The sequence below is a fragment of the Phyllobates terribilis genome, unplaced genomic scaffold (assembly GCF_046119375.1).
Source record: "Phyllobates terribilis strain yellow unplaced genomic scaffold, ASM4611937v1 Scaffold_1__5_contigs__length_1240528914, whole genome shotgun sequence".
Classification (NCBI taxonomy): Eukaryota; Metazoa; Chordata; class Amphibia; order Anura; family Dendrobatidae; genus Phyllobates; species Phyllobates terribilis.
In genome coordinates this window covers 260,781,677-260,917,766 of record NW_027362761.1, presented here as the reverse complement: position 1 = coordinate 260,917,766, position 136,090 = coordinate 260,781,677, and the positions used below count along the sequence as shown (strand labels likewise).

General features: G+C 44.9%; 3 protein-coding genes across 3 annotated transcripts; 2 read left to right on the top strand and 1 right to left on the bottom strand.

The window, feature by feature from the left end:
* The first annotated feature begins 42,244 nt into the window (after window positions 1-42,244).
* SEC14L2 (SEC14 like lipid binding 2) lies at window positions 42,245-85,035 on the top strand. Its single transcript, XM_073671422.1, has 12 exons — window positions 42,245-42,407; window positions 53,759-53,840; window positions 57,005-57,048; window positions 57,650-57,712; window positions 60,713-60,901; window positions 63,342-63,437; window positions 63,634-63,694; window positions 67,812-67,895; window positions 72,057-72,163; window positions 75,492-75,631; window positions 83,059-83,228; window positions 84,834-85,035. The coding sequence occupies exons 1-12, from the start codon at window positions 42,354-42,356 to the stop codon at window positions 84,974-84,976; spliced, it is 1,233 nt and encodes a 410-aa protein (XP_073527523.1). The 5' UTR covers window positions 42,245-42,353; the 3' UTR covers window positions 84,977-85,035.
* A 4,656-nt stretch (window positions 85,036-89,691) lies between these two features.
* Window positions 89,692-98,681, top strand: MTFP1 (mitochondrial fission process 1). The gene is made up of 4 exons (XM_073671409.1): window positions 89,692-90,089; window positions 95,527-95,654; window positions 97,416-97,648; window positions 98,359-98,681. Exons 1-4 carry the CDS (start codon window positions 90,029-90,031, stop codon window positions 98,441-98,443), a joined length of 507 nt encoding a protein of 168 aa, XP_073527510.1. The 5' UTR covers window positions 89,692-90,028; the 3' UTR covers window positions 98,444-98,681.
* Window positions 98,652-115,240, bottom strand: LOC141259143 (zona pellucida sperm-binding protein 3-like). The gene is made up of 11 exons (XM_073674714.1): window positions 115,177-115,240; window positions 113,848-114,044; window positions 106,824-106,943; window positions 106,134-106,243; window positions 105,964-106,052; window positions 102,313-102,493; window positions 100,986-101,097; window positions 100,825-100,910; window positions 100,618-100,706; window positions 100,411-100,530; window positions 98,652-98,832 (listed from the first exon to the last, which is right to left on the bottom strand). Exons 1-11 carry the CDS (start codon window positions 115,238-115,240, stop codon window positions 98,684-98,686), a joined length of 1,317 nt encoding a protein of 438 aa, XP_073530815.1. The 3' UTR covers window positions 98,652-98,683.
* Window positions 115,241-136,090: the final 20,850 nt, after the last annotated feature.

Here is a 136,090-nt window from a genome sequence, read left to right as displayed (position 1 = left end):
AGATCTGACAGGACTGACTGACTGATCTGACAGGACTGACTGACTGATCTGACAGGACTGACTGATAGACCTGACAGGACTGACTGACTGATCTGACAGGGCTGACTGACTGATCTGACAGGACTGACTGATAGATCTGACAGGACTGACTGACTGACAGATCTGACAGGACTGATCTGACAGGACTGACTGATCTGACAGACTCACTAACCCTAACTCTTACTTTCTTTTTTATTTTATTTTTTTTACTTTCACAGTGGCAAGGCTGACACAGCTCTTGTCACACTGTTTCTCCTCTGCTCTCTCACTGAGATCGGAGGAGAAACAGTGTATTTATCAGGCAGATCGCCCGGGAAAGTTTGTTGCTAAAACAAACTTCCCTGGTGATCTCTCTGATTGGCTGGTGTGACGCTGACATCATCGAGACCTGAGCCAATCAGGTCTCAATGATGTCAGAGGTCACAGCACCGGGATCCCCGCCGCTCCTGAGGTATGTGGGGGGTCCCGATCGCCGACCACCAGCTGTTGCTATCTTTTAAATGCCGCGATCGCTATGGATCGCGGCATCTAGAAGATAGGAACAGGTTAACATCATGGGGACCTGATCCATTCAGGTCCCCATGATGCCACATGTCAGAGCTATCGCTCTGAACCGGTACCGCAGCGCTAGCAGGACCCTGGGGGTCCTGAGCGCTGCGGGACCACCCACCGTTTTTAAACGTCGGCGCTGCACAGAGCCCGGGCAGCGCCGACGTTTATGTACAGTGGGCGGTCCTGAACCGGTTAAAGGCATAGTAATCTTAGTGTATGTAAACTTTTGACTTTGCAGTAAGTAATAAAAATGCCTTAAAACATTCTCTCTCTCATTATTTTGGCATTTGGCAAATATTAAAAATTATGGTAATCCTAATTGACCTAAAACGGGAAAGGTTTATTCTGATTTCATGTCAGATATTGGGAAAAACATGCATATGTGTCTTTTTATATAGTGTATGTAAACTTCTGGTTTCAGCTGTATATGTAGACCTTTCAGTTGTATAGTTGCATTTATCTAGTTATACTTCTCTCATCTATTGGATTGCTGTTCATACGTTTTTCCATATGATGTATATATGCCATACACTTTTTCTTTCACCTTATTTATGACATTTTAATTATATTATAAAGGTGTTCCTTCTCGGGCACCATTTGGAATATACCCACACAGGGGATACTCTAGGTTTCTGTGGGCCCTAGGCAAAAGAGTCTCAGTGGGCGCCTTTAACACATACCACAATTCATGATGCACAGATAAGAAATATAGGTATGGTACAATGCCAAAGATTTCATTTACCATATTTTTCTGACTATAAGATGCACTTTTTTCCTCAAAAAATTTTGGAGGAAAATGGGGGGTGCGTCTTATAGTCCGAATGTTGGGGGGGTATATATATACTGTGTGGGGGGGAGCGGTAGCGGCAGAGGAGCGGGGCACAGGAGGCAGCAGCCGCTTGCTGCAGCCTACACTGTCCCCGCTGCTAAAGAAAATGAATATTCAGTGCTCCCCACACCCATGGGTGTGGGGAGCACTGAATATTCATGCTCCTTAATAGGGGCACACGGTGTATCCACAGCGCGGCTCCTTCTTCTGCCGGGCGATTGCGTGTGCCTGCTGTTAAAGGGCATGAATATTCACCCCCTCTCCACGCCCATGGCTACGCTGTGTGCCGACTATTAAGGAGCATGAAGTCGCTGCTCCCCGCGCACACAGTCCCGGCGTGGGGAGCAGTGACTTCCGTCAGCTGATCTCTCCTTGTGAGCCGTACATGGCAGTGACGCCATGCGCGGCTCACATGGCGACATCAGTGTGGGCAAACAGGACGCAGCGCTGGAGCAGAGGGAAGAAAGGTGAGTAGGAGTGTTTATTTTTTTATGTGCAGCGTGATAGGGATTAGGGGGACCATGCATACCACGATAAGGATGAGGGGGGAATACATACCAGGATAAGGATGAGGGGGCCATACATACCAGTACACAGATTAGGGGGCCATGCATACCAGGATAGGGATGAGGGGTGCCATGCATACCAGGATAAGGATGAGGGGGATCATACATACCAGTATATGGATGAGGGGGCCATGCATACCAGGATAAGGATGAGGGAGCCATGTATACCAGGATAAGGATGAGGGGTGCCATGCATACCAGGATAGCGACGAGGGATGCCATGCATAACAGGATAGGAATGAGGGGTGCCATGCATACCAGGATAAGGATGAGGGGTGCCATGCATACCAGGATAGCGACGAGGGATGCCATGTATAACAGGATAGGGATGAGGGGTGCCATGCATACCAGGATAGGGATGAGGGGTGCCATTCATACCAGGATAAGGATGGAGGGGTGCCATGCATATCAGGATGGAGGGGTGCCATGCATACCAGGATGGGTATGGGGGCCACGTATAGTAGGAGGGGGGGGCATATATACCAGGATGGGGGATATCAGAATTGGGGGACATTACCCCTATACCAGTGTCAGCAGCAGACCCCCTCCCCTTTAACAGTGCATTGTGACCACATTTTTTGCTTAATTTTTTTTTCTATTTTCCTCCTCTAAAACCTAGGTGCGTCTTATGGACCGGTGCGTCTTATAGTCCGAAAAAAAATGGTACTTATCTATTTTAAATTCTATAATAGCTCAGGAACTGGCGAATCCTCGAACTGTGCTCTGGGGAGATTCAAAAGTCTGCAGTCACATGGAGTGACTGCAGACTTTTTATTTTCGCCGGACAGTATAGTCCTCCATACAGTATTATGGGCACCACATAGTCCTCCAAACAGTATTATGGGCACCTCCTAGTCCTCCATACAGTATAATGGACCCCATATATTGCTCCATACAGTATTATGGGTTCCATACATTTCTCAATACAGTATTATGGGCTCCATATATTACTCCATACAGTATTATGGGCCCCATATAATGCTCCATACAGAATAATTGGCCCCATATAATGCTCCATACAGTATAATGGACCCCAAATAATGCTCCATACAGTATAATGGGCCCCATATAATGCTCCATACAGTATAATGGGCCCCATATAATGCTCCATACAGAATGGGCCCCATATATTGCTCCATACAGTATAATTGGCCCCATATCATTCTCCATACAGTATAATGGGCCCCATATAATGCTCCATACAAAATGGGCCCCACATATTGCTCCATACAGTATAATTGACCCCATATAATGCTCCATACAGTATAATTGGCCCCATATAATGCTCCATACAGTATATAATGGCCCCATATAATGTTCCATACAGTATATAATGGCCCCATATAATGCTCCATACAGTATAATGACCCCATATAATGCTCCATACAGCATAATGGCTTTATATATTGATCTATGCGATATATGATGGCCCCATATAATGCTCCATACAGTATATAATGGCCCCATATAATGCTCCATACAGCATAATGGCTTTATATATTGATCTATGCGGTATATGATGTCCCCATATAATGCTCCATACAGTATAATGACCCCATATAATGCTCCATACAGCATAATGGCTTTATATATTGATCCATGCGGTATGTAATGGCCCCATATATTGCTCCATGTAGTATATAATGGCCCCATACACTATAATCGGCCCCATATAATGCTCCATACATAAAGTAATCAAATACCTCTCCTTGTTCCCTGCTGGTTGCTGCTCCGGTCTCCTCAGCGTCTTCTGGCTCTCTGCACTGCTCATTACAGGGCCACCCTGTAGTGACGCCATCACGCCCTCTGACCTGAGACGTCACAGAGAGTCAGAAGACGCAAAAGAGACTGGAGTTGCAGGGAACGAGGAGAAGTGAATATTTGAGGCAGGGGAACCCGGTGCTAGTGCTGGTTCCAGGCTTCCCCGACTCACAGGCTCCAGAGCGTGCTGGTGTCTCCAATGGAAAGTGGTCTTCCCCCGTTCATCCAGGGCCCCGGCACTTACCCTGGTGTGCTGTGTGGTGACACCGGCCTTGTACCCATGTATACGTGATCTTATTTAGGGCCATATACACATAGTTTTTATTTATTTTATTTTTTTTCTGTATATTTTTGTGGGTTCCATATCATTGTTTCTAATATGTATATGTCAGTTTTGGGGTCATCTTGGTTTTAATTGTTCTTATATTAGTGCTGGTATTTTAGTCTCAATAATATTTGTATATTTTTATACAGGTGTGCTTATCATTGTGTAATGTTCTTTTCTTTTGGTTCTGCATAGTTTACAGATCACACCAGAACACTGACTGTCTTCTTCACTCCTAATACTCTTTCCTGTTCCCAGCACATTAGTGAAGAGGATTGTGAGTGTCTGGAGCGATGTGCAAACTATACAGATCATCACACCAGACACTGACAGTCTTCCTGCTCAGAATCTTACTGTGCATGCAACTCCCGAGGAATGACAAGCATCTCAGGCAGGAGAAAGCGGTCACTGATAGGAGACAGGTGGCGGGCGGGGATAGGGAAGAGAGGCAGCAGAGCCGTTAGTGCAGCGCCCGCCCAATGCTCCTCCAGCTCATTTGTATAACAATTCAGCAATAAATTTTCTCTAAAACGTAAACCCAGATTTCTAAAATAAAAACATGGATGTAATCAGCATTACAGTGCCTTCACATAGATGGCAATAGTATGGGGTATAAAAACCTGATGACAAACTCCCTACTCAGTCAGATGATGATAATATGGTTCTCTTTTACTGCACATCTGACAGTTTCTGGTCAGCTAAAACTCACTATTGAGCCAAATCCTTTTGGCCACTCCCCGCTCATTGCTGCGCGATTCTACTAGATTCTGGCACGGAAAGCCATGACTGGGCAGATTTCCCTGCACTTGTTTGATTTTCTCTGTAAAGCTGGATTTGGGCAATTGAGTAATCAGAATCTTGATATGTAATAGCATTACTAAAACTGAGACGGCACTATCTGTGTGTTCCCACAGCGTATTATCAGGGAATATATTAGTTACAAGGCAATAATCAATGAGTCTTGGAAAAGTTTATCATGTATGCCAAGAATGACTATCACAAAGTAATGTAATATTCAGAAAAGTGCAAAATAGCTAATGGTGAAAAGTAACATTTCATTGAGTTTTCTACCAGTTATTAGGGAAATAACTGGTTAAGGCTAGTTTCACATATAGCTATTCTAGATGTTTTCTACAGTGTTGCCATAAGCTACCATGGGGGCGAAAAACGTGTTTTTTTTCTGCCTCTGTCTGCATACCGCCTTCATACCGCCTGCATACCATTTCTTTATAGGGAACCTGTCATGTCATTTATATAACGTAAACTGTCCCCAGCTCACAATTGGTGGTGCATTATGCATCACGAACGTGCTTTTTCCATGAAAGTCGGTGCTATAATTATCATTTGCCAAAACCACTTTATATAATTATATATTACTTGCTCTTTCAGTCATAGGGGTGTTCATTACTGTATTCAGTCATGGTGGTCGCTCAATTTGAATTCTGTCCCTGTGTTTGCGCCGACGTCATCTGAATAGTGGAGTTCAAGTTCCATTCTTGCTCTCTGTGTAGATTTATCCACGCTTGCGCACTGTGTAGATTTATCCACGCTTGCGCTCTGTGTAGATTTATCCACGCTTGCGCACTGTGTAGATTTATCCACGCTTGCGCTCTGTGTAGATTTATCCACGCTTGCGCACTGTGTAGTCTTATCCACGCTTGCGCTCTGTGTAGATTTATCCACGCTTGCGCTCTGTGTAGATTTATCCACGCTTGCGCTCTGTGTAGATTTATCCACGCTTGCGCACTGTGTAGTCTTATCCACGCTTGCGCTCTGTGTAGATTTATCCACGCTTGCGCACTGTGTAGTCTTATCCACGCTTGCGCTCTGTGTAGATTTATCCACGCTTGCGCACTGTGTAGTCTTATCCACGCTTGCGCTCTGTGTAGATTTATCCACGCTTGCGCTCTGTGTAGATTTATCCACGCTTGCGCACTGTAGTCTTATCCACGCTTGCGCACTGAGTAGTCTTATCCACGCTTGCGCACTGTGTAGTCTCATCCACGCTTGCGCACTGTGTAGTCTTATCCACGCTTACTCTCTGTGTAGTCTTATCCACGCTAGCGCTCTGTGTAGCCTTATCCCCGCACGTGCACGCACAGTCAGTGAAGCTGTGAACTAAACAGCTTCACGGCGCACGTCACAGCGCAGACGCGGGGACCCGTTGGACATTGCGCAAATGCGGCTTAAAAACACACACTGTGCAAGCGTGGATAAGACTACACAGTACGCAAGCGCGGAATTTTAACTCCACTATTCAGATGACGTCGCCGCAAACACAGGGACAGAATTCAAATTGAGCGAGCACCATGACTGAATACAGTAATGAACACCCCTATGACTGAATGAGCAAGTAATATATAATTATATAAAGTGGTTTTTGGCAAATGATTTTCATGGAAAAAGCATGTTACTGAAGCATATTGCATCACTAATTGTGACCTGGGGACAGTTTACATTATACAAATGACATGACAGGTTCCCTTTAACTGTAAGGGTGCTTTCACATTGCGTTTTGCCACCCGTTCAGTGGCCCCGTCGGAACTTACGTCCGAGCCTCCCGCAAAACGGGATTCAGGCATATGTGATGACAGGGCCATAGACGATAATGGTGCCGACAGGTCGAAGGTGCCCTCTACCGTGCATCATTTTCGGCCATATACGCCTACTGGAGGTGGACACTCAGATGCAGTCTGCTACATCTGAGTGTCTGTCTCCAGTAGGCGTACACTCCCGAAAATGATGCACGTTACAGCACACTCTCGCTCTGTCGGTACCCTGTGAAAGCGCCCTAATAGGAAAAGCGCCCTAATAGGATAGTGCGGCAGCCTGTGCTTTACTATACAAAGAAGTTTTTATATATACAGTACAGACCAAAAGTTTGGACACACCTTCTCATTTAAAGATTTTTCTGTATTTTCATGACTATGAAAATTGTACATTCACACTGAAGGCATCAAAACTATGAATTAACACATGTGGAATTATATACTTAACAAAAAAGTGTGAAACAACTGAAAATATGTCTTATATTCTAGGTTCTTCAAAGTAGCCACCTTTTGCTTTGATGACTGCTTTGCACACTCTTGGCATTCTCTTGATGAGCTTCCAGAGGTAGTCACCGGAAATGGTCTTCCAACAATCTTGAAGGAATTCCCAGAGATGCTTAGCACTTGTTGGCCCTTTTGCCTTCACTCTGCGGTCCAGCTCACCCCAAACCATCTCGATTGGGTTCAGGTCTGGTGACTGTGGAGGTCATCTGGCGTAGCACCCCATCACTCTCCTGCTTGGTCAAATAGCCCTTATGTAACATCCCTGGTGGCATGCTTGCATAGTGCACCATCTCCCACTATGCAAGATCACAATCTTACCTTTCAGTCCAGCTTGCAAATCTTGCTCCTGTTCATATTGTGTGCATGCCTCTGCTCTGACTGCTTAGGGCGGCGGCCCGGTTACTTCCTGATTCTTGTAGCTGCTGTGGGCACACCCCTAATGCGTCCCCAGCCTATTGCTGTGGGTCACTGGATATTTAAACCTCCTTCTCCCAGAAGAAGGGGCCTGAGCAACTCTTACCTTAAGAGGGCTCCTTGCCTCTGATGTGCCAGGTCCCGTCCCGTTCTGTTTCTTGCCTGTCCGCCAACCTGGGGGCTGTATACCCAGGCCTGTCTGAACTATCTCCTAGCCTGTTTGTCTGCTTCTCTGGGGGCCGTATACCCAGACTCGCTCCTGTATCTTGTTGCAGTGTCAGTTCCTGTCTGAGCACTCTCCTAGCCCGTTTGTCTCTGTGTCCGTACCTTCCCTTTTCCTGCAGTCTCTGAACCTGCACCTAACTCCTACTCGATGTCTCTGTACTTCTGTTGTGAGATTAGAGTCCACTCTCTACTTCATTGCAAGTACCTTGTGTTTATCTGGTTCTGCTTGTCCCTTCCAGTCTGTTCAGTGTGAACAGAGCCCTGTCCTCTCTGCTCTGCCTTGTTCACCGCTCCGGCGGTTTCGCTCTGCTCTGCCTTGCTCACCGCTCTGGCGGTTCCTCTCTGCTCTGCTTGGCTACCGCATCCTGCTCTGCCTTGCTCACCGCTCCGGCGATTCCTCTCTGCTCAGCCTTGCTCACCGCTCCGGCGGTTCCTTCCTGCTCTGCCTTGCTCACCGCTCCGGCGGTTCCTTCCTGCTCTGCCTTGCTCACCGCTCCGGCGGTTCCTTCCTGCTCTGCCTTGCTCACCGCTCCAGCGGTTCCTCTCTGCTCAGCCTTGCTCACCGCTCCGGCGGTTCCTCTCTGCTCAGCCTAGCTCACCGCTCCGGCGGTTCCTTCCTGCTCTGTCTTGCTCACCGCTCCGGCGGTTCCTTCCTGCTCTGCCTTGCTCACCGCTCCGGAGGTTCCTCTCTGCTCTGCCTTGCTCACCGCTCCGGCGGTTCCTCTCTGCTCTGCCTTGCTCACCGCTCCGGCGGTTCCTCTCTGCTCTGCCTTGCTCACCGCTCCGGCAGTTCCTCTCTACTCTGGCTTGCTCACCGCTCCGGCGGTTCCTCTCTGCTCTGCCTTGCTCACCGCTCCGGCGGTTCCTCTCTGCTCGGCCTTGCTCACCGCTCCGGCGGGTCCTCTCTGCTCTGCCTTGCCCACCGCTCCGGCGGTTCCTCTCTGCTCTGCTTGTCTACCGCATCTGCGGTTCTGTTCCTGAATCCCAGTCTGTACTGGACCCTATCCAGCCTGCGCTCCAACCTGCTAGTGCCTCCCTGTCTGCACTCAAGCCTTACTTGCCAGTATCCTCCTGCCTGCTCTCCAGCCGTGCCTGCCAATACCCACCTGTCTGTATGCCAGCCTAACCTGCTTGTTCCTGCCTTCCCCTGTGTGGGTCAACAGCTGTGACCGGGGTCTGACCTGGAGTAGCACCTGGTCCCTCTGCTTGGTTCCTCCTTGGTTCACGGAGTCGTTAGCCGCCTTGCTCACCGCTTCGGCGGTTCCTTCCTGCTCTGCCTTGCTCACCGCTCCGGCGGTTCCTTCCTACTCTGCCTTGCTCACCGTTCCGGCGGTTCCTTCCTGCTCTGCCTTGCTCACCGCTCCGGCGGTTCCTCTCTGCTCAGCCTTGCTCACCGCTCCGGCGGTTCCTTCCTGCTCTGTCTTGCTCACCTCTCCGGCGGTTCCTTCCTGCTCTGCCTGGCTCACCGCTCCGGCAGTTCCTCTCTGCTCAGCCTTGCTCACTGCTCCAGCGGTTCCTCTCTGCTCAGCCTTGCTCACCGCTCCGGCGGTTCCTTCCTGCTCTGCCTTGCTCACCGCTCCGGCGGTTCCACTCTGCTCTGCCTTGCTCACCGCTCCGGTGGTTCCTCTCTGCTCTGCCTTGCTCACCACTCCGGCGGTTCCTCTCTGCTCTGCCTTGCTCACCGCTCCGGCGGTTCCTCTCTGCTCTGCCTTGCTCACCGCTCCGGCGGTTCCTCTCTGCTCTGCCTTGCTCACCGCTCCGGCAGTTCCTCTCTGCTCCGCCTTGCTCACCGCTCCGGCGGTTCCTCTCTGCTCTGCCTTGCCCACCGGTCCGGCGGTTCCTCTCTGCTCTGCTTGTCTACCGCATCTGCGGTTCTGTTCCTGAATCCCAGTCTGTACTGGACCCTATCCAGCCTGCGCTCCAACCTGCTAGTGCCTCCCTGTCTACACTCAAGCCGTACTTGCCAGTATCCTCCTGCCTGCTCTCCAGCCGTGCCTGCCAATACCCACCTGTCTGTATGCCAGCCTAACTTGTTTGTTCCTGCATTCCCCGGTGTGGGTCAACAGCTGTGACCTTGGTCTGACCTGGAGTAGCACCCGGTCCCTCTGCTCGGTTCCTCCTTGGTTCACGGAGTCGTTAGCCGCCTTGCTCACCGCTCCGGCGGTTCCTTCCTGCTCTGCCTTGCTCACCGCTCCGGCGGTTCCTTCCTGCTCTGCCTTGCTCACCGCTCCGGCGGTTCCTTCCTCCTCTGCCTTGCTCACCACTCCGGCGGTTCCTTCCTGCTCTGCCTTGCTCACCGCTCTGGCGGTTCCTTCCTACTCTGCCTTGCTCACCGCTCCGGCGGTTCCTTCCTGCTCTGTCTTATTCACCGCTCCGGTGGTTCCTCTCTGCTTTGCCTTGCTCACCGCTCCGGCGGTTCCTCTCTGCTCAGCCTTGCTCACCACTCCGGCGGTTCCTCTCTGCTCAGCCTTGCTCACCGCTCCGGCGGTTCCTTCCTGCTCTGCCTTGCTCACCGCTCCAGCGGTTCCACTCTGCTCTGCCTTGCTCACCGCTCCGGCGGTTCCTCTCTGCTCTGCCTTGCTCACCGCTCCGGTGGTTCCTCTCTGCTCTGCCTTGCTCACCGCTCCGGCGGTTCCTCTCTGCTCCGCCTTGCTCACCGCTCCGGCGGTTCCTCTCTGCTCTGCCTTGCTCACCGCTCCGGTGGTTCCTCTCTGCTCTGCCTTGCTCACCGCTCCGGCGGTTCCTCTCTGCTCCGCCTTGCTCACCGCTCCGGCGGTTCCTCTTTGCTCTGCCTTGCCCACCGCTCCGGCGGTTCCTCTCTGCTCTGCTTGTCTACCACATCTGCGGTTCTGTTCCTGAATCCCAGTCTGTACTGGACCCTATCCAGCCTGTGCTCCAACCTGCTAGTGCCTCCCTGTCTGCACTCCAGCCGTGCTTGCCAGTATCCTCCTGCCTGCTCTCTAGCCGTGCCTGCCAATACCCACCTGTCTGTATGCCAGCCTAACCTGCTTGTTCCTGCCTTTCCCAGTGTGGGTCAACAGCTGTGACCGGGGTCTGACCTGGAGTAGCACCTGGTCCCTCTGCTCGGTTCCTCCTTGGTTCACGGAGTCGTTAGCCGCCTTGCTCACCGCTTCGGTGGTTCCTTCCTGCTCTGCCTTGCTCACCGCTCCGGCGGTTCCTTCCTGCTCTGCCTTGCTCACCGCTCCGGTGGTTCCTTCCTCCTCTGCCTTGCTCACCACTCCGGCGGTTCCTTCCTGCTCTGCCTTGCTCACCGCTCCGGCGGTTCCTTCCTACTCTGCCTTGCTCACCGCTCCGGCGGTTCCTTCCTGCTCTGTCTTATTCACCGCTCCGGTGGTTCCTCTCTGCTTTGCCTTGCTCACCACTCCGGCGGTTCCTCTCTGCTCAGCCTTGCTCACCACTCCGGCGGTTCCTCTCTGCTCAGCCTTGCTCACCGCTCCGGCGGTTCCTTCCTGCTCTGCCTTGCTCACCGCTTCAGCGGTTCCACTCTGCTCTGCCTTGCTCACCGCTCCGGCGGTTCCTCTCTGCTCTGCCTTGCTCACCGCTCCGGTGGTTCCTCTCTGCTCTGCCTTGCTCACCGCTCCGGCGGTTCCTCTCTGCTCCGCCTTGCTCGCCGCTCCGGCGGTTCCTCTCTGCTCTGCCTTGCTCACCGTTCCGGTGGTTCCTCTCTGCTCTGCCTTGCTCACCGCTCCGGCGGTTCCTCTCTGCTCCGCCTTGCTCACCGCTCCGGCGGTTCCTCTTTGCTCTGCCTTGCCCACCGCTCCGGCGGTTCCTCTCTGCTCTGCTTGTCTACCACATCTGCGGTTCTGTTCCTGAATCCCAGTCTGTACTGGACCCTATCCAGCCTGTGCTCCAACCTGCTAGTGCCTCCCTGTCTGCACTCCAGCCGTGCTTGCCAGTATCCTCCTGCCTGCTCTCCAGCCGTGCCTGCCAATACCCACCTGTCTGTATGCCAGCCTAACCTGCTTGTTCCTGCATTCCCCGGTGTGGGTCAACAGCTGTGACCGGGATCTGACCTGGAGTAGCACCTGGTCCCTCTGCTCGGTTCCTCCTTGGTTCACGGAGTCGTTAGCCGCCGTGCGACCTTGGTCGGATCGGGTAGATACTTAGTTACGCCCCTCCAGGCTCTCCTCGGTTCATGGTACAGTGGGATCACTAATCACGCTCACGCCAGTCAGTCCGGGTGCGAGCGTAACACCTTACACAGCCTGGAGGTGTGTTTGAGGTCATTGTCCTGTTGAAAAATAAATGATGGTTCAACTAAACGCAAACCGGATGGAATAGCATGCTGCTGCAAGATGCTGTGGTAGCCATGCTGGTTCAGTATGCCTTCAATTTTGAATAAATCCCCAACAGTGTCACCAGCAAAGCACCCCCACACCATCACACCTCCTCCTCCATGCTTCACGGTGGGAACCAGGCATGTAGAGTCTATCCGTTCACCTCTTCTGCGTCGCACAAAGACACGGTGGTTGGAACCAAAGATCTCAAATTTGCAAAGCACAGATTTCCACTGGTCTAATGTCCATTCCTTGTGTTCTTTAGCCCAAACAAGTCTCTTCTGCTTGTTGCCTGTCCTTAGCAGTGGTTTCCTAGCAGCTATTTTACCATGAAGGCCTGCTGCACAAAGTCTCCTCTTAACAGTTGTTGAAGAGATGTGTCTGCTGCTAGAACTCTGTGTGGCATTGACCTGGTCTCTAATCTGAGCTGCTGTTAACCTGCGATTTCTGAGGATGGTGACTCGGATAAACTTATCCTCAGAAGCAGAGGTGACTCTTGGTCTTCTTTTCCTGGGGCAGTCCTCATGTGAGCCAGTTTCTTTATAGCGCTTGATGGTTTTTGCAACTGCACTTGGGGACACATTCAAAGTTTGCCCAATTGTTCGGACTGACTGACCTTCATTTCTTAAAGTAATGATGGCCACTTTACTCAGCTGCTTTTTTCTTGCCATAATACAAATTCTAACAGTCTATTCAGTAGGACTATCAGCTGTGTATCCATCTGACTTCTGCACAACACAACTGATGGTCCCAACCCCATTTATAAGGCAAGAAATCCCACTTATTAAACCTGACAGGGCACACCTGTGAAGTGAAAACCATTTCCGGTGACTACCTCTTGAAGCTCATCAAGAGAATGCCAAGAGTGTGCAAAGCAGCCATCAAAGCAAAAGGTGGCTACTTTGAAGAACCTAGAATATAATACATATTTTCAGTTGTTTCACACTTTTTTGTTAAGTATATAATTCCACATGTGTTAATTCATAGTTTTGATGCCTTCAGTGTGAATGTACAATTTTCATAGTCATGATAATACAGAAAAATCTTTAAATGAGAAGGTGTGTCCAAACGTTTGGTCTGTACTGTATATAATATATCTAGTGGGTCCTTTTAGTGGATGGATACATCCTCTTGACTGTACTGTCAGGCGTATACTACCTGAGCGTATGCTTCCGACACTGGGCACAAATGTAATGTGTACGTAGCCTTAGCTAGTTGGTTTAGTCAATGTGTAGGCCTATGTGTCCCTGATAATATAGGGAGGACTCCCTAATAGGTTCTCTGTCTTGGGGGGATGGAGGGTCTGCGCTATATAATTATATTTATTTTTTTTCAAATATAAAGGAGCGTCATGACATACCGTATATGTTTAGTTCCAATAAAATGTATGTTATCCTCTACATTACATGACAAGTGGAGGCAAGATGATGGCAATTAACAATTTCAATTACCATTGGGAAGCCATAGATTATAATATAAGGCGTAGATTAAGAAAAACAGTCTTTGTTATCCATGGCAACCAATCATAATATAAGTTTTTCAAGGGCATTATGAGAAATTAAAGCTCTGCTATGGTCGGTAATCTAGGCAGCTGCCTAGGTTAGTGCAGCCCTCAGCATAGACTTGTTCGGTCACAGCAAAAAACTCTTAGTGATTTACAAATTGGTTACACTGGAAAGTCCTGTTCTATTATATTTTTTTTCTCTTGAAAATGGAGGTACGCTTTAATGCAATTTGCTGTTTTGTCTCAGTGAGTTCAATAATACAATATTGGGGTATTTTTATTACATAAGATTGCATGTTATATACAGTGGCATGTAAACGTTTTGGCACTCCTGATTAAAATTACTGTTATTGTAAACAGATAAGCAAGTTGAAGGTAAAATGATCGTTAGCGATGACACATTTCCTTTTGTATTTTAGGATAAAAAGAAATATATATATTTTTTCATCTTTTACATTTTAAAAATTACAAAAAGGAAAATGGGCTGATGCAAAAGTTTGGGCACCCTGCATGGTTAGTACCTAGTAGCACCTCCTTTTGAAAGTATCACAGCTTGTAAACACTTTTTATAGCCAGACAAGTCTTTCAATTCTTGTTTGAGGGATTTTCATTCATTCTTCCTTGGAAAATTCTTCTAGTTCTGTGAGATCCCTGGATCGTCTTGCATACACTGCTATTTTGTGGTCTAGCCACAGATAATCCGTGGTATGCAGATCAGGGGACTGTAAGAGCCTCCTGTGACCCCGCTCCACCACAGCCGCACAACCCCAGATAAGCTACCGTAAAAAGGGAATACAAGACGCACCACCATTTTATTTAAAATAATTTTTTTTTACTATTTTCCACTTCAAATTTTGGGGTGCGTCTTATAATCCGCAAAATACGGTATATCGTATATTAGTCTTTGCCACAAACCAAGTAGTTTCACATACCTGGCCCAGGTTTGTGTACACGTGGTAATCATTGTCATGGGTGCACACTATCCCTCATATAAGATTATATACTTTATTTACACAGCCCCCACTTCAAAAAAGTTGGGACCATATGTAAAACTTAAAACAAGAATGCTAACCATATCTAATTCACAACAGAACATAGAACACAGAGCAGAAGCTGAAGGTTAGACATTTTTAATTTCATTTGAAAAAAATTAACTCACTTAAAAATTGATGGCAAAAAGTTGGGGCAGGGTTAATCAAATGCTAGAAGCGTAAGTGGTAGTAATTAAAAACAGCTGGAGGGTCAATTTTCAACTAAGCAACGTTACTGTATATAAGAAGAACATGTTAGAGAGGCAGAGTCTCTGAGAAGCAAAGATGGTCAGAGGTTCATCAATCTGTGAACAACTGCGTCTAAAAATTGTGGACCGATTTCAGAAAAATGTTCCTCAACGTAAAATTGTAAACACTTTGAATAAGACATTAAGACTTTGTAATGTGATAAATCTGATGTAAAAAAAATACTGTTCCTTACAGTATGGTATTCATGAAATACTGGGTTTTATAGCCTTTCAATATAAAATGTTCATTGCCAAGGGCCTCAACCACACATTGTGCATAATATAAATACATGTACTCTACCTAAATGTATATTTAGAAGGTCTCATTAATAACTCTTGCCTGAAGTAGGTGCCGTATAACTGACGCCAGACAGCTTCTCTACTCAGCTGATGGACAGTAGAATTATGTCTGACCATCTGATTGATCTTGGTTACACAGTCGGGAAAACACTATTTGATCAGTGGTGTTGTCAAGCATTTTGGATGCCAAACACTCAACTCTTTCCTTATTGGGGATATTGAAAGGAATAGAGGACTAGGCAACAATCTTTGGCATTTTCAAATCCAAAATTCACAATACATCATTCCCTGTAACACTCAGACGCACCAAAAACGATTGAGTCAACCAATGTTCATTAAATGTATGTGGTCATCTTAAATCTGATCTGCCTCCTGTTATGATAGTGTAGCAACTCACTTGGGAAAAATAGGCAACACACTAAATACTACAACTGACCCTGCCGGTTCCTATACACGCTAGAGATCCTGACCCCACAGTCCCTAGTGGTTCCTGCGTGAGCTGAGATAGTGTATTCTGTAGTTGGGGCTATGGCAACTCGGACCTATGCTGCCAGAAAGGCCGTCGAGCACTTAACGTTCCTCCTAAAGAACCTGAGGGCTGAGCAGAGTGCAAATTACTTACAGAAAGGAAAGTGTGCTGAAAAAGAGAATATGCCGCCTACTTCTTAAAAAGAAACAGAAGATCGATGCAGGATAAAGAACATAAACCGCAGAGAGATAAACCCTAGGAAGTTTTTCACTGACTGGCTTAAACTACAGCAGTATGGCTGGACATCCAAATGAGATTATCACCAGCAGGAAATACCAGTAGGGGGAAAGTATATAAAGCCGTACCCTAAAGGTGATAGGGCAAACAAATGAGTAAATGAAAACACCTGTTACCTTAAAAAGACTGAAGCAAGGATAGCAGAAACTAAGCACCCAGAGAAAAGGTATATCTGCTGTGGCTCGATGGACAGAGAAGCCGACCAAAAAGCACAGACTCAAGGCTTCGAACCCAGACGCATGACACCACCAGATTTCACAATATTAAGTACATACTGTACGTGGTTTAACAGGCTTCATTTGAAAATCCATGTTAAAATGACTATATAATACTCAAATTAATATGAGCATATTATAAGTTCAGCAAGTACTGTATATTCCAGATAACAGTCAAGGGAAACTTCAAAAAGGATTATACAGCCATTCTAACATGAATTCTCAAATTAAATACATCAGCCTCACCAGGTCCAAGATATACTTAATAATGTATGAAATTTGCGTTGCGAAATTTGATGACAAATCCACTTCAAGGTTGCTTTAGCTTAGGGTAGAATTATCACTAAACTGCAGAAAGAGAAGAAAATAGAATCTTGAGGTGTTGTCCACCACCATTTTTTATTTTATAAATGGCCCTAGTGTGGTCTAAAAATAATTAAAAAACACATACTCACCTACTTAACCACATTGCTCCTCTGTAACACTGCTTGGGTTTCCTGCTGGTCTCTTCTCTTCCTCTTCTGATATGTAAGTATGTTATTATTATTTTAAGAGCATATTTTGTAAAGTGAAAATGGGTAGTCAACCTCTTTAACCATACTGTAGTAAAATACATTTAGGTGAAAATCTATGTGTTCGGCCAATGTAGGCTTAATGTGTATGGCTACATGTAGGGATGTGCAGTTTATGGAGTTTTCTAATCAGTCGTCTTCTCTCCTCTACAGGTGAAGCTTCACTTCACCTTGTTTGCAAAGATATCTTGTTCAAGGTTATACTTTGACTTGATTGAATGTTATCATTATCATTTACTTTATCTACTTGAGCTTTAGCAGACATTATGTAATAACACAACAAGATAAGAAACGTGCTATAAACAGTAATAAATCTAATTTTAGATGATTCTTGTTGTGTCACAGTAATGTCTCGATAGTAAGTTCCTCCACATTGTAATGTAACACCCTCCATGGTTCACAGAGTCAATGGCTGACTAAGTTACAGAGTGAAAATTGACATCAAGAATTGACACTACAGCCTTATAAAGGCTAGGGCATTGATTATTAATTTGGATTTCTTTGAACCTGAGCAGTGAACAATTGTAAGTGTGAGGGCTTGTTTACACATTTCTTAAATCTCATGCACACGATGTTCATTTTTTCCCTGCAGATTTGCAGCATGTCAATTCTTACAGCATTTTGTAGCATTTTTCACTCATTCAAATGAATTAGGGAAATAACGCAAATAAAAACACATCAAGAATGCACAATTGGGTACAACATGCCAAGCCTATTCTCACCACCAAATGCTCTAGTGAAAACCAGGTAGTCACTTACTTACGCCTCGTCAGGGTAAGCCCGGCCTGTGGTGCAGTGGGTCCACACCCACCGCTGTCACAGTAAGTTCAGACCATAGACCCTGCTGACCAGTTTGGCCCCAGAGACACCAAATCAAATGTACTAGTCCTGTCTGAGGAGGTTCGTTCTCAGCTCGAGCGTCAAGACCAGCTGATGCAAGCATTTTCGGTTGTGGCAACTCAGCTGCAGGATTTGTCCACCTCTGTCCAGCGCCCCAACCGTGACAGGCCATGCTTCCTCAGGGCCGACTTCCTCTCCAGTGGAGCCGCATATAAATCCAGGTTCTGGTGGAACAGCTGAGCTTCAGCTTCCACTCCTGTTCCGCTATGATGGAGAACTAAAGGAGAGTCGCGATTTCATAAACCAGTGCCAGATCCACTACACTCTCCACACGCTGAATGGCGAAATCTACTGGAAGGAGTCAGCTCTCCAGTAATAATATACGCAGACCATAAAGCTGTGACTTTCCTGCAGTCCACCCAGTGGTTGAATCCTCGTCAAGCCAGGTGGGCACTTTTCTTTGCTCGTTTTAACTTTGAATTACACTTTCGTCCTGCGGAGAAGAATGTCAAAACAGATGCCCTTTCTCGATCCTTTGATGTGACCGATTCTGGAGACGCCTCAGCACATCATTGACCAGGCCAGGATTATTGAAACAGCCCCTGTACTTTTTAAAGACATTTCTTTGGGCAAAACCTTTGTCCCTACTGTTAGAATGAGCAGAGTTCTGTCCTGGGGACACAAATCCAAGTTGGTTGGTAATATGAGCATATGGAAGTCCACTGAGCTGATTGCTCGTCATTTCTGGTGACCCTCGCTAGTCAAGCTGTCCGGGACTAAACGCCTGTTCACAGTGCGCCAGAAACAAGTCTTCCAAGTACAAGCCTGCTGGCCTCCTCTAGCCTCTGCTAGTTCCTTCCACTCCCTGGTAACATATTGCTATGGACTTCATCACGGACCTGCCTCTCTCAGAGTGTTGTAATATCATCTGGGTTGTCGAGGATTGGTTCTCTAAGATAGCTCACTTCATTCCTCTGGCTGGTCTTCCTTACGCTCCTAAGTTTGCCACGCAGTTCTTCCAGCATGTGTTTCATTTCCACAGTCTTCCTCCACAGTCTCGAATCGTGGAGTCCAGTTCACTTCAAAGTTTTGTAGAGCTCTGTGCCACCTGTGAATGTCCAGCTGAACTTTTCCTCCGCATACCATCCGCAGACCAATGGGCAAGTAGAACGTATTAATCAGATTCTTGAGAACATCCTTTGCCATTTTATCTCTGCTTGTCAGGATGACTGGGTACAACTACTCCCCTGGGAGGAGTTTTCTTACAATAACCACATCGGGGAGTCTTCCGGAGCATCTACATTTTTCGTGGTATACTCTCAGCATCGTCAAGTGCCCTCTCCTATGTCTGTGTCCTTCGGGCTACCAGCTGCTGATGCCGCAAACCATGCCATTCTACAGATCTGGCAGCAGACTCAGGTTTCACTCCTTAACCCCTTCATGTCCTTGGGATTTTCCATTTTCATTTTTTGCTCCCCTTCTTACCAGAGCCATAACTTTTTTCTTTTTCCATCAATATGGCCGTGTGAGGGCTTGTTTTTTGTGAGTCGAGTTGTACTTTTGATGACACCATTGATTTTATCATATAGTGTGCCAGAAAATGCTAAAAAATGCGCCATATTCTGAGACCCGTAGCGTCTCCATTTTTTGGGATCGGGGGCTGTGTGAGGGCTTATATTTTGTGCTCTGAGCTGACGTTTTTATTGATACCATTTTGGGGTAGATACGATGTTTTGATTGCCTGTTATTGCATTTTATTGCAATGTTGCGGCGACCAAACAAATGTAATTCTGGTGTTTTCATTTTTTTCTCGTTACACAGTTTACAGATCGGATTAAGGCTATGTGCCCCCGATGCAGAAATGCTCCGGATTTTTCCTGAGCGTTTCTGCATTTCCCTGGCAGAAAAAACGCATGCGGATTGTACATGCGGATTGTACATGCGTTTTTCCTGCCAGGGACATGCGGATGTGAAGCGTTCTTCACATGCATTTCCGCATGCGGGTTGACAAGCGCTTTCCAAGCGATTTTAGCATCACTTGGAAAGTGCTTGTCAACTTGGTCTTACTATATAAATCCATGCAAACAGCATGGATTTATATAGTGTGACCGTAAAAGAATGTTTAAAAATAAAAAAATAAATCTATACTTACCTTCCGATGGCCCCCGGTGTCTTGCTTCCCTCCGTCCTGGCTGCCGGCACATCGTGGTACACTGCACTGAAGGACCTGCCGACGTCAGCGTCGCGTGACCCGTCACATGACTATGACGTCAGCGCAGGTCCTTCAGTCCATCTCGAGCTGCCGGCATGAAAGGACGAGTGCAGCGGGGGCCGTCAGAAGGTAAGTATAACATTTATTTTTTATTTTATTCTTTTTTTTTTTTTTTTTACAGTTTTCTATGGTACCCGGGTCCGGAGGAGAGTCTCCTCTCCTCTAGACCTGGGTACCATCCGCACATTGAATGCATGTATTCCGCATGTGCTTATCAAGTGAAGGGGAATGCATGCGTTCTAATGCAAGTCAATGGCGGCGAAAATGCAGCACTTCCGCAAAATAATTGGTAGTGCTGCGTTTTTTTCCGGGGAACACGGCAGGCCTTCTACCATGCATTTTTTAAGCATTTCTGCAGCGTTTTTGCCGCTGCGGAAACGCTGAAAAAACGCATCGTGGGCACACAGCCTAACTCTTTTTATATTTTGATAGATCGGGGGTCTCTGAATGCAGCGATACCAAATATGTGTATTTCTTTATTGTTTTATTTTGAATGGTGCAAAAGGGGGTGATGTGAACTTTTTATATATTTTTTTATATTTTTAAAAAACAATTTTTTTACTTGATAAAAAGAAAAAAGATGCGCTGCAAACCACTCATAAAATACCAAGAGAGTGATTCCTACCTGTCTAAGAGAAAATGGTAGTCCAAATGAAGATATAAGCGTGCAGCTTCCAGGGGTCCTTTGAAGAAGTCACAACTGCAACTAGAGGTGATAGACACGTGCCGGAGTCTGTAGAACAAGCCGTTAGTGTTTCAGAAAATGGGTTCAAACAGCGTATTAGAGGGGATAGAGGGCTGCAGAGACTCTCAGAGATTCAAGCTTTCAGGTACATGCAGTCATTGCACTAGGTGGATACAGGGATGAACCCTGTATCCACCTAGTGCAACCTAGTGCAATGGCTGCATGTACCTGAAAGCTTGAATCTCTGAGAGTCTCTGCAGCCCTCTATCCCCTCTAATACGCTGTTTGAACCCATTTTCTGAAACACTAACGGCTTGTTCTACAGACTCCGGCACGTGTCTATCACCTCTAGTTGCAGTTGTGACTTCTTCAAAGGACCCCTGGAAGCTGCACGCGTATATCTTCATTTGGACTACCATTTTCTCTTAGACAGGTAGGAATCACTCTCTTGGTACTTTATGAGTGGTTTGCAGCGCATCTCTTTTCTTTTTATCATTTCATTATTATTTGCACCAGGGCATACGGTGCTTTGAGATTGCGGCTCTTTTCCTATCTGATTGTACTATAGCAGCAGCGCTACTGCAGTTTTTTACATTTTTTTTACTTGCTTCAATAGTCTCCTTAGGTGACCTGAAGCTGTGATTGTCTGCTATATATAGCAGAAATGATCATCTGCTATGAACGCAAGGCCACGGGGCAGCGCTCACAGCAGATCTGCAATAATAATCACGGGGGTCTTCTGTGATCATGTGGCAGGGGCGCGAATGGGCGGGGTTTGTGTCGTGCTTCCGGCGAGCGCATGTTAAATGCTGCTGTCAGAGATAATCCACCCATGTCTGTTAGGGGCACAGGACACCTCTCTCAGATCCTGACCTCGGCTACGGTCAGCGGCTGCAGTCATGGGGACTTCCTTGGAGTGGTACCTAGTGTCTACCGACAAACCAGCCTATCCTCACCATCAGAGGCTCTAGCGAAGACCCTGTAGACACTTAGTCACGCCCCTCCAGGGTAAGCCCAACTGAGGCGCAGTGGGTCCTCACACCAGTGTTATACACAGAATATCTGTGGATAGTTGTTCAAGATATTCTGAACCTCCCGGCTGATCTATTTCTAAAGCCGTGCAATTGTACCTATAAGAATTTATTCTTTGATGCTGTTTTGAAGGCAAAAGTATGATCACACAAAATTTTGATTTCTCTTTTATTCATTGACTTTGCATTAATAGCTAAAAATTAATTACTAATACTTCTGGTTTTTATAGCATTCTTACTTTGAAACTATTTTCCACCCAGCCTAAAACTTTTGCACAGTACATATTGGTACCGTGAAAAAATGTTTTAGGCTGGTGTGAAAAATGCTGCAAAAGGGTCTGGTTGACACCAAATTTATTCCGTAGCAGGACAATAACCCCAAACATGCAGCCAATATAATTAAGAACTATCTTCAACGTAAAGAACAAGGAGTCCTGGAAGTGATGATATGGCCTCCACAGAGCCCTGATCTTGACATCATCCAGTCTGTGTAGGATTACATGAAGAGACGGAAGGATTTGAGCAATCCTAAATACATAGAAGATCTGTCGTTAGTTCTCCAAGATGCTTGGAACAACCTCCTTGCTGAGTTTCTTTTAAAACCGTGTGCAAGTGTACCAAGAAACCTTGATGATGTTTTCAAGACAAAGAGTCACACCAAGTATTGGTTTAGTCATTTACTTTATATTTTGTTAATTGATAAAAATAAACTATTAACATTTTTATTTTTGAGAGCATTCTTACTTTTGCAGCATTTTTTCTACACCTACCTAAAACTTTTGCACTATACTGAATTTATATACACTTTATGTACAAAAGTATTGAGACTCCTACACATTACACCCATGAGAGGTTTAGGACAACCCATTCTAAATCGTTAGGCATTAATATGGAGTTGGTGCCATTTTGCTTCTATACCAGCTTCCTCTTTTCAGGGAAGACTTTCTACAAGATTTTGGAGTTAATCTGTGGGAATTTTTGCCCATTTATCCAAAAGATCATTTATGAGATCGGGCCCTGATGTTGAATGAGAGGGCCGAGCTTGCCATCTAGTTCATCCCAAAGGTGTTTGACTAGGTTGAGGTCATGGCACTGTGTGTACCAGTAAAGTTCATCCATATCAAACTTACCCAACCAAGTTTGCAGGATTTTCTTTGGCAAGTTATAGAAGTCAGGAGTCTGTACTGAGAATGGAAATAATTAAATCACAGTTTTATCATTGGAATACTAGTAAACATGCTGCCATGTAAACCCTCATATTCATGAGCTCTGTATATCCCCACCCCTCTACTTATTGACAGCTTTCTGCCTATTCACAGTGTACACAACAATCTGACGATCAGGGGTGTGGGTGGGTTATACCGAGCTCTGCATTCAGAGATCTGATAGATCTGTAACAGATAAAACAGTGATTTCATAAAAATGTCAGCAAACAGCGTAGTAAGTGATATATTGCTGGATTCAGCGACTCTGCCCTTCCACCATGCTTCTCTCAGCTAGCATAGCAAAAACCTTGTGACAGATTCCCTTTAGAAACTGGTGCAAATGGAAAGTAACCGATCTGTTTCCAGCTTTCATTTCTAAAGGGCTATGAAAATTAGATCTGGTTCCTACAGTAAGTGCAATTTCTTCACTGTGACACAACTTTCCATAAATTGTCATCACTAGATTGGCTAACTTCACACCAATATTTTATGCCTAAGTGATGGCACATGCCATTAATAAATCCGGAGCATTTTAACACTCTTCTCGGCCACATCCTGGTGCCTTTTGCTTAGTTTAGGTGATCCAGTTTATTTTTAGGAATACATAGTTGACTAATGGCTAGTGTTGAGCATTCTGATACTGAAATATCGGGTATCGGCCGATATTCGCGGTATCGGAATTCCGATACTTAATTCCGATACTTTTGCAATATCGTATACCGGAATCGGAAGTTCCCATAATGCAATGAGCCATTTTCATTTTATTCAGCCAATGAGGATCCTAAGAAGTGTGGGCACATCCTGTTAGGCATGTAGGCATCTTAACTAATGGCATGGCTGTGATTGGCTGCTGAAATGATGTCATGATGCACTATAAAAGCCGCCGCCGCCATTTTGAGCTCACTCTGCTGTGAATTCAGTTAGGGATAGGACGCTGTTGTTCTGAGGGACAGTTTTAGCTACCTATTTGGTCTATTCTGCTTTACCCAAGCTACTTTATAAATCGCTGTGCCTTGCAGTGCTAGTGCACAGTTCTCTGTGCTGTTCACCGCTGTCTGCAAGGTCTGGTGTGTGAGTGCAGCTCACCCTGTAGTGTGTGCTTCAACCACGTCTGGTTGTAGTGCACTCAGTGTGTGTCACTGCCTCATACATTGTCCTTTTTTGCCAATTCATAATTTTTCCTGATATCTCCTATTAGTGTGGTGGTTCCATCCGTATTCAGCTAAATTGGTTTCAAACACACTATATAGGAGTAGATAGAGAAATTTTTTGGTCTTGCAGCGCTAGTGCACAGTGCTCTGCATCTGTACTGTTCACCGCTGTCTGCAAGGTCTGGTGTGTGAGTGCAGCTCACCCTGTAGTGTGTGCTTCAACCCCGTCTGGTTGTAGTGCACTCAGTGTGTGTCACTGCCTCATACATTGTCCTTTTTTGCCAATTCATAATTTTTCCTGATATCTCCTATTAGTGTGGTGGTTCCATCCGTATTCAGCTAAATTGGTTCCAAACACACTATATAGGAGTAGATAGAGAAATTTTTTTGGACTTGCAGCGCTAGTGCACAGTGCTCTGCATCTGTACTGTTCACCACTGTCTGCAAGGTCTGTGTGAGTGAGTGCAGCTCACCCTGTAGTGTATGCTTCAACCACGTCTGGTTGTAGTGCACTCAGTGTGTGTCACTGCCTCATACATTGTCCTTTTTTGCCAATTCATAATTTTTCCTGATATCTCCTATTAGTGTGGTGGTTCCATCCGTATTCAGCTAAATTGGTTCCAAACACACTATATAGGAGTAGATAGAGAAATTTTTTTGGACTTGCAGCGCTAGTGCACAGTGCTCTGCATCTGCACTGTTCACCGCTGTCTGCAAGGTCTGTGTGAGTGAGTGCAGCTCACCCTGTAGTGTGTGCTTCAACCACGTCTGGTTGTAGTGCACTCAGTGTGTGTCACTGCCTCATACATTGTCCTATTTTGCCAATTCATAATTTTTCCTGATTTCTCCTATTAGTGTGGTGGTTCCATCCGTATTCAGCTAAATTGGTTCCAAACACACTATATAGGAGTAGTTAGAGGAGCCTTTCTGCAGCATTGGGCCCTGCAGCCCCAGCCAGATTAGTATTAGCCTATTTTTTGCAGCCTCATCTATTGCATTGTAGGTTACCTTCCTACATTGTAATAGCTACAAAAAGTTTGTGATACTATCGTTATTGCATCTTTAGGCACATCCAGTGTCTTTTTGTGACAAAAAAAACCTAAATAAAGTTCACCAAACACTCCACTTTACAGTTGTGTAGGCCACATTAGCTCATATTAAAGTCTAGTCCACACTTTATAAAATTAGTGTTTCTTATACCTGTTAGCAGCTGTTCAGGAATAAGCACACTAAGCCCTTAGTACTTTTCTGCCTATCTTTATCAGTCTACCAAGATGAAGAAGGCAGGGAGTAAGGCATGTGGTCGTGGGCGTGGGCGTGGAGTTTCTGCAGGGAGAGGATGTGAGGATTCTGTGCCTGCAGGGAGAGGACGTGGGGATTCCGTGCCTGCTGCGGGCACCAGTGACTCAGCATCCCCCAGTTTTACCAGGGAACAGTCCTTTATGCGCAGCTTTGTAGGAGCTAGCCGTACCCCACTGCTGCGGGAGGACAAAATTGAAGCCGTTGTCGGATGGATGGCAGCTAACGCATCGACTTCAATTAGTTCCAGATCCTCTCAGGTCCTGAGCACTGAAGAGCACCCATCTGTCTCTTCACCACCTGCCAAATTGCCCAGGCAGTCAGAGAGCCCTGGACAGGAGCCATCTCTACTTCTGTTCTCTGAATCTCTTGGCTTGGAAAGAGGGGGCCAGCCAAGCAGAATTCGAGAATTTGAAGAAGAGGTAGTATGCAGTGATGCGCAACCGTTTTGTCTCTCTGAATCTGAAGAGGCGGGTGGGCCAGTGCCTATGGTCAGCAGCACACCTCAGTACGCATCTGATGATGAGACTCAGGTGCCACTTTCTGGTGCGTACTGTGCTGTCGAGACTACCCAGGAGAAGCAGTTGTTTGAAGAGGGTGGTGTAGATGATGAGGTCCTTGACCCATCATGGCGTGAGGGATAGGAAGGTGGTGGGAGCAGCTCTGAGGAAGAGATTCCCCGAACAGCCCAAAAAAGGAGGGAGAGGGAGGGGGCAGACTTGGTTGCCTGTAGCCTCCACTTCGGCACCCATTAGGAGCATGGCTCTTCCAAAATCCAAAGCGGGCGCTCCCAAGACTTGCAGTGCCTGGTCCTTTTTTGACACAGTTGCAGATGACATTTGCTTTGTCAAATGCAAGCTGTGTAATCAGAAGGTGAAAAGAGGGAAAAGTGTCAGCAACCTCAATACCTCAAATATGTGGAAACATGTGCGGACCAAGCACGTGGTGGAGTTACAAAAACACACTGAAGACCTAGGCCAACCTACAGCGCCACCTACCACCTCTTCAGCTCGTGTTGTAGCCTCTTCCTCCAGCTCACACACAGCTGGTTCGGCTTCCTCACAGGATCGCCATGGAAGAATCTCTGGCACTGTTGTACAGAGACACAGTGTAATTCCACCCACAGCACCACTTTCCCAGTCATCCTCACACTCCCAGGCCAGTCTACAGCCATCGTTAGCACAGGCATGGGAGAAAAGGCGCCCATACTCGGCAAACCACCCCCGAGCACAGGCTCTGAATGCTGGCATTGCTAAACTACTGGCCCTTGAAATGCTATCATTCAGGCTGGTGGAGACTGACACATTCCGTAACTTTATGGCATTGGCAGTCCCACAATACAACGTGCCCAGCCGATTTTATTTCAGCAGGCAAGCCGTCCCTGCCCTGCAACATCATGTGGAGGGAAAAATTAAACATGCGCTACAAAACGCCGTCAGTAGCAAGGTCCACCTGACCACCGATGCGTGGACCAGTAAGCATGGACAGGGACGATACCTTTCCCTCACTGCCCATTGGGTAAATGTTGTGGAGCCGGGTACAGATCTTGAGAGTGGCGCTGTACGTGTTCTGCCAACTCCAAGGATTGCAGGAATCCAGTCTGTACACATTGACTCCTCCTCATACTCCAGTTCCTCTGAATCAGCGCTGCAGGAGCCGTCACGGTCTACCTCCACATCGACCCGTGAACGGTTACCTGTTATGGTGACCAATATGAGCACAGCCGTGGCCAAACGTCAACAGGCCGTATTAAAATTAATTTCTTTGGGGAATCGAAGCCACACAGCGCAGGAGCTCTGGAATGCCATCAAGCAGCAGAGCGACGTGTGGTTTGTGCCAGCGAATCTCCAGCCAGGCATGGTAGTGTGTGACAATGGCCGAAATCTGGTGGCAGCTCTGGGCCTAGGCAGCCTCACTCACATCCCATGTCTGGCACATGTGCTCAACTTGGTCGTGCAGAGTTTTTTGAGGGACTATCCGGATCTTGATGCACTGCTTCACAAGGTCCGCATAGAGTGCGCTCACTTGCGGCGTTCCAGCAATGCAAGATCACGCATTGCAGCTCTGCAGCGCCGATTACGTCTTCCGGAACATCGCATCATATGTGACCTACCCACCAGGTGGAATTCAACGTTACATATGTTGGAGAGGTTGTATGAGCAGCAGGCAGCAGTAATGGAGTACCAGCTGCAGCAGGCGCAAAGAAGTCGCAGTGCGCGCCGTTCACACTTCACCACCACTGAGTGGGCTTCTATGAAGGACATTTGCCACGTTTTGCATGCCTTCGATTATTCCACACGGATGGCGAGTGCAGATGATGCACTAGTCAGCATGACTATCCCCCTTATCTGCCTGCTTGAAAAAACACTGCAAGCACTAAGGGACGAGGTTTTGGAAGAGGTGGAGGATGAGGAGTCACAAATGCCATCTGCTTCTCTACAGTCTGCGTAACGTGGTTCCTCACAAAGGCCTAGGCAGGGGACACTTTGTGAGGAGGATGAGGAGGAGTCAATGGATGAGGAAGACATCTGTCCAGAGGAGGGAGGTACACAATGCTCTAGTAGTCAGTATCTAGAGCGAGGGTGGGGTGATGCAGAGCAGGCAGAGATCACGCCTCAAGCAGGGGACAGCGTTTCTTGGCCAGTTGGCAGTCTGCAGCACATGGTTGATTTCATGCTGCAGTGCCTGAGAAACGACCGCCGCATCGCCCACATTCTCAACACGGCTGATTATTGGGTGTCCACCCTCCTAGATCCTCGCTACCGGGACAACTTACAAAGCCTCATAACACCGTTGAACCGGGAGCGTAAAATGCGGGAGTACCAAGACGCACTGGTGCATTCCATCATGTTCTCCATTCCAACCGAGAGCAGTGCTGCTAGTGCTTTACAAAGCAGCTCAGTGCGTCGAGGCAGTGGAGGAAGCTCTGCACAAAGAGGGAGCAGAAGCAGCGCCTCAGCACAAGGCAAGACCAGTATGGCCGAAATGTGGCAAAGTTTTGTGTCCCCGCCGCCACAAATGTCTACACCATCACAGACGGCTCCAGTCAGCAGGAGGCAACGTTTCCGTCAGATGGTGACAGACTACATGTCTTGCCCTCTTAGTGTACTCCCAGACGGCTCTTCTCCCTTCAAGTTTTGGGTCTGTAAGCTAGATACATGGCCAGAGCTAAGTCAGTATGCATTGGAGGTGCTAGCTTGCCCTGCTGCTAGTGTATTATCGGAACGCGTCTTTAGTGCCGCAGGTGGTGTACTAACAGACCGTCGCATGCGACTATCCTCCGATAACGTTGACCGGCTTACTTTTCTCAAAATGAACAAGGCCTGGATCTCTCATGAATTTACCAGTCCTCTTCCAGAATAAATAATTGTTGGCAAAAGTATCCAGGTCTCCTGTTCTGTTCATATTTCTACCACCTGAACTGTAATCCCTGAGCTCCAACACCGCCAGTTGGCGCTCGGAAGTGCCGTCTGCACAGTCAACACTTGCTGCCATGTTATTGGGGTTCAGTAACGTCAGCTGTTCCCCTGCTGTGCGGACGGCAATTTCTCCTGCTCTGTCCACATTCTCACTACTACAGATTTTAAAGTTGCTCCAATTACACCTCTGGCTCCTCTGTTTTCAGTATTATCCCTGAGCTCCAACACCGCCAGTTGGCGCTCGGAAGTGCTGTCTGCACAGTCAACACTTGCTGCCATGTTATTGGGGTTCAGTAACGTCAGCTGTTCCCCTGCTGTGCGGACGGCAATTTCTCCTGCTCTGTCCACATCCACTGTACTACTGATTTAAAACCTACTCCAAATACACCTCTGGCTCCTCTGTTTTCAGTATTATCCCTGAGCTCCAACATCGCCAGTTGGCGCTCGGAAGTGCCGTCTGCACAGTCAACACTTGCTGCCATGTTATTGGGGTTCAGTAACGTCAGCTGTTCCCCTGCTGTGCGGACGGCAATTTTTCCTGCTCTGTCCACATTCTCACTACTACAGATTTTAAAGTTGCTCCAATTACACCTCTGGCTCCTCTGTTTTCAGTATTATCCCTGAGCTCCAACACCGCCAGTTGGCGCTCGGAAGTGCCGTCTGCACAGTCAACACTTGCTGCCGTGTCATTGGGGTTCAGTAACGTCAGCTGTTCCCCTGCTGTGCGGACGGCAATTTCTCCTGCTCTGTCCACATTCTCACTACTACAGATTTTAGAGTTGCTCCAATTACACCTCTGGCTCCTCTGTTTTCAGTATTATCCCTGAGCTCCAACACCGCCAGTTGGCGCTCGGAAGTGACGTCTGCACAGTCAACACTTGCTGCCGTGTTATTGGGGTTCAGTAACGTCAGCTGTTCCCCTGCTGTGCGGACGGCAATTTCTCCTGCTCTGTCCACATCCACTGTACTACTGATTTAAAACCTCCTCCAAATACATCTCTGGCTCCTCTGTTTTTAGTATTTACCCTGAGCTCCAATACCGCTAGTTGCTGCTCAGAAGTGCCGTCTGCACAGTCAACGCTTGCTCCAGTGTTATTGGGGTTCAGTAACGTCAGCTGTTCCCCTGCTGTGTGTCCGGCAAATTCTCCTGCTTTGTCCACATCCACTGTACTACTGATTTAAAACTTGCTCCAATTACACCTCTGGCTCCACTCTGTTTTTAGTACTTACCCTGGGTTCCAGTACCGTCAGCTGGTTCTCGGCAGTGCCTTTGGATTAGGTGCCTCCTTCTCGGTATCCAAGTTCCACCAACGTCTGCTGGTCCTTGGTAGTGCTTTCTGGCACAGGTACCTCCTGCTTAGTAACCGAGTTCCAGTACCGTCAGCTGGTCTTCGGCAGTTCCATTGGCTCTTGTACCTTCTGCTACCCATCCGGGTTCCAGTACCGTCAGCTGGTCCTCGGTAGTTCCATTTGCTCTTGTACCTTCTACTACCCATCCGGGTTCCAGTACCGTCAACTGGTTCTCGGCAGTGACTTTGGCACGGGTACTCCCTCCTGCCCAGCCTGGTTCCAGCACGCCAGCTGTTTCCGGGTAGTGTCAACGTCACTTTGCCTCCAATGCGTTGTCCTGTCGTGTTGCGGTCGGGTTAGCCGACTCTATGGTGCCTGCAGTTTAGGTGACTCCTATGTGGGCTGCGGGATCAGGCAATGAAGGCTGGTTCCATAGTGCCAATAGGACAAGCACCCCCTGTAGGACTGTGGGTTTTGGTAACTGCGGCCGGCTCGCGGCCTTGAACTTTTTTTTACATGGGTACCTTCTGCTACCCATCCGGGTTCCAGTACCGTCAGCTGGTTCTTGGCAGTGCCTTTGGATTAGGTGCCTCCTTCTCGGTATCCAAGTTCCACCAACGTCTGCTGGTCCTTGGTAGTGCTTTCTGGCACAGGTACCTCCTGCTTAGTAACCGAGTTCCAGTACCGTCAGCTGGTCTTCGGCAGTTCCATTGGCTCTTGTACCTTCTACTACCCATCCGGGTTCCAGTACCGTCAGCTGGTTCTCGGCAGTGACTTTGGCACGGGTACTCCCTCCTGCCCAGCCTGGTTCCAGCACGCCAGCTGTTTCCGGGTAGTGTCAACGTCACTTTGCCTCCAATGCGTTGTCCGGTCGTGTTGCGGTCGGGTTAGCCGACTCTATGGTGCCTGCAGTTTAGGTGACTCCTATGTGGGCTGCGGGATCAGGCAATGAAGGCTGGTTCCATAGTGCCAATAGGACAAGCACCCCCTGTAGGACTGTGGGTTTTGGTAACTGCGGCCGGCTCGCGGCCTTGAACTTTTTTTTACATGGGTACCTTCTGCTACCCATCCGGGTTCCAGTACCGTCAGCTGGTTCTCGGCAGTGCCTTTGGATTAGGTGCCTCCTTCTCGGTATCCAAGTTCCACCAACGTCTGCTGGTCCTTGGTAGTGCTTTCTGGCACAGGTACCTCCTGCTTAGTAACCGAGTTCCAGTACCGTCAGCTGGTCTTCGGCAGTTCCATTGGCTCTTGTACCTTCAACTACCCATCCGGGTTCCAGTACCGTCAGCTGTTTCTTGGCAGTGTCTTTGGCACGGGTACTCCCTCCTGCCCAGCCTGGTTCCAGCACGCCAGCTGTTTCCGGGTAGTGTCAACGTCACTTTGCCTCCAATGCGTTGTCCTGTCGTGTTGCGGTCGGGTTAGCCGACTCTATGGTGCCTGCAGTTTAGGTGACTCCTATGTGGGCTGCGGGATCTGGCAATGAAGGCTGGTTCCATAGTGCCTATAGGACAAGCACCCCCTGTAGGACTGTGGGTTTTGGTAACTGCGGCCGGCTCGCGGCCTTGAACTTTTTTTTACATGGGTACGTCTGCTACCCATCCGGATTCCAGTACCGTCAGCTGGTTCTCGGCAGTGCCTTTGGATTAGGTGCCTCCTTCTCGGTATCCAAGTTCCACCAACGTCTGCTGGTCCTTGGTAGTGCTTTCTGGCACAGGTACCTCCTGCTTAGTAACCGAGTTCCAGTACCGTCAGCTGGTCTTCGGCAGTTCCATTGGCTCTTGTACCTTCTGCTACCCATCCGGGTTCCAGTACCGTCAGCTGGTTCTCGGTAGTTCCTCAGCTTTCTTGTACCTTCTGCTACATTTCCAAGTTCAAGCTTTTTGAAATGGTTCTTGGTAATCACTCTGGATCTCCCTGACGAGGACCCTGAAGACGAGGACCCTGAAGACCAACCTTAAGAAGACGAGGACCCCGAAGACAACGACCCTGAAGACGAGGACCCTGAAGACCACCCCGAAGAAGACGAGGACCCTGAAGACCACCCCGAAGAAGACGAGGACCCTGAAGACCACCCCGAAGAAGACGAGGACCCCGAAGACGAGGACCCAGAAGACCAACCCGAAGAAGAGGACCCCGAAGACGAGGACCCCCGAAGACGACGACCCTGAAGACCACCCCGAAGAAGACCAAGAAGATGACCCTGAAGAAGTTGACCAAGAGGACAAAGAAGAGAAGACAAGCACCAAGATACAGAAGAACAAGAGACAGAAAACCAAGAAGCAGAAATACAAGAAGCTGCAGAACAAAAAGCGGAAGAACATTAAGCATAAGACTAAAAATCAGAGCAAAAGATAATATCTAAATTATAAGCAGAAGATGACTAAGCAGTGTATGGGGGTGAGTCCGTTCCTCCTCGTGGTGCCCCTGGAAAAGACCTGCTGCTGCAGGCCAAACTGAACGCGGACAAATCCTGTTGTAAATCTTTTGTGACGGGCAGAACGAAAGGTGTAATGTCCAACCTTTTATAGATAACAACTACAGGAATGCCTGTCACAAATAAGAATATGATGAAGAAGAAGAATATGAAGAAGATGAAGAAGTAGAATATGAAGAATGTAAGAAAAAAGAATAATACGAAGAAGGTGAAGAAGAAGAAGATGAAGAAGGTGAAGAAGAAGAGGATGAAAAAGATGCTGAGGATGATGAAGGAGAAAGTGTGGGAGAAGTAAAAAAGAAGGTGAAGAGCATGGAAGTAGTGAAACATAAATATCTGACAAAATATAAAAATACTTAACATAGTCAATATTTCCGTAACTCAGAACGTCTTAAAAAAAAATATTAATTCCTGCTATTCCATTTGATTGGGCTAAACCTCTATGCCTTTATTGTCTCCCCCACCTCCCCCAATACATTCTACATTATTCTTAGTTGTTTTCCTTCATGTAGAATTAACCTACAAGGAAAGAAAGGGTTTATTTTCATTCCGATATTTCTGTCCCATTGACTTGCATTGGTTTCCGGTATCGGAATCGGCGATATCCGATACTTTTTCGGTATCGGTTCGATCCAATCCGATCCGATATTTCCCGATATCGGAAGGTATCGCTCAACACTACTAATGGCCCATTTATATGGGCTGATGTCAGATCAGTAACAAGCGCCAACCAACCATATTCAGGTCGCTCAGTCCGTAGTTACACAGACTGACGAGCAATGATGGGGACAGAACGATCGCTAATATGAGCGCTCTGTCCCCATGTACAGTGCATGTTCTCAGCAGCACATGGCCTGTGTACATGAGCCAATGTGCTGCCGATAACGATGATTTGTACCGATTGCTGGCATGTAAACACTGACAGATAATTGGGAACGAGCTATTACCCTAAGGACATGACCATAATAATCGGACGAGTGTTATCTGTCATTATAATGGATAGAACTGGTCCCCATGTTATTCTATAGGGCCGAGCATCTGCCCAATTTTCTCCTCGGACTGATTCGATCTAAGGAAAAAAAATTGCAGCGTGTGTGCGATGCCTCTGATAATCGGATAGTACTTGGCCATTCATATCTATAGGTCCGTGGAAAACATGGGACCGCACTCAAATTACATCATTTTCACGGACTGACAGAATGGAGAAGATGGAGAAACTTTTTTTTCTCCACATCTGAGACAATCAGAGTACACTATGATGAAAGCCTGATCACCATGTGATTAGCAGAAACGGCTGATTTCTCAGATGAGAGTACATCGGTGGTGTGACCCCGGCCGAGCTGCTCAGATGAGAGTACATCTGTGGTGTGACCCCGGCGGAGCTGCTCAGATGAGAGTACATCGGTGGTGTGACCCCGGCGGAGCTGCTCAGATGAGAGTACATCGGTAGTGTGACCCCAGCCGAGCTGCTCAGATGAGAGTACATCGGTGGTGTGACCCCGGCGGAGCTGCTCAGATGAGAGTACATCGGTGGTGTGACCCCGGCCGAGTTGCTCAGATGAGAGTACATCGGTGGTGTGACCCCGGCCGAGTTGCTCAGATGAGAGTACATCGGTGGTGTGACCCCGGCCGAGCTGCTCAGATGAGAATACATCGGTGGTGTGACCCCGGCCCAGCTGCTCAGATGAGAGTACATCGGTGGTGTGACCCCGGCGGAGCTGCTCAGATGAGCGTACCTCGGTGGTGTGACCCTGGCGGAGCTGCTCAGATGAGAGTACATCGGTGGTGTGACCCCGGCGGAGCTGCTCAGATGAGAGTACATCGGTGGTGTGACCCCGGCGGAGCTGCTCAGATGAGAGTACATCGGTAGTGTGACCCCAGCCGAGCTGCTCAGATGAGAGTACATCGGTGGTGTGACCCCGGCGGAGCTGCTCAGATGAGAGTACATCGGTGGTGTGACCCCGGCCGAGTTGCTCAGATGAGAGTACATCGGTGGTGTGACCCCGGCCGAGCTGCTCAGGTGAGAGTACATCGGTGGTGTGACCCCGGCCCAGCTGCTCAGGTGAGAGTACATCGATGGTGTGACCCCGGCCCAGCTGCTCAGATGAGAGTACATCGGTGGTGTGACCCCGGCGGAGCTGCTCAGATGAGTGTACCTCGGTGGTGTGACCCTGGCGGAGCTGCTCAGATGAGAGTACATCGGTGGTGTGACCCCGGCCGAGCTGCTCAGATGAGAGTACATCGGTGGTGTGACCCTGGCGGAGCTGCTCAGATGAGAGTACATCGGTGGTGTGACCCCGGCGGAGCTGCTCAGATGAGAGTACATCGGTGGTGTGACCCCGGCCGAGCTGCTCAGATGAGAGTACATTGGTGGTGTGACCCCGGCCGAGCTGCTCAGATGAGAGTACATCGGTGGTGTGACCACGGCCCAGCTGCTCAGGTGAGAGTACATCGGTGGTGTGACCCCCGCCCAGCTGCTCAGATGAGAGTACATCGGTGGTGTGACCCCGGCGGAGCTGCTCAGATGAGCGTACCTCGGTGGTGTGACCCCCGCCCAGCTGCTCAGATGAGAGTACATCGGTGGTGTAACCCCGGCGGAGCTGCTCAGATGAGAGTACATCGGTGGTGTGACCCCGGCGGAGCTGCTCAGATGAGAGTACATCGGTGGTGTGACCCCGGCCCAGCTGTTCAGGTGAGAGTACATCGGTGGTGTGACCCCGGCCCAGCTGCTCAGATGAGAGTACCTCGGTGGTGTGACCCAGGCCGAGCTGCTCAGATGAGAGTACATCGGTGGTGTGACCCTGGCCGAGCTGCTCAGATGAGACTGCATCGGTGGTGTGACCCCGGCCCAGCTGCTCAGATGAGAGTACATCGGTGGTGTGACCCCGGTGGAGCTGCTCAGATGAGAGTACATCGGTGGTGTGACCCCGGCGGAGCTGCTCAGATGAGCGTACATCGGTGGTGTGACCGCGGCCCAGCTGCTCAGATGAGAGTACATTGGTGGTGTGACCCCGGCCCAGCTGCTCAGATGAGAGTACCTCGGTGGTGTGACCCCGGGGAGCTGTTCAGATGAGAGTACATCGGTGGTGTGACCCCGGCGGAGCTGCTCAGATGAGAGTTCCTCGGTGGTGTGACCCCGGCGGAGCTGCTCAGATGAGAGTACATCGGTGGTGTGACTCCGGCGAAGCTGCTCAGATGAGAGTACATTGGTGGTGTGACCCCGGCGGAGCTGCTCAGATGAGAGTACATCGGTGGTGTGACCCCGGCGGAGCTGCTCAGATGAGAGTACATCGGTGGTGTGACTCCGGCCCAGCTGTTCAGGTGAGAGTACATCGGTGGTGTGACCCCGGCCCAGCTGCTCAGATGAGAGTACCTCGGTGGTGTGACCCAGGCCGAGCTGCTCAGATGAGAGTACATCGGTGGTGTGACCCCGGCTGAGCTGCTCAGATGATTCTACATCGGTGGTGTGACCCCGGCCCAGCTGCTCAGGTGAGAGCACATCGTTGGTGTGACCCCGGCGGAGCTGCTCAGATGAGAGTACATCGGTGGTGTGACCCCGGCGGAGCTGCTCAGATGAGAGTACATCGGTGGTGTGACCCCGGCGGAGCTGCTCAGATGAGAGTACATCGGTGGTGTGACCCCGACCCAGCTGTTCAGGTGAGAGTACATCGGTGGTGTGACCCCGGCCCAGCTGCTCAAATGAGAGTACCTCGGTGGTGTGACCCAGGCCGGGCTGCTCAGATGAGAGTACATCGGTGGTGTGACCCTGGCCGAGCTGCTCAGATGAGACTGCATCGGTGGTGTGACCCCGGCCCAGCTGCTCCGGTGAGAGTACATCGATGGTGTAACCCCGGTGGAGCTGCTCAGATGAGCGTACCTCGGTAGTGTGACCCCGGCCGAGCTCCTCAGATGAGAGTACATCGGTGGTGTGACCCCGGCTGAGCTGCTCAGATGAGACTACATCGGTGGTGTGACCCCGGCCCAGCTGGCTGCTCAGGTGAGAGTACATCGGTGGTGTGACCCCGGCCCAGCTGCTCAGATGAGAGTACATCGGTGGTGTGACCCCGGCGGAGCTGCTCAGATGAGAGTACATCGGTGGTGTGACCCCGGCGGAGCTGCTCAGATGAGAGTACATCGGTGGTGTGACGCCGGCCCAGCTGCTCAGATGAGAGTACATTGGTGGTGTGACCCCGGCCCAGCTGCTCAGATGAGAGTACATCGGTGGTGTGACCCCGGCGGAGCTGCTCAGATGAGAGTACATCGGTGGTGTGACCCCGGCGGAGCTGCTAAGATGAGAGTACATCGGTGGTGTGACCCCGGCGGAGCTGCTCAGATGAGAGTACTTCGGTGGTGTGACCCCGGCCCAGCTGCTCAGATGAGAGTACATCGCTGGTGTGACCCCGGCCCAGCTGCTCAGATGAGAGTACATCGGTGGTGTGACCCCGGCCCAGCTGCTCAGATGAGAGTACATCGGTGGTGTGACCCCGGCGGAGCTGCTCAGATGAGAGTACATCGGTGGTGTGACCCCGGCGGAGCTGCTCAGATGAGCGTACCTCGGTGGTGTGACCCCGGCCGAGCTGCTCAGGTGAGAGTACATCGGTGGTAAGACCCCGGCTGAGCTGCTCAGATGAAACTACATCTGTGGTGTGACCCCGGCCCAGCTGCCCAGGTGAGAGTACATCGGTGGTGTGACCCCGGCCCAGCTGCTCAGATGAGAGTACCTCGGTGGTGTGACCCCGGCCCAGCTGCTCAGATGAGAGTACATTGGTGGTGTGACCCCGGCCCAGCTGCTCAGATGAGAGTACCTCGGTGGTGTGACCCCAGCCCAGCTGCTCAGATGAGAGTACCTCGGTGGTGTGATCCCGGCGGAGCTGCTCAGATGAGAGTACATCTGTGGTGTGACCCCGGCGGAGCTGCTCAGATGAGAGTACATCGGTGGTGTGACCCCGGCCCAGCTGCTCAGGTGAGAGTACATCGGTGGTGTGACCCCGGCCCAGCTGCTCAGGTGAGAGTACATTGGTGGTGTGACCCCGGCGGAGCTGCTCAGATGAGAGTACATCGGTGGTGTGACCCCGGCCCAGCTGCTCAGATGAGAGTACATCGGTGGTGTGACCCCGGCCCAGCTGCTCAGATGAGAGTACATCGGTGGTGTGACCCCTGCCCAGCTGCTCAGATGAGAGTACATCGGTGGTGTGACCCCGGGCAAGCTGCTCAGATGAGAGTACATCGGTAAAGTGACCCCGGCGGAGCTGCTCAGATGAGAGTACATCGGTGGTGTGACCCCGGCCCAGCTGCTCAGATGAGAGTACATCGGTGGTGTGACCCCGGCCCAGCTGCTCAGATGAGAGTACATCGGTGGTGTGTCCCCGGCCCAGCTGCTCAGATGAGAGTACCTCGGTGGTGTGACCCCAGCGGAGCTGCTCAGTAGAGAGTACATCTGTGGTGTGACCCCGGCCAGCTGCTCAGATGAGAGTACCTCAGTGGTGTGACCCCGGGAAGCTGTTCTGATGAGAGTACATTGGTGGTGTGACCCCCGCCCAGCTGCTCAGATGAGAGTACCTCGGTGGTGTGACCCCAGCGGAGCTGCTCAGATGAGAGTATATCGGTGGTGTGACCCCGGCCCAGCTGCTCAGATGAGAGTACCTCGGTGGTGTGACCCTGGCGGAGCTGCTCAGATTAGAGTACATCGGTGGTGTGACCCCGGCGGAGCTGCTCAGATGAGAGTACATCGGTGGTGTGACCCCGGCGGAGCTGTTCAGGTGAGAGTACATCGGTGGTGTGACCCCGGCGGAGCTGCTCAGATGAACGTACCTCGGTGGTGTGACCCCGGCCGAGCTGCTCAGGTGAGAGTACATCGGTGGTGTGACCCTGGCCGAGCTGCTCAGATGAGACTGCATCGGTGGTGTGACCCCGGCGGAGCTGCTCAGATGAGAGTACATCGGTGGTGTGACCCCGGCGGAGCTGCCCAGATGAGTGTACCTCGGTGGTGTGACCCCGGCCGAGCTGCTCAGATGAGAGTACATCGGTGGTGTGACCCCGGCCGAGCTGATCAGATGAGACTACATCGGTGGTGTGACCCCGGCTCAGCTGCTCAGGTGAGAGTACATCGGTGGTGTGACCCCGGCCCAGCTGCTCAGATGAGAGTACATCGGTGGTGTGACCCCGGCGGAGCTGCTCAGATGAGAGTACATCGGTGGTGTGACCCCGGCCCAGCTGCTCAGATGAGAGTACATTGGTGGTGTGACCCCAGCCCAGCTGCTCAGATGAGAGTACATCGGTGGTGTGACCCCGGCCCAGCTGCTCAGATTAGAGTACCTCGGTGGTGTGACCCCGGGGAGCTGTTCAGATGAGTACATCGGTGGTGTGACCCCGGCCCAGCTGCTCAGATGAGAGTACATCGGTGGTGTGACCCCGGCGGAGCTGCTCAGATGAACGTACCTCGGTGGTGTGACCCCGGCCGAGCTGCTCAGATGAGAGTACATCGGTGGTGTGACCCCAGCCCAGCTGCTCAGATGAGAGTACATCGGTGGTGTGACTCCGGCCCAGCTGCTCAGATGAGAGTACCTCGGTGGTGTGACCCCGGCCCAGCTGCTCAGATGAGAGTACCTCGGTGGTGTGACCCTGGTGGAGCTGCTCAGATGAGAGTACATCGGTGGTGTGACCCTGGCGGAGCTGCTCAGAAGAGAGTTCATCTGTGGTGTGACCCCGGCGGAGCTGCTCAGATGAGAGTACCTCGGTAGTGTGACCACGGCGGAGCTGCTTAGGAAGGAGGGCGTGATGCCATCTTTCTTTCTGCGCTCTCCACTGCATCAATAGTGGTGAATGGTGAGTGGAGAAAAGGCATGTGAACAAGTATGCGAATTCTGAAATCTTCTTCCTCATGAGGTAAAGTTTTGTACAGGGCAGTGGCGTACCGCCAATGGCAGCAGGCCACGTGACTTTATGGGGCCCGTGTCTGCGTACTGTGTGTGCGCGCGTGTCTGCGTACTGTGTGTGCGCGCGCGTGTCTGCGTACTGTGTGTGTGCGTGTCTGCGTAGTGTGTGTGTGCGTGTTTGCGTACTGTGTGTGTTTGTGTGCATGTCTGCATATATGAAGGATGAGGGGACAGCCTGGGCCCTGTGTACTATACCTATATTTCTCCGCCATATCTATGCATAATGAATGTTGGTATGTATTAAAGGGCCCACTGAGACTCTTTCGCCTGGGGCCCACGAAAAACTGGAGTCGGCCCTGGTTGATAGCAATGATGGAGGAGGAAACGTCATGTGACACTCTCTCTCCCATCATTCCTCCTCTGCGTCTGACGCAGCGGCGTGATGACGCTCCACGCTCTGTCCGACAGTGGAGGAACTGGCAGCTGCTGAGGTGATGACAGAGACGCGCTGCAGAGACTGAAGCAGCAGGGAACGAGGGGCGGTAAGTATGTATTTATTTATAAATCAGTGAGTACTGATAAAACTGGAGGACTGGGGGCTGCGTTTTACCCTATGGTGTGGGGAAGCTGCATTTTACCCTATGGGGGGCTGCATTATACTGCGTACAGGACCATGGGGTGCATTATATTGTGTTGAGGACCATTGGGAGTGCATTATACTGCGTGGAGGACCATGGGGAGTGCATTATACTGTGTGGAGGACCATGGGGAGTTCATTATACTGTGTGGAGGACCATGGCGAATGCATTATACTGCATACCGGACCATGGAGCGAGCATTATACTGTGTAGATGACCGTGGCGAGTGCATTATACTACGTGGAAGACCATGGCGAGTGCATTATACTGTGTGGAGGACCATAGCGAGTGCATTATACTGCATACAGGACCATGGGGAGTGCATTATACTGTGTGGAGGACCTTGGGGAGTTCATTAAACTGCGTGGAGGACCATGGCAAGTGCATTATACTGTGTGGAGGACCATGGCGAGTGCATTATACTGTGTGGAGGACCATGGCGAGTGTCTTCTACTGTGTGGAGGACCATGGCGAGTGCATTATACTGTGTGGAGGACCATGGCGAGTGCATTATACTGTGTGGAGGACCATGGAGAGTGTCTTATACTGTGAGGAGGACTATGGAGAGTGTCTTATACTGTGTGGAGGACCATGGCGAGTGCATTATACTGAGTGGAGGATCATGGCGAGTGCATTATACTGTATGGAGGATCATGGCGAGTGCATTATACTGTATGGAGGATCATGGCGATTGCATTATACTGTGTGGAGGATCATGGCGAGTGCATTATACTGTGTGGAGGACCATGGCGAGTGCATTATACTGTGTGGAGGACCATGATGAGTGCATTATACTGAGTGGAGGACCATGGCGAATGCATTATACTGTGTGGAGGACCATGATGAGTGCATTATACTGTGTGGAGGACCATGGCGAGTGCATTATACTGTGTGGAGGACCATGATGAGTGCATTATACTGTGTGGAGGACCATGGCGAGTGCATTATACTGAGTGGAGGATCATGGCGAGTGCATTATACTGTATGGAGGATCATGGCGAGTGCATTATACTGTATGGAGGATCATGGCGATTGCATTATACTGTGTGGAGGATCATGGCGAGTGCATTATACTGTGTGGAGGACCATGGCGAGTGCATTATACTGTGTGGAGGACCATGATGAGTGCATTATACTGAGTGGAGGACCATGGCGAATGCATTATACTGTGTGGAGGACCATGATGAGTGCATTATACTGTGTGGAGGACCATGGCGAGTGCATTATACTGTGTGGAGGACCATGATGAGTGCATTATACTGAGTGGAGGACCATGGCGAATGCATTATACTGTATGGAGGATCATGGCGAGTGCATTATACTGTACGGAGGATCATGGCGATTGCATTATACTGTGTGGAGGATCATGGCGAGTGCATTATACTGTGTGGAGGACCATGGCGAGTGCATTATACTGTGTGGAGGACCATGGCGAGTGCATTATACTGTGTGGAGGACCATGATGAGTGCATTATACTGAGTGGAGGATCATGGCGAGTGCATTATACTGTGTGGAGGACCATGGCGAGTGCATTATACTGTGTGGAGGACCATGATGAGTGCATTATACTGAGTGGAGGACCATGGCGAATGCATTATACTGAGTGGAGGACCATGGCGAGTGCATTATACTGTATGGAGGATCATGGCGAGTGCATTATACTGTATGGAGGATCATGGCGAGTAAATTATACTGTATGGAGGATCATGGCGAGTGCATTATACTGTGTGGAGGACCATGGCGAGTGCATTATACTGAGTGGAGGACCATGGTGAGTGCATTATACTGTATGGAGGACTATGGCGAGTGCATTATACTCTGTGCAGTGTGGAGAGGTGTGGGGCCATTATATTGTATGTAAGCCCATTATACTGCATGGAGGGCTGTCTGGGGGTCACAGTTGGGGGATCATACTGTGTTGGGGTCACCATACTTTGCCTTGGGAGTTGAGGTGGGGTACAATAGGGTCATTATACTGTGAATGTGGAGGAATTCACCATGGGGGGTATCATACTGTGTTTGGGGGGCACTTTTGTTGGCATCATACTTTATGGGGCAATGAAAGAGGAATCTAGGACTTCAGCAGGAGGAAAATTACTAAGTATAGGCTGGAAAGTTGTGAGATCTGCTCTTCTGTGACCCCTACAATTATTAACTTTTTTTTTGGGGGGGGCGCCCAATTAGAACTTCTGCTATGGGGCCCCATGATTCCTATGTACGTCCCTGGTACAGGGGACATAGTAGTGCAACCATTCTATCACAGCCCCAGTGACTGTCAGTCAGGGGCAGACAAGGAGAAGTTGGATGTGGCCGCAAATGCCAAAAAACTACCCAAGTAGATAAAGAGCGCACTGCCTCTTTAAAGGAAGCGGAGAGGCGGCCGGTGCCGGCGGAGGCGGGGACCTGGGCTGCTCTTATAATAACACAGGGAAGCCCAGGGACTCCGTGTGACAGCGGCACACCCTCCCGGGCACAGAGGCGGCAGCTGGCGGAAGAGAGCAAAGCCGGTGCCAGGATGAGTGGAAGGGTTGGCGACCTGAGTCCCAAGCAGGAGGAGGCCTTAGGCAAGGTGAGCTCCCGGGTATACCGCGGGCGCCGCGCTCACATGGCACTGCCACTCACACGCCATTCATCTGGCTGGAGGATGCTGCCCACTGCAAATGTGCTTCTGTGTCCGGCACCCCCCTCCTATTAACCCTTTCCTGCGCACCGCCCCGGGGATGAGCTCACAGGGGAGGACCCTCCAGCCACAGACCCCCGGGCTGTTTCCTGTACACAGCGAGTCGCCCAGCTACTTGTACAGTACAGCAGTCCCTGTAGTGAGCCACCTGGGAAATGCAGTAGTCACAACAGACCTCAACACCCTGTCATGCCCGAAGCTGTGTACAGAAGGAATGCCGAGCCTCCTCACCCATAGGAATGGCTCCTACTAATGGAATATTCAGTATATAGGGTCCCTCCACTACTGAGACCCCCGAATACAGGACCGGTGTGATACCCTGTAATATTCAGTATATAGAGTCCCCTCCACTACTGAGACCCCCGAATACAGGACCGGTGTGATACCCTGTAATATTCAGTATATAGAGTCCCTCCACTACTGAGACCCCCGAATACAGGACCGGTGTGATACTATGTAATATTCAGTATATAGAGTCCCTCCACTACTGAGACCCCCGAATACAGGACCGGTGTGATACTCTGTAATATTCAGTATATAGAGTCCCTCCACTACTGAGACCCCCGAATACGGGACCGATGTGATACCCTGTAATATTCAGTATATAGAGTCCCTCCACTACTGAGACCCCCGAATACAGGACCGGTGTGATACCCTGTAATATTCAGTATATAGAGTCCCTCCACTACTGAGACCCCCGAATACAGGACCGGTGTGATACTATGTAATATTCAGTATATAGAGTCCCTCCACTACTGAGACCCCCGAATACAGGACCGATGTGATACCCTGTAATATTCAGTATATAGAGTCCCTCCACTACTGAGACCCCCGAATACAGGACCGGTGTGATACCCTGTAATATTCAGTATATAGAGTCCCTCCACTACTGAGACCCCCGAATACAGGACCGGTGTGATACTATGTAATATTCAGTATATAGAGTCCCTCCACTACTGAGACCCCCGAATACAGGACCGATGTGATACCCTGTAATATTCAGTATATAGAGTCCCTCCACTACTGAGACCCCCGAATACAGGACCGGTGTGATACCCTGTAATATTCAGTATATAGAGTCCCTCCACTACTGAAACCCCCGAATACAGGACCGGTGTGATACTATGTAATATTCAGTATATAGAGTCCCTCCACTACTGAGACCCCCGAATACAGGACCGGTGTGATACTATGTAATATTCAGTATATAGAGTCCCTCCACTACTGAGACCCCCGAATACAGGACCGGTGTGATACTATGTAATATTCAGTATATAGAGTCCCTCCACTACTGAGACCCCCGAATACAGGACCGGTGTGATACTATGTAATATTCAGTATATAGAGTCCCTCCACTACTGAAACCCCTGAATACAGGACCGGTGTGATACCCTGTAATATTCAGTATATAGAGTCCCTCCACTACTGAGACCCCCGAATACAGGACCGGTGTGATACTCTGTAATATTCAGTATATAGAGTCCCTCCACTACTGAGACCCCCGAATACAGGACCGCTGTGATACCATGTAATATTCAGTATATAGAGTCCCTCCACTACTGAGACCCCCGAATACAGGACCGGTGTGATACCCTGTAATATTCAGTATATAGAGTCCCTCCACTACTGAAACCCCCGAATACAGGACCGGTGTGATACCCTGTAATATTCAGTATATAGAGTCCCTCCACTACTGAGACCCCCGAATACAGGACCGATGTGATACCCTGTAATATTCAGTATATAGAGTCCCTCCACTACTGAGACCCCCGAATACAGGACCGGTGTGATACTATGTAATATTCAGTATATAGGGGCCCTCCACTACTGAGACGCCCGAATACGGGACTGGTGTGATACTATGTAATATTCAGTATATAGAGTCCCCTCCACTACTGAGACCCCTGAATACAGGACCAGTGTGATACTATGTAATATTCAGTATATAGGGTCCCCTCCACTACTGAGACCCCAGAATACAGGACTGGCGTGATCAAAGCAAAATGTAGATCTATGAAGCAAAATCTAGATCTATGAAGCAAAATCTAGATCTATGAATAAAGTTATCTCACTTTTCATGTGGAGATTTATTTATTTTTTCAAAGAAAAGTTATTGCTTCTTTTTCCACCCTGTGTGGAGAGAATAGCCATGGGTGCTCCGAGCAGTCATGAAAGGTCATCTGGTTAAAACTTCCAAGAGGTTTTGTGCAGGAGGTGCAAATTGGGCATCAGTGAAAAAGGGGACCTGTCACCAGATTTCATTATTATTATTATTATTATTATTATTAAGCGGACTTCGGCTCTGTCTCGAGCCATGGTGACTTGATGGATGAACACTCTGTAGGAAGATCGATCTTGTGCAAGCCTTGATAGGTCCACCAGGGTCTTTCTCCCCTGTTATCTTGTTAGTATCTAGCGTTGGGGTTGCTGGTCTTCCTCTTTGCCTTTCACATTGTTAAATACACCTCTTAAACCTGATGAAACTGGTGTTCTTATCTTAGGTCGTGTTCACACTTTTTGAACGTGTCCCCTTTGAGAAACGCTAGAAAAAGCGTGCTCAAAACGCTCGCAAGAATCTTCCTAATCATTTCTATACAAAAAAAAAACTTTCTGTTCATATATTCAAGTTTTGAGTGTCTATTCTGTTATGGATTTTTTAAAGTAAGTACACCTTTCTCATCAGATCTATTTAACAATATATGCAGTTTGTATTGTTAGATTTTGTGAGATACAGGTGCATCTCACTAAATTAAATTAACTTTTTGATGATATTCTATTTCAGTTCTTCAATACAAAAAGTGAAACTCATATTACATAGTCATTACAGTCAGAGTGATCTATTTCACGTGTTTATTTCCGTTAATGTAGATGATTATGGCTTACAGCCAATGAAAACACAAACGTCATTATCTCAGCAAATTAAAATAATTAACAAAAAACACCTGTAAAGGCTTCCGATGCGTTTAAAAAGGTCCCTTAGTCTGTTTCAGTAGGCTCCACAATCATGGGGAAGACTGCTGACTTGACAGACGTCCAGAAGGAAGTCATTGACACACTCCACAAGGTCCCAGAGTTCCAATTTTCATTTGGAAATCAAGGTACCAGGGTCTGGAGGAAGAGTGGAGAGGCCACAATCCAAGCTGCTTGAGGTCTAGTGTGGAGTTTCCACAATCAGTGATGGTTTGGGGAGCCATGTCATCTGCTGGTGTAGATCCACTGTGTTTTATCAAGACCAAAGTCAGCGCAGCCGTCTACCAGGAAATTTTAGAGCACTTCATGCTTCCCTCTGCCGACAAGCTTTTTGGAGATGGAAATTTCATTCTCCAGAAGGACTAGGCACCTGTCCACACTGCTAAAAGTACCAATACCTGGTTTAAAAACCACAGTATCACTGTGCTTGATTGGCCAGCAAACTCGCCTGACCTTAACCCCCATAGAGAATCTATGGGATATTGTCAAGAGGAAGACGAGACACCAGACCCAACAATGCAGACGAGCTGAAGGCTTCTATCAAAGCAACCTGGGCTTCCATAACACCTCAGCAGTGCCACAGGCTGATCACCTCCATGCCACGCCGCATTGATGCAGTAATTGATGCAAAAGGAGCCACGACCAAGTATTGAGTGTATTCACTGAACATACATTTCAGTAGGCCAACATTTCGGAATTAAAAACCTTTTTCTAGCTGTTGTTATAAAGTATTCTAATTTACTGAGATAATGACTCTTGTGTTTTCATTGGCTGTAAGCCATAATTATCACCATTAACAGAAATAAACACTTTAAATAGATCACTCTGTTTGTAATGACTCTAATATAATGAGTTTCACTTTTTTTTTATTGAAGAACTGAAATAAATTAACTTTTTGATTATATTCTAATTTAGTGAGATGCAGCTGTATATACTTTCACGTGGACTGTACAGGTCTTTTAGGCAGGCTGTAGACCACACAAGAATTTGTGAATAATCATTACCGATCATTGTGCGGTGTAAACGTGGCCAACATTCAACTGACAAAATATGAATGTATCATTGGTCTGCAGCACCTCCCCCATGTAAAAGTGTATTACAGGACGGGGGACTGAATGGTCGCGGAATGATCATTTGTACGAACCCCCTCCAGATAATTTTCATCACTTTCTATATCATTTATCGACTTGTGTGAACTAACCCTAAATCTGATTCTAGATAAGTAATGTAAGAAAGGAGAGCGTGAATCATGGGCATTTATCATTTCTGTGCTAGCTGTCACTGAATGTACCATTCTTCTTTATATCCAGGGGCTGGAAATGTGTACAGGCCTAGTACTTCTCACAGCTGAGAGTTTGGTACAGTTGTATTCAGTGTAGGATATCTGATGGGCGATCAACAACCATGAGCACCAGCACAACCACAGGGCTGTGGAGTCGGTAAGCCAAACCTCCAACTCCACGACTCCCTCATACATGGCTCATGTTTAAGTGATAAATTTACTGTAGCACAGATTCATCTCAGCTACAAGTCTAGACCCTTAGATCAGGAATAGGACAGACATTTATAGGACATTTCATTTCTTTCCCAAATGCTTATGAAAAAATATTCCCCACAAACTGCATTGAACTACTGTACCCAATTTATTATATATTTTAGGAGTTGGTCCATTTTATACCGATTCCGACTCCACCAAAATGGACACCGACTCCACAGCCCTGCTGCACAAGTCTCCTGTCTGCACAGTTTGCTACAGTGTATCAGTCAGTATTTAGCCCACAGACAGATTCAGTTGTACAAAATTAATAATCTGTGATAAGTACACTGCTCAAAAAAAATAAAGGGAACACTCAAATAACACATCCTAGATATGAATGAATGAAATATTCTCATTGAAAACTTTGTTCTGTACAAAGTTGAATGTGCTGACAACAAAATCACACAAAAATCATCAATGGAAATCAAATTTATTAACCAATGGAGGCCTGGATTTGGAGTCATCCCCAAAATTAAAGTGGAAAAACACACTACAGGCTGATCCAACTTTGATGTAATGTCCTTAAAACAAGTCAAAATGAGGCTCAGTATTGTGTGTGGCCTCCACATGCCTGTATGACCTCCCTACAACGCCTGGGCATGCTCCTGATGAGGTTGTGGATGGTCTCCTGTGAGATATCCTCCCAGACCTGGACTAAAGTATCCGCCAACTCCTGGACAGTCTGTGGTGCAACGTGACGTTGGTGGATGGAGCGAGACATGATGTCCCAGATGTGCTCAATCGGATTCAGGTCTGGGGAACGGGCGGGCCAGTCCATAGCTTCAATGCCTTTATCTTGCAAGAACTGCTTACACACTCCAGCCACATGAGGTCTGGCATTGTCCTGCATTAGTAGGAACCCAGGGCCTACCGCACCAGCATATGGTCTCACAAGGGGTCTGAGGATCTCATCTCGGTACCTAATGGCAGTCAGGCTACCTCTGGCGAGCACATGGAGGGCTGTGCGGCCATCCAAAGAAATGCCACCCCACACCATTACTGACTCACTGCCAAACCGGTCATGCTGAAGGATGTTGCAGGCAGCAGATCGCTCTCCACAGTGTCTCCAGACTCTGTCACGTCTGTCATGTGCTCAGTGTGAACCTGCTTTCAGCTGTGAAGAGCACAGGGCGCCAGTGGTGTTCTGTGGCAAATGCCAAGCGCCCTGCACGGTGTTGGGCTGTGAGCACAAACCCCATCTGTGGACGTCGGGCCCTCATACCACCCTCTTGGAGTCGGTTTCTAACAGTTTGTGCAGACACATGCACATTTGTGGCCTGCTGGAGGTCATTTTGCAGGGCTCTGGCAGTGCTCCTCCTGTTCCTCCTTGCACAAAGGCGGAGGTAGCGGTCCTGATGCTGGGTTGTTGCCCTCCTACCGCCCCCTCCACGTCTCCTGGTGTACTGGCCTGTCTCCTGGTAGCGCCTCCAGCCTCTGGACACTACGCTGACAGACACAGCAAACCTTCTTGCCACAGCTCGCATTGATGTGCCATCCTGGATGAGCTGCACTACCTGAGCAACTTCTGTGGGTTGTAGAGTTCGTCTCATGCTACCACGAGTGTGAAAGCACAACCAACATTCAAAAGTGACCAAAACGTCAGCCAGAAAGCATTGGTACTGAGATGTGGTCTGTGGTCCTCACCTGCAGAACCACTCTTTTATTGAGGGTGTCTTGATAATTGTCAATAATTTCCATCTATTGTCTATTCCATTTGCACAACAGCATGTGAAATTGATTGTCAATCAGTGTTGCTTCCTAAGTGGACAGTTTGATTTCACAGAAGTTTGATTTACTTGGAGTTATATTCTGTTGTTTAAGTGTTCCCTTTATTTTTTTGAGCAGTGTATTAGTTCTGTGTGGAATGAAAAAAGATGATTCACAGCCTCCAGAACTGTGTAATAACGTTTCATAACTTTTCATTATATAATGAAACTTTTACTTGCATAAAACTAGAAAACTGAGCTAATCTAGTGGATACAGCCTCCTCAAACCCCAGACATAAACCACTTTCACACTTCAATATTTTACATCGATATTTGTAAGCCAAAATTTAAAAGTGGAAACTGTAGAGAGAAAATCTATCATGGGAAGATTAGCAGCTCCTTCTTGTTTTGGACCGGCTCCTGGTTCACTTCACAACTACTGACCACGGTGCTGCCATGTGAAATTGGCCTTATGTCTGGATGTAAAACAATGGCCCTTCTCAGCTTACTAACCCAGAAAGATCATCTGACCCCTCTGATTCTTACAATGATGGTCAGGAGACATCCTAGTCAAGAAGGATGGGTGGATTTTAATATTACTAGTAGATTACAGAATCAAATAGATTTAAAGTTGATCTTTCACCACATTTACCAATATGAACTGCATACATTGCTAAATAAATCTCTTAACCCTGATAAGGCTGGTGTATTTACTTTGAAAAGTCAGATTGGCTTTACATATAATACTTTATGATAGTTTAAGAGCCATCTCTGCCCACTTAGTCTGACTGACAGCTGCTCAGTTTCTCTTCCACTGCTGAGATCTCACATTGCTCAGTACAAGCTGCAGCTGTCAGTCAGGGCAGAGATTGAATACCCTTGTGCTCATGAGCTATTTCATTCTGTAGATGCTCATCTTAATATCAGGATTATACTGTAACCGCCATTCTGATGTGGATTTTTAAAGTAAATACACCAGTCTTCTTAGGTCTAAGAGATCTGTTTAGTAATGTATACAGTGTGTGTGATGAAATCTGGTGACCCATCTAATATATATAGAGATTCAGCATTTTACACATTTTGCCCTATCCCCTCATCACCTGTAGGTTATTAGGCTAGTATTCAGACAAATGACTGTAACTGACAATACTCATGTAGATCTGTGTCAGCATGTGCAGTTATTATATCCATAAACTGGACGCCATCCAAGTGTTACTGCAACTGATTTATCTAATCAGGTTCATAGAGCAAAGCAAGGACCTTGACTGCTAAGGCCACCGTGTTTATGACCTCAGTGCCATCGCACGCCTGATACCTGATCACCTAATTTAGTCCCCACACATGTTGTAAAACGAGTCCACTTCCAGTAAAGACGATGGAATTATTTGGGAATTTTAGAGATTAATAGAAAACCAGCTGAGCCGCCTTTCAGCCTCTGAGGCCAGGAGCCGTCATGGCACGTGGTGCGTTATTTACAGGAAATGCTGGAGTGGCCAGATGTCATATACAACACTGATGGATTCTGCATCCCCATCCACTTAGCGGATTCTGAGCCCTCCTCGCTGCATGTTTTCTCAATAACAGTTGTATTCTATTTGTTTCTATTAAATGTAATGCCCAACCATGCACATCATAACTATTGCACCAATACATGTACTTTGCACACATTGTGGAAGGATTACTAATCTTCTGTCACAGTTGGGTAGCACAAACTTAGACTTAAAGGGGTTTTCCTACGAACGAAAGTTAATTTCAATCAATAGATCTTGGAGTAATAATATCTTCCACAATTGGATGTGTTTAAATAAAATGTTCCTGTGCTGAGATAATCTTATAAATGTGCCCCTGCTGTGTACTGTGTAATGGCTGTGTCTGACCGTACAGGAACATGGTCTGATCATACCACAGCTCCTGGGCCGGGGAGGAAGCAAAAGAGTATTATTATTCCAAGATCTATTGATTAAAATGAACTGTTATTCGTGGGAAAACCCCTTTAACATGCAAAATTGTCTTAGGGCAGGTGCAGGCGACTGTATTTTTGGTGTGAGTGCGACCTGACAAAACATCACATCGCACTCGCACCAATGTTATTCTGTGGGCTGTGCACGGTTTTGTTTTGTTTTTTTTCCTTGAACAAAAACTGTCTCAGGAAAAAAATAGCTGCATGTGCAAGTTTGATCTGATATTCGGATTGCACTCAGCCATGCCACCCAGTGAGTGCATGGGAAGCATCGGGCTGCACCCGGATGACATCTGAGTGCAGTCTGATTTCCACGGCCTCACAGAATGGAGAAGATGGAGACTTTTTTTTTTTTTCTCCATCTTCTGATCCGAGAAAATCACATCGCACTATGATCAAACTTTGATTGGAGTGTCATTTGCATAATCAGCCCCATTCTCTCAGACAGAATCTATTGCCGTCTGCACCTGCCCTTATAGTGGTTCATGCTGGATGATAAATCTGCTGCATTCTACACTGTCTGGTTTAAGTTCACACCACCTATTCGTTGGCTTACTTTTAGACACTTTTTAAAGGGTAGCAGTTAGTGTTGAGCGAGCGTGCTTGTTTCACCCTTTAAACTAGCACGCTCGGGTACTCGCCTGATGTCAAACAGGCTATCCCTGCATGTGTCACAGCTGTCTAACAGATGTGACACATAAAGCCGCAGCGGCTGTTACTGAAATGCCGAGCACGCCGAAAGTACTCGGCGAGTACCCGAGCGTGCTCTTTTAGAGGGTTAAACGAGCACGCTTGTTCAACACTAGTAGCAGTCATTGGATTTATGCTGCCCGAACCAAGCAAGTCCAGCCAGAACACAGCAGCCAGCCAGGGCCTACAGGTAAAAAGCTCACTAGTCCAGCATGGCCCCCTGCTTCTTCCTATACCGCTCTCTCCTCTGTGTGGTAATATGGAGAGACCTGTCAATCAACTTGAGTGCGGGGAAGCCAGCCAGGGGTCGCACCAGAATGAGCGACTATCCGCAGAATTTCCAAATAAAACAATCGCGCAGACAGGTTCTGAATCATTCTAACCATGGCAGTGACCGTATACAGAGAAGAAGCCTCGCGGGACCTGCCCTACATTCTTTATTTGATCTGAACAATCGCTTATGATTGGCAATGTGGACAGAGAAATGCCTTTCTTTGTGTTTACTTTGTTCTTCTCTAATGCAGATATTTTAGTTGGTCTTAAAAGGCTTAAGTAGCTCTTCATTGTGTTTGAGGTAGTCATGAAAGTATACACATAGCAGAATGTAAAACCCTACACCAGCCCAATAGAGAAGTACTGAAACAAGTGAGCGGTGCTATGGGAACATGGCTGCATCTGCCTCTGCCAGTCTGCCACTATACATTCATAGTGAATAGATTGCTATAACAACCAGACCATGCTTTCTACATCAGGAACAATGTGCCGCTATGTCACGTGTTCTATCTATACCCGAAGCTGACAACTATACATGTGCCTTTTGATTTCTAACTAGTAGACTATCATAGGAGTCAGCCTGCTAAAATCTTTCAGGAACGAGCTGGACTTTTTTTTTTTTTTTTTTAAATTACACATTAAATTCCTAAAAACAAATGTTACGTCCTAGTTAAAGAGCCATCCTAGACAGTTTTAATCAAAAAAGGGCCCCTGTGCAAGAACAATATATTGGCCCTCTGCAGTCCAATAGCTCATCATAATGCACAATTCCACCTGTATTTGGAGCCCTATACCTCCTGTGGGGCTGCACAGGTTGCTCCAATGATACGTTGGCCCCTGGATCATCCCCCTAAACGTTCAGATGCATATTCTTGACCATAGGGGCATTATCCGTGCTCTATCACACCACCTATTTTTTTTTATTTTTTTTTTAGGATTTAGAAATGGATGAAAAAAAATTACTATTTTAAAACAGCTATTTTTTGGTATTGCTATTTTTTTCTGGCATATTTTAAGGGGAACCAGTCATCAGACTCATGCTGCTTGAACCATTCATGCTGCTGCATTATTGTACCTGTGTATGCCCTACTTTGAAGCTCTGCCTCATTTCAGAGAAAACCCTGAAAAGCCGACCAGGGACTATGTCTCAGATGACTAGTCCAAGGCAAGTCCCAGTTGCTTCTCCCTATCTGACTGGCCGATCTCTACCTATACACACAAATAGGGAAAGATCTGTCAGTCCTAGGGAGTGGGGTGGGGAGAAGCCACTGGGCATCGGTCTCGGACTAGTCATCTTAGACACATAGTCCATGGCTGGCATTTCAAGGTGTTTTCTCTGTAACGACGCAGTAAAGTGCTGAGTACAACTTACATTGCTGCAATAATACAGCCAGTGTCTGATTCGTGCAGTCTGTGGTTCGGGTAGCATCAATCAGTTGACAGGTTCCCTATAGGAAGTAGCAGTAGCAGCAGCAGCAGCAGCAGCAGTCTCCAATTACAAGTGTAGTATAGTTTTCCTGATTAGTCATGTCACTAACCCCATGTGCAAGGCATTGCAGTAGCTACGACAACTAACTGTCACTATGCCTTCACATGGGGAAAGCGACATAGATAACCAGAAGAACTATACTACATTTCTAATTGGAGGTATTTGCTAATATTATTATTACACCTACTAAATATTGGTATTTGATCTTGGAGATGGGCATACACCTTTTTAAGTCTTTTTAGCTGCAAAAAAAAAAAGGAGTGGGGGGGGACAAAATCTATCCCAAACAAACAGTATGAATCCAGCCTTGTGATAGTTATTGCTGTTGTAGCATTATGGGAATTAGTTTGCCAGTGTAGTGGATGAATGAGCTAGGAAAGCAATATGTTGAGAGCAGTAGTCAGTTCGTACTCCCCGTGTCCTTGTGCACTACCCGTCTCTTCCAAAATATGCAAAAACCTGTGTCTGGCTTATGATATGTAGAACATTTCCAAACAAAAAATAATACACAATTCAATGTTACTGGTGTTAATGGTGTATTTGATTAGATATTTTAGGCAAAATTATGTTCTGCTTCTGATATTTTTGGCATTATAACTTTTTTCCTGTCCATAGTTCCGTGAGAGTGTGAAAGACGTTCTGCCCCAGCTCCCTTCCTACTGCCATGATGACTACTTTCTGCTGCGCTGGCTTCGGGGTAAGAGAAATAAGGGCAAAACCAATAATGTGGTAAGGCACCAGGGTTATTACCAACTAGAGCTGGAAACCTTCTATCATTGTACACCCTTTACCTCCTGGATGACTAGTAGGAGGACAGAATAGTCATTGCACTGCTTTGTGACTGTATAATAACCAGGCTGGCCCTTCCCTGACAGTCTCTATGAAATGTCTGGTTATCACATAGGTAACATCACAGTCAGTTCGCCAATGATATGAAAACTTCACTAGTTATTGATAGCTGAGGTGGAAGATAAAGGATTTTGCCGGTAAGTGAGGTTTCTATGGAAATGGCAGTAATGGTTATCAATACATTGTAGTAGCGGCCTTGAAACCTGGTTTCAGAAGATAAGAGTCATTTAGTTTTGGGTTTATTGCTGCAGATCAGCAGGAATGAACTAAGGTAACTTGGTTTTATAAAGATTATAAATCGCTTTTATGTTATTTTATGTAGATCGCTGATTTCCTGTTACAAATAATGTGATCATCAGAGCAGGTCAATGCTCACTCACTTAGTACAGGCAGCTGGAAATCATTTCTTTCAGTGAATAAGACCTGCATCGTGCTTTATAAGGTTCAGTGACATGGTGGAATTGTACATATGTGTTTCTAATAAGGTCATAGTAATCATACCCTAGCCCTTGTGTATGAACTGGTCACTAACATATGATTTATGATGAATATCGTCCATCCCCGTGCCATGGGATTGGTCTTAGGTGCTTTGTGTAATGTATGATGAACTTATCAGAATGCTCATGGTGTTATGTTTTCATAAAGGCTGTGTGGATGGGGGTAGTTGTCCTTGGGTGAAATATACCGTACTAGTACTTTATCCACCTTTCTTTGGTTATTGCATGTTGGACTTCTAGACTTATGATGGATGACAGCAATTAAAGGGAACCTGTCGGCACATTTTTACATACTGACGTAGTGTTATGGCTATATATGCTCGTGTCCTGTCCACCAATAATAATGATACCTTTCTTTTATAGATCCCATATACCAGTCATGAGAAATCTAGTGTAGAGCTGTATGCAGATCCTGCTGGCAGTGCACTCGGGGTGTGTAAATGCACTTTGCATTTCTTCTTCTAACTATACAGACACCCCCCCCCCCCCTCCCCAGTTCACTTCCAGCCATATTTGCATATGGCTTCTACATTAAATTTCTCATCACTTGCACATCAGATCTCTAGGAGGAGGGGGGGAGAATACACACCTTACTACTCCTGCATATGTACTAATGTCCTGACAGGTTCCCTTTAAAGGGAGTCATTACAGTGCCAATACGAAGTGTTGCCTATTTACAGATTATAAATAACTAGTGATGAGCGAGCGTGTTCTGTTAACCCTTTCAGCAAGCATGGTCAGGTGCTCGCCGAGTATCTTCAGCGTACTCGGGTGTTATGTCTGAGTCACTCCGTGTGCGACTGTTTGACAGCTTTAATACGTGTGAGGAATGCCTAAGAAACATCCGAGCATGCTCGTAAATCTCGACTAACGAACATGCTCGCTCATCACTATAAATAACATAAAACTTGCTATGCACTGTTATAGGGATTATCCGGCCTTAGGCTACAAGTCTGCAGTCACTCTATATAACCTGGAGTAGCCGGCGAGTGACAACAAGAATGCGATTTGTATACATTCCGACTAGTGGGAGCGCCTCACTCAATGCAAGTGTATTGAGCGAGGCCAGACATAGTCTAGTCGGAATGTGTCCAGTAGTATGCATATCGCATACTTGCAGTCACATGATTAAGCTGGAGAATCCTCACAGCACGCAGCGTGAGGATTCACAAGTCTACAGTCGCATAGAGTGAATGCAGACTAAGGCCAGAAAACCCCTTTAATCTGCTTGATGGTGAATATTTTGATCCTATCCTTAGGTAGCTGAGTGGTGAGCCTTGTAAGCACAGTAGTAGCTTCACTTCTACACTAACCATATAGAAGAGTAAAATAGCTCAGACTTATTTTCTTTGCAAAGGAAAATGCCTTTTCAATGAGTGGTCGCATCTTGAGTCTTCATGAGCGGATAGCGCCAACACCTCCCTCCGCGTCCTGGCTTCCCGCGTGCAGGGGAGGGGGATGTGCTACTGATGATTGACAGTTTGGAGCTTTCAAGCTCTGCGCTCCATACCTGAGAGACCAGCCACTGCTGGTAGACTTCAGAGGGGGCCGGTAACCCACGCATCAAGCAGTAAACGACAACACTATTCTTCAGAATGGAAAGGACTTTTAACAAGTACTGATCAGACAACCACTTACCAAGCAATCTACAAAAATGACTAACTATTCTAAATGCTCTGCAGCCACTGACATGACTGTGTCATATTACTATGAGACCTGTCAAATACTCGTTTACATAGAATGAATGTAGCGTTAATACACAATAAATGACACGTTCTTCCAGAAACTTCTAAAATCTAGACAATGCTAGTATTAATGAACTCCCAGGTTATGTACTGGGTGTATGTGCGTAGGAAAACGATCGCTTTTTTCCCAGCACTTTTCAGTGGGCACTACTGTGTGATTCAAGGGCACTCAAGGTTGGCAAAATCAATTCACATATAACAGCGAACAGCAACTCCCTGAATGCGAGCTCAGTGCTGATACTAATGTGAGATGCCACCATCATTATTTGCCTGCACAATGGTGGAGGAACATCGATTCTTTCAGCCCGAAGTCAGGATGAAAACATTTCTCCCGATGAAGTAAAACATGCAAAATGTTATATGCTGAGTTCACAAGTATCTTTCATCCATGGCTTGTTTTATCAATGACCGGGATAAATAATAATGTTTCAGTCATTTACACAAGGCACATGTGAACCCCGCCATACAGCAACCCCAGATTTGTATGCCATTGTTTAGTTTACATTGTATTTAATCTCTGTGGACGAGGCAGATTTGGGATCGGTTACAGTAACACTGTCAGTACCCGAGTCACTGTACGTTTTCCATGAATTATTCCTTTACTGTACTGCGGGTTGTGATCTTTCAGCACAAATGAGCCTGCAATTCTATTTCTCCTTGCTTAATAGCAATCTTGTCATAGCAGGGTTAAGGATTATGGATTATGTGTCTGTAATGTAATATCCCTATAATCTCTGTCTAATTCTTCTCCTCTCTGTCCCATCTCTCAGCCCGATGCTTTAACCTGCAGAAATCAGAGAGTATGCTTCGAAAGGTGAGGACTTTATCCCTGATGGAAAAAGTGATAAAATGTGTAAACTTTAACCCCTGTATCAAAACTCTGCTGTTTGCACAAACTTTAAAGAGCACTGATCACTTTTCTGAAGTTGTCTATGTGTGGACGTTATCAGACCCATAACACATGGCAATCAGCAGTCGAAGAGATACCCTATCAAATCTGGACATTGGGCTTTACTGCGCCCATGAAATCAGTCTAAGCAGTGGCATCATGTGTCACTATTCCTATTTCCTAGGCACTGAGGCGCATATGATGAGGCTCAAGTAGCTTTTCCAGAACCCTAGGTCCCATACTGAGCACAGACACCTTGGAAAGGGCACCCGCGCCCTATCTGAATGTCTGCACTTTGTACCTGGCGCCTTGCAGCTGTATTTCCTGACATATTATTTTTAATACAAACTGAATATTGAGCCACTTAATAATTCATTAATATAAACAATGGAAGATGATCGATTCATAAACCCTTTAGTTCTAGTATATTTTTCTCTCTCCTATTGAGACTTATAAAAAAGTTGTATTGTTTTTTGTTTTGTTTTTATTTTTAATTTTCTCTTTTTTTTCCCATCTTTTTCTGCAGCATGTGGAGTTTAGAAAGCACATAGATTCTGACAACGTGCTGGAGAAGTGGCAGCCTCCAGAAGTGAGTGTGATACGGAGCGTAGTCCTGCACCTATTTAAGTGTTTCTGTGGGAGTTTTTTTTCGTTTTTTTTTTCTCCATTAAAATTTATAACTAGAGTTGGTACGAATCGATTCTCAGGTTTGTTGGACACGTCCGTAATCCGCGGCCATTGTGGAAGGCCTGAACACTGCCTCTTACCTGATGGCATCCAAAACTCTTCTTTTGATTAGCCAGCTCGCTGAGACGTCATCATTGTGGCATAATGCATATGTGACTTCACGCCAGGCTGGCGAATCAAAAGACGAGCTGCTGATGCTGTCAGACAAGAGGCTGTTTTCAGAACTCCCACACAACGGCTACAGATTACTGACGTGACCAATGGCCAAATCTTGAAACTCTATCTCCACCAACTCTAGTTATAACAGTATTTATATATTCTCTCCTAACAATGGTTTTAGGTATTTATAGAAAATTAGGTTCACATAGCCATACACCGGATTATCAGTTGCATTATTCATTAGGAGCCCCCCAACCTGCCCTACAGATGTGCAAAAATATACAAATTTTTATAAGTTTCCCTAATCGTACATGACATGGGTGGGAAGACATATTGCAGAAATGGTGCAATATTTAATCTCTGACTACACACCCTACAGCATATTGATTACTATGGTATTTAATGAAATACTTGAAATCCAATTTAATGTAATATGGACTGGAAATTGTTACTTTTGATACATGCAATGCTCATACAAAGAATGTGTAGACAGAAATTAAGAGATTGCGTATTTCAAGCTGAGCAGTTTATCTGCTTCCAACCCAGACCTTCAAAATCCTTTCAACTGATCCGCTAGCATAACCTGTTCTGGATATAGAAAGGTGTCAGATTAGTGATAACCCTCACTGACACTACAGTTTACGTCTGCCAAGAAACTAATATGGGTGATAGATTTGCCACATTTATAGGTGTATTTTTAAAATACTTAGAAGAGAAATTCCGAGCAAAATCCATCCACATAACTCACTCATCAGTGCCATAAAAGCAGAAAATTAAATAGAACCATTAACATCCAAATATAATAACTATTTTTATATACAGTACAGACCAAAAGTTTGGACACACCTCATTTAAAGATTTTTCTGTATTTGCATGACTATGAAAATTGTACATTCCAGCGCGTGCCCATTCATTGAGAGAGCACGCCGCGGATGCCGGGTGCGATGTGATGGGGGATAACCCTGCCCACAACCTGTCACTCACCGTGGAACGCGGAACAGGAGACCTCTGGCTGCAGCCACAAATAGTCGTGACATAAGCGGAAGCAAGAGCCGGCTGCAGCCGGGGATCACGTGCTGCCTGTGCGCGGTCAGCGATGGCACCGCGCACAGGCAGTATTGGCAACATGAGGTATTTACGAAATTCATTAGGGGCCCCGGGGGGATACATTGGGGGGTTAATTTAAAGTAGTGGACAACCCCTTTAAACCCCGCTTCGCTGATTGGTCGCGCCCGGCCGGCCGCGACCCATATTCTAGAATACCCGATGCGTTAGAATCGGGCCACCATGCACCGCTTTACAAACCTTATCAGCACTGTCCCATAGGGAATCTAGGATGTGAGCCCCAATCAGTAGGTCTTTGGAGTGTGGGAGGAAACTGGAGAACCCGGAGGAAACCTACACAAACACGGGGAGAACATACAAACTCCTTGCAGATGTTGTCCTTGGTGGGATTTGAACCCAGGACCCCAGCGCTGCAGTGCTAACCACTGAGACACCATGCAAAGAATCCAGATTTTAGTATATATATTTTTTTCACGTTTATGCCACAGTCTTGCGCATACTTCCCTTTAGTAGTTGCCTGCTTTTTCTGCCTCTTGCAATCCAGATCTCCAACACATTATGTAATGTTGAGGTCTGTGCTATGGGTTATCAGTACGTTATTCTGGAAACATCGGAGCTTCTTGAAGAAGGAAACAAAATAACTTCTATTTATATTCACCACTTTAGTCATGGTCTAAAATCTAACAAATCTAAAGTGCTTTCATAAATCGTGTTTAATAGTATAAATGATGACCACTGCTCACTAAATGTCATGATCTTCCTGACACTTGTTATTAAGCCTACTAACCACTTCCTTATTACTATCCTCCACTTTACAGTGTATACCACCCATAACAACATTTCATCATCCAAGGCCTGAACCGTGCACCGCCTTTCTGGCACATAGCTCTCATCTTTTCACAGTCAGGAAATTGAAAAATTACAGTATGGATGTCTAGAATAATTACTAGGGTAGACTTAAAGGGGTATTCCCATCTCCAAGATCCTATCCCAGTATGTAGTAGGTGTAATAATAATATTAGCAAATGCCTCTAATTAGAAATGTAGTAAAGTTCTTTTGATTCACTATGTCGCTAACCCCATGTGCAGGGCATTGAAGTAGCTTCGCTATCCATGGTTACGACCACTAACAACTAAGTGTCACTATGTGAGTGGTCATAACCATGGATACATAAGCTACTGAAGTGCCGTGGACATGGGGTAAGCGATATAGCGAATCAGAAGAACTACACTACAGTTCTAATTAGTGGTATTTGCTAATATTATTATTCTTACACCTACTACATATTGGGATAGGATCTTGGAGATAGGAATACCCCTTTAAGTTCTTCATCCTGCCTTTGTGCAGGCAGAATTTGACCAAATCATCAGTAATCAAAGTATACTATAGGCTAGAACAAACACAGTACAAAGATATATTTATCATGTACTAAATAACAAAAATGCTAGTCCAAATTATCCTGTATTTAGACCTCTCCAAGTTCTTCTTTCTGATCATCGTTTTTTCCTCATTTTGAGCTATGTGGAAAAGAAGAGTATTAGTATTTAATGGAATATAATAGACTATCATGTTCATGAATGATAACGTGATGATATCGTTTTGCATTATTACCGTAGGACTGGTACCTTTTCTTTTTATATACAATCCTGTAGTGCCTTTTCTTCTTGTTCTCTCCAGGCAGTCCAGAAGTATTTGTCAGGAGGACTGTGTGGTTTTGACATGGAAGCCTGCCCTATCTGGTACGATGTTGTTGGGCCTTTGGATCCAAAGGGTTTGCTCTTCTCTGCTTCCAGACAAGACCTTTTAAAGACCAAAATGAGAGACTGTGAGAGAATGCACCTGGAATGTCGTAGGCAGAGTGAGAAGGTGAGAGCCCTAAATTAAGGTTTATATGAAGTAAAATGTTAGGCACAATGAATAAATAAAATTATAGGAAAATTGAGGTAGGTATACAAGTTGTAGCAATCAGTAGAACTATAAGTCACTGGATTTCAAGACTTTAAGGCTACGTTCCCATGATGAGCTTTTGGTGAGTTCTTGGTATTGCAGATTTTCTGCACCCATTAAGTAAACTAGGTTACTTTCATTTTTTCTAAAAGACACAGCTTAAAAAAAAATCACCAAAAACTCATTGTGGGAACGTAGCCTAAGGCTGTGTTCCCACGATGCGTTTTTGATGTTGTAGACTACAGTCGGTACAGAAAGTATTCAGACCCCTTTAAATTTTTCACTCTTTCATTTCAGCCATTTGGTAAATTCTAAAAAGTTCATTTTTCTTCTCATTAAAGTACACTCTGCACCCCATCTTGACTGAAAAAATCCAGAAATGTAGACATTTTAAAAAAGAACAACTGAAATATCACATGGTCATAAGTATTCAGACCCTTTGCTCAGTATTGAGTAGAAGCACCCTTTTGAGCTAGTACAGCCTTCTTGAGAATGATGCGGCAAGTTTTTCACACCTGGATTTGGGGATCCTCTGCCATTCTTCCTGCAGATCCTCTCCAGTTCTGTCAGGTTGGATGGTGAATGTTGGTGGACAGCCATTTTCAGGTCTCTCCAGAGATGCTCAATTGGGTTTAGGTCAGGACTCTGGCTGGGCCAGTCAAGAATGGTCACAGAGTTGTTCTGAAGCCACTCCTTTGTTATTTTAGCTGTGTGCTTAGGGTCATTTGTCTTGTTGGAAGGTGAACCTTCGGCCAAGTCAGAGGTCCAGAGCACTCTGGAAGAGGTTTTCATCCAGGATATCTCTGTACTTGGGCGCATTCATGTTTCCTTCAATTCCAACCAGTCATCCTGTCCCTGTAGCTAAAAAACACCCCCATAGCATGATGCTGCCACCACCATGTTTCACTGTTGGGATTGTATTGGGCAGGTGATGAGCAGTGCCTGGTTTTCTCCACACATACTGCTTAGAACTTTTTGGTGATAATTCTATCTTCGTCTCATCAGACCAGAGAATCTTATTTCTCATAGTCTGGGAGTCCTTCATGTGTTTTTGAGCAAACTCGATGCGGGCTTTCATTTGTCTTGCACTGAGGAGAGGCTTCCATCGGGCCACTCTGCCATAAAGGCCCGACTGGTGGAGGGCTGCAGTGATAGTTGACTTTGTGGAATTTTCTCCCATCTCCCTACTGCATCTCTGGAGCTCAGCCACAGTGATCTTGGTTCTTCTTTACCTCTCTCACCAAGGCTCTTCTCCCACGATTGCTCAGTTTGGCTGGATGGCCAGGTCTAGGAAGACTTCTGGTGGTCCCAAACTTCTTCCATTTAAGGATTATGGAGGCCACTGTGCTCTTAGGAACCTTGAGTAATGCAGAAATTCTTTTGCAACCTTGACCAGATCTGTGCCCTGCCACAATTCTGTCTCTGAGCTCCTTGGGCAGTTCCTTTTGAGCTCATGATTCTCATTTGGTCTGACATGCACTGTGAGCTGTGAGGTCTTATATAGACAGGTGTGTGCCTTTCCAAATCAAGTCCTATCAGTTTAATTAAACACAGCTGGACTCCAATGAAGGAGTAGAACCATCTCAAGGAGGATCACAAGGAAATGGATAGCATGTGACGTAAATATGAGTGTTGAGCAAAGGGTCTGAATACTTATGACCATCTGATATTTCAGTTTTTCTTTTTTAATAAATTGGTAAAAATTTCTACATTAGTTTTTTTTCCAGTCAAAATGGGGTTAACAGAACCTCAAATAGACTGAATATATGCACAGCAAGTTATTTTTATGTATAAATATCTATGTTCGTTATAGAGATTGAAAAAAGACTCAGGTCCATCAAGTTCAACCTTTCTCCACTAATTATACATTTTTGTCACTAAATTATTTATAACCCATAATGTTGTGTATCAAGGAGATTATCCAGCCCTTTTTTGAAAGCTGTTATAGTGTCAGCCATTACTACCTCTTGTGGTCGCCATTCCACAGTCTGACCGCTCTGACTGTAAAGAACCCTTTCCTATTTAGCTGCTGGAATTGCCTTTCTTCCACTGTAATGAGTGCCCCCTGGTCCTTAGTATGGTCTTTGGAAGGAATAAGTCATGTGCTAGTCCTTTGTAAATGTAAATGAGATCTCCTCTGAGAGGTCTTTTTTCGAAGTCCTTCTTTTTAGCATTTTTTTAGTGTAGCGCTCTTTTAGGCAGGTCTTGGAATGGAGCCGCCTGAAGAAGACATCGTGCACATACCTTAACTCTGGTTTATCAGCAGACAACCTTTTTTCTTTTGGCTTTTTTTAGTAGAATGGCATTAGCACTGTTTTTTAAAGCACCATTTAGTTTAATTTATTTGTCTTTTTTTCAGCTGGGCAAAAGGGTTGAAGAAGTTGTGATGATCTATGATGTGGAAGGATTGGGATTAAAGCATCTGTGGAAACCAGCTGTAGATTTATATTGTGAGGTAAGATCATTTAGAGTATAAATGTTGCTTGCGGTTTTGTGATGCTGTTTTTGATCTACAGGTGAAACAAACTTTTTTTTTTCATACAGCCAACAAACCACTGTACGGTGCCAATCGGCACATGTAGAAACACCTTACACCAGTCTGTTTTCTCTTTCTTGAATTAATAAAGTGATTGAAAATATTTGTTCCCCAGGTCTTGCAGATGTTTGAAGATAATTATCCCGAGGCTTTAAAAAGACTCTTTGTGATTAAAGGTTAGTTCCTCTTATTTAGTGTCCAATTTGAGCACAAGTGAATAGAACAATATTGGAGAAATGGTATTAAAGGGAATGTATCACCAGGTGTATGCCAACTCCTCTGAGGGCAGCATGATATAGAAGCAAAGACCCTGATTCCAGCGATATATCAGCCAACGTTCTCCCGTTCAGTATTTGGTCAGTATTTTACATCAGTATTTGTAAGCCAAAACCAGGAGAGGAACAATCAGAGGAAAAGTATAATAAACACGTCACCACTTCTGTATTTATCACCCACTCCTGGTTTTGGCTTACAAATACTGAGGTAAAAAACTGACAAATTATGAACTTACTTACTGTGCTGTTTGCTGCAGTTTTGATAAAATCACAGTTTTAACTGCTGTGGATCTACCAGTTCTCCGAATGCTGAGCTCTGAATAACCTCGCCCACGCTACTCATTGACAGCTTTCTGTGTACACTGTGCATAGGCAGAAAGCTGCCGACGAATGAGTGGTGGGTTAATTAAATACAAAGGATTACATGGCAGCAGGTTTACTAGCCTTCTAGTGATAATTTCCTGCTGATAAAACAGTTACTTTATCAAAACTACAGCAGTTATACATCGTTGGAATCAGGGTCTCTGTTTCTACATTATGCTGCTCTCAGATTAGGCACCAAAAACCTTGTGACAGATTCCCTTTAAAGCATAACTGCACTCTCAACACAAAATGATAGCAGAGGACTTTGCAGTATAATTTTTCTAAATCACTCTTTAGGATGTTTTACTGCTTAAATGCTGCAGGGACTGCCTGAGGTCTGTGCTGCGGGTGGCACTCTAAGCTACCACCTTCAGCGTAGGAGCGAGGGCTGTAAGATGCCATGACGCGCGCTCATGCACTGGAGATGGTAGAAGCCCAGCAGCTGCCTAGGTTAGTGCAGCCCTCAGCATAGACTTTGTTTGTTTGATCACAAACTAAAACTGAGTGATTTACAAAAATTATTATACTGGAAAGGCCTGTACTATAATAGATTTTTTTCTCTTGAAAGTGGAGTTACGCTTTAATGCAGTCTGGGGTATTTTTATTGCATAAGATTGCATGTTATATACAGTGGCATGTAAAAGTTTGGGCACCCCTGGTTAAAATTCCTGTTATTGTGAACAGATAAGCAAGTTGAAGAAGAAAGAAATGATCTCTAAAAGGCCTAAAGTAAAAGATGACACATTTCTTTTGTATTTCAGGCACACACAAAATAAATATATATAATATTGCAAAAGTTTGGGCACCCTGCATGGTTGCATGGTTAGTACCTAATAGCCCCTCTTTTGCAAGTATCACAGCTTGGAAATGCTTTTTATAGCCAGACAAGTCTTTCAATTCTTGTTTGAGGGATTTTCATCCATTCTTCCTTGGAAAATTCTTCCAGTTCTGTGAGATTCCTGGGTCGCCTTGACCTCCACTGCTCCTGTTAGCTGCCATTGCTCAGTTACATTTCAAACTGAGGAAAGGGCAACTTGAAAATGTTTTGCTATCTTCTTATAGCCTTCTTCTGCTTTGTGGGCGTCCACCATTTTCATTTTCAGAGTGCTAGGTAGCTGCTTAGAAGAACCCATGGCTGCTGATTTTTGTCACAAGGTTAGAGGAGGCTGGGTTTTTATAAAGCTGGGAAATTTGCATCACCTGGCCTTTACTAACCATGATAGTGAACAAGCCATAAGCCTAACAGGCTAATTAAGGTCTGAAACCTTGGTCAAAGTTATCTGAGCACACAAATCTCCATGGGTGCCCAAACTTTTGCATCGGCCAATTTTTCCTTTTTTTTTTGTAATTTATAAAATGTAAAAGATGACAAATATATATATTTGTCATCTTTTACATTTTATAAATTACAAAAAAAATATACACAAAGAACATACTTTTTAAACAGAATACATATATACACATTATAATGTGTATATATGTATTCTGTTTAAAAAGTATGTTCTTTGTGTATATTAATAAAATGACAATGGTCCCCTGCTGCCTGCTAGTGTTCCACTGCCACTTGCCACAGACAAACATTAGCTTATATCATCCTGTGTCTCCATGTCTGTGGCAGTGGAACTGGTGGGCAGCCAGCAGCACTTCGTATCAAAGGGCAGGGGACCATTGTCATTTTTAAAATTTGTACATAATGTTGGGGATGGGAGAGGAGTGGACTGAAACTACATAAAGACAAATGCCCCTGCACACTGTGTACTCCCTCCCCCCATCATCTTAGAAATTTTGCTTGCATCATGTATTTGTATAAATATATGATGCAATGCAAGCAAAATTTCCAAGGTGGAGGGGCACATAGTGTGTCGGGGCATTTGTTCCATGTAGTTTCAGTCCACTCCCACCCCCTACATTTTTTTTTTTTTACACAATAAAAGGCTCCTTGCCCTTAGATACAGAGCGCCATTGCAAACTCTGCTTGTACATGCCCATGATCAGGAATGGTAGCGTTTTGATTTTCGCTGCATCAAAAATGCTGCATTGTAATTACCACACTTGTGTTTAGTTACATGCAGATTTACCGCATCTAATGACATGCTATTGGTCATACACTGGAGACTCTGGTCTTTGCTTCAGAAATTCACATGCTGCGTCTTGTAAACCCGCACCGCGGGTGAGATTGCATAGCATTAGGCCGGTTTCACACGTCCGGCTATTTTCGGTACTGGAAAAAACGGTACCGGAAATATCCTTGTCCTGTGTGGCAACCGTTTGCCGCCTCAAAATCACACGGACCAGCGCCTGGGAATCGGCGCTACAATTAGCGCTGTTCCCAAGTGCCGGTGCTGAACACTGCCCTTATCATGGTTCCCTGCCGGCGCTGCGATCAGCACCAGGAGGGACAATGATGAGGGTAGTGGTAGTCTGCTCCCGCAGTGTCCCTGTGTAAAAATAAGATTAAAATAATAAAATCCTTATACTCTCCTTTCCTAAGTGTCCCCCACTGTAATCCTCTAACCGCTGACAGAGGAGCCGGGGAAAATGAGCCGCTCAGGAGCAGTGTCCTGTCACTCACTGAGCACAGCTACGGAGCAGCTCATTCTCCCCGGCTCCTCTGTGTCAGCAGTCGCATTGATTACAGCGTTGAGGGCAGCGTTCAGCTTGCTTGGTGCTTGGGAACAGCGCTAATTCCCAGGTGCCAGTCCGTGTCACACTGACACACGGATGTCATCCGTGGGTGTTCAGTGTGAGACAGTTTTGCGGACCGTGTATCTGCAAAAAAACCTGACATGTCATTGTGTTTTACACACAGTCCGTGGAAACACACTGACATGTGCACAGACCCATAGATTTGAATGGGTCTACGTGTGTCAGTGTCTACGGTACGTGTGGAAACTGTCACCACTCGCAGTGGAGATACTGACGTGTGAAAGAGGCCTAAAATTGGTTGTCCACTACTATTAATAATTTTCCATTCTATTTTTATGTTGAAAATAAGTATCTTTGTAAATACCTTGCTTTGCAGTTACTGCCTGTGAGCGGTGCTATCCTTGGCCGCACACAGGTATCACGTGACCCCCCCCCCCCCACTGATGTCAAGTGAGGCGTGACATCAGTGACACGGTCCCCCTGGTGGATGCTGGGCTGTGGGCGGAGTTACCCTGCTCATCACACCCAGCATCCACCACGCGCTTTCCCAATGAATGAGGAGAGGGAGAGCACGCTGTGGATGCTGGGTGTGACGCGCGGGGTAACCCCGCCCACAGCCCAGCATCCACCGTGGAAGGCTGCAGCGAGAGGGACCCCGGATGCATCCGGAACTTGACGTGACATCAGTGGATGTCAGAGCCGGCTGCAGCCGGGGGTCACGTGATTCCTGTGAGCGGCCAGCGATGGCGCCGCTCACAGGCAATAACAGCAGTGCAAGATATTTACAGAGATACTTATTTTCAACATAAAAATAGAATGGCCAATTAATAGTAGTGGACAACCCCTTTAATGTTTCAGGTATATGGTGACCTGTTACGTCGGGTGGTAGGGGGGCGCACACAGTCTCAACTGCCAGGGGCCCTGGCTATCCTTAATCCACCCCGTGTATACCTAATACCAGTTACTTATATACATTATTGTAAGCAACTTTTTTATTTACCCACTGCAGCTCCTAAACTTTTCCCAGTGGCATATAACCTTGTTAAACATTTCTTGAGTGAAGACACCAGGAGGAAGATCATTGTGGTAGGAGGTAGGTAATTAGGGTACATATGTATTGTATGTGCAAAAAAGAATCGAGTTTTAACCTCTTCTGCAAATATCACATACATGTAGGGAAGCTGAGTATTACCACGTGCATGTGATAGTGGGTTAGCGGATACTGCTGCTGTGCCCATGATCTTTGCCACTGGAGAGTGGCTGTGTTTGACCGATTATCTGATGCTTGTATAAATGTTGAAGTCTCACCAACCTACTATAAGGGGAAACATGAAAATTATTTTTAAATGTAAAAAAAAAAGGCACAAGAGAGTCAAAACATTTTTATTCATTAAAAGTTCACACAAATAATATATACATACTGTATTTGTTGGCCCATTTTGGACATTTACGGCATATATCCAATAATAACATAATTAGAATAAAAGTTATTTTTGGTGAAATGTGGGGAGACAAAAAGAGAAATATTCTTGTGGTCTTAACACAAAAATTCCATTCTCCACTCCTCAATATGAAAAATGTAATACCAAGAAGGAAAAATCATGGAATTATGGAAATCATAGGATTAATAGACATGTTAATGATATGCAAATGCTGAAACAAGAAGAGAAAAGTTTCAAAATCTTTTTCTTTTTTTTATTTTTATTTAGAATCAAGTATGAGCACCACATACAGAAATACGGACATTTACTGTACACTCCTTGGCATGCGATCAATGCGGTTATTGAGTGTTTTCTGAGGAATGTTATGACTTTACTTGGGCACGCAAATCATCAAGATCTGCTGCTGGCAGTTCCTTTTGCAATTGCTGACCATTCATGTCCCAGTTGTGGACAATGCTCCGGAAACAAGTCCGGAGATGCTGCAGACCATGGTAGCATGTTGAAGCTGCTCACAGTAGAAAAAGCAACATTCGGCCTGGTGTTGTGTTGTAAAATAGCTCCTGTGACACTTTGGAGTAAAACTGGTTTGGTCGAGAAACTAGTGGTATGGCTATTTCTCCAAACAGTTATTGTGTTTGGAAATTAAACTAGAGGGGTCCAGCTACTGTGCATTTTGCCACCCCACACCATAATTGCGGAAGTAGGACCAGTGTGACATTCCCACGTGGTTTACAAACCAATCTCCCTCTATTATTGCATCAGAGACGAAAGTGGGAATTGGCAATGGAGGCTGGATAGCGGTCTAACCTCATCAGATATATTGTGCTCTTCACCATGATGGCTTTTAAGAGCAGTGGCATAAGGTCAGGTGAACACCTGTAACTTTATGTATGGCTCGTAGCCCAATGTCATACAATCCTCTTCTGATGGTTTATGCAGAAACTCGATAATAACTCCAGCACTCAAAAATTTGTGAAAATTCAAAAGTTTATTATTGGTGAATTAGCCAGACCCAAGTGGAAGAAGATACATTAACAAAGCTTCGGCCTGAACTGGCCTTTTTCAAGGTATCTGTATATACAAGAAAAAGAACAAAATCAATATCTAGCCAAACATAAATATTTTCAATCCAATACAATAATTTATATGAATCTATTTATATCCAAGTATATCCTTTATACCACCCACATAGGGGTATGAACGGCCGTATATAAACATTGTGGACAAAGATTTCCAAATTAAATAAATACATACTATATGTTATACCTTATGGGTTTTTTTTTTTGCATATTTGACATGTGTGATGAAACTGGATCAGGGGTTGATGTCAGCACGCCATCTTACAAGTTAAATGTATGACCCTGGACAATGATGGTGTCTCCACACTCAACTCTATATAAGTAAAGGTGGAATGGATCGGATAAGTGATAGGGTAAATGGTGGTGTCACTCAGCCAGTAAGTAAAAAGGGAAGTGATGAACTGTATCAGGACGACAAGAGTAAAAGCCCAGGAGACATCAGTGATGCAAAAAGAAAAGACATATGTGGTTACCTGGTGGTTGTAGGGTCCCGTCGTCTACGTGTGCGGTTAATGCAGATGCCGCCGTGCCAGGTAGCGTCTGTGCTGTCTTATGTGCGCTCCTGAGAGGGGGGGGTGCGCTCACATCCGGTGACATGAAGGCCGGTGTGAAATGTGCTGCGACGCATGCGCGAGCCGACTTGCGGCGAGAAAGAGGAAAATTGCCGATTTGCAGGTGCGCATGGGCATTGACCACAGGAACAATAAAGGAGGAGGCAGCAAATAGATTAACAAGTGGCAGGAAGGGGGGAGTAAACTAGGATGATACAAAGAAGACATGATGACCAAGGGGCTTAAGAAACAATATGGCAAGGGGTTTAAGGAAACAAATAAGAGATAAAAATTAATAATTGCCAAAGAGAGGTGGACACATAAAATAGAACAAAAGGAACAGCGAAAGAAAAAAGGAGAGAGGGAGTAATGGAGACACAAGGAAAATGTATACCTGCTGGATTGTTACTGGACGGTCTGGAAAAAATGCACAAAGAACATATGTGTTACGTATGGTTTTGTTTTTGAGTTAGACTTCGGTCGGCGTACCAAGTCCGCTTGTCCAAAATCACTTGCATGCATGTGGAAACAAAAGTATTTATGGTGTACTTTAATCTTTACATACGTAACACATATGTTCTTTGTATCTACTCCTGAGCACCACAGAATCAGGGAGCACCCAATCCCTCATTCTGTTATGCAGAAACTGATGCCTTAGACTTGGCTCATGACTTGAACAATATGATCTTGGCTGATTAGGTCCAACATTCAAACGAGTATTTTATCCTTTAAAAATAATCTTTATTCAAATTCAAAAATATATAAAAAAATATACATTATATCTAAAAGGAAGAGAGTGCAACTATTAATGCAGGGTCACATCATAGAAAATAATTTGACAAAATTAGGAGGTAGATCAATACAATAAGTGGCAAAAAGTACCATAATTATGTCTGTTCATATAGTTTCACTGGTTGATTGATTGAAACAAGATTAAATTGTTAATATGTCTAAACAGGTTAAGTTTAACAATAAGTTAGTACATCCCTGTATCAAGTCAATTTGTTACAGAAACCACACTACCATATGGAGATATAGCATGAATAAATTAAATTTAATTAAATTAAGTGTCATAGCTATTTGCACCACAAGATGGTGCCAAAGTGCTTTTATGCCTTATGTATCCACTATCTGCAAAAAAAAAAATTGTAATTGCCAAAACTTCATATGAGAAGATGTAAAGGTTTGTCATTTACAGATTATGAGACAGTATGTCATTCACCCTTCTCATAAGTTACGCCTATATGCAAAAAACTTCATAAGGCACAAAATCACTTTGGCACCATCTTGTGGTGGAAATAGCTATGACACTTAATTTAATTAAATTAAATTTATTCATGCTAGATCTCCATATGATAGTGTAGTTTCTCTAACAAATTGACTCCATATAGGAATATTATTGTAACTAATATTGGCACATGACTTACAGTTTAACTTGCACCACACAATCATGGAACCAGAGGTATGGCCATTTCTCCAAACTTGTCCCTAAAGACGTTTTCTTTCTGTGCGTGGTGCTCATACTCTATACTGAATAAATCGAGATGTTTTGAAAATTTTGTTTATATTTTTTCATCATTTGCATATCATTAACATGTCTATCCATCCTGTAACTTCCATAATTCCATGACTTTTCTTTTGCTGTCGCAATATCAGTGTTTGAAGAGTGTGTATATGAAAACACGCAGGGGTTGTTTGCACATGACCACAACTTTTTCTATCAGAGCTGTGGAGTCTGTAACCAAAACCTCAAACTCCGACTCCTCAATTTCCCTGATTCCTGACTCCACAGCCCGGCCTCACTACTGAGCGTGTACATAAAGTGCAGCACAGATTCATCTCAACTAAAAGCCTAGACCCTTAGCTCAGGACTAGAACAAACATTTATAGGACATTTCATAACTTTCCCAAATTCTTCTGAAAAAATTTACAGCACATCCTGCATTGTACTACTGTACCCAATTTTATTATATATTGTCGGAGTCAGTCCATTAAAACTGACTCCGACTCCACCAAAATCAACACAGACACCACTACTCTGACAGCCCTGGTTTCTATATGTGTGCTCGGCAGGAATCTGCCGAGGATAGCACATTTGGCAATTGTCTTGACTTAGAAAAAATCTTTTATTATAATTATTTATTGATAATAAATGTCAGCTAACACATTTTATATTATGTAGACAACTGGAAAGAAGTTCTTCAGAAATACATTCCAGCAAATGAAATCCCCAAATACTATGGAGGAACCCTAGAAGACCCAGATGGTGATCCAAAATGTAAATCCAAGGTACTGAGGCAGCCTGATAGAAAAGCAACTATATAACCACAATCTGGAACAATATCTTGCGTATTATTTTTTTTTTGATGCATCACAAACGTGTTAAAATGCATAATAGTTCAACTGATGACTAGATCACAATGTGGTGCCTTATTCCTCCTAATCTTCAGAAGACTCATTCAACAATGTGGAGAACAAGCGGGATAGTCCATCTTAGGGTGCAGTCAGACGGCCATATAAATCAGGCCGGGATTGAACCGCAGTGGCTCTCCCAACACAAGCGTGACCGCTTCATACAGTGGCATGTGAAAGTTTGGGCACCCCTGGTCAAAATTACTGTTATTATGAACAATTAAGCAAGTTGAAGATGAAATGATTTCTAAAAGGGCTAAAGTTAAAGATGACACATTTCCTTTGCATTTTAGGCAAAAAAAAGTCATTTTTTAAATTTTTAAAAATTATCAAAAGAAAAATGGGCCGATGCAAACTTTTGGGCACCCTTGGAGATTTGTGTGCTCAGATAACTTTGACCAAGTTTTCACACCTTAATTAGCCTATTGGGGTTATGACTTGTTCACTAACATCGTTCGTAAAGGCCAGGTGATGCAAATTTCCCAGCTTTATAAAAACCCAGCCTCCTCTAACCTTGTGCCAAAAAACAGCAGCCATGGGTTCTTCTAAGCAGCTGCCTAGCACTCTGAAAATGGTGGACGGCCACAAAGCAGGAAAAGGCTATAAGAAGATAGCAAAGCGTTTTCAAATTGCCATTTCCTCTGTTTGAAATGTAATTAAGAAATGGCTGTTAACAGGAACAGTGGAGGTTGAGATAAGGTCTGGAAGACCAAGCAAAATTTCAGTGAGAGCTGCTCGTAGGATTGCTAGAGAGGCAAATCAGAACCCCCTCTTGATTGCAAAAGACCTTCAGAAAGATTTAGCAGACTCTGGAGTTGTGGTACATTCTACTGTTCAGAGGCACCTGCACAAATATATCCTTCATGGAAGAGTCATTAGAAGAAAACCTCTCCTGCATACTCACAATAAAATTCTGCATTACAGGTATGCAAAAGAACATTCAAACAAGCCTGATGCATTTTGGAAACAAGTCCTGTGGACTTGATGCAAACATAACACCATCTGTAAAAAAGCTGAAGTTGCAAAGAGGATGACTTCTACAAATGAATAATGATCCTAAACACACGTCAAAATCCACAATAGACCACCTCAAAAGGCGCAAGCTGAAGGTTTTACAATGGCCCTCACAGTCCCCTGATCTGAACATCATTGAAAATCTGTGGCTGTCTCAACGCGCCCTTGAGCAAATAAAAGGGGCGAAACAAATCATTACGACAACGATAACAGAAATCCGGTTTGTGCCAACATGCCATGATATAATATACAGCCATGGCCAAAAATGTTGGCACCCATGAATTTGTTCCAGAAAATGATTGCAATTACACATGTTTTGTTATACACATGTTTATTTCCTTTGTGTGTATTGGAACAACATAAAAAAAACTGAAAAAAAGGCAAATTTCACACAAAACCTTCAAATTGTTGGCACCCTCAACTTCATATTTGGTTGCACACCCTTTGGAATAAATAACTGCAATCAATCACTCCCTATACCCATCAACAAGCTTCTTAGACCTCTCCACTGGAACTTTGGACCACTCTTCTTTTGCAAACTGCTCCAGGTCTCTCATATTTGTAGGGTGCCTTCTCCCAAAAGCAATTTTAAGATCTCTCCACAGGTGTTCAATGGGATTTAGATTCAGACTGATTGCTGGTCACTTAAGAACTCTCCAGGGCTTTGTTTCCATCCATTTTTGGGTGCTTCTTGAAGTGTTTGGGGTCATTGTCCTACTAGAAGACCCATGACCTAGGATGCAAACCCAGCTTTCTGATACTAGGGATTACATTGCGACCCAAAATCCGTTGGTAGTCTTCAGATTTCATGCCTCATCTTTCCACAAGACTCTTTCCCAGAAGGATTTTGGCTTACTTATGTACATTTTGGAAAATTGCAGTCTAGTTTTTTTTTCATGTCTGTGTCAGCAGTAGGGTTTTCCTGGGTCTCCTACATTGCGTTTCATTTCATTCAAATGTCGACGGACACTTCGTGCAGACACTGATGCACCCTGAGCCTGCAGGACAGCTTGGATTTCTATGGAACTTGATTGCAGCTGCTTATCCACCCTCTGGACTATCCTGTGTTATAACCTTTCATCAGTTTTTCTCTGCTGTTCACGTCCATGGAGATTAGCTACAGTGACATGGTTTGTAAACTTCTTGATGTTCCTTTGTCCACTGTGCCCAACATAAAGCTCTCTGGAGATGGACTTGTAACCTTAAGATTGTTAACATTTTTCAACAATTTTCATTCTCAAGTCCTCAGACAGTTCTCTTCTCTTTCTGTTCTCCCTGCTTAGTGTGGCACACAGACACACTATGCAAAGATTGAGTCAACTTCTCCCCTTTTTATCTGGTTTGAGGTGTGATTTTCATATTGCCCACATCTGTTACTTACCACAGGTGAGTTTGAACGAGCATCACATGCTTGAAACTAAGTTGTTTACACACCATTTTGGAAAGATGCCAACAATTTTGTCCAGCCCATATTTGGGGTTTTGTGTGAAATTTTGTCCAATTTGCCTTTTTTTTTGTTTGTTGCAATGCACACAAAGGAAATAAACAAACGTGTACAACAAAACCTGTGTAATTGCAAAAGTTTTCTGGGATAAATACTTAATTTTTTTACAACAATTTCAATATGTAAAAACTAATTTAAGGGAGATGTATCCACATGACAACCCATTTCTATATAAGAGCCAAGTCCTCATTGAGTATGTTGAGCAGTTTCACATTATTAGCCCATATACAGTGGATATACAGTAGATTACATAGCATAAAACATCTAAAGGTAACAGTCTGTAAGCAAAAAAATGCTCAGTGTAATTGAGGTGATTTCACACAATAGTAATATATTTGGAAAGAAAGCTCAATAATAAGAAATCTGCCTATTGACTAATTTAAACTGAGTATTTTCATGCATCACATGATTAATGGAGTTGTGCAGAACTTATGTATTGGTGACCTATCTGACAACCAGAATCCCCAACCATCACCTACTTGCAGCTTTTGCTGCGGCCTGATGTACAAAGCCAGGACCGCACTGCTCCGTACACTCTAGTGACCTTCCTTAACTATTGCAGCTAAGATCCCATTGAACTCATTGGGAGCTGACCTGCCACAACCCCTTTAAGCCCAATGTAGGCAAGAATATAATTATGATCTGATTTACTTCTTGTGTTGTATAATCCTGACTATTGTTTTTCAGATAAATTATGGAGGAGACATCCCTAAATCCTACTATTTGCGGGACCAAGTTCAACAGAATTACGAGCAAAGTGCAAATATCAACAGGGGCTCCAGTCAGCAAACGGAGTACGAGATTCTGTTCCCAGGCTGTGTACTCAGGTAAGCCATTGAGCCCATTATTTTCATCATCATTCAGACCTGTATCCTAACAATTAGCAGGAGCTTAGAAAAAAAATAATAGTGTCCGTATAATATCATTATCACAATGATTCCTAAAATCTCACACCCTCTTTTATTGTTCATTTAGATATGACAACTGTTATTCTTGAATTGTAATTACAGTTTACTATAGCAGTTCTCTTACTGCACATACAAGAAATGTTAAAAGTGGACATTTAATTCTGGCTGCTCTGTAGCAGCAAAGACTTTGGCTGGTGAATGACACCACTGGATCATTGGATTTCTTAAAGAGTAACTGTTTTAATTTTTATTTCATAAATTAGTGGTTCATATGAATTTAAGTTACTTTGTAATATACAATGTAAATCTGCTTCTTTCTCTTAATGGACTGATCTTTCAATCTCAATTTAAAGGCAATATCTGTATTCATTGACTACAGATTTTCCCATTAGGGTATGTGCACACGGTCAGGAGCCGCTGTGGGTTTGATACTGCGTGTTCTGCAGCGTCAAACCCGCAGCGGCCAGCTGTAACAGCATAGTGTATGGGATTTGTAGAAATCCCATGTCCACTATGCGTCTCCTTGCACCTGCGGCTCACCCACGGACATGCTGCGCGTCTTTCCAGACCGCAGCATGTCTATTTCTCTTGCGGAGTCTCTAGTCTCAGCAAGAGAAATTAGATCAGTGTAATGCATTGATTGCGGTGAATCCGCATGGTTCGGATTCACCTGTGTGCAGAGCTTTGTACGCAGCATAGAGCATGCGGCATTCAAAGCGCTGACAGTACGGATCGTGTGCACACACCCTAAGGGTTCGCTCACATCTGCGTATAAAAACTAGTGCAATGTGAGAAAAAAAATCGCATTGCGTATGGCAGCGTAAAACGGCAGAAACTCACCAATGCAAGTCAATGGGTGCAAAAAAAGAAAAAAAAATCAAAAAAAAAAAAAAAAAAAAATTGCACCCATCTCAGAGGAAAACCAACATTTCATCAGCCAAGTACAGATAATTCACAGCGTGAACCGTCAAAATAGAATAGATAAATAGAAAGATCCCCACTCATGCAATGTTTGGGATCAGCCCGTCACATACCAGACGCAACTGTAAATAACATATAAGAAAAAAGAGGTATGTACAGTACAGGGATCACTGTTGATAAAAAGTAATTTATAAGTATAATAAACAGTATATTTGATGTTTGTTTAAAGGTAATTAGATCCTTTTCATTCGCTTAGTGCACTAGGATGTATTGGATAGAGGTTCACCTGTTTAAATTACAGACAGATGGTTTAGGACTCCAGCATTACTGTGCTGTTGTCCTTTGTATTGTTATGGCTTGCATTTGCTTTTTTAGTGCTCTGCATGTGTAGCTTTATTGTACATGTACATGTATTTAGCTAATAGATAATGAAAAAAATGGTGTGGGGTCCCCCTTATTTTTATTAACCAGCTGAGGGAAAGCAGACAGCTCAGAGTTGGTCTTAATAGTCTGGCAATAAACATGGAGCTTCCCAGGCTATTAATATCAGCTCACAGCTGCCTACTTAGCCTTTGTTGGTTATTAAAAAGGGGGGACCCCTAAAAACCAGTGAAGACTAAGCAGACAGTTGTGGGCTGATATTAATAGCCTAGTAAGGGGCCATGAATATTGGCCCCCTCTCAGACTAATAAAACCAGCCCTCAGCCACCCCAGAAATGACGCATCCATAAGATGCGCCAATTCTGGTGCTTAGCCGCCTTGGCTCTTTCCTTTTGCCCTGGTGCGTTGGCAAGCCAGGGTAATGGATTTGGGGTTGTAAGCTTTGTAGTGTCAGCTGACATCAAGCCCAGGGCTTAGTAATGGAGAGGCGTCTATAAAACACCCCCATTACGAACCCCATAAGTTTATTGCAAAAAACACACACAGAGCAAAGTCCTTTATTTGAACAAAACACTCCCCAACCCTCTTGTACCCATTTATTACCTTTAACAAATCAAATATTCCAAATAGTTCGCCGTAAATCCATCCCAAGCCAATCTCCAACACTGATACATACTGATGGTGTGTTGAGCGGTGACCTGATGCGACTGCTCAGCACGCCAGCTAGAACACACTGACCGTAGCGTGAGAACGAGCCTGCAGTGAGGAGCACTGATGTCAGTAAGGTGACCGGAGTTCATTGGCTATAAACTCCGGTCACCTTACAGATGTCAGCGCTTGCAGCGTGAGAAACTTCTCACTCTGAGAGCGGTGACGTCAGTAAGGTTAAAGCAGTTCACAGGATGGCCCACACAGAGCTTACCGTGAGAACCGCTGCCTGTGACCTACGGTAACCTTAATTACGTCACAGTTCGTCACTGCAGCCAGGTTCTCGTGGTACTCTCACTGTGATACGGCTGGCGTGGCCACATTACTGATGTCAGCGCTCACCACACCATCTGGATGTAGCAGAGTTTGGGATCGTTGTAAGACCTCCTTATTATGGAATTACGGCGGACAGGTGAGTATAACTTAGATTGCTGTGGGAATAAATGGCTAAAAGAGGGTCGGGGGGAGTGTGTGTGTGTGTGTGTGTGTGTGTGGTTTTTTTTGTTTTGTTTTTTTTATTAGGACTTTTCTCACTGTGTCTTTATTACTTTTGACCATGGGGTTGGTAATGGGGGTGTCTGATAGACACCTGCATTACTAGCCTCTAAGCTTGATGATGACAGCTGTCATCAGCCCCAAAACTATTACCCTACTTGCCAACTTACCAGGGTAAGTGGAAAGAGCCAAGGCTAAGCGCCAGAATTTGTGCATCTAATGGATGCGCCATTTCTGGGGCGCCTGAGGGCTGGTGTTATTAGTCTGGGAGGGGGCCAATACCCATGGCCCCGTCTCAGCCTATTAATAGCAGCTCACAGCTGTCTGCTTAGCCTTTGCTGGTTATTAATAGGGGGGACCCCACATCATTTTTTGGGAGGGTCCCCCTTTTTTAATAAACAGTAAAGGCTAAGTAGACAGCTTCATGTTTATTGCCCCATTCCCAGACTATTAAGACCAACTCTCAGCTGTCTGCTTTCCCTCAGCTGGTTAATGGAAGTAAGGGGGACCCCCACGCCATTTCTTCCTTTTTATTTATTAGCTAAATACAATTACAGAAAACAACACACGCTAAGCAATTATTATTATATATCTCACCGACATACCGTATTTTTTCGGACTATAAGACGCACTTTTTCCACCAAAATTTTGGAGGAAAGTGGGGGGTGCGTCTTATAGTCCGAAAATATATGTATGGTGTGGGGGGAGCGACCGCGGCGGAGGAGCGGGGCACAGGAGGCAGTAGCCGGCTGCTGCATCCTACACTGTGCCCGCTGCTAAAGAAAATTAATATTCACTGCACCCCACACCCATGGGCGTGGGGAGCAGTGAATATTCATTTTCCTTAATAGCGCGCACACTGTACCTGCAGTGCGGCTCCTGCTGCAGCCGGGCGGTCATGTGTGCCTGCTATTAAAGACCATGAATATTCAATACAACCCACTCCCATGGGTGTGGGGAGTAGTGAACATTCATGCTCTTTAATAGCGGGCACACAGACCATCGAGCCGCAGCAGGAGCCGTGCTGCAGGTACAGTGTATGCTCTATTAAGGTGAGTGAATATTCACTGCTCCCCACGTCCATGGTCCCGGCGTGGGGAGCAGTGACTATTCCGGCACAGCATCTCACTGTGTGAGGGCCCATGGCAGTGACGCCGTGCTTGGCTCACACAGTGATATCAGTGTCGGCAGCAGGACGCTGCGCTGGAGCTGAGAGGATGTGAGAATTTTTTTTTTTTTTTTTTTTGTGTGCAGTGTGATGGGGATCACGGGATCCCATCATACCAGGAAGAGGGATAAGGGTGCCATGCATACCAGGAAGAGGGATGAGGGGGGGGGGGGGGCATGCATACCAGGAGAAGGGATCAAGGGGGCCATGCATACCAGGAGGAGGGATGAAGGGTGCCATGCATACCAGGAGGAGGGATGAAGGGTGCCATGCATACCAGGAGGAGGGATAAAGGGTGCCATACATACCAGGATGGGGATGAGGGGTGCCATGCATACCAGGAGAAGGGATGAAGGGGGCCATGCATACCAGGAGGAGGGATGAAGGGTGCCATGCATACCAGGAGGAGGGATGAAGGGTGCCATACATACCAGGATGGGGATGAGGGGTGCCATGCATACAAGGAAGAGGGATGAGGTGCCATGCATACCAGGATGAGGGTTGCCTTGCATACGAGGATAGGGATCAGGGGGGTGCCATTCATACCAGGATGGGGGATCAGGGGGTGCCATGCATATCAAGATGGGGATGAGGGCCACGTATAACAGAAAGGAGGGGGGCCATATGTACCAGGATGGGGGATATTAACAGAATTGGGGGACACTACCCCTATACCAGTGTCAGCAGCAGACTCTCTCCCCCTTAACAGTGCATCATGACAACATTTTTTGCTTATTTTATTTTTCTATTTTCCTCCTCTAAAACCTAGGTGTGTCTTATGGTCCGGTGCGTCTTAGTCCGAAAAATACGGTATTTCTTTCTATCTATAGATCTACAGTGGCATTTAAAAGTTTGGGCACCTCTGGTCAAAATTACTATTATTGTCAACAGTTAAGCAAGTTGCAGATGAAATGATCTCTAAAAGACATAGACAAAAACATTCTGCTACAAATTCTCCTGAAGTGACAGTTTAACTTTTTTTTACCATGAAGTGTAACTTTAACTATTGTTTCAGGAGAACTTGCAGCAGAATGTCTGTCTTCCTCCAGCTGTTTCTCCCTTCTCCCTAGAATCTTATAAGCACCAACTGTCATCTATCTCAGTAATGTGAAAATCTGGCTTTACTAAATACAGATTTTACCCCTGAATTGAGTGAAAGATCAATCCTGGAGGAGAAAGAAGCCGAATTCTCTGATAATATATTTTATTAAGTTGCTTATGTTCATTGGTATTGATTGTCATTTACATTTTATTTCAGAAATCAGTTACTCTTTAAGTTAACGGTGTCATATCTAGTAGGACTAACTCATTTCATACATCTTGCACTGGTTTCTGACAAGCACAATCGTGTATGTATGTATATATGTGTATAACACATGTGGAATTATATACTTAACAAAAAAGTGTGAAACAACTGAAAATATGTCTTATATTCTAGGTTCTTCAAAGTAGCCACCTTTTTGCTTTGATGACTGCTTTGCACACTCTTGGCATTCTCTTGATGAGCTTCAAGAGGTAGTCACAGGAAATGGTTTTCACTTCACAGGTGTGCCCTGTTGGGTTTAATAAGTGGGATTTCTTGCCTTATAAATAGGGTTGGGACCATCAGTTGTGTTGTGCAGCAGTCTGGTGGATACACAGCTGATAGTCCTACTGAATAGACTGTTAGAATTTGTGTTATGGCAAGAAAAAAGCAGCTAAGTAAAGAAAAAGGAGTGGCCATCATTACTTGAAGAAATGAAGGTCAGTCAGTCTGAAAAATGGGGACACATTCAAAGTTTGCCCAAAGTGCAGTTGCAAAAAGCATGAAACGCTACAAAGAAGCTGGCTCACATGAGGACCGCCCCAGGAAAGGAAGACCAAGAGTCACCTCTGCTTCTGAGGATAAGTTTATCCGAGTCACCAGCCTCAGAAATTGCATGTTAACAGCAGCTCAGATTAGAGACCAGGTCAATGCCACACAGAGTTCTAACAGCAGACACATCTCTTCAACAACTGTTAAGAGGAGACTTTGTGCAGCAGGCCTTCATGGTAAAATAGCTGCTAGGAAACCACTGCTAAGGACAGGCAACAAGCAGAAGAGACTTGTTTGGGCTAAAGAACACAAGGAATGGACATTAGACCAGTGGAAATCTGTGCTTTGGTCTGATGAGTCCAAATTTGAGATCTTTGGTTCCAACCACCATGTCTTTGTGCGACGCAGAAAAGGTGAACGGATGGACTCTACATGCCTGGTTCCCACCGTGAAGCATGGAGGAGGAGGTGTGATGGTGTGGGGGTGCTTTGCTGGTGACACTGTTGGGTATTTATTCAAAATTGAAGGCATACTGAACCAGCATGGCTACCACAGCATCTTGCAGCGGCATGCTATTCCATCCGCTTTGCGTTTAGTTGGACCATCATTTATTTTTCAACAGGACAATGACCCCAAACACACCTACAGGCTGTGTAAGGGCTATTTGACCAAGAAGGAGAGTGATGGGGTGCTACGCCAGATGACCTGGCCTCCAGTCACCAGACCTGAACCCAATCGAGATGGTTTAAGGTGAGCTGGACCGCAGAGTGAAGGCAAAAGGGCCAACAGGTGCTAAGCATCTCTGGGAACTCCTTCAAAATTGTTGGAAGACCATTTCCGGTGACTACCTCTTGAAGCTCATCAAGAGAAAGCCAAGAGTGTGCAAAGCAGTCATCAAAGCAAAAGGTGGCTACTTTGAAAAACCTAGAATATAAGTCATATTTTCAGTTGTTTCACACTTTTTTGTTATGTATATAATTCCACATGTGTTAATTCATAGTCTTGATGCCTTCAGTGTTAATGTACAATTTTCATAGTCATGAAAATACAGAAAAATATTTAAATGAGATGTGTCCAAACTTTTGGTCTGTACTGTGTATGTATGTATGTATGTATATATATATATATATATATATATATATATATATATATATATATATATATATATATATATATATCATACAGACTTACATTCATTATAAATATTAGAGCGATAAAGAGGCAGTGACCCAGGTTAGTTCAACTTAATCGTCTTTTTTTTTGGTAACTTAAAAAAATAACTCAAACGTTATCCTTCGGATCGTCCACAACAGTTCGTATCAAATCCGTTGCCATGGGCGACTGCACCACCGTATCATTCGTGGGTGCATCAATGGCTTGGCTGTCTCTGGGTCTGGCCTGTGTTCAGACTCGCATACACGTGTCCTACATAGAGCCTCCTGATCTGATGCTTGCAAACCAAAACTGACACACCCAAACCTTAACTGGAAGTTTAAACGGGAATCGTGGACATAGGCCACTCTGAAGACCCGTAGTGGAGGGAGAGATCCGTCCCACTACTTTCCTACAGATCGCTCCAAAAATAAAAGCCCATGTCAGGTTTTCCTAAATCTGACTAGGTCAAATAGCTTGACCAAGTTCAGACTCTTTTGTTTTTCATTGTAACCACAGCTGTAACTGTAATTACAATGCTCTCCCAGCAGGTTTAGTATGTTTCTATGCACATCCTGGGGGACACGTAACGACCCTCGTATATGATTCCCCTCACAATATATGCAATTTGTCCTAGGCTTATATTCCCACATTGCTGTTCTCATCTAAAATGTTGATCTACTTTGCAAATTGGTCACAAGTAGGATTTTTTAATTATTTATTTAGGTGGCAGTTCCAATCAGATGGTGGTGACATTGGATTTGGAGTTTTCAGGAAGACAAAGGCGGGAGAGCGACAGAAAGCTGGGGAAATGATTGAGGTGGTGCCAAGTGAAAGATACAATTCCCACATGGTGCCAGAAGATGGAACCTTGACATGCTCTGACCCTGGCACATGTAAGTGTAAAAAGACTTGATAAGCAATAAGTATTTATAGGAAAGGAAGTGAAAGATGGAAATGTACTAGATATACGGCACTCTATGCAAGTAGGTGGGTGCACGTTTAGGGCGCCACTCCTTCATCCAATAGTAATTATAAAATCTGGGTACTCCAGATAATATCCTTGTTTCAAAGTATAATTTTTTATTAAGACTGAAATCCAGCAAGGTATATGTATATGACGTTTCAGTTCATAAGGCCTTCCATAGAAAAACTGGAACCATATTTCAGTATACACTATAAGACCCCCTTCACACGCCTAGTGATTCTGGTACTGAAGAAAAACAGTACTTGTGAGATCCATGGTCCGTGTTTCATCTGTGTGTATGTATGTGACATCCGTGTGCAGTCACTGTGACCCGTATGGAATGAAATGCAACACAGAAATTGAACATCTTTAATATACCATCTCTTTAAAGATAGATAGCGATGAGACACATGATAGATTGATATAAATAAAACGTTGTGGGGTCCCCTTTGATTTTTGTAATCAGCTGAGGTAAAGCAGACAGCTGGGGGCTGGTGTTAATATTCTGGGAAGGGGCAATAGCTATAAAGGTTCCCATCCTATTAACTGCTTATAGCCGTTTGCAAAGCCTTTACTGGTTAGTAAAAAAGTGACTTCCACCCCCCTCTTACCCTTCCCCCAAAAAAATGACATGGGGGTCCCCCCTATATTTACTAACTAGCAAAGGATAAACAGACAGCTGTGGGCTGATGTTCCTAGTCTGGGAGGCATTCCTAGCCTATTAAACATCAGCCGTCAGCCGCCCCAGAAATGGCGCATGCATTAGATGTGCCAAATCTGGCGCTTAGCCTCGGCTCTTCCCACGTGCCCTGGTGCGGTGGCAAGTTGGGTAATAGTTTTGGGGTTGATGTCAGCTGTTTTATATCTGCTGACCTCAAGCTCAGGGGTTAGTAATGGAGAGATGTCTATTAGATACACCCATTACTAACCCCACAGTCAAAATGAATAAAAACACACGCAGAGAAAAGTCCTTTAATTGAAAACACCCCCCCCCCCCCCACAATAACCCTCTCTTACCCATTTATTAACAAAAAGAGTCAAAGTAATCCTCACCTGTCCGCCGATAATCCAGAATGCTTATGTCCCAGATGGTTTGGTGAGTGGTCCCATCCCTCCTGCGATCGTTCACCACGCCAGCTTGAACACACTGAGCTCAGCGTGAGAATGCGGCTGCGTGTGACCGGTGGTGACGTCATTCAGGTTATCGCCGGACGCAGGCAGCAGTTGTCACGCTCAGCTCGGTGTCTTCCGGCTGGCTTGTTGAGCGGTCGCATTGCTGAAACATTTAAGTGTGACAGACATGCAAACGAATAAGAAATCAGGAAGAGGACAAACACTTTTTCACACCACTGTATATGTGAATCTTCATAGAAGAATTTGGGGCTGTATACATGGATCACTTATAATCATAGTGATTTATTATGGTTTTCCAATGTGTCCTTAAAACTTATTGTCTGTCCGTGATTTTTTGATAAGCCGTCCAGAAAAAAATAAAAAGTCAAATTGCCAACCCTGCTCTCTTCTCTCCCGACAGATGTACTTCGCTTTGATAATACATACAGCTACATACACGCCAAGAAGGTCAGTTACACTGTAGAAGTCCTGCTACCAGACAAAAGCTCCGAAGAGAAGATCCAGAAACTAGAGGAAAGGTTGGAGACCAGTCTCAGCCTCTAAAAATATAATCCTCTCTATAAAGCCCAGAAGACCTCCAAATACAGCTGTGAAGTAGCACAGTATGTATTGTAAAAGCCCACTAAGGTTCTGAAGATGCAATAAGACATTTGTCCACTATGAAATCGGTTGGGAGTCTTTCATGTGCCTCATTGCATTTCAGATATGAACGTGAGAAGATGCCAGAATTACCTGTAGATAATGGAGTAAAAAATGTAGTCATGCTTGAAATGAATACTAAATGGATAGAGATACTTGAAGCACAGTCCTTTTTATTATTCTTAGAGTCCATACTTCATGATGATTATGGATAATTTGCATACCTCAGTAAATACCGGGATAAAGATTAGAATTATGAATTTTAATTAGATTTTATTTCATAATGAAGTGACAGATATTGCATTGGTTCGGTAATAACTTTAGCGCTGTAATGGTTGTATTATTAGCCAATACCAAGTTCATGAATCAATAAAAATACAACATGCAATTACCAAAACCCGCTTTCTCCATTAGTAATTCCTCGGCTGTAACCCATTTTGTAAATGGTAGTGTTATGGGCTCACCTTGTGAGGTGCCTTCTCTAAGCCGTAGGTAGGGAGCAAGGCCTGGCCCTGGAGCCAAGACAGAGTAATGTCATTTCCAGACTTGGGAGTCATATATAAGGCTGTGTGCCCACGTAGCGTTTTTAAAGCGTTTATGCTGCGGAATTTCCGCAGCATAAACGCTTGTGAAACGCTTGGTAATCCGCACCCCATGGTCCCCAAGGGGATTCCGCATGTTCTATGCACATGCTGCGGATTTTTCCGCAGCGTTTATGCTGCGTACAAAAATCCCCAGCATGTCATTTAATTTTGCGGAAGCGCAGCGGAACTCCCGCCATTGACTTGCATAGAAACCGCGACTGTACATTTCTACAAGCGGATTATATGCGTTTCTATGTGCGGATGGTACCCAGTTCTGGAGGAGAGGAGACTCTCATCCAGACCTGGGTACCATTGTACCTGTAAAAAAAGAATAAAATAACAAATAAAGTTATATTCACCTGTCCGGCGTCTTCTCTCTGAATGCCGGCATCGCTTGAGGACCTGCGGTGACGTCACAGTCATGTGACCGCAGGCCCTTCACCGCTCTGTCTCGCGATATGCCGGCAGCCGGGAACCAGACAGGAACGAGCGCTGCAGCCACGCTGGGGCCTCGGGGGTGAGTATAGCTTTATTTGTTTTAATTTTTACGGTTCACACTATATAAATCCATGCCGTTTGCATGGATTTATATAGTGTGACCTAGTTGTCAAGCACTTTCCAAGTGATGCTATCGCCTGGAAAGCGCTTGTCAATCTGCATGCGGAAACACATGTGGATCCGCATGTATTCTGCAGGAAAAACGCATGTACAATCTGCATGCGTTTTTTCTGCCAGGGAGATGCAGAAATTTTCTGCTTCATTTCTGCATCGTGGGCACATAGCCTAAAACAACAACGTCAATTTCTAAAGCAATTTATTTGTGTCTTATGTCTGTAGAAGTTTAAGTCTGCATTGATCTGTATTATCAATGTGTAGACACTTTGTCACATACATTAACCTATGGTGCCTCTGTAAGCAAGGTTTCGAGAGAAAATACTGCCATAATACTGCTGTGAGATTTGTTTTATTACAAGAACCCTGTATGCCTCTGTATGTAATGGAAGGTACAGTATAGACCCCATAGCCTTAGAAAATATTGGGCCACAAAAACAGAACCCTGTTTCTTGACGAAAGAAACAAAACTCATACTTGTGATCAATTAGCTGTAAAAAGAACTTGAGAAAGATGTCCACGTACACTTGGGCCACGGTCACACATTCAGTATTTGGTCAGTTTTTTACCTCAGTATGTGTAAGCCAAAGCCAGGAGTGGAACAATCAGAGAAAAGGTATAATAGAAACACGTCACCACGTCTGCAATTATCATCCACTCCTGGTTTTGGCTTACACATACTGAGGTAAAAAACTGACCATGTGCACGTGGCCTAATAGCCAAGCACCAAGCGCTGATTTTTTTGATCATGAAGTTGTTGTATGTGCAGTTAGTGTAAATGTTCAATGTTCTATTGTTCTGATAGTTAACACACCCAGTTATATGGAATAATGCTTCTATGCTCTTGAATCACACAATGGATTGCAAATGCTCCTTTAACTCTTACACAAGTGGCTCTGGATATGGCTTCAGGTGAAGTGTTCTCAGTACTACAGCAGTGTCGGCACCTGGCTCTCCTTAGGGTCACTTGACATTGTTATACCACGCGATCCCTGCGACCAATCGGTCAATGAGTGAAGCCAGCGCTGATTGGCTGCAGGAGAGTCGGCGCCGTCACCCCTGGAAGGGGACCAGAGGTGAGTATGTGTTATTTTACTGGGGTGAACATGCTGATTAAGAAGGGGTTGTCTGAATATTAGTATTATTTATTATTCCATGGCGCTTTACGTGTGAAAAAGGGGTATACATAGCAGAAATAATTACAAAAATCTTGAACAAGACTGGTACAGGAGGAGCGAGGACCCTGCCCGCGAGGAATCACAATCTACAAGGGATGGGTTCAGAGCTGGTCGTGCAGTGGTATGGTGGAGCGGTGGTTACTGCAGGTTGTAGGATTGTCGGAAGAAGTGGGTCTTCAGGTTCCTTTTCAAGGCTTCCATGGTAGGCGAGAGTCTGATATGTTGGGGTAGAGAGTTCCAGAGTAGGGAGGATAGAAGACAATTCCTTTAATGTCCAGCATTAAGGTCACTTCATGTACGATAATCCTGTACTTTGAGTTGAGTTTTAATGTTTCTGTAGTTTCAGTTCTCTATTCTAGTAATGGCAATGCTAATCTTATGTAAAACAGGGCCCAAAAGAGGGAAGCTAAACAAGCCCATGTTAAAAAGAGAAACTTTATTGAAAAAATGTAAATGGACATGCATGATAAAAACATTAGAAATCAATAAAGGAGAAGAGAACCGAGCTCCCAAGACCTATAATAATGCTGTATGAAGAACATGAAAATTATGCCCATTACAACAATATATAGCGCAGTAAATGGAAACCCAAGTTTAGCCAGCAGTGAAAATGATGATCGGTATGCATACTAATAGTGACCCCTAGTGGTCACAACAACTAGTGGTACATGATTAGACATAGCATAAAATTGCATACCTGTGAGAGGTCTATAGGATGGGGCAGAACCATAACGCGTGTTTCACGACTGCTTCACACACAGACGCAGTCTACTACATCTGAGTGTCCGCCTCCAGTAGGCATACATGGCCGAAAATCATGCATGTTAGCACTGCTGGCACCATTCTAGTCTATAGCCCTGTCGGCACATACATGTGAATCCCATTTTGCGGTGGGGTCCAGACGTGAGCCCCGATCGGGCCACCGAGCGTGTAACAAAACACAATGTGAAGGCACACTAAGTGTTGTTTTTCCTTCTCAACTACAACTAGAAGCCCCCTTTGAAGTAGAGGGCAGTCCCATTTCCTGTTTACATGTGGCAGATTTATTGCAAAAAGGATTGTGAATGTTTCATAAATTAGCATGGAGCTTAGCTAGAAGTAAACTAATTGCTTTAAGTGTAGCTGAACTGTAAGGCTATGTTCACACGTTAAGTATTTATTGCGTTTTTTTGTTTTTTTTCCATAGAACAAATGTATATAAGAAAAAAAAACTGCTTCATTTTTTTAACAGGATAAATTGACTATGATGCTAAAGTTCATTTCTTATTGGCAACATTCTTTTTTGTTACAGGTTTAACAACAATAAGAAATAATTTGATCTCAATAATACAACGTGTTGTGGTGCCCTGATGCGAATACACTTAAGAAAAGCTGCAAACATGATAAAAGTGGCACAAAAATGGGCAGCGAAGGGTATTATTGAAAGGGTTAAGCGACTTTGGGCCACTGATCTCACACCACTGTTTCAAATTCAGATCACTCCAGCCTGGCCTAAATAGGTTCTGGGCATCAGAGTTGGCATCAAAGTGGGCAGGCAGCCAATTTTCACATATTTGAATAACTAGTGTTTTTAAATGGTTAAATGACGTTGGGCCACTGATCTCACAGCACCATTATACAGACAGGGAGATCAGTGGCCCATTCATTCGACCTTAATCTAATCTGTGAAGCTTGGCAGTGTGCCCTCTTTGATGCCAGCTCTGCGGCCCAGAACCTGTTTGGACCAGGCTGAAGTGACCCAAGTTTGATGCAGGGCATCTCTATGTGTCTCCGAAAGAACAATGGTGCACAGATAGTTAACCCTTTCTATAACCCCCTTCAGTGCCCACTTTGTGCCACGTCTATATTTTTTGTATTCATCTGATTTGCCTTTTATTTTATTAGTGATTTTTTTTTTATTGTTTTTAAACTTGTAAAATACAAAATAAATGAAAATTTTGCAAATAAATTTAAGAAACCAACTGCAGCAGCGTTAATCATCACCCCACATCCAAACCGACCCTAGGAAGTGTTCTCTATCTCCTGATACACGGGTCCAGTCGCCGTGTTGTGCCGGCACAGCGGAGGACAGCAGTCAGCGGCCGGCACATCGCGGGAGCGGCCCGCACATCCCACCTGCCAGCATCTTCTGCCCATCTGCCGAGTTGTGCTTTCAAAGCCCGTGCCCTAGGCTTGGGGGGAGTCCCGTGACGCTGCTGGCGTTTATTCATTGGCTGAACTCGGACAGGACTCTGTGGGGACTGTGTGACAATTACTTGCCTTTATTTGCGGCGTCGACAGTGGTCGGTGCAGACTACATACCGTCCAGTACTATGGCGCAGCGCTCAGGAGCGGGTCCTCACGGCGCTCACTATGTAAGGACAGCGCTTCCCCTGCCTTCTGGGCTCAGTTCATTATTTATATACCCTCCCTGGATGATTAACCCTGTACAGTAATCCAGCCCACATACGGCCGCACGATGTAGCTCCAGCTGTTACCTACCGCGCTGCCTGTGAACCGGGTGTGCGGCTATGTGGGCGAGGACTCTTGTGTGACGGTCCCTGACTGCAGTGTCCTTCTATCACTGGCGGAGTCACCGGGTCATGGCGGAGCAGAGCACGGCGGAGCCCGACCTGTACAGAGACACGTGGGTCCGGTACCTGGGTAAGTCCCGCCATGGCCTCCTGAGTCACCAGGGCATTGGGGCACGAGCACTCTCCTGCCTGCAAGGTGAAGGCTGCACTTTCCTTCAGGGATTAGGGAAGTCCTTGGTGACTTTACAGGGGACACGTTTTATTGCAGTGGTGCCAGCAGACCGTGGATGTGGTAAGCACAACCCCTGACATGGCAATGACATAAGTTGTCAGGTAGCCAGCGACTTGGCTCAGCGCTAATATCACCTTATGGGGGTATTCTGCTGTCGTGACCCTGCATGCGATCTCCATGAAACCGCATCAAAATGCTGTCACTATTTTATCAACAAAAACCCCCTGGCTGCAGTCTTGTAAAAAATACCAGGTGACACTGTACAGATAAGCCTTAAAGGGGTTGTCCAGTCCTCTGCTAAAAATGGCAGTCACTGTTACCAGACGGTGCACCTCATGCTGTCAGTGTTCACCACTATTGCTGGGGAGCGCGGGTGGTCACCTGACTACAAGTATGCGATTTGCCTACTTCTGGGCACATTCAGACAGACGTGCCTGGCTTACCTCAATTCAAGTGAATTTGAGAGAAGTTGCACACGTCTAGTTGGCATGTGATCGCATACTTGTAGTCACATGAGCACTCTCTCTCACTGACAATTCCCGGAGAATCCCTTTAGAGCAGGGTTCCCCAACTCCAGTCCTCAAGGCCCACCAACAGGTCATGTTTTCAGGATTTCCTTAGTATTGCACAGGTGATGTAACTATTGCCTGTGCAGGTGATGTAATTATCACCTGTGCAATACTAAGGAAATCCTGAAAACATGACCTGTTGGTGGGCCTTGAGGACTGGAGTTGGGGAACCCTGCTTTAGAGGGACATTGTACATGCAGTCTAATCTGTGGACAGCTTTGTATACAGAAGGAGAAGCTGTGCAGAATAATGTATAGGTTTGTTGGAAAAGATTCAGTAAGTATAACTTGTACCTCGTTCATTGACATCCCTGGTGCTTGTATGTAGTCCAGTGGGCAGTCCTACTGTGAATGACAGTTATTTCTGCACGCAGAGTCACGCAGGAAAGACTGTCAATCACGAATAGGACCGCCCACTGGACTATATAGAAACACCGGGGATTTCAATGAAACTGAAACTTCTCCGAGAAAAAAAAAAATAGATATCAGTTTTACGAGCTCTTCCTGCTCTAAAAGATCCTGCCTGCAGAACAGATACAATTATCAGTATGATAGGTTCCCTTTAAGAGTCCATTTTGGCATGGGGACATTCTGTTGTTTGAATTCCTGTGCCACCCCAGACCCTACACCAGACATAACACAGTGTATTAGTTTGCCCAGTGTGTTAATTTAAAGGAGTTGTCCAGTCATACCCTTCTACCTGATCTAACATTTGTCATAGAGACATGACTACACACTGGGTACGATATTTGCCATGGCACCCATAAGACAGCCAGTATCGTGCACAAGCCCTCAAATTAGGGACCCGAGTACAATACTTGAGCCCGTCGGATGGTTGCTTCTCTCCATGCCCAGTGTCAGAACAGGTTGGAAGAGTATGTCTGCACACATCCCAATGCTTGCGTACATGCAGAGTGCACATGAACCTCAGGTGCAATCACAATATGCGCCAGTCCGGTCCTGTTTACTTATAAGTAGTAGAGAGCGTCATCATCAAAAGAGGAAACCTGGAGCCGGCAGGGAACTCTGGCAGCAGCATCTGACCTGGAGGGGAGTATGGACTTTTTTTTTGCCTACTTTTGAACCACCCTTGGCCATTTAAAGTACCACTCCAGCGTTTTTGTTTTTTTATTGCACCGCTGGAGTGGTGCTTTTACTGTAATTCCCCCGCCGCCTGTCCCATACTTACCTGCCACCTTCATCATTTTCCAGCGTCGGTCTCCAGGGAAAAGTGACCTGTCTGCATTTCCAGTGTTTCATGAAGCGGCGCGGAGGTCACTTTTCAATACAAGTCTATGAGAGCCTCGTTCTGGCTGTCATAGACTTGCATTGAGAGCTTCTGACTTCTGGCCAGGCAGAAGCTACTGTCAGAAGATGGCACGGAAAAACGGGGAAGCCTCTGGAGGGTGATTATGTGACTGGGGACAGGGTGCTCACATTTAAAGTGTCACTCTAGCGCTGAAAAAAACAAACCGCTGGAGTTGTGTTTTTAAAAACATTGTGCAAGTGTAGTGGGCAGCCCCACTATGAATAGGAAACTATTTTTTTCAAAATTTGTGATAAGTCTGTTGGTTCTGCCTCCCTATTTATATATTCCTATTTGCTATAACACTCCCCATGTCACATGCTGTGGCTTATACATGCTTAAAGAAGATGTCCATTACTTTTTATTATCCCCCCAATGTATTCCCAGTGCGTTGCAGCTACTTCCAGTGATAGCACCGCTCACAGGCAGTAACCGCAACGCAAGGTATTTACAAAAACCCTTATGGGCCCCTGGGGAATACATTAGGGGGATAATAAAAAGTAGTGGCCAACCCCTCTAATAAGCAAGTGCGATGCCACCCGTAAACATACACAAGCCTGGCTCTGTGCACAGATTGCACCTACTGCAGTTTATTTATAGAAGTCTGGAATAAAGCCATATTCCGAATATCCTTCACACACAAGAAGCAGGTTTTCTCCAATACTGACAAGACTTTATGGCACAGAAGCATCAGATCATCTTACAGAAGAGTGCAGGGAAGAATAGGCTGTCCTGTCCCTGGAACAATGCTATCATGAATAGTGTCCAGCTTTTCTAACCCCATGATTTAGGTCTTTATAAGATCATATTCCCTTTGTCAGCTTTTCCCCACAGTCAGTACTGCACAGTTTTGTGGCTTTGATGACTGTAAACCAGGCCATTTTTATTCATCTCTTTAAGAGGCTTCAGGGGAATTGTCCCATTTTCAGAAAGAGCAGCTGAGCGACAAATCTGGAACATTTCTCGTCATTAGTCTAAATCATGGATGATAAAATGTGACTAGTGCAGACATTGGTTTTAGAATGGAATCCTTTTACAGTGTGGGACAGGCACTTAGCCCCCGATTCCTTAAGATTGGCATTATACACACCGGTCTTACTGAAGATGCGTAGTGCAGTAAGAGAAGCATGAATCTATATATCTAGATGCTGCCGTTTGTCAGACCTTTGCCCATCTATTGATGACCCGCTCTACAAATAAATAGTTTATTCCCTGATGACCCCTTTATTGTATTTTAGCCTCCATTGCTGATGCAGTCACTTCCATTCATTCTGTGCTAATTAATAGTAAAAACAGACCATTTTGAAAACCTGACTAATATATAGCCAATGGCATTTGACATTTTTTGTTTTGGTGTAACTGAAAAAAAAAAATTTGAAAACCCAACCTAAGAAGCTTGCAGTTATGTTACCAGTACTCCCTATATCTTTTCTATCATGTGAGATACAATCTTTGATTTTCTTCTGTGAGCGGATTTAACAGACCTTGACAACGATGCAGCTCTAGCAGACCGTTAACATTATTAATTCATCAACCCCAAGCCATAAATGGGGCCTGAGTGAAAAAAAAAATACCAGCCTTCTCATTTGGCACACTGGCCATGGAGGTCTACCTTGTTGAAAGCACAGGAGACAGTGAAGGCTTTTCTTGCTTACATGAAATAGGACAAAGGTTCTTGTGTAGTAAGTATCTCCTTACAAAAGGCCCAGACCGCATCATTCTTGAGGCGCTTGTTAGTACTGGACTAAGGCTATGTGCCCACGATGCAGAAATGAAGCAGAAAATTTCTGCAGCATTTCTGCATCTCCCTGGCAGAAAAAACGCATGCAGATTGTGCATGCGTTTTTCCTGCAGAATACATGCGGATTCACATGCGTTTCCGCATGCAGATTGACAAGCGCTTTCCAGGCGATTAGCATCACTTGGAAAGTGCTTGACAACTAGGTCACACTGTATATATCCATGCAAACAGCATGGATTTATATAGTGTGACCGTAAAACCATGCTTAAAATAAAGCTATACTCACCCCCGAGGCCCCGGCGTGGCTGCAGCACTGCTTCCTGGCTTGTTCCTGGCTGCCGGCATATCGCGAGACAGAGCGGTGAAGGGCCTGCGGTCACATGACTGTGACATCACCGAAGGTCCTTCAGCGCTGCCGGCATGCAGAGAGAAGACGCCGGACAGGTGAGTATAAACTTTATTTATTATTTTATTCTTTTTTTACAGGTACAATGGTACCCAGGTCTGGATGAGAGTCTTCTTTCCTCCAGACCTGGGTACCATCCGCACATAGAAACGCATAGAAGCCGCTTGTACAAATGTACAGACACGGATTATATGCGTCTCAATGCAAGTCAATGGCGGCGCTTCCGCAAAATTAATGGACATGCTGCTTATTTATGAGCGCTGCGGAAAAATCCAGAGCATGTGCATTGACATTGCGGAATGCCATTGGGGACCATGGGGTGCGGATTACCATGCGTTTTTGATGCGTTTCCGCTGCGGAAATTCCGCAGCATAAACGCATGAAAAATGCATCGTGTGCACGCAGCCTTAATGTACATGGTGAGACTGCATCCATCCCCAATCCACTCATACCAGTGTTTCCCAGCAAGTGGATCACTACCCAGATGTGGCTCTCAGGCCTGCTGTATATTGCTTACTGTAGAGGTGAACCCCAGGGATGTCATTACTAGAATATAAAAAAAAAAAACTCCACGGTTCCTAGACAACGGTTTGCTAAAATAAAGAGCTCAGCTGAATGGTGAACCCTTTAGTTTCCATTCAGTCCTCCTTGGAAAGCTCAAGAAACCAATGTAGAGATTAATAGAAGTGCAAAGCTTTTCTATAAATCTGTACACTACTCTCACCTGTCCACTATGACAGCTTGTTCAGATTTGTACTTTTCTAGAGTGTATTCTCAAGCCATATGGCACCAGCAGTGTACGGCGCTCTGCTACCTCCACATTGCATGGACAAGTGAAACACCAGGTTAACATTTCATCTATAAAAGCCTTTCTTCTAAAAACTGCAGCAATTTGGGATGTCAAGGCAACATAGCACGTGTGCTTTACTATTTGGGAACTGTAGGTCATGGTTCTCAACTCTATTGCTGACCCATAACTATTGTATATAAGGGGAAACAAGCCTAATACACTAAACACTGTTAAATGTGGGTACATCATGAGTGATGCATTAGATCTGTACAATACACACCTACAGTGCATGTAGGAGACCTTAAAAAGATTTCCAAAGTACCCCCCTTTCTCTGTATAGGCTTGCCAAGGTTAAACTGAACCTTATCCTCACACTGATGCCCTTGGTCTTCTGTTGACATCATACCAACAGCACATAACTGCTGCAGCCAGTCATTGGTCTCAGCCATCTTGTGCTGATTACAGCTGTCATGAGGGGGTATTTTTTTTGGAAATGAGCAAACAAAGTTATTTTAATCTTTCAGGTTATGCCAATGAAGTTGGGGAGTCATTCCGTGCCCTAATACCAAAATCTCTTGTTTGGGCAACCTATGGTGTAGCCACGGCTTATGTAACTGCAGATGCTGCTGATAAAGGACAAAAAGCTTCACAGGTATTTATCCTAGTTAGTGTGAGATGGTTTCTTGAGCCTGGTATACAGCCACCATATTATTAATGGAGATATTCGGTTCACACACGGCAGATTTCTGCAACCAAAAGTCCAAACATCTGAATGGACAATATTATACACTGCTCAAAAAAATAAAGGGAACACTCAAATAACACATCCTAGATCTGAATGAGTGAAATATTCTCATTGAAAAGTTTGTGCTGTACAAAGTTGAATGTGCTGATTACAGAATCACACAAAAATCATCAATGGAAATCAAATTTATTAACCAATGGAGGCCTGGATTTGGAGTCATCCCCAAAATTAAAGTGGAAAAAAACACTACAGGCTGATCCAACTTTGATGTAATGTCCTTAAAACAAGTCAAAATGAGGCTCAGTATTGTGTGTGGCCTCCACATGCCTGTATGACCTCCCTACAACGCCTGGGCATGCTCCTGATGAGGTTGTGGATGGTCTCCTGTGAGATATCCTCCCAGACCTGGACTAAAGTATCCGCCAACTCCTGGACAGTCTGTGGTGCAACGTGACGTTGGTGGATGGAGCGAGACATGATGTCCCAGATGTGCTCAATCGGATTCAGGTCTGGGGAATGGGCTTGCCAGTCCATAGCTTCAATGCCTTCATCTTGCAGGAACTGCTGGCACACTCCAGCCACATGAGGTCTGGCATTGTCCTGCATTAGGAGGAACCCAGGGCCAACCGCACCAGCATATGGTCTCACAAGGGGTCTGAGGATCTCATCTCGGTACCTAATGGCAGTCAGGCTACCTCCGGTGAGCACATGGAGGGCTGTGCGGCCCTCCAAATAAATGCCACCCCACACCATTACTGACCCACTGCCAAACCGGTCATGCTGAAGGATGTTCCAGGCAGCAGATCGCTCTCCATGGCCTCTCCAGACTCTGTCACATGTGCTCAGTGTGAACCTGCTTTCATCTGTGAAGAGCACAGGGCGCCAGTGGCGACTTTGCCAATCCTGGTGTTCTGTGGCAAATGCTAAGCGTCCTTCACAGTGTTGGGCTGTGAGCATAACCCCCATCTGTGGATGTCAGAAACAGACTCCATGAGGGCCCAACAGTTTGTGCAGACATATGCACATTTGTGGCCTGCTGGAGGTCATTTTGCAGGGCTCTGGCTGTGCTCCTCCTGTTCCTCCTTGCACAAAGGCGGAGGTAGCGGTCCTGCTGCTGGGTTGTTGCTCTCCTACGGCCCCCTCCATGTCTCCTGGTAGCGCCTCCAGCCTCCGGACACTACGCTGACAGACACAGCAAACCTTCTTGCCACAGCTCACATTGATGTGCCATCCTGGATGAGCTGCACTACCTGAGCAACTTCTGTGGGTTGTAGAGTCCATCTCATGCTACCACGAGTGTGAAAGCACAACCAACATTCAAAAGTGACCAAAACATCAGCCAGAAAGCATTGGTACTGAGATGGTCTGTGGTCCCCACCTGCAGAACCACTCCTTTATTGAGCGTGTCTTGATAATTGCCAATAATTTCCATCTATTGTCTATTCCATTTGCACAACAGCATGTGAAATTGATTGTCAGTGTTGCTTCCTAAGTGAACAGTTTGATTTCACAGACGTTTGATTTACTTGGCGTTATATTCTGTTTGTGTTCCCTTTTTTTTTTTTTTTTTTTTTTGAGCAGTGTATATAAAATACTCCTTTCCCCAATAACCATTTTAATCTTTTGGTGTGATTGTGCAGTTTTTGCCTCCATTTTCTATGTCCTTAGGCAAACGTAAAAGGTCCAGGTCGTACAGCAGATATCACTGTGGCTGTAGTAGATACCTTTGTTTGGCAAGCCCTTGCATCTGTGGCCATACCTGGGTTTACCATCAATCGAATATGTGTCACTTCCCTTTATTTGATGGGACGTGTTACCCGCTGGCCGCTGCCAGTACAGAAGTGGGCTACTACTGCAATAGGACTCTCAGCTATTCCCATCATTATAACACCAATTGACAGGTACGTGTCATTTATGATAAGCCCTCTGAAATTTAAGGGCTTAAAACCTTTGAGAAAGCTTTTTATACCGCAGTAATGCGGGCACACTCAGATGTGCCACATATTCCCAATTACACCCAATGTAGTTTTTACCATAGATCAGCAGCATAAGTGACTTATTTTAGCAGATCACTAAACTCAGTCATGTGCTCTGCCAAGATTTAAATCACTACTCCAGAGGTGCAATAAAAAACAAACCTGGAGTGGCGCTTTAAATGTAATACCCCTGACCCCTTTCTCATACTCATCTGCTGCCGCCTTCATCCTGTCCCAGTGTCACATCACTCCTATGAGTCTCCGGTAAAGTGACCAGCCAGCAGCTCCAGTGTCTCATGGAGTTCTGCAGAGGTCATTTTTCAATACAAGGCTATGAGAGCCTCGTTCTGGCTCTCAGACTTGCATCGAGCTCTTGTGATCTAACTTCTGGCTGGTCAAAATCTACTGGCACAAGATAGCTCTGCAGGGCAGGAGCAGGAAGGCGAGTATAAGAACAGGGGCTTCTATTTAAAGTACCACTGCAGTGCTTAAGGGGTGAAAAAAAAAAAAAAAAAAGCTTTCAGAAATCCTAGTAGCAGTTAAAGGAACTAGTTTCCACTGTAAATTCAGCGTATGAACACACCCTATTTTGGCATTCAAGTTTTACATACTAAACTATGTGTTCCATTCTCTAGATTAGTGGACCACTTGCTGGACTCAAGCCTTCGCAAACTCTATAATACACCTGACAAGTCAAATGAATCTCGGCCTACTTCATAGCCATGATGGTGGACATAAAGGGCAGCCTGAAGAGCACTTTTGGAACTATGCAAATATAGCCCAAAAAAACAAAACAACCCACTTCACTGGACCTAGCATACAGTTTCTTGCAGTATAATTTGAATCTTGCAAATAGTCTTCATTCCCTTAGCTAGCTGTATGTAGAGTGAGTTTAGAGGTGATGCTATGAGAATAAAAATCACACGTATTTGCTCCATCACAAAACATTTATTAAAAAGGTTAGTTTTCATTGGTAATAAGCGATCGCTTCTCCAGTTCTCCACAGTCCTTTCTGGATGTGCGGCCGTACACAGCAACACCCACAGACAGCAGGAGGAGGACTGCCAGCTCAAGGAAGAGTGCTCCAGCAGCAGGTGGTATTGGGAAGGCTGAGCGGAGAAGAAGAAAAAAAAAAAAAAAAAAGTCAAAAAGTGTGATTGCCTGCATCTACTCTTTCATCTCTGCAACAGCGAAAATCTAAGTTTGCAGATTAGAGCTTCAAGTCAAATTAGTCATTCACCATCTTCTGCAAATGGGGGGGGAGGGTTACAGTAAAATGAGCATCTGCTTGGTCTTTAGGAATCCAGTGCACTTTTGCTAAATGCCAGTTTATGCAATATGGCATTGTATAAGACTCAGCGAAGTGCAGAATCTCCATGTGTAAGCCTCTCATATGCAGAGGTCAGCAAATGCTGTCCAGTGAGAGAAGAGTCACAGATGTGCTTAATTTACCATCTACATTGACACGGTGTGAACTTGTGCTACTAGAAATACATACACTGACAGGTGCACATGTGTGTATGTGGTTTACTAAGCACAATCCTGCTGTCAGGTGGGCACCATTACCCTGAATAAAAGGACACCTTTGTTGATGAAATCCGTCCTGTGGTTCTTTTAGAATCTTCATTTTCATTTCTGCCATAACGAGCTGCTCGTGCTTTGGGGGTGGGACTTTAGGGAGGGGCTGTAACTGGTGCTCTCATTATGTATTCTCATCACTGGCCTCTGACAGGTCACTGTGTTCAGGCACCTGCCTACTATTTTAAATACTGCCTGTGTAGTTTCTGTGCCAAAGTGAAATATGAATATATAAGCAGAGCACGTGTATATCATTATGTTTTAAAAGCTGTTTTCATTTCTAAGAACCACAGGCTGGATTTCAACAAAGGTATCATTTTACTCGTAACGGTGCCCACCTGACAGTGTATGTGGTTTACTAAGCACAATCCTGCTGACAGGGGCGCTTTGAAAATTTGTTATAGCTTATTGCGTCTGACCCATGTTGCCCCCACCATTACCAAAAAAAAAAAAAAAAGTTGTAGTCTCAGACCACAAGTGCAACAACTATGGGAGGCACATGTTGGAGATACTGGACCTACAGGAACAGCAGTTATCAACATTGAAATCCATATTGGGGTGGGGCAGCACACGTTTAACAAATAGAGATGGCCTTCAACCAAGTTTTTAAACTGGTAGAAGGCCAACTCTAACCTGAAAAAGGGGTTTCCCGTTTAGAAATATGGCCTAGATCACTGCATAGTTGTACAAGTCTAATATACTAGCTTTCCATTCCATATAATATTTGTTTCACTCACCCCAGAGGGGGCACACCACTTATTCAAACTAAGGGTTATTACAAAGAACCCCCTTTAAAGGGGATATGTGACTTTTACTATGAATCTGAGAGCCATCAGCCAAGTAGTACCTGCCTGTTCTAGCCAGTGCAGAACGGTTGCATACTGCTGCTTCATAAGAGAGCAGCTTTTCCTTATGCTGATTGACAGCTGGCAGAACTGGCAGTTGGGTCTTAAGTATAATGCATGTATGATATCTGGGACTTGGTAAAAAGTATCTCTTAACACCTTTAAAGATAGAAGATTAAAGTGTGAACACTACAGTTTCAGAAAGTGACACCAAGGGAACACCACTGCAGTTTAGTACATTAAGATAATCAATGAAATAGTTACCCGACACAGAGTCCAGTGCCTTAGTTTCATTACTAGTATTTAGACTCCCATTAACAGCTGGACTATGTAATTTGAAGGGTCCTAAAACCATTGTATGAATTATGCCAGGATCACCCTTTTCTGCAAATTTAAAAAAAAAAAAAAGTTAGACATATTGGTGACCATGATGTATCGCAAATCAAAAGTGAAAACGTAAGGGCCATTTACCAGCCTCTCTCCTCCTTCGGGAGGGCAGCCTACAGATTGAGTCACAGCACCTGCAGAGGTCACTTTGTGGGTTGCCCAGAAGCTGCCAACTAAAGTGTTTAAGACATTCAGTGAAATGTTTAAGCGCATAAAAAAAAAAAAAAAAAAGTAAAGAGTTTGCATGCTTGTTTGGCAACATCTACCCAAAATTTGAAGTCTCACCCTCACCTGTTAACATTACTGAAGTAGGAACACATCTTTAATCCAATCACAGCTCTAGGATCCCAGACAATCAGTTTAAAGTGAAGGTAGATCTGCAAAAAAAAAAAAAATAAAATAAGTCACCAATACTGTAGTTTTCTACTTTCTCACAGGCAATGAATACTTACCTCCTCACCACTGTTGCTTAAGAATTTCATAGCTGGGAATGTAAGCTTCACAGTATCCAGCTGTAGAGGCTCCACAAACCGTGAAGCAGCAACTTTACCATCTACAAAACATCTGCAGAAGTGATGTTAGCTGTAAGCATGGTCTTGCAAGACAAGTACTTCTGACTACTACAGGGAAGGTTAATATAAAACCATCTACATAGCATAGGTCACCATTGGCCTTTCTAACCAAGGTCTATTTCAATGATTGAGACTGTACTTGATGGTAGTGGTAACTTAAGCCTTAAAATAGGATAACGTTAAGGTTTATATATTGAAAGTTTGGCAAAGTCAATTTTCAAACTGAATTTTATAGCAGATTAACTTCTCCCATTATGTCTAAGTGATCAGGGAGGAAAAAAAAAAAAAAAATATATATAAATATATATATATATATATATACTAATATATTACTTTACCCCTTATTAAAAAAAAGTGGTGTTACTAGAAGCCCACAATTATGCAGTCAAGAATATTTGCATGTGGCAGGGCTTGGAAGAGGAGCGTAGATTGACAGTTTTGCGACCAGATTCAGAATAATTTGTTTATTCATTTAAACCTGCCAATTCTAGGATTTTTGATGCAGTGCCATCAGTGATTGACAGCTTTCTTTGTACATGTGCACATACAGGGATAGCTGTCAGTCACTGATCGGTCCTAAAGAGCAGAGGCATAAGTGAGGAAAATACAATGTTACAGGACAGGGGGTTCCATTATCATTTGGACATTAACCTATAGATTTAGGATATGGCAATAATCCAGACTAGTAAACCAGTATCTAATGTATATTTAAACATTTCTATGGGACATAGTAGATAAACAAACTGCAAATATAAGGCAATTCAGATATTCTGATGATCCTAAATACGTGTACCCCATTCACAAGGCACAGAGTAGCAATTGGTGGGAACTGATCCACAGGTTTCAGTCCAGCATAGGGTTGTATTTATACAATACAGCCATCTGAAATTTGCTCATGAAGTCCCTTCAGGGATAGCGAGTCCAGTCTAAATATTCACTTTCCTTCTGGTCACCCTCTCCAATACTGGGTTTAACTACCAAATACAAAAAAAAAAAAAAAACCTGTTTCCCCATGATGCACCCTGTTCATTGAGCTTTTTACATCTTGGTAGCATAGTTACACATACATGTTTTGAGAATTGAACTTTGGCTAGTGCCATTTGTGGGCAGCAAGTATGAGTGGATATTGAAGCTATAGCTTTGTAGGCAAATAGCCAGAATAAATAAAAGACAAGATATACTCTTGCTGTCACTCTGCTGGGTTTACCCGTGGTTGTTGATCAGGATGTAGCGGTCCCCCAGAATACTGAGGTCTCTGGTTGGGGCCACAATACATTCATCCACAAAGATCTGCAGTGGCATATGATTAGCTGTTGCTACCGATATAGCCAAGAAAATTGGAGCGCCAAGAAAGAAGTCTTTTACTTCTGCACCAGCTGAAAAGTCATCTGGGGAGGAGAGTTTAAATTCATTGTTACAACAAGTTTATAGGCATAGCTATAATATTTTATGGACAAAACATTTGTAACAAGACAGAGCTATTTAATGCACATGTTCCATACACAGAAACATGGCTTAAATTATAGGTTACTGGCATAAAGCTTCTTGCAAAGATGTTGCAACACTTCAAGCAGTTTATGCCAATTCCAGCTAGCTCACACATTGCAAAAGTGTACATTTCAGTCTGACAGCTGAAGATGCAAAAATTAACAGGTGCATGCTTCTTTTGATACATCTTAAAGTAAATCTGTCATCAGATTTTTGCTACCTCATCTGAGAGCAGCATAATGTAGGTAAAGACCCTGAATCCAATGAGGTGTCACTTAGTTTACTGGGTACAGCAGTTGTGACAGTTTAGATCTAGCAATGCAGCAGAGCTGAGAAAGTCAACCCTGCCCACACTAGGCTCTGTGTATATATAGATCTAGACAATGAGCCACTTACCATAGAAGGGGGTAGAGTCAGACTTACAAGCATGCAGCCTGCTAGTCACAGCAATGTTAATTAAAAGGGGATTAAAGCTTCAATCTAAGTGAACAGCACACAGCCTGACATGTGATACATCTTTGATTTTAGCGTTTTAACCTCCATTGCATGCTATTCTCAGTTTACATAGCAAAAACCTACTGACAGATTCCCTGTAAGCCCACACAGACTAAACCTGCCAGTTAATGGATAAGTAGACTAGCGTGTATGACCCCAGAACAATTTCTTTGGAGACTTTAACGATCCAGTGTTTGATTCTGGACAGAAACCTTTTATGTATGAGGTAAGCCGCCGCTAGAATGTTACCCCTTCACAAAACTAACAGGTCTAACTATACCAAGAAGTTATATCAATGGCACCTTGCCCACAATAGAAATGCCATTATAAAAAAACGACATGGTAGGTGCTCAGGTACTTGGGGATTTTTGGTTTAGATTTAAAAAATTATCCATGATCTGTTTGATGTTCTGGGGCAGGTTCATACACTGCATGTATGTCAGTTGTCTGATCCATTACAGGTATTTGCACACAAGCGTTTGGTGCAGATTTTTCCCCACTCATTAGTATTGGAGAAATCTGTATTTAAAAAAAAAATAAATAAATAAAAAAAAAAAAAAAAAAAACACACACAACCTTTAATTGTAACTATATAAAAACCAATGTTGACAGATTTAAAAGAAAATAAAAAAATAAAAGAAAGTTGTGTGCACATAACCTTGTGATATTGAGCAAGAACACAACCATGTGCATGAGGAAGTTCAGTATTAGGCTGTGTGCACAAGTAGCATTTTTGAAGCGTTTTTCCCCCACTGTGAAAACACTTAGTAGGTCTGGCATGCATAGCTGTGCACATGACACGGAGATTTCTGCTCTGGATTTGCATTGTGTTAAAAAACGCAGCACCATTGTTTGGACGTTTCCACAGCGAACGTGAGCCCATTGACTTGAAACGCAGCAAAACTGCAGGTAACCTGTGAATTTGCTGCGTTGCAATTAAAGTCAATGGCCGCGAATGCGAAGCAGAAATGCACTGCGTGTGGTACCTAGGTCAGGAGAGGAGGCCACTACTCCTTTCACCTGATAGCAGCTCTAGCTGATAACAGTGTGGCTGGAAGGAGTAGTAGTCTGCTCTGCCCAGCCCACAGAGTGTAAAAAAAAAAAATTATATTATATATATATATATATAATAAAAAAAAAAAAAAAAAAAAAAAAAAAACACAACCACTTTACACTCACCTGTCTGGCTGCCCCAGTGTCACACTGGGGAGCGGGTTCGCTCCCCACAGTGTAGAGAGCTGCCAGGACCTGCAGTGATGTCAGCGATCAGCTGATCAGTCACGTGACCTCCCTGTGGGAGCACTCTCAAGAATGCTACCACAGTGGTTAGCTCACTGGGGCTCATCAGCTGATGAACCCCAGTGACCTCCTCCACTAATGTATACTGACAGGAGTGATTTTACACTCCTTGTCAGTATACATTGCTGATGTCACTGCTGTAGAAGTGACATGGATCGTCGAGGCACAATTGGTGGTGATCATAGACTGCATCGTTGACGGCGGACATGTGAGGGATATGGTTGTTAATTTTTTTTTTAAACTTTTGTACGCCTCTGAAGCCATAGATCTCCTGGAAAAAAAAATAATTTCATTAAAATGCTTTAAATACACGGCCAGATTAAAGTGCCGACAACTTTACTATGCAGTTAGTAATGGGGGCATTTTAGATGCCCTCCATTACTAACCTGGGTTTGTATTGGCGGCTGACATGAACCCCAACCCCATTACCCCACTGCCACCGCTACAGTGCAGTGGAAAGAGAGGCTCATCTTATAAGTGTGCCATTTCTGGGACTGCTGGGGAGGGGGCTAGTATCCATGGCTATTAATATCAGCCTGCAGCTGTCCAATTTAGCCTTTGCTGGTTAGATTTTGTAGGGGGACCCCCACGTCAATTTTTTTTTTTCTGGGGTCCCCCTGTAATCTAGCCAGTAAAGGCTAAACAAACAGCTGTGGGCTGATATTAATATCCAGGGAACATTGTTGGCTATTGGCCCCTTCCCCGGCTACTAATATCAGCCCCAAGCTGTCAGCTTTCCCTCTGCTCATTATAAAAATGACGTGTGAGCCCACACTTTACATTTCAGGCTGTGTGCCCACGATCCGGACGTAGCAGCGCTTTGGACGCATATTTTTACTGCATCCAAAACGTTGCATTCTATTGAACACAGGTAAATCCACGCGTGTTCACTGAACCATGCATATTCACTGCATTCTATACTTTCTAGTGGTCAAATTTCTGTTGCGGACATGAGACTCCGCAAGAGAATTTGACATGCTGCGGTCCTGAAAGATGCGCTGCACGTCACTGTCCATGGGTGATCCACAGCCTCAGATGCACCCATAGTGGACATGGGATTTCTAGAGATCCCATCCACTATGCTGCAACATCTGGACGCTGCGGGTTTGACTCTGCATAAACGCAGTGGCTCCTGACGTGGCCACTTACCCAAACTTACCTGCATCATGTCAATTTCTGTTGTGGACATGCCAGTTTCCGCTGCAGATAGCGACCGATTGAAGTGTCGTATGTGTTGGATTCACATGTACCGACAAGAGTGCAGCATTAGAACACAGTTTTTTGTACACATACGTTGTGTCCAAAGTGATGCAAAGCATGCGAAAAGCAGTTTTATAAAACTACATTTCTCTGCAAGCTGACCTCTACTATGGGACATACAGGCATGTATAGATTTACTTTTCTATAACCTGTATGCCCATATTAGAGGTCTCAAGTCTCCCAGGGGGTGACAGATTCCATTTATATATCCTGGGGAGGGGCGGTAAGGTATGAAGAGTGCTGCCCTGTGTCAGTACTGTGAGGCAGGGAAGTCCCACTGAGTCTTAAGTGTTGCAGGGGTTAACAAGATAGTTACCATTCATGATTTGGGATGAAATGTCAAATTGCCCCGTTCCAGAAGCTTGCACAGTCACTGCAGACTCAAAAGGTGTAGGATTCCTTGATCTAAAATTACAAGGAGGAGTTAATGTAACTGAAATGTACATGTGATACAGTCAAAGGATTTTTTTTTTTGGAATAACTCACATGTCAGATACGCAGTTTATTTGCTGTCGAAAAGGTTGAGGAAACACATATGCACCAGCACCAGGCTTGTACACTAAATCCGTGAAGAATTTCACAGCATTGCCAGAGACCTGTGCAAGGAAGATTTAGGATCATTAAGTTGGTGAAAACAAGCTACTTCTGTTTCCTAAATTGCAAATTTAGGATAATATCCCAAAAATTTTATCTATACATCAGCCAATAAGTACAGTAGATACATAAATGACCACCAATAAACAAAACAAAAAAATATATAGATTATATACGTACACTGAATATCTAGGTTTGGGGCAGGTGACAAGCCAGGCTGCAGATATTAAAAAAAGTAAACGTGTAAGGAGGTCCCTGGTGGGGAGAGAAAAAACACACACACACACACACACACACACACACACACACACACGTAGGGCTGCAGTATAGCTACCAGGCAGCCCTGGCCGGTGGCATGCCTGAACGCAAAAACACAAAGTAATGCAGCCACAGATACATGTGGACTGAGGTCATATGCTGTAGTATATGCTTATTGTGCTGTTGAAGTGGTAAATTAAAAAAAAACATTTGTGTTCTACGTGCTCCTGGGAAGGGCATACTAGCGCAGTTATTTATCCATTTATGGTTTCTTAAATGTATCCAAGTTCACACATGTTTGACAGGGTGTGCAACATACCATACCTCTTTGTGGCCTTTGTTTTCTCCCATATGCTGTCCTTTTCTGGAGGCTTTTTGTGCAGACATCTCTGTTTGTGTCATGTTTAGGATAATGTTGGAATGCATTTCACTGAAAGGGTTGTCCTACCTTCACATCCCCTAGTGGGTATGTGTAGACACCCAGTCAGTGCCAGTCACCACCCGATGCAGATGTTAGGTTCCATTAAACCAGTTGTTCGGCTCTGTCAGGTTGGATAACACCATTGATCTGCAGGTTAACAGTGCAATGAAGATGCCCGGCTTCTGTACTGAAGGCGAGACATCAGGGGGTGGGTGCGTGCCAACCTACAGCCATCACTCACTATAATATTAGTGGCAGCTACAAGCTTGTCACGGCTTTTGGATCAACAACCAGCTTTACACGGATGGGCCAGCTGTCAGTTAAAGTGCCAGGGCGTGCTTACAGCTGCCACTCACAGCATAGTGGGCGACTACTATAGCCGAGCTGGCACACCTGACTGAAAGCTGTCGGCTCTCAGGAGTCAACTTATTCTCCTGAATGCTTGACTTCCAGTAGAGCGGCCGAATACCTCCATAATTCCATTATCCTGCAGGCTAATAGCATTAGCATATGTGATGGTTTCCTTTACATTTGTTTCCAATGATTGATAGGGCAGCACAATCATATTGTCACATTCTAAAAGCAGTATAACGTAGAAGCGGAAACCCTTCATTATAGTTCTTGTTAGAACTACAGGGAGGAGCACCACTAAAGTAGTGTTTCTTCTGCAGCTATGCTAGTCCTTAATATCCATGAGCATTGGCCATCCAATCTCTCCCACCATTGAAAGTTTTCAGTTCACGTATATTGTAGTATGCCACTTGTACCTCTAGATGGAGCCAGAGCCAATAAAGCAGCAGTACTGCATGTTAAATATTTAAAAACATGTTGACAATTTTTTTGTAAGATGATATTTATGATAATCAATTTTACTATAGCACATCATGGTACTGTGCTGGCTACATACTTTAAAGTGCACTTGTCAGCAGGATTGTGCTCAGTAAACTACATACACTGTCAGGTGGGTGACATTACACTGATTAAATCCATCCAGTGGTTCTTGTGTAATCTTTACTTTCAGTGTGAAGATAATGATATGCTCGTGCTCCAGGGCGAGAGCTATCTGGTGCTCTGCTTACATATTCATCTGTATGCTTTTATGACAGCTCACTGCCTTCACTGACCTGCCTGCTATTTTACATAATGCATCAAGTAGTGCAGGGCTAGGTAAAATAGGAGGCAGGTCAGTGAAGGATCAGCTAGCTGTCATAACAGCATACTGATGAATATGTAAGCAGAGCACCAGATACAGTCTCCGGCCACCGCGGAGCACGAGCATATCATTATCGCCAAACTGAAAGTTGGCAACCCTGCCAATATGTGTATTATTTAATAACATGTTACCAGACTAGTAAATTTATCAAAAAGACTTCTAGCCCCTGATGATCACAGCAGTCAAAAACGTAGATGAAATGCCTAGGGCTTATGAATCGTGACGTTTTAGGAACTTATGGTGTATTATCCATTATACGAGTACCTAAGCTAGACACGCTACACTACAGCAGCTGAGGCAAACAACCTCAGTATCAGTGTGGTTGTGGTGTTTCAAACGCTAGTTGTAGTATATCCAACTTGGATACCTTGTTCCTTTTCAGAGTTCTGAGGAGCACTGGTCTCACATTAAGATGTAGTGCTCCACTGAAAAGAGTCATGAAGTATGGGACTATCCAAGACCCATATTAACAAGTGAAATATTAGTTGTCCAGGATAGTCAGATGAGATATTGTGTGGCATTAGTAAGTCTGTCATATGTTTTGGAGTGCCAATACCATTTAGCACTACACTAGTACCTGAACACAACACTCTACTGCAGTGATTTTCAACCAGTGTTCTGCGACACATGGTCGGGTGTGCCACGGGGAAAGTTCCCCAGACTATGGTGCCCCCTGTGTTTTGTTTCCCAGCAATGCGCAGTCACGCCTTCTTACAATGTAGGAGACGTGTACAATAACACATGCGCAAGCTTTGCACCTCGCGGGACTTAATGACATCACCGAGGCCGGCGCGTCATCCTGAGAGCGGAGAGACTCTCGCATTTGCCCGCCGCCAAGGTAATGCCCGCCAATAATGCTGACTATATGAGCTTTTGCCTGAGCACATGAACTGTTGGCAGAATACTCAGCATATGAGATGGTACTTTTAGTACTCCAGCAGTATACTGCATATAACAATGAGAAATGTAAAATGAGAAATACTATAGTCATGAGGCTGGAGTACTACAAGTACCAGCTCATATGCTGAGTATATGAGCTGGCACTTGTACTCTGGCCTCATGGCCATAGTACCCCTTTATATTGCAGTATATGAGCCACATAATAATCAGCACCATATACTGTGGCGCTGTATAGTGCACATCACCACAGTATATGATGCTGATAATCGTGTGCTCATATACGTGGGACTGTATTTATGAGGTTACATGGGATTGAATATATGAGGGGGTTATCCTTTATTTCACTTTTTTAAAATAAATAATTTATTGAAAGGACCTCTGCCAGGCATATTTCACTCTTGAGGGCTAAAAAAAGTAGCTCTTGTGGTGGTAAGAAGCCGATTTAAAACCCCCAAGAGTGAACTCCGCGAGAGTTGTATGTATGGAATAATAAATGATATTAGTACCGTTCTTCAGCAGTCATGTCCTGCTTGAATTGACTCTAGTGGCGTAGCACTTGGCAGCCGGCTCTATTCTACTTATAGAGAAAGCTGAGTGCTACGTCACTAGTGTCAATTCAAGCAGGAAATGCAGACCGTAGTAATATAAGTTATTATCACACACATACAGCTCTCGCGAAGTTCACTCTTGGGGAGTTTAAATCAGCTTCTTGTCACCACGAGAGCTGCTTTTTAAGCCCTCAGGAATGAAATATGCCTAGCAGAGGTCCTTTAAGTGTGGCAGATAATGTAATACTCTTCTATTTTAGTGTGTGGCTGCGCACACTCTCTCAGCAGTGATGGAGAAGTATTTGAGAATGGAAAAGGCAAATGCCGAACAGGACCCTGGACACAATTCTAACCCAAATGAAGGCCCTAGTATGAGAGTTCGACAAAAGAAAAAAGACAAGACGGTGAGCTCAAGGCAATACAGTGAAAGCTATCTTTCATTTGGATTTACTTCCACTGGGGATGCGACAGCACCAACACCACTGTGCTTGGTGTGTGGCGAGAAGCTTTCCAATAGCGCTATGGTGCCAAGCAAACTTAAACGCCATCTCCAAACGAAACACCCTTCCGTTCAAAATAAACCGATGGAGTATTTTGTACGCTTACGTACAAACAATGAGAAAGGGGCAACTTTGAGAAAAAGCACAAAGGTAAATGAGAGCCCTCAAAGCTAGCTACCTTGTTGCTGAACTCATAGCTAAATCAAAAAAGTCCCACACTGTGGCAGAAACATTAATACTACCAGCTTGTAAAGCTATTGTAAATGAGATGCTTGGCCCTGAAGCAGCTAAAGAGATGGCTAAAGTGCCTCTCTCTGATAACACAATTGCCAGACGGATTGATGACTTGTCTGCGGACATTGAAACAGTTGTTTTGGAAAAGGTGCGCATCAGTAAGAAATTTGCCTTGCAACTTGATGAGTCGACGGATATCAGTGGACATTGTCAGTTGTTGGCCAATGTGCGTTTTGTGGATGGTGAAGCCATTAGAGAAAACTTCCTATTTTGCAAGGCACTGACAGAAAAATCAACAGGAGAGGCAATATTCCAAGTCACATCGGAATATCTTGATAAAAGTGGACTTACATGGGAAAACTGCACAGGTGTCTGCACTGATGGAGCCGCAGCCATGGTCGGGCGCATCAAAGGCTTTGTAAGTAGGGTTAAAGAAAGAAACCCAGATGTTCTTGCTACCCACTGTTTCTTGCACCGTGAGGCCCTCGTTGCAAAGACCTTACCAGCAGATCTAGCTCCTGTGTTGGATGATCTTGTGCGCATAGTGAACTTTGTGAAGACGCGACCTTTGAGATGTCGCTTATTTGCGTCTTTGTGTACAGAAATGGGAGCGGAACATAAAATCTTATTGCTCCACACGGAGGTCAGGTAGCTGTCACGCGGCAAAGTGCTGGCCCGTGTGTATGAGTTGTGAGAGGAACTTAAAATATTTCTTACAAACGAGAGGTCCGATTATTCAAAGCTGCTTGCAAGTGATGAGTGGTGTGCAAAGCTGGCATACCTGGCTGATATATTTCAATATCTGAATGAACTAAACACACGGATGCAAGGTCGAAATGAAAACCTGCTTACAAGCACTGATAAAATGAACGGATTCCGTTTAAAGGTGCAGCTCTGGCAACAACATGTGCAGGGTGGCAACCTTCAGATGTTCCCACTCACCGAGAAACTGCATGATGACAATACTGCTGCAATGTGCGAAGCGATTGGCAGACATTTGAAAACTCTTGAGGAGAAGTTATTGTTCTATTTCTCTTCAGCCTTCACAGAATGCCTTGACTGGGTTAGGGACCCATACAGCTCATTATCCGTTGCTGGAAAGGACTTGACTTTAAAGGAGCAAGAGGAACTCGTTGAACTGAAGCAAGATCGCGGTTTAAAGCTAAAGTTTGCTGATCTTCCTTTGGACAGTTTTTGGTTATCTGTTGCCAAGAAGTTCCCCATTCTGGCCAACAAAGCTATTTTGACATTGCTCCCATTTTCAACCACATATCTATGTGAGCTGGGCTTCTCAAGCTTGACTGCGATAAAAACTAAAAACAGGGAGAAACTGAGAACTGTTGAGGAAGAGCTGTGTGTGTGTGTGTGTGTGTGTGTGTGTGTGTGTGTGTGTGTGTGTGTGTGTGTGTGTGTGTGTGTGTGTGTGTGTGTACCATTCCTGCCAGGATATCCCTTTTGTGTTTATCAAAACAGGCCCAGGTTTCACACTGAGTGAGTAAAATAAATTTAGAATCTATATTATTAACTATATGTATAATATGACTGTTTTAGTGTCATTTTGTGCTATTTTGGTTGGTGGTGTGCCCCAGGATTTTCTAAGTATAAAAAGTGTGCCGCGGCTCAAAAAAGGTTGAAAATCACTGCTCTACTGTGACTAGTCCAGGGATACAAGGGTCTTTAGCCCTTTTATAGCATTAATATTTATTGTAGTGAGTATTCTGATCAATTTTAATGAATTTATTAAAAGTTAATTTTTAGTTTTACACTACTCCAATTGGATAAGTCTGTGAATTTTGTATTTAGTTTACTGAGCACAATCCTGCTGACAGGTGCGCTTTAAGGCTACGTGCCCATGGTCTGGCTACAGCAGCGCATTTTCGCTGCGTCCGATCTTGCAAGTGTTCATTGAAGACTAACATCCCCACAACAGAAGTTGACATGATGCGGCTCATAAGGCTGCGCCGCCGGCGTCTAATTGAAGCACAATGGGCATGAAATTTCTATACATCCCATCCGCTGTGCTTCTATTGTAGAACGCAGTGTTTTAGACTCCATGCAAGTGACCCGTGTCCAAAACGCTGCAAATACTGATCGCAGGCACATACCCTAAGGGAACCCATCACTATATTGTTGTACCATGAAAGTGATGATGGCAACACGTTTTTATAGCATGTTTTGAACGCATGGTCACTGGGGTTGGGGGAGGGGGTGTGCACGCACGATACTGCTTGGACTACACAGTTTGAACAGTGGTCCTAAAGTCACGGTGTGCATGCGTGACCATCTCCGCCAAAAGAGTGAATTGAGCAGGGCTCACACAAGAGACTAGACACCCCTCCTGTCACAGTAGGTGGGGGTGCCCCAAGTGGTCATATAATGCCCTTTCGTGGAAAGGCTCAGTGTCTAGAACCACCACCTTTATGACACTGGTTTCCAAAGAGAAGGGGGGAGAGGGAATTTAAAAAAAAAAAAAAAAAAAAAAAATTTTGACGGTAGGTATAGAGTTAATGGAATTACAATGCTGCCTGACCACCTTTCTGAAAATTAACCAATTTCCCAGGAATTGCCAGCTTGCAAAGTGCCCATGACTAAGTCAGTAGCTCATTTTCTCCTGGTGGCTGCACTTTTAGTAAGGAAGCCATTCAGCATTGTAACACTGAGGCTCACGATGCAGAAAACTTCTGCATCTCCCTGGCAGAAAAAAAAAACACATGCGGATTGTACATGCGTTTTTCCTGCAGAATACATGCGTTAATGCATGTGTTTCCGCATGCGGACTGACAAGCACTTTCCAGGCGATAGCATCACTTGGAAAGTGCTTGACAACTAGGTCACACTATATAAATCCATGCAAAAGGCATGGATTTATATAGTGTGACCGTAAAAATAAAGCTATAATTACCCCCGATCCCCCGCCGCGTGTGCAGTCGCGCTCGTCCTGGCTTCTTCCGGGTTGCCGGCATCTCGCGAGACAGCCTGCGGTCACATGACCGCGGCGTCATCTCAGGTCCTGGAAGGAGAAGTGTTGCAGGGGCCGCCGGACAGGTGAATTTTTTTTTTTTTTTCCTCCACACAGGTACAATGGTACCCAGGTCTGGGTGAGAGTCTTCTCTCCTCCAGAACTGGGTACCATCCGCACATAATCCGCTTGTACAAATGTACAGACACGGATTATATGCATCTCAATGCAAGTCAATGGCCGCGCTGCCGCAAAATTAATGAACATGCTGCGGATTTATTTGCGCTGCAGAAACGCTGCGGAAAAATCCGCAGCATGTGCATTGACAATGCGGAATGCCATTGGGTGCGGATTACCATGCGTTTTTGATGCGTTTCCACTGCGGAAATTCCACAGCATAAACGCATGAAAAACGCATCGTGTGCACGCAGCCTTAAGCCCATCTCTGTAGGTAAATTTACCACATGCCAGAGGTGACAGGTTCACTTCAACTATATACTGTTCCTGGCAAATTGTAAGGAGATTACAAGAAAAGAGAAAAAGAAAAGTCTAAGGCAGGAGGTAAAAATGTACCATTCTGGAAAACCTGCAATCATAGAGACTGTACTCAAACACCAAGAAGCCACGTAGTGCAGTGATACTGGAGGGAAAACATTTCCCCAAGGTCAGGCTTCCAGGGTCCACCAACATTCTGTTGTCCAAGGGGTCTTTTTTAACAGCCACGCTTACAGATGTTCTGTTGCACTGATAAAACACAGTATTTGGAGGCGCTGCAACAAAAACAAAAAAAAAACACCACTATAAACATTTTTATTAGTAATGCAAGTCAATGAACTACACAAAACAGTTAAAAACTGACCATCGAGATTAAACCATTGTACAACTGCACTTCTAGACAAACATTGCACATAGCCAGACAAATAACCCCACTTCCACCATGATTGATCTAAACACTATGGGCCCAATTCATCATTGCATAACAAACAGTTTTTTGGTGTAGAAGAGTCTAATTTGTGATTGTTTTTCCCCGTTGTCTTGTGTGGTTAAGTTAGTTTTCTGATCTTTACATCAAGGTGGCTTTAGACAGATTCATGAAGTGTGGCTTTTTAAAAAACTTGGAAAATATCCAGTAGCGGATTTAATATTAGCACAAGCCTAAAGAGATTAACTGGAATACAAGTTGGTGCGCATGCAGCATGTGGGCGCATGTTCACACTGGCCACTAAAACAAAACCCAAAAGCAGCAATAGTGTATAAAAATATAGGGTGACTTAGCTAACAATTTTGAAGGGATTTGTATATGTGCTGCTGGGGAGTTATAGGAAGGCCTGACTGGAGAGATTAAAGAGAATCGGACAGCATGTATCAGACACTGGTTGTATGAACGCAGCCAGGTACATTTGAAACCCTATGGAGTTTCAGAGAAAAGACAATAAATAAGCATGAGGGACTGAGACCACACTATAGATAAGTCAGACAGGTGGGTCCCAGTGGCCTCACTACATGTGCATATAGGAAGAGACTGGTCACTCCAGGGCAGGGAGAAGCCGCTGGGGACCCACCTAGTCTATAGCATTGGCTCAGTCCCCAGTGGCTATTAGAGTAGGCTTTTTATCCCTCTGAAACACCACAGCATTTCAGAGTCACATTTACCTGGCCGAGGTCATACAGCCAGTGCCGGATACATTGACTAATCCAGGGGCAGGATGCATCAGGCTCATTTTAAATAAGCAAACAACAAAACATCAGATAGATACATGGACCACAAGTATGCACATGCTACAACAGCTTTACAGAGTATTTTACTGGAACTGCACATCAGAAGACACTAGTGACAACTAGTATAGGTACAATTCACACTCTAAACTCCAATTATTACACATCACATACAAAGCAACTTACCATTCTGCCCTGCCAGGAAAACAACCCAGGATAGCCACAAAACCAGCACTATCCAAACCGCCATGCTGAATCCACTGATTCCTCCTACATCACAGCCTGAAGATATAAGGCATTACAACCGCAGTGATTAGACCAGGTGAAGCTGGCCACTCACATTATTTTAACCATTTAATGTATGCTAGTAAATCAATTTTACTGAAGGGCTCCACAGAAATATATCACATGCAATATGCATTCTCCAGGGTGACATAAACAGACTCACATGCATTATGTTGCTTTCAAAAATTACTAACTTTTAAGTGATACTAACTATTTTGCAAGTACAATGTCACGAATGTATGACATTCCATGTACACGTACCATGCCATAGTAATACCTTAAATAAGGAATGGCGATTATCACCCCCCACATTTTTTTTTTGTGATTTTTAGGCTATGTGCCCACGATGCAGAAATGAAGCAGAAAATTTCTGCAGCATTTCTGCATCTCCCTGGCAGAAAAAACGCATGCAGATTGTACATGCGTTTTTCCTGCGTAATACATGCGGATTCACAAGCCCTTTCCAGGCGATTTTAGCATCACTTTGAAAGTGCTTGACAACTAGGTCACACTATATAAATCCATGCAAACAGCATGGATTTATATAGTGTGACCGAAAGAGTGGTTAAAAATAAAAAAATAAACCTTGATACTTACCTTTCGATGGCCCGGCGTGTGTTGCTGCGCTCCTTCCTGGCTGCCAGCTGATCGCGGGACACTGCACTGAAAGACCTGCCGTCACATGACTGTAACGTCAGCGCAGGTCCTTCAGTCTGCTGGCAAGCACAGGGAAGGAGACCGGGGGCCGTCGGAAGGTGAATATTTTTTATTTTATTATTTTTTTTACAGTTTCTATGGTACCTGGGTGTGGAGGAGACTCTCCTCTCCTCTACACTCGGGTACCATCCGTACATTAGAACGCGCCAATTATGCAAGTACAGATGCCGTCTTGCGGAATTGGCGCGTTCTAATGCAAGTCAATGGCGGCGAAAATGCAGCGCTTCCCGCAAAATTAATGGACATGCTGCGGATTTTTGAGCGCAGCATAAACGCTGCAGAAAAATCCGCAGCATGGGCATTGAAAGTGTGGAATTGCATAGGGGACCATGGCAGAAGGCTTACCATGCGTTTCCCAAGCGTTTACGCTGCGGAAAATTCCGCAGCAAAAACGCTTGAAAAACGCATCGTGGGCACACAGCCTTACTGTTTGAAAAAACATGTTACAGATGCTGCTTTTTTTACACTGTGTTTTTTGTGAGGAAAGTGCACTGCGTTAAACAGTTCAAGCAAATGAACAAAATAGCAGTTGGATTTTTACAGGGAGTCTGTGCGTAGCATCAACCCTCCTAAGTCATCTATATGAGTATGTAGGTCATAGGAAGTGGAATATAATGATACCTTGATATCTGTGGTCTGATGTCTTATTCCAGAGAAATCCTAATTTTCTTATATGTATATGAGCGGTTCCAGGCTATGGGCCGGACACTGATCTGCATGAGAATCTGCCTCCAGAGATTATTTTTAATAAAAGGGGGAGTTACCAGCGTGACACATGGAACTAACACAGAACAGGAGAACTGAACTCTGTCTTCTTACAAACACATTTTTATGCAGCTCTTAAGCTCTGCTGTATTGCAGCAATATTGTAACCTTGGTTGCCTGTGAGATGGAAGCTGAAGCCCTGAGGGGAACCTGAAGTTGTGTCTAAAGGGAACCTGTCTCCAGATTTTCCCAATATAAACTATGGCCACCACCTTTATGCCTCTTTTATAGCAGTCTACCAACCTGCATATAAGTTCCACATGCCCTCTGCAAAGCCCAAAAAATACATTCTATTATTCCCCCTTGTAAAGGGAAGTGTCCTAGGTTGTACATGTATATATGTATCTGTATGCTAGCCATGCTTGCAGATAAGTGTACATGTATATATTGGCCCCCATCTCCTTATGTGTTTCAGTCTGTTTGCTGCTGTTGGGGGCAGGATCAACAAACTGTCCAGCCATGTACTAAAACAGGTTTTGCGAGTATGGCTGGACATGTACAAAGACCTTAGCCAGTGGGCGGGGAATACCACCTCATTTCCTGTGCAGGACTAAAAAACCCCAGAGCACTCATGTGCTGCCCTCTTTGCTCTTTGGATGGAGAGATGGAGAGATGGACATAACACATGGCTGAGTATCTCTCTTCCCCTGTAACTCTTTACTTACTAGCCCTACATACATTGTACTAACCTTACTATCCTTGTATATATATATATATATACTGTATATAGGGAAAGTTAGTATAGTTGGGTGGGCTGATATTGCATGAGTGATTAGGAAACATGGGTGGAAAATAGGTAATTGGGAATTGTATATTGTTATTATTATTGTGTACTGTGTTAATGGGATAAATAGTAGTATATTAACTGCAGACTTTTGTGTAATAAATACCTTTTATTAGCACACGGTTTTGTCTCAGTTGGTGTATAGTATAAGGCACAGATAACGTTAGTGGATATTAATTATTAATAATCAAGTTTGATGTTAATAGTTAATATCGGACCTCAATAGAGGAGTAGGAGAGTTCCCCCATTAATTACTGATATTTTTGGAGGGAATACCTCGTCCTTTAACAATGGCGAGCCAGGCCCAACTGTTGTGATTTTGTTTTTTGTGGTTTGCTCTGTGATTATCTGTCGTTATTGTTTGTGAACTGATCAGGCCAGGGGAACATGGACAGATTACATTGATACAGAGTGAACTGTTGTGTAATTCTGTGTGTTCAGAGCGCTGAAAGTTCAGATGAATGACACAGCTTTCCAGCATGAGCTGTACACGGGACAAAATCTATAACAGAGAACCCAATCTTTTGTTTTCTTCTGAATTTTAACGTTTTTCTGTTTGCTTTACAATCTTTGAGCATTTGGGGTGATCTATACCAAGGCATTCTTCCAAAGAGGCATAGTCGTTCTCAAGGGAAAGTCCAGCTGGTCAGGAAAAGGCGTTCCGGAGGTAAAAGGACCTTTTTCAAGCAGCACAGAAGGGACCAGGAGGATGACCGTGATGGCTCCAGGAAGAGTGAGTATGGATTTATCCACCCTGAAATGCTTGGCAAAACACAGTAAATTTAACCCAGTGCATCCCAGTACACCCAAATCTGCAGAATTGCTGTGGTCTGCTCTATTGGAGCAAGCATGTGCTCATGATAGTATGTGTATAGACAGACGGTCTGTTTTGAATAAAACAAGCAAACGGCTCCACATGCTAGCAAAATTGATTTGCGTATATGAGGACTCACTGTGTAAGGAAGATCCCCCTAAGTTTCACTGCCAGTGTTGTGTAACAAATTTGCAGAGAGTTTGTGCCTTACAGACACAACTGGCAGAGAATGGTAAATGTGATATGGATAGAGATAAGCAGATCTGCATGCTTGAATTGCAACTGCTTGAGATGAAAAATCATTGTATTGATATTGAGGCACAGCTGTCTCGGTCTGGGGCTGAGATCAAAGCTTTTAAGGACAAGGCAGCATCTAGTGATGCCATAATCAACCAGTTGAGTGTTGATCTTGATACTAGATCCCAACTGATTAAAAATTTGCAAAATATCATCAATGATTTTTCAAACATGGTGCCGGCCTTCTCTTTGTCTCTGAGACCAAGGCCAGATTCTCTACCAATTGTGCCCTGTGCAGGGCAAAAAGGGGGGAGTGATGGATCAAATATTTCATCAAATTTTGATCCAATCAATAAATGTAACGACAAATGTAAAATAATGAGAAAATGCAAACGTAAAATTGTTAAAAGTGCATCCCTAGTGATGGAACAGTTTAAAATATCCAAACAAAAGGAAGTATGTTCTGTTAGGGGCCCTACATCAAGCATGGCATCCATTAGATGTTATGCCTGTGATGGCTCAGGTCATATTGCCAGGCACTGCAAATTGTCAGGTACAAGGAGAGAGAGGAAATATTGCTCTGTTAAGTGTTTTAAATGTGGTCACTTTGGGCACATTGCAAGGAATTGTCATTGCACAATTAATTGTGAGAAGTCCAGCATGGAGAACAGACATTTACAGAGACAAAATAGTATTTTCTCTCAGTCTCATGTGCCCTACCATGTGCAGATGTGTCAAAATGGCCGACTGCAAGCAAGGGATGAAAGGGTAAATTTTGCTCCCTAGTATGCCTTGATTTAAACTCAATTAGCAGAGTTTCTAACAGACCTGTACTGTTACAGTTGTTTTGTCTTATTAGTTTATTTTACTGTTCTGTAATTTACTCGGTTTGTTCTTTTAAAATTTAAATATATCGTTAGACCTGTGAGGCTCTGAGAGGTGGCAGAAAGGCTTTATATGAGGCTCAATGTGTATAGCAGGATTTGTTAGTATGCTGGTTGTTTTCTGTTTTCTATCAGACCCCCTGTCAAGTAAATGAGGTTTATTTGCTGGTACTTTTAATTTTAGCTCCAGTTTTTCCATAGAATTCATAAGGTTAGGAGTAGCTCAGATCGCAAGAATGTGTATTTTATTTTGTTTTGTTTTCATTTGGTAATAGAGCCACATCCGTGGATGAGCTGGTTTTTCGGCATGGACTAAGATAGGTAGAGAGGTGTGGACAGGTATATTGTGCACCTAGGCCTTGAAGTTCAGGCGGATAATTTGTTACATGAGCTAAGACAGGCAGAGAAGCATGGACAGGTAACTGACGTACACGATGGAGTGTCGTGTTATACTGTGTGCTTAGACCTTGAAGTTCAGTCGGATAATTTGTTAATGGATTGTTTTTTTTGTTTTCTGTGCATTTTGGATTGAATAAAGGGTGTATTACGTGAGCTAAGACAGGCAGAGAAGCATGGACAGGTAACTGACGTACACGATGGAGTGTCGTGTTATACTGTGTGCTTAGACCTTGAAGTTTGGACGGATAACCTGGTTTTGTTTAAATCTTGATGCAGGATACAACTTAAAACAGTGAACCTTAGTTTGAACATATTTCCTTTGATAATAGAGTCATATCCACGAGTGAGCTGGTTTTTCGGCATGGACTAAGATAGGTGTGGTGTGGATAGGTATATATTGTGCACCTAGGCCTTGAAGTTCCAGCTGGTTGTGGTTGCCTACATATCTTAATAGGTAGTATGTGGCAACGGGGAGTACCGAACCCAGGGATGGGCAGTTTCATGATGAGGCATGAGGCTGGCAAACTGGGATGTTACTCCAGAAATCCTGAATTAGTTCAAGCCAACTATACACGCTGAGCCTTTGTCTCTGTGTAGTCTGTTTGAAGCTATGTATAGGAGAATAAGTAGCTTCGAGGGCTGTGTGTTACTCTTTTGTATTGTGAAAAACTGGAAGGGGTGTCTGTATAGGAAACAGAGGCAATTGACTAGGAGCATACTAAAGAAAAATTGCATTCATTTTGTGGGGTTCAAGAGAGTCAAGGCATTGCCTATGCAATAGGAACTTGCTAGGCAGCTCAAGAAAGGTTAACAGGGGGAGGTCACCCTGAAGGAACGGGAGTTTGATGGGACAGGGAAGATCAAAATAAGGGAGGTTATCCAGTGCCAGGATGTTGAATAACTGCACCGGGAGAACTCCCAGGAGCGTATTGTTCCCTTAATCCCATTTTAGGTATCGATGTAGCAGAGCATAGTGCTGAAGAACACCTATCACTCCTGAGAGAAGTCTTGACCTTCACCCAGATACCCCTGAGAGATGCCAGAAGACCCCTCTTGTGTTTGTCACAGAGCTGAAACATCTCCACTTTGATTTTAGTCATGAGGAGGAGACTGTAATAAAGCCCCAAATCTGCCTCTTCCTGTCATTGCCTCCTGGTTGCGATCTTATATATTGGACTGTTTCTGATTTGCAGGAGGATCAAAAGACTGTCTGCCCAACTGCACAGAAGTCAGGCTGGGCACCATGAGCTCAGCCAGAGACGGGGGTTAAGGACATAAGACAAACACAGTCCATTACCCCGAATCCAATATATATTGTGTATATATAATTTAATATAAATTTATGAGTTTTACTGTATACCGAAATTCCATATGTGTGCGTATAGACACTTTAGGTGTAAGTGCAGAACTACCTGTGCATGGACATACTCAGTCCACAATAAGTGTATTCATGTGACGGTGTTCATGCATTTGCAGCCGGTAGTTACTCCAATTGCACATGGGTCAATGATCTGCATGTGCTCTGTGGATCAGTTAGAATACATGCTATTTTAGCTCAAGTCTCTATATGCATTCAAACCAAAAGCTTATTTTGGAATGGAATTGTAATGTGTGTTCTGTGTGAATGGGGGGATAGAGTTAGGTTTCTCTAGGGACAGGTCCCCTCACTTTATAAGGTATTTGCCACTTCAACCCTAGCTATTGTGAAGTTCGTAAGGGATGGATTGAATGTCTGTTAGTATCAGACGGTGTTTCTTCCCGCAGTCAACTTAGGTATTGTGACATCAATCCCTACTCGAGAAAATCTGACCTGCCTAGTAAAGATCTGCGTATCTATCCATGGAAGAAACTCATCAACGATCTTCAATCAAGACTACAGGAAAATTGCCTGACGAAAGTCATGCCTGAGGGATGTCGTGCCTCTGCTGAAAGATCACGATTGACCGTACCCCAAAAAGAAGGAGGTGCTCAAAGAAACCACGTGGTGAGGCCCAACTACACACTGTGACACCCAGCAGTCTCATCACGCCAGGAGAACTCATAACCCTGCAGAAGCAAGCTGCGGGAGAGGACTAGAAAGACTGGCAGGGTGAGGGGTGTACACAGGATAGTGACTCGGGCCAACCTATACACTGAGGGTAAAGCCATTCCAGAGTCTGACCAGCAAGACGACTTTGGGGTAGGCAGATACCTGAAGACTGGCAACGACAGGACCACAGCAAAAAGACTTTAACAACAAAAAGACTTTGATTAAAGATCCAAGAAAGAAGCAGAGTGTATTCTGTGGAGGGATGCGTTGGATTACGGTGAAAGGCAGGGAAGAGTTGATGGCCGTAATGGCTGATGTCTAGGTACCTAAGTGCAGTATTATACTTCATTTCATCCTGAACTGTCACAACTTATAAATGGGGCTTGAGTAGGCAAATATATCCCAGTACAACACTTCCCTCAAATTTCATTGTCGTGTTCTCGACAACAGGGGGATTGTAAAGGGAAGTGTCCTAGGTTGTACATGTATATATGTATCTGTATGCTAGCCATGCTTGCAGATAAGTGTACATGTATATATTGGCCCCCATCTCCTTATGTGTTTCAGTCTGTTTGCTGCTGTTGGGGGCAGGATCAACAAACTGTCCAGCCATGTACTAAAACAGGTTTTGCGAGTATGGCTGGACATGTACAAAGACCTTAGCCAGTGGGCGGGGAATACCACCTCATTTCCTGTGCAGGACTAAAAAACCCCAGAGCACTCATGTGCTGCCCTCTTTGCTCTTTGGATGGAGAGATGGAGAGATGGACATAACACATGGCTGAGTATCTCTCTTCCCCTGTAACTCTTTACTTACTAGCCCTACATACATTGTACTAACCTTACTATCCTTGTGTATATATATATATATATATATATATATATATATATATACTGTATATAGGGAAAGTTAGTATAGTTGGGTGGGCTGATATTGCATGAGTGATTAGGAAACATGGGTGGAAAATAGGTAATTGGGAATTGTATATTGTTATTATTATTGTGTACTGTGTTAATGGGATAAATAGTAGTATATTAACTGCAGACTTTTGTGTAATAAATACCTTTTATTAGCACACGGTTTTGTCTCAGTTGGTGTATAGTATAAGGCACAGATAACGTTAGTGGATATTAATTATTAATAATCAAGTTTGATGTTAATAGTTAATATCGGACCTCAATAGAGGAGTAGGAGAGTTCCCCCATTAATTACTGATATTTTTGGAGGGAATACCTCGTCCTTTAACACCCCTTATAGCGCAGTTCGGTTCCATGGGCATCACTGGTCTTGCTTCATCGCCTCCTATCTCCTCGTTGTCCTCCTGCGCTGCTTCATCGGTTGACACGTCCTACGCAGAGGCATAGCTAGGAGATCAGGTCAGAGGTGGGGGCAAAATATCTGAGTGGGCCCCTAACCAGGTAACCCTGATTTACAACTCTGGTGGTGGACATAGAAATCATGGGGCCCCGTAGCAGAAATTTTAATTGGGCCCCCCACCCAACAAAAAAATAATAATTAATATTCGACTGGGTCACAGAAGAGCATATCTCACAACTTTACAGTCCTTACAAAGTAATTTTCCTCCTACGGAAGCCCTAGATTCCCCATTCATTGCTCCCATAAAGTATGATGCCAACAAAAGTGCCCCCCAAATACAGTATGATACCGCCACTGTGAATTCCTCCACAGTACCCTCCACACACACAGTATAATGACCCTACTGAACCCCACCTCAACTCCCCTGGCAAAGCATGACGATCCAATATGATCCCCTAACTGTGACCCCCACACGGCCCTCAATGCAGCCCCACACCTCAACACTGTATAATGGCCCCCACTAGCCCTCCAAACAGTATAATTGCCCTCACACAGACCTCCACACAGTATAAAGGGTCCCCCCAACCCTCCAAATATAATAATGGCCCCCACATAGCCCTTCATATAGTATAATGGGCCACATAGTCCTCCATATACTATACTGCACCCCATAATTCTCCATATAGTACACTACACCCCATAGTCCTACATATAGTATAATGCACTCCCCATAGTCCTCCATATGGTATAATGCACCCCATAGTCCTCTATATAATATAATGCACTCCCCATAGGTCTCCATATAGCATAGTACACCCCATAGTCCTCCATATAGAATAAGGCACTCCCAATAGTCCTCCATATTGTATAATGCACCCCATAGTCCTCCATATAGTTTAATGCACTCTGCGTAGTTCTGCATACGGTATAATGCACCCCATAGTCCTCCATATAGTATAATGCACTCCCCATAGTCTTCCATACAGCATTATGGCCACCACAATGTACTCACTGATTAAAAAAAAATACAATACTCACCTCTCCTCCTCGTACCCTGCTGCTCCGTAATCTGCAGCGAGAGTTCTGATGCACCGAACATCTCAGGGCAGTGGACGCCATGCAGTGACGTCATCATGCCCGCTGCACTGAGACGTCAGACACCAAGGGGGAATGATGGAGAGGGAGCATCAGCTGAAACTCCCTCTTTCATCATTACATTCAACTGTATTGTCAGCCGATACAGTTTAATGTATTTTGACAGATGGGGGTGGTGTGTGTTGGCGCTTGCATGGGGCCCCCCTGGCTCACGGGCCTCACAGCGCCTGCGTGGCCTGCCGCCATTGGCGGTACGCCACTGGTGGTGGACCCTAATAATGGGTAATGGAGAACCTCAGCAAATGGCCAGGCCATTACTGAAAATAAATCTCTATATAAAGACCAACACTGATATTACCGCCATATGATGACCATATAGTGGTCTATACGAATCCTTCAGAATATGTAAGAGATTACAATACAGTTACAGATAGTGACTTACAGCTGACATTCTTTCTGGTGAAATTGTTCACTTTTCACGTCTTTTCCAGCTAGCCCAGAGTGACATGACAACTTTTTCCAGCAAGAAAAATATCTGCAGATATTACAACAAAGACTCATTTGACTTCTCACATTTCCAGACCCGTCCCCATCTATACCCAACCTGCACAAACCCCTCATCCTCCTGATACTCCAATTCTGAGCAGCTGATATGTGTCCCTATTGTATGGTACAAAGGCAAGGATCATCTTACTGCCTCACATAATAATTCCCACCACTTACAAAGTAAAATGCCCCCTTTGTGCTCTCAAGATGATAAAATAGGCCCTCTAGATGGTAAAATTGCCCCCTGTGCAAGTGCCCTAGAAAAGAGTACACATTTTGCCCCTAGAAAGTAACAATGCCCCATGTGCACCTTTGACAGTCACGATACCCTACAACTATAATGCTTAATCCCCACTTAACATTTAATATTGTCCACTGAGTCCCCCAATGTAATGCTGTTGCCCTCTGTGAGACCCGGCGACGCAGATGAGCGATATAGTTACTGACGTCACCGCTGCTTAGTGCCGCCGGATCTCGCGGAGCGCAGTGGGAGCCGGCAACTCTGATTAGTGGTGACATTAGTACCCAGCAAGTAACATTACTGCTATTCACATTTGCTGGGGCCAGATTCGGGGAACGCTGGACTATGTCGGGGTTTCGTGGGAACATTTTTTGGAATAAATTGGTTAACAAAGGACATTGTTTGTTTGTTTTTCTCTCTTTTTATGTTTTTCATGTATCCATTTGTGGATTACATCAGATTCCCAAGACTACGGCGGACCTGCATGACTTTTTTTAATTTTGTTTTAATTGGTGAAACAGGGAAAGTGTGGGGGAGTGTTTTTTCTAATAAACTATGTTTGTGTGTGTGTTTTAATTTTTGATTATTGGTTGTGTCTGATAGACACCTCTCCGTTACTAACATGTCTCACTGGCAGGTGGCGCACGTGGTTCGTGGACCCATTGTGCCACAGGGCTGGGCTTGCCTAGGAGGGGTGTAGCTAAGTGGCCACCTGGTTTTCACTGGAGCTCCTGATGGTAAAGTGAGGTTTGAGCTGCAGGTAGCCGCCAAGTACCACTCCTAGGCAGTCCCTTGTACTGCAGCTGCTGACCCAATGGGGCAGGTACGCTGGCACGGACTGGATTCAGAGTCACATACAAGGCTGGATTCGGAGCCTGTTTAGACATGTGTGGCTTCTGGGTTTGGGTACTGCCGGAGAGACTTTAGGTTCTGGGTTCGCCGGTGCGGCTACAGAGTTCAGGTACCGCCGGAGCGGCTTCAGGATTCAGATACCACCAGGAGTGGCTTCAGAGTTCAGGTATCACTGGAGCAGCTTCAGCATTCAGGTACCACAGGAGCGGCTTCACGATAACATTGACACAATGTGGGAATATAGGGACAGGATAAGGAACTAACTTTAACTAGATGGGAAGAGGGATCTGGCTACATACAGTTTCACACACACAATGTAGAGAAACTACAGGGGTTGCTCAGGCACCTCCCTAATGGGGAGAGTGCCTTTTATACTAAATGCCTCCCAGCTATTGGTTGGGGGCATTTTTCAAAGTGCATGTGCTGCCCCTTTAAGAGCAGGGGAGCGCCCGCGCACTAGGCATGCTGCCGGAAGCCTGTGCGGCGTGCACAGGAGACCGATTGAATATGTCGGTGTCCCTGCCGGAGAGGAGAAGACGGACCATGCAGGGACGCCAACATAGCGCTACATAACCCCAGGGCTTGATGGCAGCTATGATTTTTATGAAATCACAGCTGATATCAACACCAAATGCCATTACACAGATTGCCACTGCACCAGGGCAATCAGGAAGAGCCAGGCAAAGTGCCAGAATTGCACCACCTCTGCCACAGAGAATAGCAGAAAATAAGCTCTGCATATCCTTCTCTATAATACAGAGGCATGTTCCCAATGGTTATGGACAGCGTCACAGTTGGTGAAATTGAAACTACTGTAGAATTGCATATTAGGTTGAGGACCTCCATCCATTCCCAGTATAGTGCCACTTTAAGCCGTGCTTTTCTCTGTGACCACTACACTTCAGTTACACTTTTTGGGACTCACATAAGGACGCTCCTTTGGCTGTCATCTTACTAAACGTGCCCCAGCTGTCATGCTTCTGGGTTCAAACCCTTGAGCCTGTGTTTTGTGGTCGGCTTCTCTGTCTGCAGAGCCACAGAAGACACACCTTTTTCTCTGGGTGTTTAGGTTCTATTATTCTGGCTACAGTCTGTTTAGCATAACGCAGGTGATTTCAATTGTCTGCCCTATCAACTTTCAGGTGCGGCTTTATATTCTGTCTCCCTTCTGGCATTTCCTGCTGCTGATAGTCTCTTTTGGATGTCCACCCATTTTGCTGTAATTTAAAGCCAGCCAGTGAAATTCCAGCTAGAGTTTATCTCTTTGCTGTTTCTGTTCTGTACTCTCCACCTATCTGCTGTATCTTTTTAGGAAGTAAGCTGCACATTATCCAACAGTACTTTATTTTGAATTTTGTGGTTTATTTTACTCAATCTCGGATCTTTCCTTTTTCAGCACACTTTCCCTTTTGTAGGTAATTCACACTCTGCTCTGCCCTCCGGATCTTTAGGAGGAGCGTGAAGCGCTCAATGGCCTTTCAGGCAGCATAGGTCCACGTTGCCATCTTCTAGTTTCTGCTTAGGGCTATCTCAGCTTACGCAGGAACTCTAGTCTGTACAGGAACCGGCAGGTTCAGTTGCAGTTTTTTAGCTTTACCTACTATCCCGAGTGAGTTACTTTAGCATAACATTATCACCAGCACTGTGAATGTCCTAACCGCGCAATTGCGGTCCTTGTCATTGGAGGTGACAGATATCAAGCAGCAACAACACCATGCGTTATCCACCTCTACGCAGGTTTTACTCCACCCAAAACAGTCTTCCGGGCCTGAGGTAAATTTACCGGATTGTTTCGACGGGAACCGAAATAAGTTTTCTATCTTTTTTTTCTTCATGTAAGTTATATTTTCATCTCTGTCCTGCCATATCCGGAGGAGAGAATCATTGTGTGGATATTGTTCTGTTGTTGCTCCGTGGAGATCCTCAGGCTTGGGAATTTTCTCTGCCTGAGGATTCTCTAGTGCTTTCTTCAGATGACGCTTTTTTATATGCTCTGGGACTCATTTATGACAACCCAGATAAAATTGCTGTTGCTGAATCAATGGTAAGCAGATTGGTTCAGGGAAATTGTAGTGTAATGGACTACTGTTCTCAGTTCAGGCACTGGGTAGTGGAAACCTCCTGGAATGACACAGCTCTCCGCAATCAATTTTGCCAGGGTCTTTCTAGCCAGATATGAGATATGATGGTTTATAGTCCCTTCCCATTGTCCCTGGATGAAGCCATGTCACTGGCAGTCCATTTGGACAGACGTCTTAGGGATAAGAAAATGTGACACAGGTACTTTAGATGCAGTGACACAGAAACACAGAGCAGCAAGTACAGGTTAATATACAGGGGGGGGGGATTAATTGTAACAGGGTCAATCTCCACACAGGGAGTAACAGGGAAAATATGGGGACAACAAGGGGAGTAGCAGGTAACAGGCTGTAACCGACAATCCACAGTTTGGCTAGATGTAGCAGAGTCAAAACGGTTGTAATAGGCAGTTTTACACTTGGCTGACTCTTGTTCCCCACAAGGCCGTTGCCGGCTGATGCCGGTGTTGTTTTCTTCTGGCTTCCCCGCCTAAACAATGCTTCGTCTTCTGGCGGCAGCGGGCGGTCTCCGATTTGACCCGCTGAGCCCCTAGTCCATAACACTGCACCTCACTTGCTCGGCTCCACGGACCCTGGTCTCTTCTCCCTCCAACTGTCAACTCCCTGCTTTCCCGCGCAAAACTCCTTTTTCTCCCTCTTCCTAGAAACTCCCCTCGCTCCCCGGTCACCTGACCCCTGTGCTCTGGCTCTGGACACGCCCCCAGCTTCCCGGTCACCTGACTGCTGTGCTCGCAGTCTGTCTTCCCCCTGCAACCAGAGGCACGGCCCCGGCAGTTCCGGATCCCTTGTTCTGAAAGTACTTACACCATGGTCTTCCCCCTTACAAAAACATTTGAGGGTGTTTCAGTGATTTTTCCCTCTCATCCTATGTAGGCAGGAGAACCAAAGCAAATTGGGGTCTGTAGAGAGTCCAAGGAGGGAATTAAACTTAAAACACCTGCTTGTTTCTGTCTATACTGTGGTTAAACGGGTCATGTAATTATTCAGTGTTTCAGATACAATAATGAATTTCTTAAAGCTAAAAAAAAAAAAGAGTAATTAATATGTAAGGACACTGATTCCAATGAGGCTATCTCTCATGCATACTACTAGTTATTTTTTTTCAAGTGTCTTTGATTACCAAATCTGGAGTAATAGGTACCTTTGCATTTGTTGACTCAGGCTCCACCTTAGATTTCATTGACAGTGATTTTGCTATTGAGTGTGGGTACACAGTTCAAACTCTTGATCATCCTATTCAAGTATCTGCAATTGATAGTTCTTCCCTTAGGCCGGAGTCACACTACCGTATAACACGGCCGAGTCCTATGCGATAAAACATCGCATAGCACTCAGCCCAGTGTTATACTATGGGGCAGTGCAGATCAGCAATTATTTTCTCATGCCGATTCGGAGCATGCTGCGATTTGCAGCGAGACTCGATTCAGTCGCACCCATACAAGTCTGTGGTTGCGATTGATACATAGGACCGCACTCACATGTCAGCTCAGTGCAGTCCAATATACGGCGAGGCAGGCCATGAAGGAGATGGAGAAATTACTTTCTCCATCTCCTCCGCAGCTGTGCTGTGATCTTCTCATGCTAGAAAATGGCAGCACAGTAGCATGACACTCTCCTCTCGCTCACAGCAGTGCAGGAGCCGAGGGTCATTAGCATATCGCATCCGAAGCTCTCTTATCGGATGCCACACGCTGGTGTGACGCCAGCCTTACTCAAAGTTATGTTACTTCTAAGGTTGAGAATGTGTGCATGAAAGTCAGAATCTTTTTCATTCATGGTGCTTCCTTCCTTGCCAGCTAAAGTTGTGTTGGGTATGCTCTCGTTGCTGAAACACAATCCTACCATCAATTGAGAGACTCACGAGGTTAAGACTTTGGGGAAGTTTTGTTTTCCAGTTGTTTCCAGTCCCTTTAATCTATGAGATCTCCTCTTCCAGATTTTTTCCAGGATTTTTAGTATACAGTTAAGGTACAGGCTATCCTTGATTAGGTTCAACCTACTAATCTTAAAGTTTTACAGAGGTTCTTAAGTTTTGCTAATTATTATCGTAAATATATTAAGAACTTTTCAGTCGTAGTCAAACCTCTTACTGATATGACCAAGAAGGGTACTGACTTTTCCTCAGGGTCTACTGAGGCTATTGATGCTTTTGTTGCCCTCAAGAGAGACTTTTCTAAAGCTCCTGTCCTCAGTCAACCAGATGTTGATTTGCCTTTTGTGGTTGAGGTAGACACTTCTTCTGTGTGGGCGGGTGCTGTTCACAGAAGAAGGATAGTTACTTTCATGCTTGTGCTTTTTTTTCTCGGAAATTCTCACAAGCAAAGTCCAACAATGATATAGGCCAGTGATGACGAACCTTTTGGAGACCAAGTGCCCAAACTGCAATCCAAAACCCATTTATTTATCGCAAAGTGCCAGGGCAATTTAACCTGAATACTGAGGTTTTAGTTTAGAAAAAACAACTCATACATTAGCGTGCTATAGAATTTATAGCAAAGAGCTTGTAAGCACTGCACTCCAAGCCTAAGATACTAGCCACCGATTGCAGAGGATTTTTAATCAAAAGTAAAATTGCAAAGTTGTTTGTTTTTACAATCTCTTTGCAATTGTAACTCTTTATCACAATGAGAATAATCCTTTAAGCCAGGGATGTCAAACTGAAATACACAGAGGGCCAAAGTTAAAAGCTTGGACAAAGTCGCGGGCCAACCTTGATATTTGTTAAAAAAAATGTACACAATTGAGGACGTTTTTCCTTATCAAATAAAACAATTGACTTTTGGAATTATAGTGGAATAATATAATATGTTATCCAAAAGCAGTAAAAAGCATATAGCCCAATTTAAATAAGTAATAACAAAGGTTAAAAAAAAAACTTTGAATAATATAGAAAATAAAGTTTGATGCAAACAGAAGTGTCCCCAAACATAGCATGATACCCCCACAGTGAATTCCTCAACACGCACAGTATAATGACCCTACTGTACCCCCCTTCTTCAATCCCCCCAACAAAGAATGGTGACCCCATCACAGTATGATTCTCCAACTGTAATCCCCATACAGCCCTCCATACAGTATAATGGCCACAAAAAGTGCTCCACACAGTATAATGGGCCCCACATAGTCCTCTATACAGTTTAACCGCTTCCCAACCGCCCACTGTATATAAACGTTGGCACTGCCTGGGTTCTGTGCAGCGCCGACGTTTATAAATGGTCGGTGGTCCCGCAGCGCTCAATACCCCCAGGGTCCCGCAGCTGCTGCGGTTAAGGTTCAGATCAGTAGCAGTGATAGGGGACATCATTGGGACCTGATTGGATTAGGTCCCAATGATGTTAACCCTTTGCTATCTTATAGTTGCCGCGATCTATAGCAATCGCGGCATTTAGAAGATAGTGAGAGGAGAGGGGGTTGTCCACTTACCTCTCTGACGGCCCCCTCATGTCTGAGAGGACCTGCCGTTGTTATGGCAGCCGGAGGTCACAAGACCGCCTCCGGGTCTGCCATGTACGGTGTCCTGCTAGACTCAGCCTGCAGCTGAAGTCTAGCAGGAGACACTGACAGTGTGAAACTGTCAGCAAAGCTCTCATGCAATGCAATACATGTCTATTGCATTGCATGAGAACAGTGATTAGAAAAGTAAGAATTAATGTCCTATACAGGGACTAAGTAAAAATGTAAAAAAAAAGTCTAAAAAATGTTTTCAAACTGTTAAAAAAAAATCACAAAATAAATAAAAATATTTAAATAAAATATTAAACCAATAAATCCGTATATTTATGCAAAAACAAAAAAAGTACACATATTTGGTATCGCTGCGTCCGAAACAACCCGATCTATAAAACTGTCACACTAATTAACTCCTTCTGTGCACACCGTAATAAAAATAAATAAAAAACGGAACAAAAAACTATGCTTTTTCATCATATCGACAAACAAAAAGTGGAATAAAATGTTATCAAAAAGCAACATGGAAATAAAAATGGTACCGCTGAAAATGTCATCTTGTTCCGCAAAAAAAAGCCGCCATACAGCTCTATCAGCCGAAAAATAAAAAAGTTATAGCTCTCAGAATAAAGCGATGCAAAAAAAATATTTTTTCTATAAAATTGTTTTATTGTGTAAAAGCGCCAAAACATAAAAAAAAAATATACGGTAAGTGTAGTATCGCTGTAAACGTACTGACCAAAAGAATAATGCTACCTTATCACTTTTACCACATGCAGAACGGCATAAAAAAAAACCTCAAAAAACAATTCCTGAATTGTTGGTTTTTGTTAATTTTACCTCCCAAAAAACGGAATAGAAAGCGATCACAAAAATGTCACGTACCCAAAAATGGTACCAATAAAAATGTCAACTCGTCCCGTAAAAAACAAGCCGTCACATGACTCTGTCGGCCGAAATATGGAAAAATTATAGCTCTCAAAATATGGCGATGCAAAAACTAGATTTTGCAAAAAAGCGTCTCTTAGTGTGTGACAGCTGTCAGTCATAAAAACCCGATATAAATCTGGTATCTCTATAATAGCACCGACCCGAAGAATAAAGTAATCTCATCACTTATACCGCACGAGGAACGGCGTAAAAAATAAATCCAATTCTTCACCTGCTACTGATTTGTTTATTATGTCTCCCAAAGATCGCAGTATGGCTCGGCACACATTTATCCTGCGCTCTGCGCTGAGCACTTACACCAGAGTTTCCGTGTAAATCTCTGAAATACGTGATTCAGACGGAACCCATGACGGAAGATTCCCTGTAATGAGGCAGATATAGGCCACTGTGGATGCCGTCTGGCCTGTGATCCCACGGTGTCAGTATTTTTAGGTATGCATAAAAGTGCGGTTGGCCACAGTTTTGTGCACTTCTAAAAAAAAGGACACCGCTAAACAGAGGCCAGACGGAGTCCAGAGTAACTCTGCTGCCTCATTACAGTGAATGGATCCCGCAGGGGTTTCATCTGAATTACATCACTTGGAAATTTAGATGGAAACCCCAATGTAAGTGCTCAGCATAGAGCGCCGGATAAACAATATGTAAAATGTTCCCAATAAAAGCTTCAACTCAGTCCTCAAAAAAAGCTAGTCCCCACTCAGGTCCGTTATCTGTTAAAAATATAAGGGACTTCCAAGTTAGTGGTAGCAGAAAGGCTCTGGAAAAGCGAAATGGCCCTTGCCCCCCCAAAAGAAATTCAGAAAATGTTGTGCTCCCAAATCCAAATGCCTATTCTACAATAACTTGTTCTCCAATTGTCAAATAGCGCTCCGTCCCTCCCAGATCTCGCCGTATGGCTAAGCGGTACGATACAGCCACATATGGGGTATTGCCACGTTTACAAGAAATAGTGTGACACATTTCGGCACCATTTTTACCCATTGCTCTGTGTGAAAATGTAAAATCTGAGGGTAAAACATTTTTTTGTGGTAAAAATATAATTATGTTTTCTTCACTGCCCAATGGTATAAATTAAAAAATTAAAAAATACTCACTACTTCCCTAGATGAATTCCTTGAGAGGTGTAGTTTACAAAATGGGGTCACTTGTGGGGGTTTCTGCTGTTTCGGCATGTCAGCGACTCTTCAAATGTGACATGGTGTCTGCAACCTATCCCAGCCAACAAAGCGCTCCTTCCTCTTCCGAACCCTGCCGTACACCAAAGCAGTGGTTTTCCCCCACATATGGGGTATCAGCGTACTCAGGAGAAATTGCACAACAAATTTCATGGTGCAATTTCTCCTGTTATCCTTATGATAATGCAAAATTAGGGGATGAAAAACATTTTTTGTGGGAAAAATGTGAAAATTTTATTTTTACGGCTCAATATTATAAACTTCTGTGAAGCATCTGGGGGTGCAAGGTGCTCACCACACATCTAGATAAGTTCCCTAAGGATTTTATCAAGGGGTATAGTGTACATTTTGAACCCAAAGGTACGACAGAATTTGATAACATTAGGTCATCATATTGAATAAGTTGTCATTGCTACTTGAGTTTGCATCGGGTACTCGGGTATGCACCAAGTATCGCGGGTGCTCGAGTGACATGCTCGAGTCCCTGCCCCGCATGTTTCACAGTTGTTAGACACCCAAAAAAAAACATGCGGGGATCGCTCGTGCATGGCTGGCGATCCCAGCAACGTTTTTTTGGCCGTGAAGCATATGGGGCAGAGACTCGAGCATGTCACTCGAACACCCGCGATGCTCAGTACATACCCGAGCACCCGAAGCAAACTCAAGTAGCGAGCACTTGCGCTCAACACTGGTCGCCATATTGTCATCTTTTTTTTTTCTTTACTTTTGAAAAAATCCCAACCCCAACTCTAGCACAACCCTAACCCTAGAGTTTATTTTTTTACACCGTTCCTCGTGTGGTATAAGTGATTAGACGACTTTATTCTTCGGGTCGGTGTGATTACAGCGATACCAGATTCATATCGGGATTTTATGATTGACAGCTGTCACACACTAAAAGATGCTTTTTTTGCAAAGACTAGTTTTTGCATCACCATATTTTGAGAGCTATAATTTTTCTGTATTTCGGCCGACAGAGTCATGTGATGGTTTGTTTTTTTGTGGGACAAGTTGACGTTTTTATTGGTACCATTTTCGGGCATGTGACATTTTTTGATCGCTTTCTATTCTGACTTTTGGGAGGCAGAATAAACAAAAACCAACAATTCAGGATTTTTTTTTTTTTTTATGCCGTTCCACGTGTGGTAAAATTGATAATGCAACGTTATTCTTCGGGTCAGTACATTTACAGCGGTACCGCATTTATATAGTTTTTTTATGTTTTGGCGCTTTTACACAATAAAAACTATTTTCTAGAAAAAATTATTTTTTTGCATCGCTTTATTCTGAGAGCTAGAACTTTTTTATTTTTCGGATGATGGAGCTGTGTGGCAGCTTGTTTTTTTGCGGGACAATATGACATTTTCAGCGGTACCATTTTTATTAATTTTGCGATGAGCAGATCGCTTGTATGCAGGAGAAATGCTCACTTACTATGAGCGCTGACCACTAGGTGGCGCTCATAGCAATTGAGAAATGACAACCACAGGAGTCTGCTGCAGACCCTGGGTTGTCATGCCCACCCATTGGTGACCCGCGATCACGTGAAGCGCGAGCGAGTTAAATGCCGCTGTCAGAGATCGACAGCGGCATTTAACATGTTAACAGCCGCGGGTGGATCGCGATTCCACCCGCGGCTGTTGTGGGCACATGTCAGCTGTAATAATCAGCTAGAACAACAAATGTTTGCTAAATATGTTAAATACCATTGTAGGGTGTTTGACAGTCAATCTTGGGGGATGAGCTGTGGATACTCGAGCCCTGCACCTTTACCTCTTACCTGTGCCTGATGACCTCACACAGATGTAAATATAAACAGGGATGTCTGTGGTCCCGGAGTCAGATTCAGTCTTGAGACAGAGTCAAGCAGAGTCAGAAGGACTTTGGAAGGAGAATGGGAGACATCCTTCAGCAAAGTAGATGGATTGCATGGCATCTTAAGAGACACAGATTTGTATTCTACGTGATTCTAATCTAAAGGTACCGGCCCTGACTGGAAAGATTCGGATCTGCTCCATTAACCATCAGAGACATGGATACATTTTGGGGAGTCCAGGAGAGGATGAAGAAGTCACCTGGCCCTATGGATATGTTGTTTGGGGTTGCTAGGAGGGACCCACCGGTCACCTAGAACCCATGGAGACATTTTGGAGTTGCCAGGAGGGACCCACCGGTCGCCTGGCCCCATGGAAACTTTCGGAGAGGCCAGATTTGGACCTTCGGGTCTCCTGGTCTTGTACCTCAATGGACTGCTAGCTTCCTAAGCTTGCGCTACCTTCTATCTGTGAGGGCCCGCCTGAAGCGGAGGGCCACTGGTTGAAGTGGAGGGCCACTGGTTGAAGTGGTCAGCCCTGGAAGTCTCCAAAGTCACAGCTGTTCTATCCCAGGCGGGCGGAGAAGGAAGGGTGAGACTGTGTAATGTTGTACCATCTTGGGTATTTGCTGGGACTGTTCTGTGTATT

Excerpts from the sequence above, each read along its gene's own strand:
- MTFP1 (XM_073671409.1), top strand. The coding sequence starts at position 90,029 with ATGGCGGAGCAGAGCACGGCGGAGCCCGACCTGTACAGAGACACGTGG. Across the intron at positions 90,090-95,526 it reads CACGTGGGTCCGGTACCTGG|GTTATGCCAATGAAGTTGGG; the intron begins GTAAGTCCCGCC and ends TTAATCTTTCAG. Across the intron at positions 97,649-98,358 it reads ATTATAACACCAATTGACAG|ATTAGTGGACCACTTGCTGG; the intron begins GTACGTGTCATT and ends TCCATTCTCTAG.
- SEC14L2 (XM_073671422.1), top strand. The coding sequence starts at position 42,354 with ATGAGTGGAAGGGTTGGCGACCTGAGTCCCAAGCAGGAGGAGGCCTTA. Across the intron at positions 53,841-57,004 it reads TCTGCTGCGCTGGCTTCGGG|CCCGATGCTTTAACCTGCAG; the intron begins GTAAGAGAAATA and ends CCCATCTCTCAG. Across the intron at positions 63,438-63,633 it reads CTGTAGATTTATATTGTGAG|GTCTTGCAGATGTTTGAAGA; the intron begins GTAAGATCATTT and ends TTTGTTCCCCAG.
- LOC141259143 (XM_073674714.1), bottom strand. The coding sequence starts at position 115,240 with ATGGCGGTTTGGATAGTGCTGGTTTTGTGGCTATCCTGGGTTGTTTTC. Across the intron at positions 114,045-115,176 it reads TTTCCTGGCAGGGCAGAATG|CGCCTCCAAATACTGTGTTT; the intron begins GTAAGTTGCTTT and ends TTTTTGTTGCAG. Across the intron at positions 102,494-105,963 it reads TTCATCCCAAATCATGAATG|ATGACTTTTCAGCTGGTGCA; the intron begins GTAACTATCTTG and ends TCTCCTCCCCAG.